The sequence below is a fragment of the Capra hircus genome, chromosome 2 (genome assembly GCF_001704415.2).
Source record: "Capra hircus breed San Clemente chromosome 2, ASM170441v1, whole genome shotgun sequence".
Lineage (NCBI taxonomy): Eukaryota > Metazoa > Chordata > Mammalia > Artiodactyla > Bovidae > Capra > Capra hircus.
In genome coordinates this window covers 111,547,170-111,677,148 of record NC_030809.1, presented here as the reverse complement: position 1 = coordinate 111,677,148, position 129,979 = coordinate 111,547,170, and the positions used below count along the sequence as shown (strand labels likewise).

At 38.9% G+C, this 129,979-nt stretch overlaps 1 protein-coding gene across 2 annotated transcripts; it reads left to right on the top strand.

Annotated features, from left to right (window-relative positions):
* On the top strand, window positions 23,369-120,710 carry SLC25A12 (solute carrier family 25 member 12). Of its 2 annotated transcripts, none has more exons than XM_018064608.1 (18): window positions 23,369-23,456; window positions 24,408-24,455; window positions 43,072-43,214; window positions 57,028-57,143; window positions 65,137-65,276; window positions 78,509-78,655; window positions 80,789-80,927; window positions 81,599-81,692; window positions 83,250-83,334; window positions 95,828-95,909; window positions 97,204-97,362; window positions 100,406-100,458; window positions 100,849-100,929; window positions 113,175-113,315; window positions 115,356-115,494; window positions 117,908-118,066; window positions 118,191-118,281; window positions 119,608-120,710. In XM_018064608.1, the coding sequence occupies exons 1-18, from the start codon at window positions 23,445-23,447 to the stop codon at window positions 119,804-119,806; spliced, it is 2,028 nt and encodes a 675-aa protein (XP_017920097.1). In that variant the 5' UTR covers window positions 23,369-23,444; the 3' UTR covers window positions 119,807-120,710. The 2 variants fall into 2 exon arrangements, with proteins under 2 accessions (XP_017920097.1, XP_017920095.1); XM_018064606.1 differs by lacking the exon at window positions 23,369-23,456 and adding an exon at window positions 24,005-24,085.

Genomic DNA, 129,979 nt, shown 5'->3' with positions numbered 1-129,979 from the left:
ACAGAGACATTACTTTGCCAACAAAGGTCCATCTAGTCAAGGCTATGATTTTTCCAGTGGTCATGTATGGATATGAGAGTTGGACTGTGAAGAAAGCTGAGTGCCGCAGAATTGATGCTTTTGAACTGTGGTATTGGAGAAGACTCTTGAGAGTCCCTTGGACTGCAAGGAGATCCAACCAGTCCAATCTGAAGGAGATCAGCCCTAGGATTTCTTTGGAGGGAATGATGCTGAAGCTGAAACTCCAGTACTTTGGCCACCTCATGCAAAGAGTTGACTCATTGGAAGAGACTCTGATGCTGGGAGGGATTGGGGGCAGGAGGAGAAGGGGACGACAGAGGATGAGATGGCTGGATGGCATCACGGACTCGATGGACGTGAGTCTGAGTGAACTCCAGGAGTTGGTGATGGACAGGGAGGCCTGGCATGCTGTGATTCATGGGTTTGCAAAAAGTCAGACACGACTGAGCGACTGAACTGAACTGAACTGAACTGATGCGTGGTATCAATATGCCACAGGAAATTCTTACCCTGCCCCAGTGTCCTAAAATATTCCAATGTGGGAGAAAGACTTCATATATTAGAGTACATGTATAAATATACCAATAATGCCATAGAAATTGGAATGGAAGATAGAATAAGTTATGGTAGATGATTTCACATCAGGTGGGTCTAAAGGAATCTTCACTAGAGGGCTCAAAGACATGTTTTGTGCAATATCTGCACAATATTAACAATTATATGTATGGACTCCCTGCAAACCGAATGATTGCAGATAATGGAAAAAGTCAAGCATAATACTCAATTTTTAATGGAAAAGGGAGGAACTGGAAGATCACACTCTGTTTAGTCTTCTTTGAAATGCCATGGTGTTAATCTTTGAAAAACAAAACCAAAAGCAAAAAAAAAAACCAAACGAAAACCCCTTAATTTTAAGTCCACAGAGGGTGGCCAAGTGTCCATTGTCTAATATGAGTTTGTGAAAAGCAATCTTACTAAATAAACTTATTTTACTTCTTAAATAAATGCCAAAAAGAAGTGTGCCTGATAGTATGGCACAGTGGTAAAGAATCCGCCTACAATGCAGGAGACCCGGGTTTGATCCCTGGGTCGGGAAGATCCCTTGGAGTAGGAAAGAGCAACCCACTCCACTATTCTTGTCTGGGAAATCCCATGGACAGAGGAGCCTGGTGAGCTACAGCCCATGGGATTGCAAAGAGTTGGACATGACTGAGAGACTGAACATACGTGCATGCATGTTCAATTAGATATATGATCACTGCTGATCCTATGAAAAATTGTGATTTAGAGAAAATTCAGTTATCTGCTCCTGGCCTTGTTTAATATATTCAGATTACTCATACAATTGTACATGCTATATATGCACAGTTTCAAGTTCTGATTAATTCATTTAACATTATATCGTAAACTGCATTCTACTCTTATGTGACCAGTTAGTAAGAAATCTGATCTTGGTGGGAATATAAACATAAAATATTGTATTTTTCCTCTAGTCACTGCTCCCCTGTACTATGTTGAATAAACACCCTTTCTCCACAGTCAGATTCCATAGTTTTCTGCTCTCTTAAGTTACTCAAAGTCCAGCCTGGCCTAGTTTCTAAAATTTTGGTGTCCTAAAACCCCCTCCAGACTTGTAGCCAAGAGGACGTGAAATGAGGAAGGGGAGTATAACCAATGTTTCACTCCTTCTCCCTCATCGGGCCCCTGAAGACCAGGCTGGGTGTCTGGTTCTAGGATTTGTTTCCTCTTTCTTTTGCAAGGCTAATTCCTCTGGTATTGAGGGCTAGAAGTAGGAATAGAGGAGAAGTGAATCTTGCTCTTTGTCTCGGTCATCTATCCTTCTCCAGCTGACACTGACTGCCCCCAGTGTTCCAAACTGCCTCTCCCATAGCACACATCAATTCCTTCAGTGAGCAGAAGGGACCTCAGTATTGTACCAACACCCTCACAGGAAACTCTGGCACCTTTCTGTGTTGTTTATTGGATTTATTTACTTGTGTTTTCCATGACATTTTATGGAAAAACCTGAATGAACTTTTTGGCCATGCCAACTCAATGCTTTGTTAAGGAGTCTTCCCTTTTGGTGGAACACTGCAAAAATAATTCCTAATATCTTCCTGGTGTCTCTTGACCTACAGGAAATCCACACATTATTTCTTGTATGCAATCAATGTCCCCAGTGCATTGGACACACACAGTCCTATCAGGTATCATATCATCACATAATTAAATTTAAAATGTTAGCCAATGCCAATGCTCTTCATATAAGGTGGGGGTAGGGTGGGGAGTGAGAATAATGTAACGTATAGCGGCTACTGAATCCTGCCTTCTGTAGGTGGCCATGAGGCCTAAGTTGATACTCATAACTTCATTTTTCAACCCTTCATTTCACATCCCTTTCTCCCTCTAAGCATCTTGACCTTCCATTCTTTATCTAGTTCAGTGCCTAAATCTTAATTCCCAAATGATTTTGGTCCACTATGGAGTTATTTTTGGACTTACATTGGCTATCTTCACTGAGTTGCCTCAGTTGGATTTCAAACATCATCTATGTCTCATGTATAGCAGCAACTGAATTTCCCTTTGATGACTGGGATTAATCACCACATGGCTATGGTGACCCTTTTCTGCCTTTAATTCTATAGCTCCAGAAGCCAAAGATAGCCAGGGGAACTTTCAGCTTCCAACTCATCTGAATCCTGATGGAAGCATTCCTCCCTTAGATATAAGATCTCAAAAAGCATGAGCCCAACATTGTTGGGAAGAAAAGCAAAAATTTCTTCAGTGGATTATTTGTTGTGATAGTGAGAGGTCCATTTTTACTTCCTCTTTTATTTTATTTTTTTTTATTAATTTTTTTTATTTTTTAAATTTTAAAATCTTTAATTCTTACATGCATTCCCAAACATGAACCCCCCTCCCACCTCCCTCCCACAGCATCTCTCTGGGTCATCCCCATGCACCAGCCCCACGCATGCTGCACCCTGCGTCAGACATAGACTGGCGATTCAATTCTTACATGATAGTATACATGTTAGAATGCCATTCTCCCAAATCATCCCACCCTCTTCCTCTCCCTCTGAGTCCAAAAGTCCGTTATACACATCTGTGTCCTTTTTCCTGTCTTGCATACAGGGTCGTCATTGCCATCTTCCTAAATTCCATATATATGTGTTAGTATACTGTATTGGTGTTTTTCTTTCTGGCTTACTTCACTCTGTATAATTGGCTCCAGTTTCGTCCATCTCATCAGAACTGATTCAAATGAATTCTTTTTAACGGCTGAGTAATACTCCATTGTGTATATGTACCGCAGCTTTCTTATCCATTCATCTGCTGATGGACATCTAGGTTGTTTCCATGTCCTGGCTATTTTACTTCCTCTTTTATTTAGTACGTGGGTTAGTACTACAGGAGATCCTTTTTTAATCTCCAGTGTTCTGGTATTTTCTAATCTGCCTTGGTATTGAACCTTTTTCTTTCATTGTTCTGGGTACACAGAGGACACTTTGAAACTCAAAACTCATCTTTTGAATTTGGGAAGTTCTCATTTTTTTTCTTTGCTAACTTCTTCCCCATAATTTAAAATCTTTGTTTTCTGTGGATATCCTAGTAGCCAATAATTAGTTCCCCTGATCTACCTCTCTGTATTTAAATTTTTTTTTCCTTTGATTCTTTGGGTATTGTCCTACTTTCTGAGGTTTTTACAACAATTTAATTACAATGCTTTGACTAACCTTTTTACCACTCAGTAGCTGTATAACATTGGGAAAGCTGTTTAATATCTGTCTGCTCCCTCATCTTTGAAATGGAGATATTAGCAGGAGATAACCACATTTCACAGTGTTTTTTTGAGGATAGCGTCATAAAAAGTGCTTAGAATATTTTGACACACACTAAGTACTCAATAATAAATATTAGTTAATATTAGCTATTCATCAGTATCTTGTGAACTTGGTTAGTGTAAGTGATTTTGGGCCATTTAGAAGATAATTTCTAACCAGATCCTGGCCTCTTTTGAGAAGACCAAACAGTTGGCCTTTGGCAGTCATGCCTCTCTGTCTCATTATGTTTTTCACGTGCAGCAATTTTCAAAGTCCTTCTCCAGTTTTGCCTAAATCTGTACCTGTGGTTTTAAGTTATGTCCAACTCTTTTTCGGCCTCATGGACTGTAACCTCCCACACTCCTCTGTCCATGGGGTTTCCCAGGAGTGGGTCGCCATTTTTCCTTTAGGGGATCTTCCCAACCCAGGGACTGAACCCAGGTCTCCTGCATTGCAGGTGGATTCTTTACTGCTGAGCCACCAGGGAAGCCCTGTGTCTGTGCTTACATGCGTATATTTTGTATGTAAAATTACATGTGTTGTAGCAAACTCTTATTCTTAAAAAGGGAAATGATGGAGGGAAAATGATGATTCATGAGAATGGTCTGCTCCAGGAGAGTGCATTTATCCTTTTATCAAGCATCTTTATTTAACACTGCTATGTGTTTAACCTCTGCTAATTGCTGAAGTGAAGTGAAGTCGCTCAGTCATGTCTGACTTTTTGCGACCCCATGGACTCCAGGCTCCTCCGTCCATGGGATTTTCCAGGCAAGAGTACTGGAGTGGGTTGCCATTTCCTTCTCCAGGGGATCTTCCCGACCCAGGGATCGAACCCGGGTCTCCTGCATTGTAGGCAGACTCTTTACTGTCTGAGCCACCAGGGAAGCCCTCTGCTAATTGCTAAGGACAGAAATTTTTTTTATATCATCTTCTTAATTACTTTAAGCATCTACTATGCTTGAGAATCTATGTAAGTTCACAATCTATGACAGTATTTTTAAAGTATGGGTCATGAAATCAATTCAGTATGTTGAAACTTGAGTTAAAAAAAAGAAATAGAATAGTATAAAATAGTAAATACCAGAGTACATTGCATGTAATAAGGTTCAATATTGCTTCATGGAATTTTTATTTCAGTGTGTCCTGGGGTTGTGATTTAAAAAACATATTTTTTACTACTTAAGTCTGGATCAATAGAGTTGGAAAGCCACCAATGGAAAAGCCAATGAACAAAGAGGTATTTGCAACACAATGTGATAATATTATGGTGAAAAGGGGAGTTAAGGATTGTATTCTGGAGGAGGGATTCTTGATCTGTATTTTAAAGGCTAGACAAATTATAATAAATGTGGAATAATATATTTCCAGTAAATAAAATAGCATAAAAGCTCAAAAATCCTTGTAACTAAAGGAACAAGTGTAACAGTAACATATAAGTAAGAGGAGGGGGCCAGATCAGGGAGCTTCTACTCTTCATCATCTGAGGAGCTTGGATTTTATATTGACATCTCTAGAGAGCTATTAGAGGATGGGGAAATGACAAAATTTAGTATCTGTTTTGTATTGAACATTTGCTAGCACTGTGAAGAATGGATTTGAGGATAGTGACAGGAGGCAGAAAGTGGAGAACTGGAGGCATGGAGAGCAATTAGGAGGCACAATAAAGGCCATTTTAATCAAGAGAAGAGATCTTAAAAAGACTGAAGGAGATGGAAAACACAGGACTGGGCAGCTATTTGGATGTGTGGTGTAAGGAAGAGTCTGATACCCAGCTTTCTGGCTTGAGCCATTAAGGCAATGGTAATGGTCTTTTTCTGGAAGATTGCCTATCTCCACTTAATTTCATTGTGTTTCTGGGGTTTTATCTTGTCCCTTCCTCTGGGACATAACCTTCTGCTTTTTCATCCTGATTAACTTTCTGTAATATGGCTTTTGTTTTGGCTGCTGTGGGACTGTGGTTCTTCTTGCTTCTGTGTGCCCTCTGTTGGAGGAGGTTAAGAGGCTTGTGTAAGCTTCCTGATGGGAGGGACTGGCAATGGGAAAAACTGAGTGTTGCTCTGGTGGGCAGGGCCTTGTTCAGTAAAGCTTTAATCCAATTATCTGCTGATATTATGGTGTTTTAGTCACCAAGTTGTGTCTGACTCTTGCGACCCCATGGACTGTAGCCTGCCAGGCTTCTCTGTCCATAGGATTTTCCAGGCAAGAATACTGGAGTGGGTTGACATTTCCTTTTCCAGGGGATCTTCCCAACCCAGAGATCTAACACAGGTCTCCTGCATTGCAGGCAGATTCTTTACCAACTGAGCTACAAGGGAATCTGCTGATGGGTGGGGTTATACTCCCTTCCTGATAGTTGTTTGGCCTGAGGCCACCTAGGGTGTGCAGGCCCTATGGTGGTGTTAATGAAGACCTCTAAGAGGGTGGCCATTAACACCACCATAGGGCCTGCACCTCTAAGAGGATTGTCATTAACACCACCATAGGGCCACCCTCTTAGAGGTCTTCATTAACACCCCCATAGGGCCTGCACTCCAGTACTCTTGCCTGGAAAATCCCATGGACAAGCAGCCTGGTAGGCTGCAGTCCGTGGGGTCTCAAAGAGTCGGACACGACTGAGCGACTTCCCTTTCACTTTTCACTTTCATGCATTGGAGAAGGAAATGGCAACCCACTCCAGTGTTCTCGCCTGGAGAATCCTAGGGATGGCGGAGCCTGGTGGGCCGCCGTCTATGGGGTCACACAGAGTCGGACACGACTGAAGCGACTTAGCAGCAGCAGCAGCAGCAGCAGCAAGAGGGTTGCCACCAAGAGGGACCTTTCCAGACTGCTGCTGCCAGTGCCCCGTCCCTGTGGTGAGCCCGTGTCGATCCACCACCCCCCACCTCCCACAGAAGACCCTCCAACACAAGCAGGTAGTTTGGGTTCAGTCTCCTGAGGGGTCGCTGCACCTCTCCTCTGGGTCTTGGTGTGTGCAAACTTTTGTTGTGCCCTCCAAGACTGGAGTCTCTGTTTCCCCCAGTCCTATGGAAGTCCTATAATCATATCCCACTGGCCTTCAAGATCAGATTCCCTGGGGATTCCCAGTCCCTTTGTCAGATGGCCAAACTGGGAAGCCCGACATGGGGTTCAGAATCTTCCTAACAGCAGGAGAACTTCTTTGGTATTATTGTTCTCAGGTTTTTGGGTCACCCGCACAGCGGGTATGGGGTTTATTTTATTGTGATTGTGCCCCTCCTACTGTCTTGCTGTGGCTTCTTCTTTGTCTTTGAATGTGAGGGTTTTTTTTTTTTGGTGGGTTCCAGTGTTCTCCTCTCAAGGAGCCTGGTAGGCTGCAGTCTGTGGGGTCTCGAAGAGTCGGACAATGGTTGTTCAACCGCTAGTTGCAATTTTGGTGCTCTCGAAGGAGGAGATGAGCACACATCCTTCTACTCTGCCATCTTGAACCAGAAGCAGTGGTAATGGTCTTTACTTAGGAAATATTGATAACAGGACTAGTAGCTTCTGGTCTTGACCAGGTAAGAATAATCAATAAACACTTAAGTGGTACCTATGTATTTAATGTCAAGTATTGAGATAAGTGTTAGGGCCAAGAAGGAAGGATAGGATAATAAGATACGTCCTTGAAGAAACAGGAATCATGAATTCAAAAAGTGGCAAATCATGGTTTCCGTGAAACCTTCTAAATATCACTCAGCTTGAACTGATTTTTTCTTTTTCTGAAATATATTGCATATTTACCACAGTTAGGTATATGCATTATTTTTTAATACCTATTATATTATTTGGCTGCACATCTTCTCTGGTGGCTCAGTAAAGAGTCTGCCTACAATGCGGGAGACCTGGGTTCAACCTCTGGGTTGGGAAGATCCCTTGGAGAAGGAAATGGCAACCCATTCCAGTATTCTTGCATGGAGAATTCTATGGACAGAGGAGCCTGGTGGGCTACAGTCCACGGGGTCACAGAGAGTTGGACACGACTGAGTGACTAACACTTTCACACTCTGGCTGTACCAGGTCTTGGTTGTGGCATGTGGAATCTTTAGTTGCAACATTCAAACTCTTAGTTGCAGCATGTTCCCTAACCAGGGGTTGAACCCAGGCCCGCTACACTGGGAGCACAGAGTCTTTGCCACTGGACCACCAGGGGAGTCCCCTGCATTGTTGGGTATTACCTGGGTTTTTTCTTCTTAATACATTATGAGATCTTATCAGTTCAGTTCAGTCGCTCAATCGTGTCCAACTCTTTGCGACCCCATGGTCTGCAGCACGCTGGGCCTCCCTGTCCATCACCAACTCCCGGAGTTCACTCAGACTCATGTCCACTGAGTCGGTGATGCCATCCAACTGTCTCATCCTCTGTCGTCCCCTTCTCTTCCCGCCTCCAATCCCTCCCAGCATGAAGGTCTTTTCAAATGAGTTAGCTCTTTGCATCAGGTTGGCCAAAGTATTGGAGTTTCAGCTTCAACATCAGTCCTTCCAATGAATATTCAGGACTGATTTCCTTTAGGATGGACTGGTTGGATCTCCTTGCAGTCCAAGGGACTCTCAAGAGTCTTCTCCAACACCACAGTTCAAAAGCATCAATTCTTCGGCACTCAGCTTTCTTTGTAGTCCAACTGTCACATCTATACATGACTACTGGAAAAACCATAGCCTTGACTTTGTACCTTTGTTGGCAAAGTAACGTCTCTGCTTTTTAATATGCTGTCTAGGTTGGTCATAACTTTTCTCTCAAGGAGTACACGTGTTTTAATTTCATGGCTGCAGTCACCATCTGCAGTGATTTTGAAGCCCCCCAAAATAAAGTCAGCCACTGTTTCCACTGTTTCTCCATCTATTTGCCTTGAAGTAATGGGACCAGATGCCATGATCTTTGTTTTCTGAATGTTGAGCTTTAAGCCAACTTTTTTCACTCTCCTCTTTCACTTTCATCAAGAGGCTCTTTAGTTCTTCACTTTCTGCCATAAGGGTGAGATCTTTATAGAGAGGAATAATTATATTCCCTTTATATTTCCTGACTTATTATGGATACTGTGTCTAAGAGATGGAGTAGAACTTCATGGCCATTTAGAATTCCATATGATGAAATGCTCTATCATCTTTCTATGGTTCTCTAGTATGTTTCAACAAAGTGGGGTTTGTCTCAGCTACTACTGAGCAGTTTCTTCTCTGTGATCCATGTCCCCTCTTTACCATGCCTTGGGTTTCACTCACTTGGCTGCTCTTCCCTACCTAGACCTCTGAACCTACTGTCTTTGATGAAATGATATTGCTGCTGCCACATGGATCTCAGTGAAGGAGTGATATGAGGAAGGCTACATTTAGCGTTACTGAACCTTAATTTTTCTTCCATACCATCAATGCAAAACTAGTTCACATAAAATGCTTCACTGAAAGTTTGGGGATGATTAAGGGACGTATAACTGCTGACTGTCTTATTCCCCATCCTCATCCTGTACTGTCCAGGTAAGCCCATCCCATTCATCCCTCCAGGCTGAGGAAAGAGCAGGATGAGCAAACAATGACTATTTTCTGGGGCTTCTTACCAAGCTGTAAAAATAAGAGATAATACAGGCAAGACCATGTAGATCTGTAACTCTGATTTTTTCCCATGCTGACCAGCGTCAATGAAGAAGCTGTAGGTTAGAGTTACCCAGAAGCTTCCTCAAAACTGCAGAATATAGTTAACTCTCTCTCTCTCTTTTTTTTTTTTTTTTTTTTTGGTATTTTTGCTGCATCACAAAACCTGCAGGATGATTCCTTGACCAGGGATCAAACCCTGCCCTCCGCAAAGTGCCGAATCCTAACCACTAGGCCATCAGGGAATTCCCTAGTTAACCCTTTTTATGCATAAATTTATTCTTATCCATTGTGACATCTTTTGAAGTACAGAGACCTTACACCACAGTGAAGGCTTCCTATAACTATTTCAATGACACTTTTTTATTATATTATCATTACTTTGAAGTAAACTGAAATGTTAGTCACTCAGTCGTGTCCGACTCTTTGAGACCCCATGGACTGTAGCCCGTCAGGCTCCTCTGTCCATGGAATTCTCCAGGCAAGAATATTGGAGTGGGTTGCCATTCCCTTATTCAGGGGATCTTCCCAATCCAGGGATTGGACATGGGCCTGTTTGCCTTGCAGAAAGATTATTTACCACCTGAGCCACCAGGGAAGTCACTATCTTGAGGTGGTATATATTCTGTTGTCAGGGCGATGGGAATGGAAAATGCAGAATACTGCTTTGAGACTTTTTAACAGTTCTTAGTCAAGTTCCTTGTGTGTTCTCAGCTTCTGACCTCTTCCAATTAGAAGAAAGCCCGTCATTCCACAATTCTGCCCACTTTTCCTCCTTGATTTGTGTCTTTCCACAGATCTAACTCTCCTCTAGGTCTACCTCATTCATGACGTTTCTCCCTAACTTTCTATCTTGAACTTTCAGCTTATGTTTATGGTCACTACAGTTTTATGCTGATCAATATTACATTATTCCTTTATAGTGATTCTTCAGAAGGAGTTTCTTCCCGGGCATACCCGGGTTCCTAGCTTCGTTCTCTTGAGATTTGTGGCCCTCTATTCCTTTAATGAGTCCTTTCTTTAGGTCTCTCACTACAAAGCTGCCCTTGGCTTTTTTGGAAAGTCTCTACTCTCTGGTGTTGGTTTCAAACTAGGATGAGTTCTCCTTTCCCCACACAGCAATCCAAGGACACAATGACCCATTGCAGGATATTTCCCATCAAAGTCTTGAGTTTCTTAGCCTAGATTTACACTCTAGGGGCCTTTCAGCAAGGGAGTCCCAGGGCAGACTTCAGTTTCCAAGTCTGGTACTTTCCAACATTTCTGTCAATATGGTATGCAAATATACCTCGACATTCTTCCTCTAGCTTTCCTGTGGGTAACTATTAGACCAAACAGACACATGGACACAAGCACACAACTCCCAAGGACATATGATTACTGTCTAAATCCATGATAAGGAAAATATCTTTTTCTCAGTGCAATATATCTTTCACAGATTTTGCTGCCCATACTAGAGACATACTATTTGTCAGTCAGTTTCAGTTCCTTTTCCCTACTCTCCAACGATGCACAGAGGCATGTCAGTGTTTAAGTGACAAGTTCCATTACAATTTCCAGCCAAATAACAGAATTACATAACTGGGTAACATTTTCAGCTTCAAAAGACCCAGCACAATTTCCCCCAGCATTTGATTATGAAAAATTTCAAAAGTATACAAAAGTTGAGAGAAATTTTGCAGTGAATTCCCAAATACCACCCCCACCCCAGTGTGCCTCAGTTTCCTCAGTAACAACTGAATTTTTATAGTATCTGAAAACTGAGGTGGGGTGGTGGGGTTACCCACTCCACTACTCTTGCCTGAAGAATTCCATGGACAGGGACTTCCCTGGTGGTCCAGTAGCTAAGACTCTGAGCTCCCAGCGCAGGGGGCCCAGGTTTGATCCCTGGTCAGGGAGCTAGATCCCACATGCTACAACTAAGACCCAGAGCAGCCAAATAAATAAACAAAAATTTAAAAAAAAAAAAAAAAAAAAAGAATTCCATGGACAGAGGAGGCTGGTGGGCTCCATACAGTCCATGGAGTTTCAAACAGACTACACTAACACATGCCCCAGTTGGGTATCACATTATCTATGTATCTACCCATTCATTCTCTTATTTCTTTTATGGATTTCAAAGTAAACTTAATATATACGTACTCTTCTCCTTAAATACTTCATGTCATCACTTAAGAGTTCAATATTTATTTACAGGTTTTTTGTTTTGTTTTGTTTTTTTGACCTGGACTGCCAGGGAAGTCCCAGGTTTTTTTTTTTTTTTTTTCTTTTGAGGAAAAATTTACACACAATGAAATTTATAAACTTCATGAGTATATTCCTTCAATTTTGGAAAATACATACATGTGTGACCTAAACACCTAGCAAGACATAGACTATTACTATCGCTCCAGATTCCCTCATACCTCTTTCCAGTCAATTCCTCTCCCTAAACAGCCATGGTTCTCATTTTTTCTACCATAGGTTCATTTTCTTTGTTCTAGAACATTACATAAATGTAATCATATAGTATATGCTCTTTTCTACTATGGAGAGCTTCTTTCATTTAGCATGATATTTTTTTTAAGTTGTAAGATAATTGCTTTGCAATGTTGTGTTGGTTTCTGCTGTACAACAATGTGAATCAGTCATAAGTATACATATATCCCCTCCCTCATGAGCCTCCCACCCACTCCATACCCCATCCCACTCCTTTAGGTTGTCACAGAGTCCCAGGCTGAGCTCCTTGTGTTATACAGCCACTTCCCACCAGCTCTCTACTTTATGCATAGTATGATACTTTTAAGACTCATCCATGTTGTTGTGTTTCTCAGTAGTTTGCTCTCTTTTCTTAATGGATAGTATTCCATTCTGTGAATATCAGTTCAGTTCAGTTCAGTTCAGTCGCTCAGTCGTGTCCGACTCATTGCGATCCCATGAACGAGGGGGCACACCAGGGGGCACACCAGGCCTCCCTGTCCATCACCAATTCCCCGAGTCCACCCAAACCCATGTCCATGAGTCAGTGATGCCATCCAACCATCTTATCTTCTGTCATCCCCTTCTTCTGCCCTCAATCTTTCCCAGCATCAGGGTCTTTTCAAATGAGTCAGCTCTTTGTATCAGGTGGCCAAGGTATTGGACTTTTAGCTTCAACATCAGTCCTTCCAATGAACACCCAGGACTGACTTCCTTTAGGATGGACTGGTTGGATCTCCTTGCAGTACAAGGGAATCTCAAGAGTCTTCATCAACACCACAGTTCGAAAGCATCAATTCTTTAGCATTCAGCTTTCTTTATAGTCCAACTCTTCCATCCATACATGACCACTGGAAAAACATTAGCCTTAACTAGATGGACCTTTGGAGATGGCAATGGTAACCCACTCCAGTACTCTTGCCTGGAAAATCCCATGGACAGAGGAGCATGGTAGGCTGCAGTCCATGGGGTGGCTAAGAGTCGGACACGACTGAGCGACTTCACTTTCACTTTTCACTTTCACGCATTGGAGAAGGAAATGGCAACCCACTCCAGTGTACTTGGCTGGAGAATCCCAGGGACGGGGGAGCCTGGTGGGCTGCAGTCTATGGGGTCGCACAGAGTTGGACACGACTGAAGTGACTTAGCAGCAGCAGCAGCAGATGGACATTTGTTGACAAAATAATGTCTCTGCTTTTTAATATGCTGTCTAGGTCAGAAACAACAGTTAGAACTGGACATGGAACAAGAGACTGGTTCCAAATAGGAAAAGGAGTATGTCAAGGCTGTATACTGTCACCCTGCTTATTTAACTTATATGCAGAGTACATCATGAGAAACGCTGGGCTGGAAGAAGCACAAGCTGTAATCAAGATTGCCAGGAGAAATATCAATGACCTCAGATATGCAGATGACACCACCCTTATGGCAGAAAGTAAAGAGGAACTAAAAAGCCTCTTGATGAAAGTGAAAGTGGAGAGCGAAAAGTTGGCTTAAAGTTCAACATTCAGAAAACGAAGATCATGGCATCTGAACCCATCACTTCATGGGAAATAGATGGGGAAACAGTGGAAACAGTGTCAGACTTTATTTTTGGGGCTCCAAAATCACTGCAGATGGTGACTGCAGCCATGAAATTAAAAGACGCTTACTCCTTGGAAGAAAAGTTATGACCAACCTAGATAGCATATTGAAAAGCACAGACATTACTTTGGAAACAAAGGTCCATCTAGTCAAGGCTATGGTTTTTCCAGTGGTCATGTATGGATGTGAGAGTTGGACTGTGAAGAAAGCTGAGTGCCGAAGAATTGATGCTTTTGAACTGTGGTGTTGGAGAAGACTCTTGAGAGACCCGTGGAGTGCAAGGAGATCCAACCTGTCCATTCTGAAGGAGATCAGTCCTGGGATTTCTTTGGAGGGAATGATGCTAAAGCTGAAACTCCAGTACTTTGGCCACCTCATGCGAAGAGCTGACTCATTGGAAAAGACTCTGATGCTGGGAGGGACTGGGGGCAGGAGGAGAAGGGGATGACAGGATGAGATGGCTGGATGGCATCACTGACTCGATGGATGTGAGTCTGGGTGAACTCCGGGAGTTGGTGATGGACAGGGAGGCCTGGCGTGCTGTAATTCATGGGGTCACAAAGAGTCGGATATGATTGAGTGACTGAACTGAACTGAACTAGGTTGGTCATAACTTTCCTTCCAAGGAGTAACTGTCTTTTAATTTCATGGCTGCAATCACCATCTGCAGCGATTTTGGAGCCCAGAAAAATAAAGTCTGACACTGTTTCCGCTGTTTCCCCATCTATTTGCCATGAAGTGATGGGACCAGATGCCACGATCTTAGTTTTCTGAATGTTGAGCTTTAAGCCAACTTTTTCACTCTCTTTCACTTTCATCAAGAGACCCTTTAGTTCTTCACTTTCTGCCGTAAGGGTGTTGTCATCTGCATATCTGAGGTTATGGATATTTCTCCTGGCAATCTTTATTTCAGCTTGTGCTTCATCGAGTCCAGCATTTTCATGATGTACTCTGCATATAGTTAAATAAGCAGGGTGACAATATACAGCCTTGATGTACACCTTTTTCTATTTGGAACCAGTCTCTTGTTCCATGTCCAGTTCTAACTGTTGCTCCTGACCTGCATACAGGTTTCTGAAGAGTCAGGTCAGATGGTCTGGTAGGCCCATCTCTCTCAGAATTTTCCACAGTTTATTGTGATCCACACAGTCAAAGGCTTTGGCATAGTCAGTAAAGCAGAAACAGATGTTTTTCTGGAACTCTCTTGCTTTTTCCATGATCCAGCGGATGTTGGGGATTTGATCTCTGGTTCCTCTGCCTTTTCTAAAACCAGGTGCCCAATATGCTACTGGAGATCAGTGGAGAAATAACTCCAGAAAGAATGAAGGGATGGAGCCAAAGCAAAAACAACACCTAGTTGTGGATGGGACTGCTGATAGAAGCAAGGTCCAATACTATAAAGAGCAATATTTCATAGGAACCTGGTTAGGTCCATGAATCAAGGTATATTGGAAGTGTCAAATAGGAGATGGCGAGAGTGAACATCAACATTCTAGGAATCAGTGAACTAAGATGGACTAGAACGGGTGAATTTAACTCAGATAACCATTATATTTACTACTATGGGCAGGAATCTCTTAGAAGAAATGGAGTAGCCATCGCAGTCAACAAAAGAGTCCGAAATGCAGTACTTGGATGCAATCTTAAAAACAACAGAATGATCTCTGTTCGTTTCCAAGGCAAACCATTCAATACCACAGTAATACAAGTCTATGCCCCGACCAGTAACACTGAAGAAGCTGAAGTTGAATGGTTCTATGAAGACCTACAAGACTTTCTAGAACTAACACCTCAAAATGATGTTTTTCATTATAGGGGATTGGAATGCAAAAGTAGAAACTCAAGAAACATCTGGAGTAACAGGCAAATTTGGCCTTGGAATACGGAATGAAGCAGCACAAAGGCTAATAGTGCTAATAGTGCTAATAGTGCTAATAGTGCCAAGAGGATGCACTGGTCACAGCAAACACCCTCTTCCAACAACACAAGAGAAGACTCTACACATGGACATGACCAGATGGTCAACACCGAAATCAGACTGATTATATTCTTTGCAGCCAAAGATGGAGAAGCTCTATACAGTCAGCAAAAACAAGACCGGGAGCTGACTGTGGCTCAGATCATGACCTCCTTATTGCCAAATTCAGACTTAAATTGAAGAAAGTAGGGAAACCCACTAGACCATTCAGGTATGGCCTAAATGAAATCCCTTATGACTATACAGTGGAAGTGAGAAATAGATTTAAGGGACTAGATCTGATAGACAAAATGCCTGATTAACTATGGACAGAGGTCATGACACTGTCTAGGAGGCAATGATCAAGACCATCCCCAAGAAAAAGAAATGTAAAAAAGCAAAATGGCTGTCTGAAGAGGCCTTACAAATAGCTGTGAAAAGAAGAGAAGTGAAAAGCAAAGGAGAAAAGGAAAGATATACCCATTTGAATGCAGAGTTCCAAAGAATAGCAAGGAGAGAAAGAAAGCCTTCCTCAGAGATCAATGCAAAGAAATAGAGGAAAACAATGAATTTGAAAGTCTAGAGATCTCTTCAAGAAAATTAGAGATACCAAGGGGGAACATTTCATTTAAAGATGGGCACAATAAAGGACAGAAATGGTAGGGACCTAACAGAAGCAGAAGATATTAAGAAGAAGTGGCAAGGACACACAGAAGAACTGTACTAAAAAGATCTTCATGACCCAGATAATCTTGATGGTGTTATCACTCACCTAGAGCCAGACATCCTGGAATGTGAAGTCGAGTGGGGCTTAGGAAGCATCACTACAAACAAAGCTAGTGGAGGTGATGGAATTCCAGTTGAGCTATTTCAACTCCTAAAAGATGATGCTGTGAAAATGCTGCACTCAATATGCCAGCAAATTTGGAAAACTGAGCAGTGGCCACAGGACTGGAAAAGGTCAGTTTTCATTCCAATCCCAAAGAAAGGCAATGCCAAAGAATGCTCAAACTACCACACAACTGTACTCATCTCACTGAGCGACTTCACTTTCACTTTTCACTTTCGTGCATTGGAGAAGGAAATGGCAACCCACTCCAGTGTTCTTGCCTGGAGAATCCCAGGGATGGGGGAGCCTGGTGGGCTGCCGTCTATGGGGTCGCACAGAGTCGGACACAACTGAAGCGACTTAGCAGCAGCAGCACACGCTAGTAAAGTAATGCTCAAAATTCTCCAAGCCAGGCTTCAGCAATACGTGAACTGTGAACTTCCCGATGTTCTGTGAATATAGCATAGTTTGTTTATCCATTCTCCTATTGATGAATCACTGGGCTGTTTCCAGTTTTGCCTTTTATAAATAAAGTAGTTGTGAACACTCTTGACCAAGTCTTCTTAAGACTTGGTCAAGAATGTTGACCATATTTTCATTCCTCTTGGTTAAATCCTGATAAGTAGAATTGCTGAGTCATCGTGTACTGTCTGTTTAGTTTTATAAGAACCTGCTTGATCTTTTCCCAAAGTAATTACACCATTTACACTTCCACTACAGTGCATGAGAGCTCTGGTTGCTCCACATCCTTGCCAGAATCTGGTGTGTTCAGTCTGTTTAATTTAAGCCATCCTAGTGGGTGTGTAGTGCTTTTTACTGTGACTTAATTTGCATTCCCTGATGACTAATGATGTACAGTTTTTCATATGCATATTGGCCACTAGTATATCATCTTTTGTGAAATGGTCACCTCTTTTGTCCATTTTCAAACTAGGCTGTTTATTTATCACTGAGTTCTAGAAGTTCTTTATATCCTGGCTATCAGTCCTTCGCTGTATATATATTTGCTAATTTTTCTCCCAGATATGACTTGCCTATTTCTTTCCATTTTTGGTTTATTTTTTCCTATTAATTTCCTTCCCCCCCGCCCACCTTTGTTTTATTTAGAAAAAAATTTTTTGACATGTATACACAGCTATGTGTATTTATTTGTTTTTGGCTGCGCTGGGTCTTCGTTGCTGCACTTGGACTTTCTCCACTTGTGGAAAATGGGGGCTACTGTCTGGTTGTGATGCACAGGCTTCTCATTATGGTGGCTTCTCCTGTTGCAGAGTATAGGCCCTAGGCTTCAGTAGCTGCAGCTTGCTGGCTCTTGGGTGAGTGGACTTCAGTAGTTGCAGCATAGGGGCTCATTAGTTGTGGCTCATGGGCTCTAGAGCTCAGACTCAAAAGTTGTAGAACATGGTCTTAGTTGCTTCAAGACATGTGGAAACTTCCCGGACCAGGGATTGAACCCATGTCCCTGCACTGACAGGCACATTCTTATCCACTGTGCCACGAGAGAAGTAATCCTATTAATTATTTTAATGCTATCTTTTGACAAGTAGACATTTTTGAGTTCAGTGACATCTGATTTAGCAGTTTATTAATTTATGGTTATTGATTTTTCTGTTCTGACTAAAAAACTTTACCTACCTCTGAGTCATGAAGATATTCCTTAATGTTTTCTACTAAAAGCTTTATGGTTTTAGCTTTTGCATTTAGCTCTATGATTTATCTCAAATTTATTTTAGTATATGTTTAAAGGTAGAGGTTGAAGTTTCTCTATATTCCCACATAGATATGTATCTAGTCAAGTGTCATTTGTTGAAAAGTTTCCTTGCCCCCACTGGATTGCATTAGTATAATACTTTTGTTAGAAATCAAATGACTTTATAATTTTGTAACTATATCTGGGCTCTCTATTCAGTTCCATTGATCTATTTATCAATCCTTTTGCCAGCCAGTACCATACTGAATTGATTTCTTTAGCTTTGTACTAGATACTGAAGCCAGGAAGTGTAAGTCCTTTAACTTTGTTCTTTTTCAAGTTTGCTTTGGATATTCTGAGGCCTTTGCTTTTCTCTCAGCAGTTTTTTTTTTTAATTTTTACTTTATTTTGCTTTACAATACTGTATTGGTTTTGCCATACATTGACGTGAATCAGCCATGGGTGTACATGAGTTCCCAATCCTGAACCCCCCTCCCAACTCCCACCCCCCACCCCATATCATCTCTCTCTCAGCAGTTTTTAAAGTGCATTTTTTTTCTTTACTTTGGATCAGATCCAAAGCTTGCTTCCTTACTGACCTCTAAGTAGGAGGGAGGCAAAAACCAGATCCAAGTAAATCTCCGGGGGTGGGGTTAGGGGTGGGTGGTTGAGGGACCAGGCAGGATGTTTGTTCGCCCAGTTATACACTTTTGATTGGAATGGGAATATGTGACAAAGCACAGAGTTTTTACCACATTATTACCTAAAGCTGCCTTGACCTTTGGCATATGCAAAAGTTTTGGTTTCATTCTTTCAGCTATATTCATTGAAAAAATTAATGATAGTAGTTGCTGCAGTAAAACATTCTCCACACTTTCAGAATCATGCTATCTATTCTTTTCATATTTCCTGTAGCTGCAAGAGCTAGTTTAGTACCAACACAAGGCACTTAATAAATTTTGTTAACTAAAATTTGTGTTATTACAAGTCATAATATCAGAGTGTTAAAAGAAGCATTAAAGCTCACCTAGTTCAATCCTCCATCTGATCATAAGGTTTCCCACTAAATACCAGCGTGTACTGACTTATATAGTAACAGGGTACTCACAGCCTTAAGCATCTACAACAGTTCATTCCATGAATTCCTTTCAAAATCCATTGGGAAAAACAAAACAAAGCGAAAACCTGACTGTTACTGCTTCCATAAGGGAATAAAGAAGACTGTGGTCCCAAACTAAGATCACTGTTATTCCCACTGCATAATTTATAGAACTTGGAGTCAGACTGTGAGGAAGAGCAGCTTAGGCATATGCAATTGTAAGAGTACAGCTATTTCATCTGATTCTGATATGCCACTCTTCCCTCTCCACCAAAATGAGAATTTATTTCAATTAGAGCAAATGTTTCTACAGGGGATATAATACTTGTATAGTATAGAGAAGTCCTAAAATGTGTCATTTATCTAGTATCTAACTATGAGTGGCATATAGACTCTTAGCAAGAGTCTAGTTGCTGTGAGTGGGGGATACTCTGTTGCGATGCATGGGGTTCTCATTGCGGTGGGCTTCTCCCTTGTGGAGCACAAGCTACAGGTGAACGGGCTTCAGCAGCTGAAGCTCATGGGCTCAGTAGTTGTGGTTCACGGGCTCTAGAGCATGTGCTCAGCAGTTGTGACATGCATGCTCAGTTGCTTTGCAGCGTGTGGGAATGTCTCAGACCAGGGATCCAACTATGTCCTTTGTGGGATTCTTAATCACTGGACCACCAGGAAAGCCCCTATTCTAAATATTCTAAGTGAGCATCTTGATGTGGGGGAGGGATATAATCCAGCTTCTTCCTCATCATAGTGTCATAGTGATGACATAAGTACCTTTAGTCTAGGAGGAGCCCCACTCCTGTTTAATTAGTCACTGACATCCTAATGCTCTACTAGTGTTTGTAGATTTAGTTCTTGAAAGATGACATCCATCATACCTGTGTGGGATATGGAAACAGGAGCAGAATGTATTCCGGCCAGTAGGGCCTCCCAGGTGGCGCTGGTGGTAGAGAATCTGCCTGCTGGTGCAGGAAACGCGGGCTGGATCCGTGGATCTGGAAGATGCCCTGAAGTAGGAAGCGGCAGCCCACTCCAGTCTTCTTGCCTGAAGAATCCTATGGACAGAAGAGCCTGGCCGGCTACAGTCCATGGGGTCACAAAGAGTCAGACACAGCTGAGCACATACACACTGACGGCCTACGCAGGCTCTCTCACCTCTCAAAATAATGAGGGGAAGCTAGAAGATAAACCGAAAGAATATGTTATTGAAGATAAAAGGAGGGCCAAGAGTTGTGGCAGAACAGGCTCATTGGAAATTGCCTCTTGTTTTAATAATTACATTCTGGTTTATTAAAGCACTAGGTATTAGCATAATTCTAACTTTCACCTACAAAGTTAATACAGTGTAAGCTGCCTGGGAGTTGGAGACATATTTCTGTGGGTTGGTCTAGTAAGCTCATACTTTGCTTTTGCATCTAGGGGTAATATTTTTTGGGCAAGGACTTTACAGGCAGATTTAAATTCCCAGCTAAGTCAAGCTACATATTAAATATTATGACTAAAAAGTGACTATGATGAGAATACTTTTGCAGCTAGTCTCTTAGCCTGTAACTTCCAATTTTGCTTTCTGCAATGTTATTCTTTTCGACTCAATCTTCAAGTTTTCAACTTATAGTTGTTGTGCCACAGTTTTAAAATTACTTATTGTTTATAAATATCACTTTGCAATCTAAAGAAAGAGTTATAAATTACTAATCAGGATTTTTATTTTTAAAAATTGTAAAAAGTTTTGAATTATTTCTACCTCCTTTTCCCAAATATACTGTGAATCTTATTTGACAGGTTTGTCTTTTGCTATCCCATTAACTCATAAGTCTACCCTTAACCCTGATCATCTACAATTGAGAAAAAATAAGTTTTAATATCTAATAATACTGTTAGCCAATCATCATAATAGAATGACAGATTGCAAAATTTTTGAGGGCAGAAGCTCCAATTCACTTGCTTTTGTATTCCTTTTAATACTTAGTTCATCTCATGGTACCTACTTTTAATACCTTTATTCACTTTATTGTTATATTTGGATAGATGAAAAATCCAGCAAAATTCACCTTTATTTAGGGTAGCTGAGTTTTTCTAACTTCGCATTATTTAGGGTAGCTGGCAGCCTTAGTTTTAAGTTGTTAATATTATCTCCATTGTGACTAGATTGGCACCAGTGAAACTCTTAAACTTGCTTAAAAATCATCTATTTTTTATCCAGGAAAATTGTTACTACGGCCCAGTGTTTATTCCTATGAATTATTGTGGTGAGTTCTGTCTAAATATAGTGTTGTCTTCTCTCCAAGTGGCCAGTCTGACCCTAAATTTCGCTCCAACAGTATGGATTTGGCAAACAACAATATGTTCCATTAGCAAATAATCCCTTCATTTAAATAAATGCCTTCCTTTCCCTTAAAAGTACTTTTATTTGAACTGAGGGACTTCGGGCTACAAACAGACATCCTTCCTTTGAAAAGTAACATACAATAAACATCTTGAGATTCCTACTTAGAGAAACTTCATAAAATAAGAGAGCAGAGTGTCAGGGACATAAGGTGTTAGTAAAACAAGTTATAAATTTGTAAATCGTGGTCCATAGGGTCACAAACAGTAGGACATGACTAAAGTGACTTAGTACGTATATCCAATTACATTGTTAAAAGAGGTTTGAACAGACTGAAGAAAGAGATGTGATGGTGGCAGACAGTTAAATCTACTGCAGAAGGAAAGCTCACTTTAGGAGTACCTGTCATATATTGTTCCTTATCTGCAATTTCCATCTGCCGCTGCACTTTCCTCATTTCTCTGGATTTGTGTTCGGGGTGCTCAGTCATATCTGACTCTTTGCAGCCTGATGGACTGTACCCTTCCAGGCTTCTCTGTCTATGGAAATTTCCAGGCAACGAAACTTTCCTGGAGTGGGTTGCCATTTCCTCCTTCAGAGGGATCTTCCTGACCCAACCTACTGTGTCTCCAGCTTTGGCAGGCAGATTCTTCACCACTAGTGCCCCCTGGAAAGCCCATTAACTTGGATACTTAACAGAAATAAAACCATTAATGAGACTTTAGAAAAGGGAAACCTCTTGTGAGATTCAACACTGGAAACATGAAAGAGGGTGGAGGAGGGATTATTGCACTAAATGAGATAAGATAAAGCTTGGAGTGTTAGACTTTTTTTTTTTTTTTTAATAGGGAGTATGCTTTCTTTAGACTTCTCTGGTGGCTCAGATGGTAAAGAATCTGACTGCAGTGCAGTAGACCTGGGTTCCATCCCTGGGTTGGAAGATTCCCTAACAAACCGGAATGACTACCTACTCCCATATTCTTGTCTGGAGAACTCTATGAATAGAAGAGCCTGGTGGGCCACAGTCCATGATGTTGCAAAGAGGTGGACAAGACTGAGCGACTAACATTTCACTTTCATGCTTCCTGTAAAGATACAAACAAAATACACAGAGCTGGGATTGCAGGATGCACTGGCCACCTGTAAACTAGAAGTAGGGACTGTATGTTATTAATCTTTGTATTCTTTATAAGCAGGACTGTATCTGGCATATAACAGATGCCCCGCAAACAATTGTTGAGTGACTCAATATTCAGCTCAATATAGTGGTAATGGCAAGACTCAGTTTGAGACATTATTTTGGTTCAAAGTAGAGCTACTTATTTTTGGATGGGGCTGGAAATGTTTTTGTAGAGGGAAGTTGGGCCAGGATTCAGTGCCAGCCCTGGCAGATGGATTTTTTCCCCCTAAACATTTGTGTCCCACCTCAACCAGAAAGGGATCTGGGTGATTAGGAAGGTGGAGTCTACTAATAAAGCTTTGTAACAGTTCAGGAGGCACTCTATTAAGTGTATTCATCCCATGCCAATTTAAGGGCATATTTCTCAAGTTACGTTTACCTAGGTTTGCCCCAGAATGAATGAGTCCTAGTCTGTTTTATTGTCAGTATTTCCCTCTCGTCAACAATTCAATTATTGTTGTTATTACTGAGACATGTTCTTTGATCCTTCGAAATCCTGCTCAATCTAGGCCTCAAGTGTTCCTGTAAGTCTCAAGGGAAAACGACTTTGGCTGAAGTCGGCGCCCAAAGCCACACCCTCCAAGAGGCCTTAAGAGACCTGGGGCTTTCCTGGCGGCTACTCAGCTGCTGGCAACCACGCGGCGCGTCGGAATCCCATGGCTTGGCACCGAGGTCGTCCCCGTGGGAGGCCGGTCCCCTTCCTCCGCGCCGCGGACCGGCCGCTTCTGGCCCAGACGCGGCCCTTCAAACCGCCCCGCCCGCCCCGGGCTCATTTGCATAGGGACGCGCGCGGCGCCGGCGAGCGGGAGGGCGGGCGCGGCCGGGGAGGCGGCGCGCGCGCGCGCCCTGACAGCTCGGCCCTGCTCGCTCACTCGCTCGTCCCCGGCTTCCGAGCACAGCATGGCGGTCAAGGTGACTCTAACTCTCTGCTGCTGCCTTTATTTCATAAGAGACATTCCAGGGACCCTGCCTGCAGCCCCTCACCTCTTCCCATTGACTCTTTGGCCTGATTGTTAGATGGCGTGTCCTGGGGCTCCAGGGAGAACTGTGCGGGGCTTGGACCGGAGGGAGAGGATGCCCGGCGGGGGGAGGGGAAGGAGGAGGGATTGTGAGTTGGAGGGGCTTGTAAGGACCACTGGTCGGTGAAGGAGGAGGAGTATCCTGCCCTAGGTACATGGGATTGTGAGCCAGCAGTTGGAGGGCATCAGAAAGGGAGTGGGAGGAAGTGGCATGGAAAGCCGGGGATACCCAAGGCATCCGTGTATTGTGGTGGGGGAGGGGATGAGTAATTGAGTATTTGGGGGCCTCTGGAGCCAGGGGCAGCGGTTGGCATTTGAGCTGCAGGTGACAGGATGTCTAAAGTATTTAGAAACGTTGTAGCTGCTTTCACTATTTTAGGTTGGGTGGAGAAGGAAAGAGGCGTGGAGATAATTATTTTCTGCATTGCTTTCCACGGGAAGAAAGGCCAGTAGGCCATGCGATTAATTTGGGTGTTCCAACTTTGCTGTTGTTTCTACTCTTGCTGGACTCTTGGTTTGAAGGTGGGTGGATGCTCACTGTGTCGCGAGTGGATGTGGAGTAAAGTAAGGGCTTGATCCTCATGGCCTTTCCTTTCCAGCCCAGGGGAAATCTATCTGATAGATTTGCTGTTTCTTAGGTTCTTCACACCTGTCTTTCCACCGTGTGATCGCACAACTCCAATTTGACAGTTGTTATCAGTATTAGTGCTTTTAATTTGTTTTCAACTAAATGCACTTGTAAAAGATAAGAGCATTGATTGTTAGCATCTGTGAACTCTAATCTGCAGAGATTATGTGATCTCTAGTGAAGCATTAACTGGCTTTTTTTTTTTTTTCCTTACAGACAACCAAGCGAGGTGATCCTCAGGAGTTAAGAAACATATTCCTACAGGTAATGGCTTCTGTGCTGTGCTTCTTCTTGGTAGAGCTGGGGTGGGGGGAAGGTGTAAGTCTAGTACTTTTTAGGCCTTAGCCTTCAGGAATGTTTTATCAGTATTTTCATGTTTCCTTCAGAACATGAGAATAAATAATATAGATTATAAGTCTTATTTTATTAAGATTTGATAAAAAGATTTCCCTCAAATTATTGCTTTTTTTTAAATGACTTAAGACATTAAAAAAAAAATCACTAAGGAGAAAAATTGCACCTTCCCTTAAGCATTGTGACCAAAATAAAATTTCAAAACATACTGACACACTTGTGCAATTGATAGGTATGGTTAAAATTCTTTGTTCTTTGAAAATTATGTTTATAAAGTTTTCCTGCTTCTAAGCTACTCTCTTTGCAATTTGTTACAGAGATAAGAATAATATAGTTATTCTTAATTTGTGTGTGTCTTTTCTGCCTCCATTTATTTTTATTATATCCATGGGCTTTGGGGGTTGTGTTACAAAATGTTACTATCTGTGATTCTTGCAAGAATCCACCTTCAGTTCTGCTAAATTTTTATGATCAGTGACTTGGCTGTAGACTTTTAAAAAATTGGCTTAGTTTTTTGTTTTGCTTTATTTCTTAATTTCAGAAGTTCTGCATGCAGGAAATTGTGTTTAAGTATATATAAAGGGAGACAAGCTTAGGTGACCTACCAAATACTGTATTTTTCTGAATTCTTTTGAGAATTTTTGAGAACGGGTCTATTCTGGACCCGTTCTTGTATAGAAACTTTGACCTTGGGCAGGTCCCTGCTGGGTGTTGTAAAATGAGAGGTGATCTTCCAAGGCTCCTTCCAACTCCAAAAGTCTTTGATTCTATATTAGGAACAGATTCTAACATGCGCATCAGCCTGGTGCAGATGACATTTTTATCTGAGAAATGTAGATTGCTTAAGCTATTGTTGGGGAGGAGGCTGCATAGATGACCAATTAGTGAAAATGAGAATCTTAAATTTTATAAACTCTGGTAAAGGGAAGCATCATTTCCAGAACAAAAGTAATTGTAATAGAAATGTTCTGTTTGTGGTTTGAAACCTTGATTTCTCACAAGTGTTCTTGAAAATAACCAAAAATATGTCAGTGTTAATCACACCATGTGCTCAATTGTTTCATGAGGAATTCATGTGATACAGTTAATTTTGTTTTCTAAATGAAGTAGGCATAGGAAAAATGAGTGGAAATGCTTCATGAACTAATGATCAGAGTACTGACCAGGTTTTGGCAACACTGGGTTCAATTGCCAGTCCTGCCCCTATCCTGTGGTTTTACCTGTGAGCTAATTATCTGGCTTTCCTCTTCTCATGTAGTTCTCAATGGGCTATAAGGAAATGGAATTGAAGTCCTTTCAGCTTTAAAAATCTTGTGGAAAAAAAAATCTGTGATTCTGTATGGATTTGATTTTGGAGAGGAGAGGGCTGGGACGATGCCTAGCTTTTTGAAAACTTTCAAATTTTATCTTTTTACACGTTATTTTGATGATACCCTTACTTTTTATACTGAAAATTTGTGGAATTCATTAACTACATGTTTAGCAGTAATGGTAAAGCATTGACCCAAGAGTTATTGATAAGGGTCAGAACATAGATACTACCTTCTGGTAACTGAAACAGCTTGATATAGAATATAGTTAGTTGAATCAGTTTGAGGGCTATTAGCAAGTAACATAGATTTCAAATTTATATCTTAAATACTTCAAACTATAGTTACTTGAAGCTATAGGGCATTATTTAGAAACAGTTTTGTTTTAGATGCATATGGTTTTTTAATATTTTAGAAACAATAGCAGGCAAAAATATATACTAACTATGCATTTCTTTAGCAACTTAACATTTATCGAAATAGTCACTGGCAATTATTTACTGTGTCATGTATGTACTTGTATTTAGTTTAGTAGACAGTAACATGTTGAATAATTAAAGGGGAGAATTGAGCCAAGACTTGAATGGACAGGTAAACATGACTAGTCCCTCTTTGAGACCTGTCCCATATACCACAACTTGTGGTTGAGGGAGTCAAGAACAATGAAGGGAAATATGTAACCTCTGGTATGATAGTCAAATTGATTTGTCTAGATTCTTGTGGTCATGTAATAATAATGACAATGGCTATTATTTACTGATCATTCTGAAGTATGCTGAACATTGGCCTAGTCTTTTGGGGTATTATATTAATTTTTTTTCTTTTTAAACTGACGTATAGTTAATTTACAATATTTCAGGTAAGGATATCTTATTAATTTTCATAACAACTTTTCTGCATGCTTAGTCACTCAGTCATGTCTGACTCTTTGTGACCCCATGGACTGTAGCCCACCAGGCTGCTTTGTCCATTGGATTCTCCAGGCAAGAATACTGCAGTGGGTTGCCATTTCCTTCTCCAAGGGATTTTCCTAATCCAGGGGTTGAACCTGGGTCTCCAGCATTGCAGGCGGATTCTTTAACAACCTTGGGAGATAGCATTATTGTCCCTGTTAAATCATGCTCAGTCGCTAAGTTGTGTCTGACTCTATGACCCCATTGACTGTAGCCCACCAAGCTCCTCTGTCCATGAGATTTTTCTAGGCAGGAATACTGCAGTGGGTTGCCATCATACCTGTAACTCTTGATTCTCCTGCATTGCCAGACAGATTCTTTACCACTGAGCCACCTGGGAAACCCCTCCTGTTAAATAGATGAAGTTGAATGAGTTGGTTAATGTCACTTAGCTCATAAATGGTGGACGCTGGATTCTAATCAAACTCTAGAATCCATATTCTTAACCCTTACATGATACCACTTGTGGGTTCTTGAACTGGAATGAGTTTTGAAAGCTGCTGCTGCTGCTAAAAGCTAGAGGCATGTAAAAGTCTAACCACAATTGTGTTTGTTAAGAAATTAAAGCAAAAAAAAACTGGTTTGTTAGGTGATGAAATATAATACCTTTCCACTGTGACTATCTAGAACATTTGGCCAAGGCCTTTGGATTTGAAACAGTAGGAAGGCACTCTGGGTTTCTCAGTGGGCAAATTGAAGTGGGTAAATTCTGGCAGCTCTTTGTGTATGTTGGATAAAGTGTGGAGAGGTTGAAAGTAGGTAGAGAGATCTGTTAAGAGGCCATTGAAATAATTCATGTGGGAGATAATGACCTGCAGTGGCTGATGGCTGGGGAAATGGAATGAAAGGACGATGCCAGGGACTTTGGAAGGGATGAAATCAATTGAATGTGGTATTAAATATGAAAGGAAAGGAAAGAGTAGTGAATCTAGCATTTTTATGATAGATGTTAATTCATAAGGCATCTATTTTAGGAGTTGGGTGAGGGCATTGTTAAAGTTTTGTTGCTAAATAAATGTGTCCCAATAAGTTGAAGTCAGATACAAGTTTTGTATAGGTGGTAGATGAAACCTTGGATTAGGAGGATTAATTATAAAATAAACAAGACAGGGAATAAAGGACTGATTTATAAGTGATATTATCAATTGAAATGGAAGGAGGAGGAGTGGAAGTGAAGGAGAATGGCCTCATGGGAGTTTAGAGTGTCACAGAAAAGGGTCTAGTCAGAGAGTGAAATCTAGGTTTTTCTGTTATTAATATAATTTTGTTTTGGTAGGATTTGAGGGGTCTTGAATTCAGGGTCGTTTGAGCTAATTAAAGACTACAGAGAAGATATACTTTTGAATTTTAGAATGCAATTGAAAAATTCTGGAAAATTTAGATCTGTGGCATTGACTGTCTAAATTCACAGCTAGCTGATGTGGCTCACAGTCATTTGTAAACAGCAAAATACTCCTGTTTGAAAGTGATATTAAACCTGTTTAATGACACTCCATTTTATGTGCAAGTCTATTTAGATGCAAGCTGATGAGTAAGTAAGCGTTTTGATTCTGAGTATAGAGAAATAGGTTTTTTTATGTTCATTTCTCAAATTTTGATAAGCCGTGTTTTCTATTAATTAAAAGAAGAGAACAATAGTATTCACTAGGATTCTTTTTCCTGCCCCCTCCTCCAAGTACATAAAATTGGAGCACAGCAAATGAATTCTTATGTATTAGACTGCTGTAATTTTACAACCAGCTGTCAAGCTAATATTTTACTGTTAGTACCCTTGAAATTGTCAATTCTGGATTTATGCCTTCTTTTACCTCTCTCAGCCATACACTATCATTGACCCAAATCTGCTCCATCAGAGGTATAGAGTAGCAAAAGGAGACACTGGAGGCAGTGAAGAGGAAGGTGAGGTAAGGACAACAGGGATGTCATAGGCTGTTTGTTATACACCTGGCAAATTTAAAAATGAAGGGTTAATCTGGTTTGGTCTGTGTTTTGTGGCAAAGTAGGTTGATCAAAAAGCAGTTTTAAGGGACTTCCCTGGTGTTATTAGGACTTGGCTCTTTCACTGCTGTGGCCCTGTGTTCATTCCCTGGTTGGGGGAGTTAAGATCCTACAGGCCGTACAGTGCTGCCTAAAACCAAAAAAACTGTTTTAAGATTTTTGAAGATCTCTTTTTTTTCTTTTTAAATTGGTAGATTTTTCTGTTGCTCATTTACCAATGTGTTCTATGATAAAGGCAATACTTGTTGAGACTGTAGCATAATATATGCTAGACCCAAAATGTGTGGCAATGTAGAAATCAAATACTATTTTTATCCTTTTTTCTTATCACCAGTGTAACTAGAAGATTGTATCCCATATCAAATTATGAAAATCCATTTTTTTGTGTTTATTTTACATTAGAAAATAAGTAGAAGATGCTGCTGCTAATGTAAAGAAAACAGTGGTTCTTCTTTAGGGTTTTTATGATAACATAAATTTTTAATTGAAAGAAATGTCCTTTATTCAATAAATATTTTTTTTTACATATTATGTACTTATTTACTTTTGGCAATAACCTGCAGCTGAAAAGGGAGTTAGCTTTTAGCAGGAGACTCTTCTATTTTGTTGAAATATGAGTTAGGGCTATGTTTTCCAAAGTGTAGGAAGTGTATCACAATATTATAATAAGAGAATCAGGTATTGAAAGATGATAACATCTACTGAGGCCAAATGTGGAGAAAAATGGTGCTCTCATAGTACATTTGTGGAAACAAAGACTCTTTGCAAAGCAATTGGCAATGGTTTAAAATAAAAAGATAACCATTTAAAGAAACAATCCTATTTTGGGGATGTTTATCCCAGAGAAATAAAAATACTTATAAGAATATATATGTATAAGATGGTTAGTGGCAGCACTCAGTTCCTCAAAAAAAAAAAAAAAAAAAAGTTGGGGGCACAAAATAAATGCTATCAAAGGGCAGTGGTAGAAAAATTATGAAACAACAACCATGGAAAATTAAGCAGATACTAAAAAGAATGAGTTAGACTTACTCCAGCTGATTTAGAGGGATTTCAAATGTACTATAAATGAGTCTGCCTGCAGTGTGGGAGACACAGGTTTGACCCCTGGATCAGGAAGATCTCCTGGAGAAGGGAATGGCTACCCACTCCAGTATTCTTGGGACTTTCCTGGTGGCTCAGATGGTAAAGAATCTGCCTGCAGTCAGAAGACCCAGGTTCAATCAGGATGATCCCCTGGAGAAGAGAATGGTTACCCACTTCAGTATTCTTGCCTAGAGAATTCCAAGGACAGAGGAACCTGTCATGCTGTACTTCATGGGGTCACAAAGGGTGGGACACAACTGAGCGACTAACACTTTTTTTTTTCTTTATAAATAAGGAAAGACACGTGTATATATGGAAGGATAGATAATGTTAACTTGGTTGAGGTAAGAATTCAGGGAAAATAAAAACAAAATCTCAATGTATATGTGTTAAATTTTGAGTAAGTGCATAATTTAAAAGTAAGAACTTAGTAATTCAGCTGCTGCTGCCAAGTCGCTTCAGTTGTGTCCGACTCTGTGTGACCTCATAGATGGCAGCCCACCAGGCTTCCCCATCTCTGGGATTCTCCAGGCAAAAACTCTGGAGTGGGTTGCCATTTCCTTCTCCAGTGCATGAAAGTGAAAAGTGAAAGTGAAGTCGCTCAGTCGTGTCCGACTCTTAGCGACCCCATGGACTGCAGCCTACCAGGCTCCTCCACCCATGGGCTTTTCCAGGCAAAAATACTGGAGTGGGTTGCCATTGCCTTCTCCGTAGTAATTCAGAAGTGAAGTTGCTCAGTCGTGTCCAACTCTTTGCGACCCCGTGGACTGTAGCCTACCAGGCTTCTCTGTCCATGGGATTTTCCAGGCAAGAATACTGGAGTGGGTTGCCATTTCCTTCTCCAGGAGATCTTCCCAACCCAGGGATTGAATCCAGGTCTCCCGCATTGTATGCAGACACTTTATCGTCTGAGCCATCAGAACATGAAGTTAAAAGAGACTTCCCAGCATGAATTGAGTTGAAGAAACCAGTAAGAGACACACAGAAAGTGATCTATAATTTTCTTAGCCATCCTGATTAAAGGTTTTCACCAGTTTTTCAGGCTATAGGAATTGCAGATAATAGCCTTTATCTTTGGTTTATAAAGTATTTGCCATAAACTATATAGAGTTCTTATTTTTAAAAAAGTATTAGGCATTAAGGGCATGCTAGCAACATAGTGGCCTGGCGTGCTGCGATTCATGGGGTCGCAAAGAGTCGGACATGACTGAGCGACTGAACTGAACTGAGCAATATAGTGAAGACTATCCTTGAATCAACTAGACAGATGAAAGAATAATTAAGATTAAAACACTAGAGTTACTAAATGCTATCTATGTCCTACTACCTGGAGAAGGAAATGGCAACCCACTCCAGTATTGTCCTACTACCAGTCAATACATTTTTAATTGCCTAATAGGCTAGGCACTGTGCGAGGTTTGTAGGCACGACAGAGCTGTTTAATGAAGGTATGGGTATGACCTCACATTCTAGGTAGGGGTGAGACAGACAATAACAAAGACCACACGTTAAAAAACAAATATTAACCACAGGATTGTGACAATTCAAGTAAGTAGAATGATGGAAAAGGTGATCGTTTTTCAAGATGGTGGCCAGGCCCCTAAGGAAGTGATATCAGGGCTGAGAACTGAAAGGTAAGTAGAGAGAATTCCACATGTGCAAAGGCCTGGATGTGGATAGGATTTGGTATGTTCAACAAACAAAAATGAGGCCAGTGCTCCTGAAGCCTCAGTGAGTGAGGGGGTGAATGGCCAGTAAGAGATGAGGCTGAAGGAACCACACCAAGCAGGACCTTGTTTATAGGCCATGACGAAGAGTTTGGATTCTTTTCTAAAAAATATTGTGGAACCTGTCGGAGGTCTTTCACCTTGAAAGTTGAATGATTCAGTTTATATGTTAAATCGATTGTACTTAAAGATAGATCATATTGAAATGTAAGCTTTCGCATATATTTCTGTGCTTTCTCATGGATTTTCTACTCTACCTTGAGTAGACTGTGATTGTTCCGATTTAATTTCCTCCTGTCCATAGCATTCTTAGGATATCTTGATCTGGGCCTTGGTTGACTCCTTTTCATCCAGGAGGCAACAGAATGTAGCCAGAACCTTACATGGGCTTTGTAATCTAACCAGAATCTGAATCCCCTTTGATCCCTTTTGCTGAGTGACCTTAGGTGTTTACATTTCTGTGGGAGTCTGTCTTCTCATCTGTCTAAGAAAGGATAACTGCATCTAGTGTGTAGGAATATTACAAAGATAAGATAATGTGTAAGTAGTGCCTGGCACTCAGAGAACCTGGTAAAACTTAGTTCTTTGTCCCTTTCCTAGTCTTCTGAGCTGAGGACTTTTCTTTCCTGAAAAGGATCTCAGTCTCTTGTGTTCCCCAGGTCACTATGCTGGACCTAGAAAGTGACTAAGGAGGCTAATACGTATTTATGATTATGTACATGTAATCAGTTAGTTATTAATTACATTCTTGAGATATACATCTGAAGATCTTCACAAATCCCCATATTCAGAAATATCTCCACAAAAGATAATTTCTCTCTCAAGCATATAGATCCCGAGAAGGGGTAGAGCCATGATTAAAAACTGGGAGACTGCGGAAGTATGTGCAGAGTTTTCATTTAAACCTTCTGTTGCTCTGTCTTAACCAGAGAAGGAATAGTAGTCCAACCAAGGAACACCAAGACGCAGACCTGAAAGAGAGATTATAATTCATTCTTTGTTTGTAGTTTGTGAAAACTCATCTCCCTGTTCTGTTCAGCTCTCTCTCTCTTAGCACTGCTGAAATTTCTGAAACATGGCTCACTGAAACCAGAGCCATGGCTTCTAGAACTGTACTATTGTTTGTTAACTGTTACGTTATAGGGACTATTTTAAGCTTTTTATACAAATCACTGTATGTAATCCTCAGGACAGCTCTATAAGGTAGGTGCCATTAATATTCCCATTTTATAGATGAGAAAACTGAGCCCCAGAACTGTTAAGCAACCTGCTCAAGGTAATATAGTAAATGGAGGAGACTTGCTTTATGTGTGTTAATACAACTTGCCTTATTTACTTAACATTGTATGGCAATGCAGGTATGGTAGTACATATAGAATCATCTCATTTTTGGGGTAGCCTTTTTTATTATGAAAAATTTCAAACATATGAATTTAAAGAAAATAGCATAATGAATTGCCATCTACCATCACTAATCTTCGACTATCATGGTTAATTTTGCTTCATTTATATTGCAGCTGCAGGGGATTGTTTTGAAGCAATTCTCAGACATCTTATCACTGCATCCATAAATACTTCAGTGTCTATCTCTAAAAGATGATGACTCTGAAAAACAAACCAAACCAACCACAATACTTTCTTGTACCTAAAATTTTTCCTTAACAAATGAATTTCAATTCAGAGTTGCCGTTTCCATGCTTTTTTTTTTTTTTCTTTAAGCTATTTTATTACAATCAGGATCCAAGCCAGGTTCCTACATTGCTGATCTGTCGTCACTGCTCCCTGCCAGGATAAAAGGCCTTTTTTCCTTATGGCAAAAATCTTGCTATGTAATCAAGGCTTACCGACAGTAAAGCATTTGATACACCTAGGAGCTACACCTTGATTATCAAACACATGATTTGTCCAGGCTTGTAAATATATATGCCCCTTGAATGTTCCCATGGTTACTTAGACCAAGAAATTGAAGTGTTTTTAAGAACAATGCAAATGATTCAACTTAATCTGCTATGAAACATTCTAGTTCCAGTTACTGAATTCTCTGGGGTCGTTATTTCCAAGGTTTTTGGCCATTTTTAGGGGTTGAATTGTTTTAAAAGACTTAGCTTATTATGGTAACTTCTGTTAATTTCAGTGATTAACTGGAGTCTTGCACCTCCTCACTGTGTTAGACATTGCATGGTAGCTGACAGTAGGCCTTGATGTAAAAATACACATATTAACACAAAAAGAAGATAGTATTTCATGAAACAATCTGAGGAAGGCAGGTTTCTGGAGAATTCTTTTTGGAATATTAAATAGATTTTGTTTCCAGTGTAAGTGAAATATGCAACTGAAAATGCTAATTAGATGTATAAAACTGCCTTTTCCTAAAAAATGCATGTGGGCTGCTGCTGCTGCTGCTAAGTCGCATCAGTCGTATCCGACTCTGTGCGACCCCATAGACGGCAGCCCACCAGGCTCCACCGTCCCTGGGATTCTCCAGGCAAGAATGCTGGAGTGGGTTGCCATTTCCTTCTCCAATGCATGAAAGTGAAAAGTGAAAGTGAAGTCGCTCAGTCGTGTCCGACTTTTTGTGACCCCATGGACTGTAGCCCACCAGGCTCCTCAAATGCATCTGTAGATTATAGTAAATACCAGAAAAATTTTGTGTCACTCATTAAAATCTGTTTTAAAAAATTAATGTGGCTTCATAGAGTTGCTAAAATCAATGAGGCTATATGTATTAATCACTTTTTCTCATTAAAATATTATTTCTGCTATTGAATTCCGCATTGCACTATTGTAACCGAATTTGTGTTGTTGGATCTGTTGTGGTCTTTGCTTGTTACATAGAGTGCTTGAGTAGTGAAAGGGCATGCATTCCGGACTAAATTTGGCTTGCATTAGGAGTAAGAGCAGTAATAGTGAAGGACAACAAGATTAGCTTCGTGCGCTCAGCTCTTGCCATGGTAGAAGTCTTTCTCTTCCTTTGCTCATGTAATTTCTTTTTTTCTGTGTAGGAAATGCTCTGTGTGATATTTGTAGTTACCAAATTTTGTGACATTGTCCTTTGAGAGTTAGAAATCGCAAGGATGTTGCAATCTGAAAATGTCAGTTTATCTCAATTGGAACAAAGTCAGGGAGGAACAGTTTGTTTTGACTCATGTTACAGCCACATGTTGGATAAGCAGAGATGAAGCTGCCTAGACCAGTCAGGACTGATTTTCTGATAAACCCAAGAATAGTAGGAGCCAACCCCAAGGAAACCTTGGTTAGAATAAGGGTGAAGAGTTAGTAACTCATTCATGTTTAAGCAGAAGCAGAAAAATTCAGTATGCAAGGAGGAAACTGGGATCTGCTGCTTTTTTGTGTTTCTAAGCATTTTAGAATAACTATGTCAATCTGCATTAGCTTTACAATTTTCAAGTACTTTGATGTTCAAGATCTCACTTATTCCCTTAAAAAAGATCTACCTTTCTGTAATTTCTCATTAAAGAGACTCTGAGAAGTGTGTGTTTGCTCCAGAAATCTCTACTATTTAACAACGCAGGAGATTAGAACCTCTTTTCTGACCTTAGTTTCAGTGTCCATCATGGCATGGTCTCTGAGTGACTTGAGGGCAGGAACTATGTTTTCTTGATTCTGCATCCCTAGTGCTAGGCCTAGTGCCCAGCACAGAGTTGGACTTGGTAAATGTTTTAAAATGAATGCAAAATAACCTTAAAGATTTAAGCAGATTTTTGGCTTAATAAGAAGTCCTTCTAGATATATTGCCTTGGTTTTGGTGGGCGTACTGAAAAAGAAAATCCTTGATCTTGACACAGTGTATAATTTTTAAAAAGTAACCAACTTTCTAGTCACAGCCTATCAGAACTTTCCTTCATAATTTCTAGAAAATCTTTTAGAAATATAAAAATCAAAAACGTCTGTTTTTAAACTTACACCATTTAAACAGCTAATTTATATCATTAGAACTATTTGGGCCTATTTACTCATTCATGTTCTTGAATTTTAAGTTAACCTTTTTTTTTCTTCCCTTATTCAGTGGAAATGTAGTGTGTAAACTCTTTGTAAAGTCTGCTTTATAATTAACCTGTGATGTTGGTTGCATACATTCTAAAGGTTACTTAAGGTTTTATTTGGTAAAATTGCAAAGGAGTTATTAGTATCCAGTTAACTACAGTCACGTGCAGTCTTGATGTGTTGATCTGTTGGCTTGATAGAACATTTCTGGGTAATACGATTGTCTCTTTTGAAGCTCGAGGTAGTTCAGTGAAAGTATAACATAAATCTGTATACGAAACCATACTGTCTTTTATCAGCAATGATTTTGATTAAATATATAAAGATTCTAATCTTTGATTAACATCCATTATCTTTCTCATGCTTCAGAATGTCAAGGCTTTTTCAAACACATGAACTATACTCAAAGTATTTCTGGAAATGCCAAAACTATGGGCACTTTTACATTAAAACACTTCAGTTAGGTTTTAAAAAGTTTAATTGAGAAAATAGACCACCTATTTTTTTCCTGATACTGTCAGCTACTTCTTGTCTATGTCTTTTATGAGTCCTTGACTTCTTGCCCAAGAAGGATTTATGACTGCTTAAGAAACATCTTTGAAATGGCAAATGATTAACTCTAAAGTTATTTGGAATATGGGTATAATATTCGGCTAATTTCATTTCAAGTCATTTTAGTTCAGTCTTTGAAATGATAGGAACAAAATAGAAACAATATTGTGCAACTAAATTAATATATTAATTTTTTAGCATAAGTATAAGCCTAGGAGATCCAAAAGTTTGTCTTAAATTGCTTTTTTTCATTTTTTGTGTAAACATGCAAGTCATTTTGGTTAGCAGAAAAAGTCTTAGTAAGCCCACTTAACCTTTTCTTGTTTCTAGCTGTGTTACTTTAGGCCATGTTTCCTTTTTTTGTTTGTTTAAGCTTTGGACATGACTGAAGCGACTTAGCAGCAGCAGCAGCAGCAGCAGCAGTAAGCGTTATTATTATCCAGTCAGTTAAAATCAGCATTAAAAGTAATGAAGTTATTTAAAATAAATAGGTCATTCTTATTTTAAAAAATATTTTTAGTTTAAATGTATCACCCATTTTTGAGGTACCTGCTTTTCTTTGTTAAGGAAATGTTCTAGCCTTTTGGCTGACTGTGGGTAGATTCTAGTTTCAGATCTAAATTCCCTCTTCTGTTTTGTCTGTTCAGGCAGCAGGCTCAGTGACATTGCCAAGTAATTGTCTCTAATTTAATGAGTTAATTAGTTAACTGTCTCCTGCAGAAGTCAAGTACTGACTCCTTGTTGCTGAGAAGACTTGTGTTTTTTTCCTCTGAGCTATGCACTTTATCTTTCAGTTAAAATAGACTAGGAGAGTTGGGAAAAACTCTAGCAAAATACCTCAGGGTAAGTGATTCTCTGGCATCATTTATAACCCCAGTTATTGGCAAAGCCTGTTCCAAGTACATGTCAACAAAAGCAATTGATTTCCTTGCTGGCTACTGTGTCCTTGGTGGTTTGTGCTAAGGCTGCTCCATTTCCTGGTAGTTTTAAAGTTAAGAATGTTGGTATTTCTGTGTGTATGTAATCTGTGTATATAGTGGTGATAGTTGGGAATAAGATTCAGGTATTAGATATCAGACAACTTTGTGACAAAAAGAAATGGACACTTCAGTCAGTTCAGTTCAGTCACTCAGTTGTATCTGACTCTTTGTGACCCCATGGACTGCAGCATGCTAAGCCTCCCTGTCTATCACCATCTCCTGGAGTTTACTCAAACTCATGTCCATTGAGTCAATGATGCCATCCAACCATCTCATCCTCTGTCATCCCCTTTTCCTCCTGCCTCCAATCTTTCCCAGCTTCAGGGTCTTTTCAAATGAGTCAGCTCTTCACATCAGGTGGCCAAAGTATTGGAGTTTCAGCTTCAGCATCAGTCCTTCCAATGAACACCCAGGATTGATTTCCTTGAGGATGGACTGGTTGGATCTCCTTGCAGTCCAAGGGACTGTCAAGAGTCTTTTCCAACACCATAGTTCAAAAATATCAAATGGACACTTACTTGCTTTATTTTGTCAATACTAACTGAAATGTTTTCATATTGTTCCTTTTGAAAATTAATATCTGCTAATTAAAGAAAGCAACTCAATTGGGAAGTGAGAGAACAAAGATCACCATAACCCATCTCTTATATTTACTTGATTTAGTTCTTAATTATTTTAAATTTCTCATAGAAATTGGCCCAGGAGTCTTTGTTAATGAATATGAGCATTTTTATGGTTCTTTATGGGCTTCCCTTGTGGCTCAGATGGTAAAGAATCTGCCTGCAATGCAGGTGACCTGGGTTCAGTCCCTGGGTTGGGAAGATCCCCTGGAGAAGGGAAAGGCTACCCACTCCAGTATTCTGGCCTGGAGAATTCCATAGAGTGTATAATCCATGGGGTCGCAAATTTATGCTTTTGAACTGTGTTGATGGAGAAGACTCTTGAGAGTCCCTTGGACTACAAGGAGATCCAACCAGTAAATCCTAAAGGAAATCAGTCCTGAATGTTCATTGGAAGGACTGATGCTGAAGCTGAAACTCTCAATGCTTTGGCCACCTGATGAGAAGAACTGACTCATTGGAAAAGACCCTGATCCTGGGAAAGATTGAAGGCAGGAGGAGAAGGGAATGACAGAGGATGAGATGGTTGGATGGGATCACCAATTTGATGGACATGAGTTTGAGTAAGCTCCTGGAGTTGGTGATGGACAGGGAATCCTGGCGTGCTACAGTCCATGGGGTTGCAGAGTCAGACACGACTGAGCGACTGAACTGACTGATAGTTTTATATATATATATATATATGTATGTATATTTATATATTGCTAAACTACTTTTTAAACTTTTTTAATTGGAGGATAATTACTTTACAGTATTGTGTTGGTATTTGCTGTATAGCTGAATCACCTTTTTAAAGGACTGAATGTGAAAAAGCAAGATGGATAGAACCGTGTGAATAGTATGTTATCACTTGTGTTAAAAAGACAAGGATAAGAATAATCATACATATTTGTATGTATATATTGGCATATATAGGGCTTCTCAGGTGGTGCTGGTGGAGATATAAGAGACATAAAAAATGTGGGTTCATTCTGTGGTTTGGGAAGATCTCCTAGAGAAGGGCATGACAACCCACTCCAGTATTCTTGCCTGGAGAATCTCCATGGGCAGAGAAGCCTGATGGTGTACAGTCCATAGGGTTGCGAAGAGTTGGACCAACTGAAGCAACTTAGCGTGCATGCATGCATATTGGTGTCTATGTATATATCTCCTATATATAAAATTGACTTATGCACAAAAAAATCTCTGGAAGCATGTGTGAGAAATTGATTGCCTCTGGAGTGAGGAATTGAGTGAATGGGAAGAGGTGAGAGGAAGACTTTTTTCATTGTATATTCTTATTTTGAATGCTGTGAATTGACAGTATTAAAACCACAAATAAAACAAAAAGCCTCCAGCAATGGGTGAGAATCCCCACTGCTTTTTCATTTTCACTCCCACTTGGGCGCAGGCCTCAGTCTCTCTCCCCTGGATCTTTGCAGTGGCCACTGCTTGGTCTCCCTGCCCCCAGTCAGCTTGTCTTTTCTCCTGCCCATCTTTCACATTGCTGCTGGGGAAAGCACATGTCAGATCATGTCTCTCACTTCCCAGAATTTCCAATGGCATCCCATGGCCCATAGGATAAAGTTCCAACTCTTTGTTTTAGCATTCCAAGTCTTCCACTATCTGCTCTCAAATTGCCTTTTCAGTATCACTTCTACAGATCTTTATATACCCTCTCTTTGTTATCTTTCTCCAGACAACACCCCCCTCCCCCCAAAAAGAAAGAAATTCATTTTTTAAATTTCTGTTTTTTTTTTTTTTAAAGCCTGAAATACCCTTTCTCTCGATTTGCAGTTAAAACTGAATTTTGCTTTCAAGGCCTGTTCTGAACATTATTTTCTTTTTCCTCTCTCCAACTCCCTGCCATCTATCCTCAAAATGAATCATTTATTTTTGGTTTCCATCGTATGTGTCTCATACCTTTGGCACTCATTCTACTTAACTGCTCACTTATCAGTTGCTTACATTCTATTTTTAGACTTCCTTGTATTGATCCCTCTTTCCAGCCCCAATAGTCTTGCCAACATGGTGCCTTTCTCCACTCCTGCCTGTCTTTTACCCTGGTGGTTTTCATATCTTGGTAAATGTGTCAGATTATGTTATACATTGAAGAATTTTGAGGAGAAGCAGCAATTGATTAGAATTAGTAGAATCCACTCAACATCATACAGTTTAATTTTTCTTTATCCTGTTTGCATGCCTATTTTGAAATGTCAAAGATTATTTAGTTTTCATTTTATAGATATGTGATATAAATCTAGAGGCCTGGGAGGAGAATGGCATTGTTGAAGGACTCACAGTGAATAAGTTTAGAGCCAGGGTGTAAACACAGGAACCTTTCAGGTATGACTTTTATAGCACGTAGAGAGAACATGACTTTATTTTGGGGTTATACTAGTTAGGTGCTTTTGGTAGTACCATCTAGTAAGAATGTGTCCACCTTTGGACATTCTTATGTTGGCTGATAGAGCATTTGCTGTGATAACCTCAATGATATTTTTCAGAATACCACAAAGGAAACAATTTAAAATTTAATTTTATCCTTATTGAAGGAGCTAATGGCTTGGTTTAGTCAGATTCCCAAATGAGGACATTTGAAATGCTTAACCAAAAGCAAACCAACAGTCCTTTGATCTTTTGATCCTTGTCTTTCCTAGAAGCAACCTCTTGTAACTTTTCTAGCTATTCATTTTTCATGAATAGAAGTATTTCTATACTTTACTTTTCATAAAGTATAGAAATACTTCATATCTTTGTACTGCTGTTTCTAGACCCTACTGACTTTCTCTTATAGCAGCTGAAGTATTTTACTTCCTCTCCCATTCTTCTCCCTCCATGCTTATCAGTATATTTATAATAGTCATTAAATTAATATTTGGTATCTACATTATTATAACTCTAAATTGTTTATTTTCTGCCAGATCGTGTAATGTTTTCTATTTTTATATGACAAAAATACTTGTTCATAATTTACTTTTTTATAGAGTTAAAAATTGCTTAACTTTTTGTTTATTTAGTGATCTGTGTACCTGTTACTGATCCCTTAACAAATATTTACTGAGTGCCTGCCGTGTATCAGCTATTATTCTTGGTGCTTGGGATACATCAGTGAACATACTAGGCAAAAATTCCTTCTTTTGTGATATTTACATGCCACTTGCAAGATAGATAACAAACGTAATAAGTAAAATACATAGTGTGGTAGGTGCCAAGGGGGAAAGCACAACACCAGAGGGGAATCGGGAATATAAATACAAGTCTGGGCGGCAATGCTAAATAGGGTGATAAAGGGTAAGTCTCATTGAGAAGATGACATTTGTGTAAAGATTTAGGCTTCTCCCAGGGTTATTTTCCACAAAGCCAAATGCCTCGAATAATCTGACATTGCAGTTTCCCTAGCGGCTTGCTGTCTTGGAGCCCTCTCTCTGCCAGCCAGGACCGGCCGTCCAGAGACATGCAGCACAAATGTTGTCCCGGGGTTTCCCTTGGCCACTTCACTGGGTTGGATCATCCGGTTTCCTGGATCCTCCATCTTTCTATTACTTGGTTCATGCTGTCTTTTTGATGGGGCAAATTATCCCATATCCTGAGAAAGGGTACATAGAAGGGAGGAAAAACATATTGAGAATACGGATATTCCAAAGTACTTTTAACCCACCCTTACGGTTGATTGAAAGTTTGGCTCAGTTTAGAACTCTTGGTTAGAAATCATTTCTCCTTGAATTTTCAGTGCCTTACTGCATTGTCTTCAAGCTTTCAAAGTTTCTGTTGGAAAACATTGAGGCCCATGATTCATAATTGTTTATACATGACCTATTTTTTCCCTCTGAAAACAATTAAGATTTTCTCTTTATTCTGATGTTCTATAATTTTATGATGATGAGTCAAGCCCTGGTGTGGGTTTTTGTTTTGTTTTAATTGACTGTGCTTGGCACTTAGTGGCCCCTTGTATTTCTCAATTCTGGGAAATGTTCTGATGTTACTACTTTGGTAGTTGACTGAAGTAGCTAAGTTAATCAACTGCAACCCATAGAGGAAGGCTTTGGTTGTTCATGTTTGGTCATCAGTTCAGTCAGTTCAGTTCCGTCATGTCTGACTCTTGGCGACCCCATGGACTGCAGCATGCCAGACTTCCCTATCCATCGCCACCTCCTGGAGCTTACTCAAACTCACGTCTGTCAAGTCGGTGATGCCATCCAACCACCTCATCCTCTGTCGTCCCCTTCTCCTGCCTTCAGTCTTTCCCAGCATCAGGGTCTTTTCCAGTGAGTCAGCTCTTCGCATCAGGTGGCCAAAGTATTGGAGTTTCAGCTTTAACATCAGTCCTTGAAATGAACACTCAGGACTGATCTCCTTTAGGATGGACTGGTTGGATCTCCTTACAGTCCGAGGGACTCTCAGGAGTCTTCTCCAACACCACAGTTCAAAAGCGTCAATTCTTTGGTGCTGAGCTTTCTTTACCACAGTACATAAAACCCTTACTATATATTGAGGTGTTTATTTAATAAGCAGGTATTATTATTATTTTATTCTCTAAAATTATTGCCATAAAAGGCAGAATTTTTTTGTTTCCTTTTTCCAGCTCCTGATACTTAGAAGGAATACCTGTGTTGGAAGGGCTTGTTTGTTATGCTGCTGTTGTTCATTTCCCTTTTACGGTTTGGCAGGTGTGTCTCCACCCTCATCTCTTGCCATCAGGAAGCCTCCAGAGGCTTTGAGGCTTTTTACCTTGGTTGCCCTTTCACCTTTCTTTATCTTTCTCATATTTCTTCATGTATATATATACGTATATACACACACATATACGCCATAAAATTCACGATTTTAAAGTGTCCAAGTCGGTGTTTTGTGTTTTTTTTGGTTTATTTACAGTGTTGTGTGACTATCACCACTGTCTAATTCCGGAGCATTTTTATCACCCCCAAAGAAACTCCCCCTGCGTAAAATGGTTAACTCCATTCCCCCCTCCTTCCGGTTCCTGGCAGCTACTCCTGTACTTTTCTGATGCTATGAATTTGCCTGTTATGGACAGTTCATATAAATGAGGTCATGTGGTATGTGGTCTTTTGTGTGGTTTCTTTAAGTTAAAGTGTTTTCAAGGTTCATCCATATTGTAGCGTGTATCAATACTTTGCTAATGTTCTGAACTCAGGCTCTGGGTGTCTGTTTTTGGACTATCCAGAGAAAACATCTGCATTTATTGTTACCTTGATTATGATACTGGCGTTTAATTTACTTTTTCAGGAAACTTTTGTTGGGTACAAAAAGATACTGAACAATTTTAATATTAAGTATACATTATTTACTTTTTAGTATGCCAGTACTGAGGTTGATGGAGAACATTACATGACCCCGGAAGACTTTGTCCAGCGCTATCTTGGACTGTATAATGATCCAAATAGCAATCCGAAGATTGTGCAGCTCTTGGCAGGAGTAGCCGATCAAACCAAGGATGGGTAAGAACTTGTATGCTGTTCTTAAAAGCTAATGTTTTTCAATATCATACTAAAAAATGGGAAAACCATAAACTTACCCATGACCATTTAGAATTTTAATATTAATAAACTGTATCTTTTCTTAGAAGTTTAAAAAAATTGTTATTTACTGCCATTATCAAAGATACCTGCATTTCTTTCTTTTTTTTGAAAAAAAAAAATACATGCAAAGCTGTATTTTATGTTGAATAATCTGAGCAGAATGGTTTTCAGATAGCTAAGTTATCTTTTATTCACTCATTCAGTAAATATTGAGTACTTACTATGTTTTAGGCACGTTCTGTGTACTAGAATTCCATCAGTGAATAAACCACAGAAAAACAATAAACAAAATTTAAAAATAAACTGTAGTGTTAGGTGGTTATAACTGCTATAAGGAATAATAGGGAAGCATTTAGAGTGATACTTATTCATTTATCTGTCAGGTATTTATGAGACAGCCATCATTTGCCAGGCACTGTTGAACATTAGAAGTATAAACAAAATGAGGTTCATGACCTTAAGAAGAAACTCATGGCTTAGTGAGAAAGGATGAGTAAACAAAAAGTAATACTTTGGGAATAAGGTGCTATGATAGAACCATATGAAATATACAAAGGACACCTACGACAGCATAATTAACTCTGTTTTGGGTGTTCAGGGGAGCATCCTAGAAGAAGTGATACCTGAGTGAATCTGGCAAGACAAAAAGAGTTTTCTGGACAAAGAGGGAGCATTCCAGGAAAGAGAACAACTGGCAGGAAACATCAAGGGGCAGGGACATGCAGTTTTGAGGGCATTAGCCTGCTTTGTCCCCTGTGCCTACCAAAGCAATAAAGCTATTCTTTTCTACTTCACCTCCCCCCACAAAACCCATCAAGGGGCACCTGCATGTCTGTGTTGCCTCCACAGTGGGCAGGTTGTCGGAGTAATGGTCGGGGCACAGCTGGGGACCTTGTATGCTCAGCTCTGACTGTATCCTATAGGCCTGTGACTCTCAGACGTGGAGGTATTTTTAGCCTGGCATTGTAGGCATGTGTGCAGTCACAGTAATTACAAAGTGCATCTTACTTGAGTGTCAGTTTACTCAAATCAAGGGGGAGGGGCATTTTTCTATTAAAATCTAGCAGGACTGTATTATGGAGGGAGTGGAATATTTGTATTCTTTGCTTTGTGAGTTCCAAGCTAGAGCCCCAGGACTCCAAGGGCCTGGTTTCTTCTTCTTGCCTATAGAGGGGCGTGTGAAAAACTAGGCAAAATTAGTTTTAACTGTTTAAAATGTTTAGAAGGCTGTCATAATACAGTGGAAGTGTTGGTTTCTAAGTTTTTTGAATCCAGGGTTATTGTATTCATTTGTATTTTCTCACAGAGTTTAGCACAGTGCATGAAATTTACTATGAGTATTTTATATGTTGGAAAGATTTTATATGATTCATCACTTACAGATATTGAGGAGCTTGTATACATTTTGTGCCCAGTCTCTAGAAAAAGTCAAATTGGCTGCTAGGTTACTGTGGACAATTCAGTCATTAGGTCTCACAATAGCGATTAGACAGTGAGGCATATAAAAATTAATTGTATTTAATCAGAATTCCTTCTTCAAATCTAGAAATTTTAACTGTTGTCATTAACTTGGTCTGAGACTTGCCAGACATATCTTTTCAGATGCTTCCTCCGTATCTTTCCAGGTGCTTCCTCCGTATCTTTTCAGGCACTTCCTCTGTATCTTTCCAGGCGCTTCCTCCGCATCTTTCCAGGCGCTTCCTCCGTATCCTTTCAGGCGCTTCCTCCGTATCTTTCTGGGCGCTTCCTCCGTATCCTTTCAGGCGCTTCCTCCGTATCTTTCTGGGCGCTTCCTCCGTATCCCTTCAGGCGCTTCCTCCGTATCCTTTCAGGTGCTTCCTCCGTATCCTTTCAGGCGCTTCCTCCTTATCCTTTCAGGCGCTTCCTCTGAATCTTTCCAGGCGCTTCCTCCGTATCCTTTCAGGCGCTTCCTCCGTATCTTTCCGGGCGCTTCCTCCGTATCCTTTCAGGCGCTTCCTCTGTATCTTTCCGGGCGCTTCCTCCGTATCTTTTCAGATGCTTCCTCCGTATCTTTTCAGGTGCTTCCTTTTGTGACCATACGTTCTGATCCATTCCACGGGTGTATCTTATTTGAAGCTTCATGTTGTTCTGTCAGAAGCAGTTGTGTTGTTAAAGTGTGGTCAAGTGGAATTGAGTGTTTAAGTGGCCAGAGTAGAATCTATTAAAAATGGGTTTTGGCTAGTGAAGAGTCTAATAATGTTGACTACTGTTTACTTGAAAAAGCAAGCTATTTCTCTTTTGAAAAGGTATATCTGTTCTATTTAAAATTTTAAAAACTGCTTAAACTTCCTTTTTCCCCCTCCCTCCTTAGAATAAGTCAGATTGAGATTGGGTAGGAAACTTGATTCATAGAGTTAGGTCATAAAAATTATAAACGTATAGATTATTTCTAAAAGCAGAGAAAGGTGGAATTTTCTAGAAACCTCTCATTCATGGATGGTTGTCATAATTTCGTGAACTTACTGAAATGTAATGCAAAAATGAATGATTTTGTATATTCATTTTTCTGGGGAGAAATTACAGGTTTTTCAAAGGGTCTATGATTTCAGAAGGGTTAAATATCATTGTTAAAGTTTTTTAAAAAATACTTTTAATTTAAGAAAATCAAAGGGGAAAAAAAAAAGAAAATCAAAGGAATTGATGATGTTTAAATTTATTCCAAGTAGCCAGCCCTTCCTCATTTCACATTTAAGGAAAATGAACTCCAGAGAGATTGACTGACTTGTCCAATAACACATGATTAATTCTCTTATTTAATTTTTAGCTCAGCTTTTTGTAATCATTTTAAAAAGCTCTCTTTTCTCTATTGTTCCATTTCCTACTCCTTTAAGCAGGGCAGTGATGAAAGTTAGGATAGTTTAGTTGGTTTATCTTTTTTTCCAACTCCAAGAGGTATTCCTTGATTCTGTCATAGTTTTTTGAGGACAAGTCCTGTAGGTATATGGGCTACCTAGGCAGCGCAGTGGTAAAGACTCTGACTGCCAATGCAGGAGACGCAAGAGACATGGATTAGATCCCTGGGTTAGAAAGATCCCCTGGAGCAGGAAATGGCAACCCACTCCAGAATTCCTGCCTGGAAAATTATGTGGACAGTGGACTACAGTCCATGGTGTTATAAAGAGTTGGACATGAACGAGCACAGCATGGCCTATAGGTATGTAACTTGACAAGAATCACATAATACTGTTTATAATTACTCCAGACCAAATCTGAATTAATAGAACTAGTATAAACAAGTTTGAGTGACTTAGTTAAGTGTATGAGAAAAGCAGCATTCAGTTCTGTCGCTCAGTTTTGTCCGACTCTTTGTGACCCCATGAATTTCAGCACGCCAGGCCTCCCTGTCCATCAACAACTCCCGGAGTTCACTCAAACTTATGTCCATTGAGTTGGTGATGCCATCCAGCCATCTCATCCTCTGTCATCACCTTCTCCTCCTGCCCCCAATCCCTCCCAGCATCAGGGTCTTTTCCAATGAGTCAACTCTTTGCATGAGGTGGCCAAAGTATTGGAGTTTCAGCTTTATCATCAGTCCTTCCAAAGAACACCCAGGACTGATCTCCTTCAGAATGGACTGGTTGGATTTCCTTGCAGTCCAGGGGACTCTCAAGAGTCTTTTCCAACACCACAGTTCAAAAGCATCAAAGCAGGTTTAGGGGTGGTTAATACTGTGTCCTTTTGGTGTTCTATCCTTACCTGCCCTCCCTCATTTTCTTAGCATGTTAACTGCTCCCTTTCTCTTCTCCTGGCTCCCTTTTCTCTAATAGTAAAGTAAGCAAGAGTGTTTTGATACAGGTGCTTGCTATGGACAGCCATGTATTTTTTTTTAATTGTTTTTTGTTTTCTAAATATTTTGTTTGGCTGTGCCACATGGCATATGAGATCTTAGTTCTCTGAACAGGGATCAAACCCAGGCCCCTCGCATTGGAAGCTTGGAGTCTTAACCACTGAACTGCCAGGGAAGTCCCTGGAGAGCCATGGAGAAACAACATTGTATAAATAGCATGATAGTTTGTCTAAAAGTAAAAGCCATTCAGTTCAGTTCAGTTGCTCAGTCGTGTCTGACGCTTCCTGACCCCATGGACCACAGCATGCCAGGTCTCTCTGTCCATCACCAGTCCCAGAGTTTACTCAAACTCATCTCCGCTGAGTCAGTGATGCCATCCAACCATCTCATCCTCTGTCGTCCCCTATCTTCATGCCCTCAATCTTTCCCAGCATCAGGGTCTTTTCAAATGAATCAGCTCTTCGCATGAGGTGGCTAAAGAATTGGAGTTTCAGCTTCAACATCAGTCCTTGCAATGAACACCCAGGGCTGATCTCCTTCAGAATGGACTGGTTGGATCTCCTTGCAGTCCAAAGGACTCTCAAGAGTCTTCTCCAACACCATAGTTCAAAAGCATCAATTCTTCTGCACTCAGCTTTCTTTGTAGTCCAACTCTTACATCCATACATGACTACTGGAAAAACCATAGCCTTGACTAGATGGACCTTTGTTGACAAAGTAATGTCTTTGCTTTTGAATATGCTATCTAGGTTGGTTATAACTTTCCTTCCGAGGAGTAAGCATCTTTTAATTTCATGGCTGCAGTCACCATTTGCAGTGATTTTGGAGCCCAAAAAAATAAAGTCTGTCACTGTTTCCACTGTTTCCCCATCTATTTGCCTTGAAGTGATGGGACCAGATGCCATGATCTTAGTTTTCTGAATGTTGAGATTTAAGCCAACTTTTTCACTTTCCTCTTTCACTTTCACCAAGAGGTTCTTTAGTTTTTCTTCACTTTCTGCCATAAGGGTGGTATTATCTTCATATCTGATGTTATTGATATTTCTCCTGGCAATCTTGATTCCAGCTTGTGCTTCATCCAGCCCAACATTTCACATGATGTACTCTGCTTAGAAGTTAAATAAGCAGGGTGACAATATACAGCCTTGACGTACTCCTTTTCCTATTTGGAACCAATCTGTTGTTCCATGTCCAGTTCTAATTGTTGCTTCCTGACCTGCATACAGATTTGTGAAGAGGCAAGTCAGGTGGTCTGGTATTCCCATCTCTTTCAGAATTTTCCACAGTTTATTGTGATCCACACAGTCAAAGACTTTGGCATAGTCAATCAAGCAGAAATAGATGTTTTTCTGGAATTCTCTTGCTTTTCGATGATCCAGCAGATATTGGCAATTTGATCTCTGGTTCCTCTGCCTTTTTTAAAACTAGCTTGAAGATCAGGGATTTCACGGTTCACGTATTGCTGAAGCCTGGCTTGGAGAGTTTTGAGCATTACTTTACTAGCGTGTAAGATGAGTGCAATTGTGCAGTAGTTTGAGCATTCTTTGGCATTGCCTTTCTTTGGGATTGGAATGAAAACCGACCTTTTCCAGTCCTGTGGCCACTGCTGAGTTTTCCAAAATGTCCATCAACAGAGGAATGGATAAAGAAAATGTACATTAATGCAGTAGAATATTACTCAGCCATTAAAGAGAATGAATGCTATTGCAGCACCATGGCTGAACCTAGAGATTGTCATGCTGAGTCAAGTAAGTCAGACAGAGGAGGAGAAATATTGTATGACATCAGTTATATGTGGAATCTAAAAAGAAATGAACTTACAAAACAGAAAGAATGGATACATGTATATGCATTTGAAGTGTGCAGCCTGTGAGAACTCCAAAATTAAAACTTGCTGCTGAACAACTGTCGACAGGAGAATGTGGGATCCCACCAAAAAAATGTACCCCACATCCAAGGGCAAAGGAGAAGCCCCAGCAAGTCAGTAGGACGGGCGAAATCATGTTTAGAATCAAACCCCATACCTGCCAGAAATGCTCAGAGGGCTCAAACAAAACCTGTGCATACCAGGAGACTCCACAGAGAGTGAGCCAGACCTGCCTTTGAGTGTTTGAGTGTCTCCTGTGGAGGGACAGGTCAGCAGTGGCCTGCTGCAGGGGCTCTGTGCAGCAGACCTGGGTATTGCATAAGCCCTCTTGGAGGAGGTCACCATTAACTCCACCACAGAGCTGCCAGAACTTACACAGGACTGGGGAAATAAACTCTTGGAGGGCACAAACAGAAGCTTGTGTGCACCAGGACCCAGAAGAAAGGAGCAGTGACCCCACAAGAGACTGAACCAGACTTGCCATGAGTGTCCAGGAGTCTCCGTGGGTTGACAGTGGCCTGGTGCAGGGTCGGGGCCACTGAGTGCAGCCGTGCGTGCATGGGCCCTTTTGAAGGAGATTGCCATTATCTTCATTACAGATTCAGTTACAGTTCAGTTGCTCAGTCGGGTCTGACTTTGCGACCCCATGGAGTGCAGCATACCAGGCCTCCCTGTCCATCACCAACTCCCGGAGCTTACTCAAACTCATGTCCATCGAGTTGGTGATGGATTATCTCATCCACTGTTGTCTCCTTCTCCTCCCGCCTACAATCTTTCCCAGAATCAGGGTCTTTTCCAATGAGTCAGTTCTTTGCATCAGGTGGCCAAAGTATTGGAGCTTCAGTATCAGTCTTTCCAATGAATATTCAGGACTGATTTCCTTTAGGATTGACTGGTTGGATCTCCTTGCTGTCCAAGGGACTCTCAAGAGTCTTCTCCAACACCACAGTTCAGAAGCATCAGTTCTTCAATGCTCAGCTTTCTCTATAGTCCCAACTCTCACATCCATACATGACTACTGGAAAAATCATAGCTTTGACTAGACAGACCTTTGTTGGCAAAGTAATGTCTCTGCTTTTGAATATGCTATCTAGGTTGATCACATGGACTAGAGCCTTGTCTAATTCAATGGAACCATGAACCATGTAGTGTAGGGCCCCCCAAGGTCATGGTGGAGAGTTCTGACAAAACATGGTCCATTGGAGAAGGGAATGGCAAACCACTTCAGTATTTTTGCCTTGAGAACCCCATGAACAGTATGAAAAGGCAAAAAGATAGGACACTGAAAGATGAACTCCCCAGGTCAGTAGGTGCCCAATATGCTACTGGAGATCAGTGGAGAAATAACTCCAAAAAAAATGAAGAGATGGAGTCAAAGCAAAAACAACACACCGTTGTGGAAGTGACTGGTGATGGAAGTAAAGTCCGATGCTGTAAAGAGCAGTATTGCATGGGAACCTGGAATGTTAAGTCCATGAATCAAGGTAAATTGGAAGTGGTCAAACAGGAGATGGCAAGAGTGAACATCGACATTCTAGGAATCAGTGAACTAAAATGGAGTGGAACGGGTGAATTTAACTCAGATGACCATTATATCTACTATTGCGGGCAACAATCCCTTAGAAGAAATGGAGTAGCCCTCATAGTCAACAAGAGTCCGAAATGCAGTACTTAGATGCAGATCAAAAACGATAGAATAATCTCTGTTCATTTCCAAGGCAAACCATTCAATGTCATAGTAATCCAAGTCTATGCCCCAACCAGTAGTGCTGGTGAAGCTGAAGTTGAACGGTTCTATGAAGACCTACAAGACCTTCTAGAACTAACACCCAAAAAAGATGTCCTTTTCATTATAGGGGACTGGAATGCAAAAATAGGAAGTCGAGAGATACCTGGAGTAACAGGCAGATTTGGCCTTAGAGTACAGAATGAAGCAGGGCAAAGGCTAATAGAGTTCTGCGAAGAGAACGCAGTGGTCATAGCAAACACAAGAGAAGACTCTCTACACATGGACATCACCAGATGGTTAATACTGAAATCAGATTGATTATCTTCTTTGCAGCCAAAGATGGAGAAGCTCTATACAGTTAGCAAAAACAAGACTGGGAGCTGACTGTGACTCAGATCATGAACTCCTTATTGCCAAATTCAGACTTAAACTGAAGAAAGTAGGGAAAACCACTAGACTATTCAGGTATGACCTTTATTAAATCCCTTACAATTATACAGTGGAAGTGAGAAATAGTTTCAAGGGATTAGATCTGATAGAGTGCCTGAAGAACTACAGATAGAGGTTCATGACATTGTACAGGAGACAGGGATCAAGACCATGCCCAAGAAAAAGAAATGCAAAAAGGCAAAATGGTTGTCTGAGGAGCCCTTAGAAATAGCTGAAAAAAGAGAAAATGCAAAAGGCAAAGGAGAAAAGGAAAGATACACCCATTTGAATGTAGTTCCAAAGAATAGCAAGGAGAGATAAGAAAGCCTTCCTCAGCCATCAGTGGAAAGAAATAGAGGAAAACAGTAGAGTGGGAAAATTCTAGAGATCTCTTTAAGAAAATTAGAGATACCAAGGGAACATTTCATGCAAAGATGGGCACAATAAAGGACATAGATGGTATGGACCTAACAGAAGCAGAAGATATTAAGAGGTGGCAAGAATACACAGAAGAACTGTACAAAATAGATCTTCATGACCCAGATAATCACGATGGTGTCATCGCTCATCTAGAGCCAGACATCCTGGAATGTGAAGTCAAGTGGGCATTAGGAAGCATCACTACACACAAAGCTAGTGGAGGTGATGGAATTCCAGTTGAGCTATTTCAACTCCTAAAAGATGATGCTGTGAAAGTGTTGCACTCAATATTGCCAGCAAATTTGGAAAACTGAGCAGTGGCCACAGGACTGGAAAAGGTCAGTTTTTCACTCCAGTCCCAAAGAGAGGCGATGCCAAAGAATGTTCAAACTATTGCACAGTTGCACTTATCTCACACGCTAGTAAAGTAATGCTCAAAATTTTCCAAGCCAGGCTTCAGCAGTACGTGGACCATGAACTTCCAGATGTACAAGCTGGGTTTACAAAAGGCAGAGGAACCAGAGATCAAATTGCAAACATCCTTTGGATCCAGTGCCCTGAATACTACCACCACAAAGCCATTCTTTTCCCTCAATAAAGGGCAAAGGCATAGAGTATATTGGGCTTCCCAGGTGGTTCAGTGATAAATCTGCCTGTCAAGCAGGAGACTCAGATTCGACCCCTGCGTTGGGAAGTTCCCCTGGAGGAGGAAGTGGCAACCCACTCCTGTATTCTTGCCTAGAGTATCCCATGGTCAGGGGAGCCTGGCAGGCTACAGTCCACGTGGTCACAAAAGAGTTGGACATAACTTAGCAACTAAATAGCAGCAGCATTGCTTTTGGATATAATGTAATTTGTGTAATTTAAACATACTTTGAAATGTTTTAAGTAATAAAAATGCAACTTTGAATGTGTAACATGACTTAGGTGAGTGAGGGCATAAAATGAAATGTGAAATGTAGTCATTTTCTTAAAAATGTGTTGGAAAACATGTCTCTAAAAAGTCATATATCCTTAATTGAGTTTCTTCAAGAATATTTGAGTTCCTGCCCTGAATCAAGCCTGTGCTCTGACAAGCCTACTTTCTGACAGGGAATTAGATTTGAAATAATGAATTATGTAATTACTTTAACAGGAATTTTGTGAGGGGCACGCAACAAATGCTGTAAGGATGTGAAGTCATCTGGGGACTTTAAGATGGTTCTCTTGAGGAAATAATATTTGGAACGAGCTATGTAAAGATTGTGTGTGTGCTTAGCTGACTTTTTGCAATCCCAAGGACTGTAGCCCGCCAAGCTCCTCTGTCCATGGGATTTCCCAGGCAAAAATACTGCAGTGGGTTGCCGTTTCCTTCTTCAGGGGATCTTCCCGACCCAGGGATTGAACCTGCATTAGCAGGCAGATTTTTTTTTTTTTTTCACTAAGCCACAAGGGAAGCCCAAATGCTCCGTAAAATCATTGAAGACTATTTCCCACTTTTTAATTGGGTTGTTTTTCTGGCATTGAGTTGTATGAACTGCTTATATATTTTGGAAATTAATCCTTTGTCAGTTGTTTCATTGCTATTATTTTCTCCCATGCTGAGGGTTGTTTTTTCACCTTGCTTATAGTTTCCTTTGCTGTGCAAAAGCTTTTAAGTTTAATCAGGTCCCACTTATTTACTTTTGTTTTTATTTCCATTACTATAGGAGGTGGGTCATAGAGGATCTTGCTTAGATTTATGTCGAGTGTTCTGCCTATATTTTCCTCTAAGAATTTTATAGTTTCTGGTCTTACATTTAGGTCTTTAATCCATTTTGAGTTTATCTTTGTGTATGGTGTTAGGAAGTGTTCTAATTTCATTCTTTTACATGTAGCTGTCCAATTTTCCCAGCACCATTTATTAAAGAGGCTGTCTTTGCCCCATTGTATATTCTTGCCTCCTTTGTCAAAAATAAGGTACCCATAGGTGCATGGGTTTATTTCTGGGCTTTCTATCTTGTTCCATTGGTCTATATTTCTGTTTTTGTGCCAGTACCATACTGTCTTGATGACTGTAGCTTTGTAGTATAATCTGAAGTCAGGAATGTTGATTCCTCCAGCTCCATTCTTCTTTCTCAGGACTGCTGTGGCTATTCGAGGTCTTTTGTGTTTCCATATGAATTGTGAAATTTTTTGTTCTAGTTCTATGAAAAATGCCATTGGTAGTTTGATAGGGATTGAATTGAATCTGTAGATTGCATTTGGTAGTATAGTCATTTTCCCAGTCAAAAAGTGGGAAAAAGACTTAAACAGACATTTCTCCAAAGAAGACATACAGATGGGTAACAAACGCATGAAAAGATGTTCAAACATTGCTCATTATTAGAGAAATGCAAATCAAAACTACGATGAGATATCACATCACGCCAGTCATAACGGCCATCATCAAAAAGTCTACAAACAAGAAATGCTAGAGAGGGTGTGGAGAAAAGAATGCTCTTGCACTGTTGGTGGAAATATAAATTGAGACAGCCACTATGGAGACAGTATGGAGATTCCTTAAAAAAACTAGGAATAAAACCACCATATGACCCAGCAATTCCACTCCTAGGCATTATACCCTCAGGAAACCAAAACTGAAAAAGACACATGTTTCCCATTGTTTATTGCAGCACTATTTGCAAAGCTAGAACATGGAAGCAACCTAGATGTCCATTGACAGATGAATGGATAAAAAAATTGTGGTATATACACAATGGAATATTATTGAGCCATAAAAAGGAATGCATTTGAATCAGTTCTGATGAGGTGGATGAACCTAGAACCTATTATACAGAGTGAAGTGAGTCAGAAAGAGAAAGGTAAATATCATATTCTAACACATATATACACAATCTAGAAAAATGGTGCTGAAGAGTATATTTACAGGGCAGCAATGGAGAAACAGACATAGAGAATAGACTTATGGACACGGGGAGAGGGGAGGAGAGGGTGAGATGTATGGGAAGAGTAACCTGGAAACTTACACCACCATATGTAAAATAGATAGCCAACAGGAATTTGCTCAATGGCTCAGAAAACTCAAACAGGGGCTCTGTATCAACCTAGAGGAGTGGGATGGGGCGGGAGATAGGAGGGAGGTTCAACAGGGAGGAGATATATGTATACCTATGGCTGACTCATGTTGAGGTTTGAACGAAAACAGCAAAATTCTGTAAAGCAATTATCCTTCAATAAAAAAATAAATTAGAACAAAAATCATTGAAGGCTATTTCAGTGTAGTTTTGGCCACTGGCTAGTTTCACAGCCTTTAGTATTATAGGATGAATAAGCTTTGGTTTTCCTTTTTGTTTTGAATTTTCCTTTAAAGTTTTTATTAGTGACATTTCAAATATATAAAACAAAGAGTAGTGTAATGAATTCAATATACTCATCACCCACTATTTTTGGAGGTTAATTTGTGCTTTTATTTGCCAGTATAGTTTAACTACAGTGGACTACAAACTCTTTTGATCTAAAAAGTAGATTTTACATCACAGTGCACAAGCACACATCACATATAATATATATATGTAAAAGTGAAACAAAACTTTGTCAAAATTATCCCCCTTGAGTATTAATTCTTTTTTAAGACTTTTTTTTTAAACCAAGGATGAACTGCGCTGATGCATGTAATCACCCCAGTTCATGTTAGAGTTCACTTTAATAAAGTGTGACTACACCTTTTTTAATTTTTTATTTATTTTTTAATTTTTATTTTTACTTTATTTTACTTAATACTGTAGTGGTTTTGCCATACATTGACATGAATCTGCCATGGGTGTACATGAATTCCCAATCCTGAACCCCCCTCCCATCTCCCACCCCATATCATCTCTCTGGATCATCCCCGTGCACCAGCCCCAAGCATCCTGTATCCTGTATCGAACATAGACTGGCGATTCGTTTCTTACATGATAGTATACATGTTTCAGTGCCATTCTCCAAAATCATCCCACCCTCTCCCTCTCCCTCAGAGTCCAAAAGTCCGTTCTATACATCTGTGTCTCTTGCTGTCTCGTATACAGGGTTATCATTACCATCTTTCTAAATTCCATATATATGTGTTAGTATACTGTATTGGTGTTTTTCTTTCTGGCTTACTTCACTCTGTATAATCGGCTCCAGTTTCATCCATCTCATTAGAACTGATTCAAATGTATTCTTTTTAATGGCTGAGTAATACTCCATTGTGTATATGTACCACAGCTTTCTTATCCATTCATCTGCTGATGGACATCTAGGTTGTTTCCATGTCCTGGCTATTATAAACAGTGCTGCGATGAACATTGGGGTACATGTGTCTCTTACACCTTTTTTTTTTAAATACACCTACTTTTAATAATTGTGAAGATAGTTACTAAATTTGTTTCACTTATATCTCCACCCATTCCTCCATCCCCTGGATTATTTTGAAGCAAATTCCAGATGATGTATTTCATCTGTAAATATCTCAATGTATATTTCTAAAAGATAAGAAAAATTACCAAAACAAACCTCAAAGATGATGTCTCAGTATTATCAAGCATTTGTGTTATATCAGTATTTTCATTTCCTGATTTTCTTATAAACTAAAAAATATATTTTTTTACTTTGTTTAAATCAGAATCCAAATAAGATATGTATCTTTGTAATTAATTGCTGTATCTTTTAGGTCTTTAATTTGGTTCTCTTCCATATCTTCTTTAAAATTTTTTTTCCCAACTCCAGATTGTTTACTTCTAATTTCCCACAGTCTACATTTTTGCTGATTGTGTTTCTGTCATAATGTTTAATTTAACATGTTTCTTTGTCCTTTATATTTTTTCTGCAAATTGTTGATTACATCTAAAACATTGGTTCTCAATGTGCTGGGTGTTGTTGGCGTCTAGTGGGTAGAGGTCAGTGATGTTGCTCAACACGATACAATGCGTAGGAGGCCCCCACAGCAGAGTTATCCAGCTTCAAATGTCACTGTTGAGTGCAGAGGTTTAGAAACTCTGATCTAGTAGAGACTTGGTCAGATTCAGTTTCAATTATTTTTCATCCAGTCTCTTTCTTTCTGTGATATTTAGGGACTGTTGATTATTATTTAGATCCATTAATGTGTTAAGAGTTTATAAAAGGGTAATATTCTATCATGGGCTTCCCTGATGGTTCAGTGGTAAAGAATCCACCTGGCAGTGCAGGAGACGCAGATTCGGTCCCTGAGTCAACAAGATTCCCTGGAAAAGGAAATGGCAACCCACTCCAGTATGCTTACCTGAAAAATTCTATGGACAGAGGAGCCTGGTGGGCTGCAATCCATTGAGTCACAGGAGTTGGACACAGCTTAGCGATGACGCCACCACCAACCAATATTCTATCATTCTTTCTTTCTTTATTATCTGGAATATCACTATAGAGAAACTTCCCTTCATCAGTTGTCTGGTTACCCTGAGCAATAGTTCATACTGTAAAGGCAGGTTACCAGCTGATGACATTGTATATTTTATTCCAGGTTGATCTCCTATCAAGAGTTTTTGGCATTTGAATCTGTATTATGTGCTCCAGATTCCATGTTCATAGTGGCTTTCCAATTGTTTGACAAGAGTGGAAATGGAGAGGTGACATTTGGTAAGGAAAAAAAAAGATTATATAGTTAAGTGAAGTTAGTGAGGCTGGTTCCATCTTTAATTGCTAAATTTAGTAACTGCATATAGATTGCTGCTTATTTAAGAGCTAGTCAGAAAATGAAGTTTTAATTTCCTAAAAGAATTTATGTAGATAAAATTAAAATGGTTTTATTTTCTTTAAAGCATTAAACTATTGCAAGAAAAAATTAAGGAATGTAGGAATGTTGTTGCTTCAACTCATTGCCTCTCTGACACTTTCACATTCCTAAAGTTGGTGGTATAAAATTACCTTGTTCTGGGCCAGCCTGGGATAGATTTTTTATGAAACAGACTGAACAACATGGAGTAATCATCTCATTCTTTAAGGGGTTTCAGGGTAGAGAATTCAAAGGTTCTCTGGAGCCTCTTTGGAAAACTGCTACTGTGTCATTTTAACGCCCAAGAATGGAACTGAACGAAGGGGTTAAGGCAGGAAGAGTTAGCATTCTCTGAAGCCCCATTTAAAATTTTTGATTTTAGAAAAGAAGGCTAGAATATTAAAGTTGCCTTCTGAATTGGGTGTAGAAATCGATTTAAATTATTTGGTAGGCACATCATTGAGCACACTGTGGATGTCTCAAAAGTGTACAAACTAGGATTTCTATGTATAGCTATAAATTAGTTTTTTAAAAGAGGCTTACTTCCAGAAATTAGTATGTTTTAGTAAAAGTATCAGCTAATTTTTCCTGCAATAGGCTTTTCAATTAAAAAGTAGTGTTTTCAAGGACCTAGAGCACTCCTCCCTTTTTTTAATATTTGAATTTTTTTTCATTGTGGTAAACAGTACCTAACACTAACCTTAGCATCATAACCATTTGTAAGCGTACAGTTCAGTAGTGTTGAGTATATTCACATTGTCATGAAACACATCTCGATAACTTTTTCATCTTGTAAAACTGGAACTTGAGCCCTTTTAGCGGTGTGCACTGTGAATTAGCATCAGTTTGTGTTAGACTCCTGAAAATCCAGCTTCCCCTGAGCCGCGGTGCTAAATATTTATTCACTGTAGTGTTTGTTAGAAAACAAATATCCTCTTATTAAACCTAAAGGGAGAAATCACTGCTGTGGTGAGAATGGTGAGGAAGTGCAGGCATTGGAAAGGACTGGTGCAGCTTTGCTGTCATCTTCCTGGGCGTATGTTCTAGCACGGCATTAACTGATTTCTTCTGCCCACTGACCCAGTTGTCTTCTGCGTAAGAACATTTTCCCAAATAAATACCTACTCAGAGCTCTTTAGGTTTCTGCGTTTATCTTGGCATTCTCTCTTTGGAGCAAGCCCTGGCCTTTTCTGCCTCCTAAAGAATGTTGACTTTCCTCAGAAAAGCCTAGATTTTATAGTTTAAAACATAAAGGCTTTATCATCTCATCATTCAGCATTAACTTTGTACTTCTAAGAATGCTGAATTTTCTGTTTTCAATAGTTATCACATGTGTTCGTATGCCTTACTTCTAAATATGGTGCACAGATGCTTGGGAAATAACTTGATATAAATATCTGTATTAGTGACAGTATGCCCATACTTCTATCCTGTGTGCTTGCTTAAAAATTAGATTTCCCAAAGCCAAATTCTAACTTACTTTGTCCCTTTTACCTTGGTATTATGATTCTTTGATTACCTTTTCCAATTTCTATTTTAAAAAATAAGTCACTCAAGTCAGTTTATTCAACAGACTAACAATAGAGACTCATGCCATTGTTGATTAGTGGATTAAAATGTGTAGGAAGTAGCTAAATGGTTTATACACACCATATTATTTCATGCAAGTGAAAGCTTATAGTTATTAGCCTTCAGCTTTAGCATTTTACAGATCTTTTGTTTTTCCCCTCATACTGATTTATGAGTTAAGAAAATGCAAATAGAATTAAAAGCAAAACAAATCAGTTTTAGTGTTTATAGCACCTGGTGTAAACAGAACATGTAATTCCTCCAGAATCCTTCATTCTACTGCTCCATATTAGAGTTGGGAAAATTCTTACAGAGTAAGATGAATTTGAACTCCCTTTTGAAGTTTTTCTTGTGATCCCTGGCCAACTGGATGGTTCTCTTGATGGTGTTCACCTAAATCCTGGGGACCTGGACCATTCCCTTCCCTAATGTTGAGGATTCATTTTTAGACGAACCTTCTTAACTATAATGAAAAGAATCATAATGAAGGAGAGGAAAAAGCACTGAAACTGTTACAAATGCTATTTAACAAGATTTCTAAGGCCACTCATTTCAGGCTGTATTTGACTACAGAATTTTAGCATAAGGAAATAATTAACCTGGAGTTAATTTTAATAGAATTTTGGATCTGTGATAAAGGTCAGTTTTCATGTTTGTACTCACTCAATAAAAAGAATTATGCTTATATCTTTACAGATGTATGTTTAGGTAGAAAGAAATTTAGATCCATTCTAACTCAGTCCTTTTCACCTGATGGACTTATATTTTCTAGTTTGGAGCTTATTTAAAGTATAGTTTTTTCTTGTGCACATCAGGAGAGAAAGGCAGGAGAGAATATTGGATACAAAATGTAATGGATTAGGGAAAAACTATTATGCCATCAGTATTATCTCTCTCTCTTGGACTCTTACAATTTATGTGTATGTCTATATATATTGTTCTCATCTATGCTTTTGTTTTTTTAGATATGGCTTTTATACACATCAAATTGTGTACTTAAATTGTGTATATCTTTGCAAGTATTTATATATATAGCAGTATTGAATAACATTTAGTTGAATGCTGGACAAGTTTTTTTTTTCAAAGATGCCTTTGCTCTAGGGGAGAGGACTTAGATCAAAATGTTGATAATCCATTTCAGAATGTACGAGCTCAGGAGAGGGTTCTGAAGTTTTTAAAAGAATGAATAACATCGTTAGTTGTTTCTTCTTTGGTGTTCTTTTAGTGAAACTTCTAATGCATGCTGTGGATGATTTCTTAATGGCTTGTATATCTGTTTCTGCCTGGTGGCATGAGCCTTCTACGGGCCATTGCATGACTGGTGTGTGCTAGATCCAGTGTAACTTGCCTTGCTTTCACTATCATCCACTAGTGTACTGGGTGCTGAATAGAATTGGATTGAGGTAACCAAGATAACCAGCGCTTCTACACTGTATTGTCAGTAGTTGCCATACCTTTGTCCTAAGTTAAAAAAAAAAAAAAGAAACCTATTGCTTTAATAAGGATTCTAAAAAACCCAACAATACTCTTACCTATTAACTAATAAATGAATATAAAACATGTAATGTATTCTAAATTTCCTATTAAAAATCTCATCAATATTGTGTTCTGAAAGTGTTTGCATAGGAATGGGAACTGTTACAAGGAAACTTTTCCAGGGGCGTATCTTTATCCCTTGACTGTAGAACTCTCAAGAAGTAGGTTTTCCTTTTGATTTTATGCTGTTTGACCATCAGTATGACTGTATAACCCTCAAAAAGTAGAGATTCCTTTTAATTTTATGCTGTTTGACCACCAATGTGTATAGCAAATAAATACATGTTCCATTTGTGCCTTTAAAATACTCCTTTTCCATAAAGGGCATAATAATCAGATTGGAGTGTCTTAGGCATGACTGCTGCTATGGTTAAAAGGTTTAGGAGATGGAAATCTAGATATGGAAAATGTCATATCCTCTGTCAGTGGAAACAAAGATATAGACATAGTATAATATGAAATCCTGATGGTAATAAATACCTAGTTTAACTTGGTAAGAATGAGAGCTTCACTTGGGTGTTCGAATTAGAATTTTTGAGACTCAGATATTACAGAGAAGGTCACATTAATACTCAAGAATGCTTAGAGTTTGAGGTAAAAAAAGGACATGGTATCACTTGTTTTTATGCCATTTGGTGATAGATTGTTGAAGCATCTACCTTCTATAGTAGTAGATGCTCTTTAAATGTAAACTCATTTTTCCTGAGAAATGGACCTTTACGTATATTTGGCAGCAGGACTACTGTGGGGACTGATTGTACAGTAGTCCCTTTTGGAGGTAGGTAAAGAGGTTAATAGAAGTACTTTTCCCTCAGTAAAACAGAGAAGGTCACCCCAGAAATTAACAAGCCACCTGAAGTAGGACTTAGAAGTCTGGCTTGACATGCTGTGTTGGCTGGGACTTCCACAAGCTCCTGTTGTTGATCTTTTTTATTGTTCTTGTTTGTTTTCCTTTGTTTTCTTTTTCAGTCTCTTGGTTGTTCCTCTTCTTTCCCCTCAAGTTTTCTTTCTCTGAGAAACTCTTCCACAAGTCTTGCCATTGTTTTTGTTCAGTTATACACAAGGATATTCATTGTCCATGGTGGGAGTCCTTTTAAAAGCCTCTCTGACTTCACTTTAAGAACTGTGCAGGTGAAACAGCTGTTGAGGACTCTCTTTTTTTTCCCCTCTGACAATAAAAATGTTTGCTCTCAAGCCTATAAGCTGGAAGCAGTGGCTCCTGCTGGGCTGGAATCCTTGGAATCAGGATGTCGTTGGGCTGATGGTAGGTGGGCTGTGTCACAGGGCTGATGGCTTGTATACCTACAGGAGGAGTTCTCTGGCCACACCGTTGGTACAGCAGCTCCTTCCAGGCTCATTCATGGAACAGGCATGGTGGCAGTCTTGGAGAAGAGTGCCAGCCCCGGTCAGAGGTAATTTTGTACTGCAGAAAGGTGAACAAGACCAGTAGGAAGCTCCCATAAGGACCAGGGGAGGGATGAGGGTGGATAAGATGGGGAGACACAGTGTGGGCTGCTGGGGAAATTAAAACCTCTGTTAAGACATATTTACCTAATATATATGCTTCCGTGTATTTCATTTAGTCCAATCATCATAAGTGACTGATACAGCTAAATTGACTAATATTATAGGTCTGTGAACATTTTTACTTAATCACAGTTGTCACCATTTACCTGCCCTCCTGACAAATCATTGTGCTCCTCTCCTTCAAGCAAAGAGAACACGACAGGCTACTTTTGTATCTGACCCCGTTTCCCCTTTCAAAGGAATTATAAACCATCTCTTTTATAAGCCCATGCTTCGCAGGAAGTGAAAAAGTGGTCTTTTGTTTTCTGTATGTCAGAAAACAAATGGATTCCTATTTCCCTTAGCAATGCCAACCTGATATAAAACACTCGATCATGATCCTGTTGCCAATAAGCTGTGACTCTCCTATCACTTTCATCCAAGCCAGGACTGTGGCCACTGAAATAGCACTGCTTAGAGAGCTAAAGACCTTTGTTTGCCACTGGAAAGACGGGATTCTCTCTGGGGAGAAACTTACTATGTAGTTTCAGTTGGATACATTGGGTGTTTTTGAGATTATTGGTGCCCCCTTTCATGTCATACAGAGCCTGATAAAACTGGATAAGAGGAGATCATTAGTGCTTTGGGCTAATGCCTCAGTATTAAGCTCTCCAGTTCTGGAGCTTTTGTACAACTTTTTTTTTTTTTTTTTTTTGGATAAGCATATCCTGGTAAAAGTAAAGTGGTAATTATGAATTTGACTTTAAAACAGTAGTTGTACTAATTATTCCTCTAAGCTTCCTGATTTAGCCTTAGGGAGTTGGTAGTGGAAACAGTAACAGAAAGGAAGTGGGATATATCAAGAGATGCCAGAGTAGGTTTGAAAGTTTGCAACCTGTGACATGGCTAAAATAATTAAAAGTGTCTGGGGGTAGTTAATAAACCATAGCACATAATAATGGTCATAATAAAACCATGTACAAAACTGTCAGCTGACCACTTTGGGAGAAGTGGGAAATGTTTAAACAAATATTCATGGAAAATGACACTTCTATATTTGGAGAAATTAATATGAGTGATTTAAGCCATCAGTTTAATTGTTTCAAGGGTATTGTAAGATCTTATTTAAAGGTTGCTAAGAAGTTTACTAAGTAGAATTTTTGTTAAAAGTTTTTATTATAGTGCTATTTTTTTGAATGTAAATTACACATTGTAATTTTGGTTTATAAATGTCCTTTTTGTGATAGAAAAAGCAATTTTTATGGTTCATTAAATTTTCATAAGTTTGAAAGATTTTGAGTCTGGTTTTATTTGATATAGTTTCACATGAGATTCTGGTATTTTCCAGACATACAAAGGGAATTCAGTTTTATTCTGTTACTGCTACTAAGTAAGTTTTATACAATAACAGTATATTTCTTATCAAGCACTTGAGTTTTGAGAGTTTTAACCTTTAAATAAAGGTTATAAAATAACTTATTCCCTTTAATAATTTCTCTTAATGTAATTAAGTTATCCTAATATACTTTCCATCAATTTCTTCATATTCCCTTAGTTTAATACTGAAAATAAGAAACCAAATTAATTTGGAAAGAGAAGCAGGTAGGATCCTAAAAAAAAATCTTTGCTAAACTGCCATCGTATTTTTAGCTCAAAAGGGTTTTCTGCCATCCTTGTTGTTTTAATAATTTTGTAAACTTTAATATATTTTACAACTTGTTGAAATCTCACATAGAGTTGAGGGTAATCCTCTGTGTTGTTTAGAATCCCATAACTTGCTACTGCATTAATTCTTTGCTTTCAGAAACTAAAGCTCATATCTTTGATTTGTGTTATGGAAGATGAAAATAATTGACATGATTTGAAAACTCTGAAATACTGTTGCTATTTAGGCCAGAAATAGATGCTACATTCCATTTGAAAGAAAAGATGAGAATCCCATCTCCCCAGTGACATCCAATGCCGCCTTCCAACTGACCGATCGCTGTGACCTATTCAGAGCTGTCGTGTTGAGTCCAGACTGGTAGGATTTCCAGTTCAGGATTCTTACACTTCCCCTACATCCCCACCATAGCAATGCTTTTATCAAAAAAAAGAATATTAAAGCTAAAGGGAATCCATTAAACCATTTACAATGTGAGATTGATATCTGTTTAGAGAATTTTCAGAAATTAGATAAAATAGCATAGTTGGAGATTATAAAACATTAAGCTTATGTTTACTAATTCTTAATATAATTGATAGCTATAGATAATAAAACCCTTTCACTAATATAATTGGCTTAAATTTGAAAATAATTCTGGTCTTAAGACATCAGTAAAAGGCTTCCTGCTTTCTTAACTTTGTTAATGATTTTTTTTTTTTTTTTTGGCATGAGCTTCTAAATTAGTCTATCCAGTCTATGCTTGTTAAAGTACCAGTCATTTGTGAATTGACTTTCCTAGTAAGTGTAGAACTCTGTAAGCAAATGAATGCCATTGTCAGTGCACGAAGACAAGCTGTCAGAGGGTTTTGGTTGTATATTACATGGTGTGACTGGTTCCTATCTAAAAGTTAGTAGACTGTGTTTAGTCCTTCTTTATTTAAAAGTGAATCACTAATTTCACTTATCTTAAAATATTTTAATAGCTGAGACTAATAATCATGGTTTTTATGGGGATTTTGAAGCTTTGTGTCAAGACCATATTTTTGACAATATCAGAAGCTTTTAATAAGGTGCTTGCTGCTGAGCTAATGATATGCTTTGGGTAGTATTTCTTATACCTATCTTCAATAGATATATTCAGGCTAGTGTGAATGTAATAATCAAGCCTCAATCAAGCCATACTTAGTATGACAAATATTGCATTATACCGTAATTTAGGTATTCATGCTTCTGATAAAGGGCTTAATTCGACTCCTTGAGGAACCGGGAAAACACTATTGATTTTATACTGGAATGCAAAGTAGCAGCCATTTATAGTGCAAGATATAAATCACTAACTAATTAAAATTAAATCAAGAGAAATTAAGAATCTCATGGCCTTATATGTAATGGTACACAATCTTAACTGTAAAATTATATTTTGTATCAATTGTGTTCCTGTGCATGGGTTTCTGGGCACAAAAAATTTTGCAGCTAATCTTAATAGAAGCAGATAATATTGACTTTTAAAATTTCTCTTAATTTCTTTCTGTAGGAACATTGCAGTGGACTAAACTACTTATTGCAGATATAATTTATTTATTTTTATTTTCCTTTTCAAGAAAATGTCAAAGAAATTTTTGGACAGACTACTATTCATCATCATATCCCTTTTAATTGGGACTGTGAATTTATCCGGCTACATTTTGGGCATAATCGGAAGAAGCACCTTAACTACACAGAATTCACACAGTTTCTTCAGGTGAGCTTAGTTTTTCATAACCCGTGCAAATATATAACATTCTATCTCCTTCCCTTTTATTTTTATTAGGTTTATTACCAAAAAATGGCAATTCTCTGTGGAATTTTAACCTCATTTTTCATTTCCCACTCCCAGAGGCAACTTATTTAAATTCTTATAATTGTTTCTTTCCTTCAGTGTTTACTTTCATAGCTTTAAATAATAAACATTATTTAAATGTTTTGAACTGCTGATACTTCAATTTTTAATTTTTCCCTCTTAGATATTTTTTAAATTTAATTTGAACAACTGAAGATTGGCAACTAGCTCTTTCACCTTTTCCTGTCAGACATTTTCGGTCCCCACCCTCCGTAGAATTATGTCATGATTCTGCTTAGATTATCATATTTGAATCACCACAATTTTATAAACATCGTGCATGACTCAAATGATTACTTTTCTTAGAGACTCTAATTTTCATAGGTTCATTTTGTGGGTGTTAATGCTAACTCATTCTCAGACTCTGCCTCAGCTATTAAACTCTCATTTTTAATATATTTAAAACAGAGTAAGTGTCTGATCAGTTTTGTTCTTTTGGAGCAATCCAGGAGCTTTCTTTTTTAAAAAAAATTTGAGGTAAAATTCGCTTAACATTAAATTAGCCATGTGAAAGTGCACAATTCAGTGGCACTTAGTACATTCCCCAGCTCTAATTCCAAAACCTTCACGTTACCCCAAAAGAAAACCCTGTACCGAAGAAGCAGTCACACTCCATCCTTGCCTCTCCTCAGCTCGCGAAGCCGCCAGTTTGCTTTCTGTCTCAATGGAGTTACTTATTCTGGATATTTCATATAAGTGGAATTATACAATGCGAATTCTTGTGTCTGGCTTCATCTTAGCATAGTGTTTTCAAGGATTACCTATGTGTAGTGGATATTAGTAATTCGTTCTTTTTGTGGCTGAATAATATTCCATTGTATGGGTATATGGTGTCTTGTCTATCTGTTCATTAGTTCATGGGCGCTTACTTGGGTTCTCGCCTTTCGGCTGTTACGAATAGTGCTGCACGTTGGTGTGCGTGTATTTGTTTGAATACCTGTTTTCGAATCTTTTGAGTATATTTCTAAGATGTGGGCTTGTTGGATCATATGATAATTTTAACTTTCTGAGGAACTACCAGACAGTTTCCCACAGCCCCTGCACCGCTTTTCTGGAACTTTCTGATACCCAACTTTGTACTTATTACATAGCTATCAGCTTGTGATCTCCCTTCACCTTCATGCTGGGGAGTCCATTTGCCCTCCTGTTATGTTGAACCTTCTATTTGCTGGATTTCATCTCTTCATTTGCTATGATTTTTTCCCCCTCTTTTTGGTAGAATACTTACTGCAAGGGCTTCCTAAGGAAAGTAAGATAATTCTTTTGTGAGACTTTTTATATCTGAAAACCTCTGCTCTATCATTACATTTAGTTTGGCCAGGTATAGAATTTTAATAGGAATTTATTTTCCACCTAATTTGAAAATAAATCTCTTTTTTTTTTTCTTCTAACATCCAGTGTTGCCACTGAGCAGTTAATTACCATTCTCATTTTTGGTCTCTTTTGATAGTTTTTTCCCCCCATTCTAGAGGTTTTAAGATTTTTGTTTATTTTCAGTGTTTTGAAATTTCATGATGATGTACCTTGATGTGAGTTTATTTTTATTCATTGTGTTGGACATTCAGGGGCTCTTTTAATTTGAAAGCTGTGTACTTCAGTTCTTGAAAATATTCTTCTATTGTTTTTTCTTATCTTGAACTAGTAAATATAATAACTGTATGATCCTTTAGTTCTCTTTTCTCTCCTGAATCTTCTATTAAGTTGTTTTTATTATATTTCTAATTTTCAGGAGTTCTTTTTGGTTTCCTAATATTTTTTAAAAACTATACTGTTCTTCTTTCATGAATGTACTATTTTCTCTCACTTCTCCAAAAATATTATAGACAGGTGTTTTGTTTTTAAATTTTCTTCTTCTTGCAATCTGCCTTTTTCCTTCAAGTTACTTTATTTCTTTTTGTTCGGATCTCTGTTTTTCATGTTAGCAGCTCTTCTTCCAAGTCGTCTTCTGCTCATATTAAAATTAGGATTGAGGCTTATTGGGAGCTTTGGGTTCATGTACCTTACTGTAAAGTTCTCTGGGTGGGTGGTCTTACTGGGGACCCTCTAGTTCAGATCTTTTATTTTGGACAGGGGAATCAGAATAATCGTTTGGCTTCCCATCTGAAGTATTAGACCTGGCTTTTGATATTCTGGTTGCTGAGTAAGACAAGAGGGTTACAGGTCTCAGTATTCAGTGTGGAGTCATGTCCGACTTTTTGCAGCCTTATGGACTGTAGCCTGCCAAACTCCTCTGTTCATGAATTTTTCCAGATAAGAATACTGGAGTGGGTTGCCCTTTCCTCCTCCAGTGGAAGTGGGCTTTCGTTTATTTTCCTCCCTTCACCTGTGCCTTGTCTCTCTTAGTCCAGAGACCCTCTGTTAAAACTCACCTTGTTGTGTGCCAGGGTTGGAAGAGGGCCAGAGGCCTGTCTCTGGGGGAGTATGGCAGGCAACTAACTGCTCTATAAACGAACTTCCATCTAAGCTTCCTATTCTCAGTGCCACCTTCGCCATCACTCTAGGGGTACTGGTACAGCCAATGCATGAGTCTTTGGCAGATTCTGTTACGTACATTGGATTGCTTTTTTTTGCTTTTCTAGTTTTCTTGGGCCTTCTAAGCCAGTTATCGTTTGCCTATTTGCACTCTAAACTTAAAAATGTAGTTGCTATCTTCTTTTTTTGTTCTCTTTGTCTTAGAGCTTCTGTTTTATTTTTCATTCTTTACTGTGATTGTTGGTGAGGAATAGTTTTGAAAGACAGAGCTAAATGTATGAGTTCAGTCTCATTCAAAGCCACAGTATTTCTGAAGCTCTGCTATTTTTATCTCATAGTTAGATGAGATGCATTTCTAAGAACACAAGATCTTTAGCTTTAGTATAACTTCCTTTATTTACCCTTTCCCTCAGTTCCTTTTCCTGCCCTTTCAATCTAGAAGCAGATTTATTTTCTTTTATTTATTAGAATATTTTTATCTCTTTAGAATATATTTTATCTAAGTTTGGAGTATTGTTTTTTTTTCATTAGGGTGATCACGTTATCTATTCTACCCAGATGTTTCGATTATACTACATAAATGGAGAGCTTATGTGCAGAAGTATTTTCCTTTAGTTGCTTCTTTTTGAAGGCCTTAATTTTAATTTTTTAACTTTTTATTTTGAAAGATGTCTATATTAAAAAAAAAAAACCCATGTACCCATCAACCAGCTTCAGCAGTTATATATTGACCAGTTATTTATTTATTTTTTTACTTATACTTTCCACTCTGTTCCCTACTTGAGAATTTGGAAGCCAATTCCATTTAATCTATAGCTGCATATGTGATACTTCAAATATATATATCTTTAAAAGATACAAGAGTCCTTCAACTGTTGACCTGATAGAAAATAGGAAATCTATTCTTCTGACATTAGTCTTGCAATGAGGATTCTGCTTTGTCTTTAACATGAAGGTGCACATTTCCTTCAGTACTGTCATTAATAAGGCTTAATCATGCCCATGGTTGCCACTGGATATTTCTGAGAGGTTAAGATGCATGCATGGAGAAGACAAAGATGTAACAAAGGCATAAATCGGGAGGAAAATAAGCAGGAGTGAGGAAGAGAAAGCCTATATAAGATGGAGTAGATGTATGCTTGCTTCTGATGCAGCTCAGGAATATCCTCTCCTTGGGGAATGCTTTCAACCATATTTTAAGGCTGAAATAGAGATTTAAAGTGCCTGCTTCATTTGAAGGATGATGTGGTCGGAACTGAGGTGAGAAAAATATGAAGTGGGTTAGGGAGAAGGACTAAAGTAGGAGAGGAAAAATATTTATAAATTGGAGATTGAACAACATGCTCCTAAATAATGGTTCATAGACAGAATCAAAAGGAAAGTAAAAAAATATCTTGAGACAAATGAAAATGGAAACATAGCATACCAAAGCATTCATTCTTTGGTGTTTAGTAAAAGCAGTTCTAAGAGGGAAGGTTATAATGATAAACACCTACATTACGAAAAACAAAAACAAAAAAAAACCTCAGTCTACCTTTGTACTTCAAGGAACTAGAAAGAGAATAAGCTCAAAGTCAGAAGGAATTAACAAAGATCAAAGCAGAAATAAATGAAATAGAGACTAGAAAGACAATAGGAAAGATCAATGAAACCAAGAATGGGTTTTTTTAAAAAGTAAAATTGACAAACATTTAGCTACACTAAGGAAAAAAGAAGACTCAAATAAAATCAAAGAGGAGACTGATTACAACTGATAAAGATCATAAGAAACTACTATAAACAGCTATATACCAACAAATGAGATGACCTAGAAGAAATGGATAAATTCCTAGAAACATACAACCTACTTCTATTTAATGAAGAAATGGAAAATCTAAACAGACCAGTTACCAGCAAAGAGATTGAATTAGTAAATAAAAACCTCTCAATAGAGAGAAGTCCAGGACCAGACGGCTTCACTGTTGTTCAGTTGCTCAATTGTGTTCGACTCCTTGTGACCCCATGGACTGCAGCACACCAGGCTTCTCTGTCCTTCACCATCTCCCAGAGTTTGCTCAAATTCATGTCCATTGAGTTGATGATGCCATCCAACCATCTCATCCTCTGTTGCCACCTTCTCCTCCTGCCCTCAGTCTTTGCCAGAATCATGGTCTTTTCCAGTGAGTTGGCCCTTCACATCAGGTGGCCAAAATATCGGAGCTTCAGCTTTAGCATCAGTCCTTTCAGTGAATGTTCAGGGTTGATTTCCTTTAAGGTTGACTGGTTTGATCGCCTCGCTGTCCAAAGGACCGTCAAGAGTCTCCTCTAGTACCACTGGAGGAAATCATTCATTCTTTGGTGCTTAGCCTTCCTTATGGCCCAACTCTCATATTTGTACATGCCTACTGGAAAAACCATAGCTTTGACTATAGGGCCCTTTGTTGGCAAAGTATGGTCTCTGCTTTTTAATATACTGCCGTCTAGGTTTGTCATAGCTTTTCTTCCAAGGAGCAATCATCTTAATTCCATGGCTGCAGTCACAATCTGCAGTGATTTTGGCTTCACTGATGAATATTGCCAAGCATTTTAAGAAGAATTAATACCAACCCTTCTCAAACTCTTCTGAAAAACAGAGGAGAGTGCACTTCTTCCAAATTCATTGTACAAGATCAGTATTATCCTGATACCAAAGCCAGACAAGGGCACTATAAGAAAAGAAAAGAACAGGTCAGTATCCCTGATAAAGATAGATGGACATATTCTCAACAAAATATTAGCCAACTGAATTCAATAGTAGACTAAAAGGATCATAATGAAGTGGAACTTACTCCTGAGATGTACGGATGATTCAACATATGCTAATCATTAAATATGATAGACCGTATTAACAAAATGAAGGATTAAAAATCATGATCATTTCAATATGGATGCAGAAAAAGCATTTGACAAAATTCAAGATCCTTTCATGATAAAACCTCAAAGTAGATGTAGATGGAATATACTAATATAATAAAGGCTGTAGATGACAAGTCTACAGCTAACGTCACACTCAAAAGCTGAAAGCTTTTCCTCTAAGATCAGGAACAAGTCAAGGATGTCCACTGTTATCACTATTATTCAAAAGGTAATCAAAGGACTTTGCTGGTGATCCAGTGGTAAAGAATCTGCCTACCAATGCAGGGGACATGGTTTTGATTCTTGGTCCAGGAAGATTCCACATGCCACCAGGCAACTAAGCCCACAACTACTGAAACCGACATGCCCTAGAGCCATGCTCCATGACAAGAGAAGGCACCATAATGAGAAGCCCTGAGACACAACTAGAGGATTAACCCCCACGCCCTGCAACTAGAGAAAGCCCGTGCAAGGCAATGAAGACCCAGTGTAGCCAAAAATAAATTAAAAAAAATTTTAGATTAAAAACAAGGGAATGGAAGTCCTAACCAGAGCAATTGGAAAAGAAGTAAAAGGCATCCAAGTTGCAAAGGAAAAATTAAAGTTGTCCTTGCTTGCAGAGGACATGATATATGTAGACTACCCTAAAGATTTTATGCTTACACAAAATACTGTGCTGCGATTCATGGGGTCGCAAAGAGTTGGACACGACTGAGTAACTGAACTGAACTGAAAATACTGTTAGAACTAAAAATAATTTCAGGAAAATTGACAGGTATAAAATTAGTATACAACACTGAGTAGCATTTCTGTACACCAGCAACAAACTATTGGAAAGGTAAATTAAGAAGATTGTTTCATAATATGAAAAAGAAGGAAACCAGAGTAAATTTAAGTGAAAGATCTGGTAACTATAAGATGTTGATGAAAGAAACTGAAGACATAAATGAAAAGATTTTGTGTTCATGGACTGAGAAATTAATATTGTTAAAATATCCATAATACTCAAAACAATTTATGGATTCAGTGCAATCCCTGTCAAAATTCCAGCAGCGTTTTTCACAGAATTGGAAAAAAAACAATCCTCAAATTTGTATGGAACCACACACACACAAAAACAAAACCCAAATTGCCAAATCTATCTTGAGAAAGAACAAAGCTGCAGGGATGACACTTCCTGAATTCAAACTATGTTATGAAGGTATAGCATTCAAAACAGTATGATATTGTCATAAAACAGACCTATAGATCAATGGAGCAGAACAAAGAGCCCAGAAATAAAGCCATGTGTATATGGAGAAAGGGTTCAGTTCAGTTCAGTCACTCAGTCGTGTCTGACTCTTTGCAACCCCATGAACTGCAGCACGCCAGGCTTCCTTGTTCATCACCAACTCCCAGAATCCACCCAAACCCATGTCCATTGTGTTGGTGATGCCATCCAACCATCTCATCCTCTGTCGTCCTCTTCTCCTCCTGCCCTCAATCTTTCTTAGCATCAGGGTCTTTTCAAATGAGTCAGCTCTTCGCATCAGGTGGCCAAAGTATTGGAGTTTAAGCTTCAGCATCAGTCTCTTTAATAAATGGTGTTGGGGAAACGGGACTCCTATCTTAAACCGTACACAAAAGCCAGCTCAAAATGGATTGAAAACTTAAATGTAAGACTTGAAACTTTTAACCCCTGGAATAAAACATGGAGAGTAAGCTCCTTGACATCCATCTTGGCGATGATTTTTTTGAATTTGACACCACAAGCAAACGCACCAAAAAGAAAAAGAAACGTGTAGGACTACATCAAACTGAAAAGCCGCACAGCAAAGAAAACCAACAACAGAATGAAAAGCTATGGAATGGGAGAAAATGTTTTCAAACTCTATATCTGATAAAAGGATTCATATCCAAAAAATACAAGGAACTCATTCAGCTCAGTAGCAGAACAGAGCAAACACCCTCAAATGCAATTACAAAATGGACAAGGGACCAGAATAAACATTTTTCCAAAGAAGACATACAGATCGCCAACAAATAGATGGAAACTTGCTCAGCATTGCTAATCAGGAAAATGTGAATCATAACCACAATGAAGTATCACCTCACGCTTACTGCGTTGTCTGTTAGTGAAAAGACCAGACATGACAAATATCATTAAGGATGTGGAGGAAAGGGAACCTGTGTACACTCTTGATGGGAAAGTAAACTGGTACAGCCACCATGGAAAAAAATACGGGAATTTCTCAAGGAGTTAAAAGAGCCTCTGTAATCCATCAGTCCTACTTCTGAGTGTGTATCCAAAGGAAACAAAGTCATCATCTCAAAGAGACTATCTGTATTCTTGTTTATTGCAGCATTATCATAGTAGCCAAGGTACAGAAACAAGTGTCCATTGACAAAAGAATGGTTAAAGAAAATGTGTCATGTGTGTGTACACACACGCACACATCTCATTCCACATTTATGCAATGGAATACTATTCAACAACAACAGGAAAGGAAATCCTGTCATTTGCAACTACATGGCTGAACTTGGAGGGCATTCTACTAAGTGTCATAAGCCAGTCACAGAAAGACAAATGCTTCCTGGTATCACTTAAAAAATAAAACATTGTATACGTAGAAACAGGGTAGAATAATGACTATGATTGGAGGGGGTAGGAGAAATAGGAAGAGGCTGGAAAAGGGCATGAGTTTTACTATAAGATAAATAAAATCTGAAGATCTAATGTATAACATGGTGATGAAAATACTGTATTGTATAATTGAAATTTGCCAAGAGTGTTCTTGTCAAAAAAAAAAGTATGTGAAGTGATGGATGTGTTAGTTAACTCAATGGTGGGAGTCCTTGTGCAATGTATACATATGTCAAATCATAACTGTACACATTTTTAAATATGCTACAATTTTGTCACTTATACTTTCAGCTCAGTTCAGTCGCTCAGTCGTGTCCGACTCTTTGCGACCCCATGAATCGCAGCACGCCAGGCCTCCCTGTCCATCACCAACTCCCGGAGTTCACTCAGACTCACGTCCATCGAGTCCATGATGCCATCCAGCCATTTCATCCTTGGTCGTCCCCTTTTCCTCCTGCCCCCAATCCCTCCCAGCATCAGGGTCTTTTCCAATGAGTCAACTCTTCGCATGAGATGGCCAAAGTACTGGAGTTTCAGCTTCAACATCAGTCCTTCCAATGAACACCCAGGGCTGATCTCCTTTAGAATGGACTGGTTGGATCTCCTTGCAGTCCAAGGGACTGTCAAGAGTCTTCTCCAACACCACAGTTCAAAAGCATCAATTCTTCGGCGGTCAGCCTTCTTCACAGTCCAACTCTCACATCCATACATGACTACTGGAAAAACCATAGCCTTGACTAGACAGACCTTAGTCAGCAGAGTAATGTCTCTGCTTTTTAATATGCTATCCAGGTTGGTCATAACTTTTCTTCCAAGGAGTAAGCGTCTTTTAATTTCAGGGCTGCAGTCACCATCTGCAATGATTTTGGAGCCCCCCAAAATAAAGTCTGACACTGTTTCCACTGATTCCCCATCTATTTCCCATGAAGTGAAGGGACCAGATGCCATGATCTTCGTTTCTGAATATTGAGCTTTAAGCCAACTTTTCACTCTCCTCTTTCACTTTCATCAAGAGGATTTTTAGTTCCTCTTCACTTTCTGCCATAAGGGTGGTGTCATCTGCATATCTGAGGTTATTGATATTTCTCCCAGCAATCTTGATTCCAGCTTGTGCTTCTTCCAGCCCAGCGTTTCTCATGATGTACTCTGCATAGAAGTTAAATAAGCAGGGTGACAATATACAGCCTTGACGTACTCCTTTTCCTATTTGGAACCAGTCTGTTGTTCCATGTCCAGTTCTAATTGTTGCTTCCTGACCTGCATACAGGTTTCTCAAGAAGCAGGTTAGGTGGTCTGGTATGCCCATCTGTTGAAGAATTTTCCACAGTTTATTGTGATCCACACAGTCAAAGGCTTTGGCATAGTCAATAAAGCAGAAATAGATGTTTTTCTGGAACTCTCTTGCTTTTTCCATGATCCAGCAGATGTTGACAATTTGATCTCTGGTTCCTCTGCCTTTTCTAAAACCAGTTTGAACATCAGGAAGTTGACGGTTCACGTATTGTTGAAGCCTGGCTTGGAGAATTTTGAGCATTACTTTACTAGCGTGTGAGATGAATACAATTGTGCAGTAGTTTGAGCATTCTTTAGCATTGCCTTTCTTTGGGATTGGAATGAAAACTGACCTTTTCCAGTCCTGTGCCACTGCTCAGTTTTCCAAATTTGCTGGCATATTGAATGCAGCACTTTCACAGCATCATCTTTCAGGATTTGAAATAGCTCAACTGGAATTCCATCACCTCCACTAGCTTTGTTTGTAGTGATGCTTCCTAATGCCCACTTGGCTTCACATTCCAGGAGGTCTGGCTCTAGATTAGTGATCACACCATTGTGATTATCTGGGTCATGAAGATCTTTTTTGTATAGTTCTTCTGTGTATTCTTGCCACCTCTTCTTAATATCTTCTGCTTCTGTTAGGTCCATACCGTTTCTGTCCTTTATTGAGCCCATCTTTGCATGAAATGTTCCTTTGGTATCTCTAATTTTCTTGAAGAGATCTCTAGTCTTTCCCATTCTGTTGTTTTCCTCTATGTCTTTGCATTGGTCGCTTAAGAAGGCTTTCTTATCTCTCCCTGCTATTCTTTGGAACTCTGCATTCAGATGCTTATATACTTTAATAAGTTGGAATTTAAGAAGGGGTGGAAAAGAAAACTACTTTTTCAAATCGTGTGTGTGGTGCTTAGTTGCTCAGTTGTGCCCGACTGTCTGCGGCCCCATGGACTCTAACCTGCCAGGCTCCTCTGTCCATGGAATTTTCCAGGCAAGAACGCTGTAGAGGGTTGCCATTTCCTGCTTCAAGGGATCGTCCTGACCCAGGGGTCGAACCTGCATCTCTTGAGTCTTCAGGATTGGCTGGTGGATTTTTTTTACCACTAGTGCCACCTGGAAATCCTTGTTAAATCATGCTGGTTGTTTATTTTGTACTCTATCTTTCATATATTTTTACCAGTTGATTTTTAGTTTCTCTGCTTCTGTTGGTCTTTTCAAGAAAATCCAAATATGTGTGATGATATTATTAAATTTTTTAAAAGTTAAGATTATTGAAGATTTAGTAGATTGGATAAACTTGTCTCTAGCTTGTTAACCTGCTAAGAAAATACTTAAAAACTTGTTTTATTGTTAAATATCATAAAACTATGGACATATTTATATGTATATTTTATACACATTTAAAACAAATGTATAGTGTAATGAATCATGAGTAAAACCAGTTTTAATGTCTTTCAACCACTGTTGAGATACATAAAAATATAATTAGTAAAATGGCAAAACTTCTATCAAAAGCTATTTTAAATGTCAGAAAAGGGTAAATCAACATTGATTTGTAGGCTTTTATAAAAGAATGATAATGCTAATTGTAATGTTTAATATATCTTCTGTGAATAATATTTATATATTTAGATAGGAATATTGTTTCCAAGGGCTTCCCTGGTGGCTCAGACTGAAATCCATAGGGAAGATACCCTGGAAAAGGAACTGGCAACCCACTCTAGTATTCTTGCCTGGAGAATTCCATGGACAAAGGACTTGGAGCGCTACAGTCCATGGGGTCACAGAGTTGGACACAGCTGAACGACTCACTTTCATTATTTCCAGAATTGCAAATAGTGTGAAAATGGCATCTAATAGCACTATTATGATGTTGTGATAACAGATTTATTTGGATTATGTCATATGTCCTAGGAAAGAAATGCTCTAATTTTGACTTTTAAATAGTCCTTAGGAGATCGGAATACCAGACCACCTGACCTGCCTCTTGAGAAACCTGTATGCAGGTCAGGAAGCAACAGTTAGAACTGGACATGGAACAACAGACTGGTTCCAAATAGGAAAAGGAGTACGTCAAGGCTGTATATTGTCACCCTGCTTATTTAACTTCTATGCAGAGTACATCATGAGAAACGCTGGGCTGGAAGAAGCACAAGCTGGAATCAAGATTGCCGGGAAAAATATCAATAACCTCAGATAGGCAGATGACACCACCCTTATGGCAGAAAGTGAAGAGGAACTAAAAATCCTCTTGATGAAAGTGAAAGAGGAGAGTGAAAAAGTTGGCTTAAAGCTCAACATTCAGAAAACGAAGATCATGGCATCTGGTCCCATCACTTCATGGGAAATAGATGGGGAAACGGTGGAAACAGACTTTATTTTGGGGGGCTCCAAAATCACTGCAGATGGTGACTGCAGCCATGAAATTAAAAGACGCTTACTCCTTGGAAGAAAAGTTATGACCAACCTAGATAGCATATTAAAAAGCAGAGACATTACTTTGCCAACAAAGGTCCATCTAGTCAAGGCTATGGTTTTTCCAGTAGTCATGTCTGGATGTGAAAGTTGTACTGTGAAGAAAGCTGAGCACTGAAGAATTGATGCTTTTGAACTGTGGTGTTGGAGAGGACTCTTGAGCATCCCTTGGAGTGCAAGGAGATCCAACCGGTCCATTCTAAAGGAGATCAGCCCTGGGTGTTCTTTGGAGGGAATGATGTTAAAGCTGAAACTCCAGTACGTTGGCCATCTCATGCGAAGAGTTGACTCATTGGAAAAGACCTTGATGCTGGGAGGGATTTGGGGCAGGAGGAAAAGGTGACGACAGAGGATGAGATGGCTGGATGGCATCACCGACTCGATGGACGTGAGTTTGAGTGAACTCAGGGAGTTGGTGATGGACAGGGAGGCCTGGCATGCTGTGGTTCATGGGGTTGCAAAGAGTCAGACATGACTGAGTGACTGAACTGAACTAGGGTATTACTGCACTTTAAAAATTTAATTAGTTAATTAATTTTTGGCTGTGCAGGGACTTTCTCTAGTTGCAACGAGCAGGGGCTTCTCTTGTTGGAGAGCATGGTATCTAGGGCGCGTGGGGCTCAGTAGTTATGGCACTCGGGCTTAGTTCCCCCACAGCATGTGGGATCTTCCTGGATCAGGTATCAAACCTGCATACCCTGATTTGGCAGGTGGATTGGTAATCACTGGACCACCAGGGAAGCCCACTTTGTTTTTTTTTAAATTTTAATTGATATCACCTACTGCAAAGTTTGGCTGCCCAGTAGCTGAAAAGTTCTGTGATTTTCTGGATTGTTTTACAGTTTGTGGGTGTCACTCAAGGCCACATAGAGTGATAGATGAACAGTGTTTATGCAGTTTGTTATTCATAACTTTCATATTAGAATTTGAGCTGTGGTTGGTTGAATCTAAGGACATGAAAACCTCGGACAGGGAGAGCCACCTGTAATCTAAGAAGTGCTCTGGGATGACAAGAACTTCTTCAAGCAGGAGAGTTACTACATATTTTAAAATCAAAAACTTAAAGCACTGAAAAAATACTCTGTTTTCAGTAATGGAAACTTTTCAAGTAAACAAAGGTTTTTTTTTTTTTTCTCCCTCCCTTTTTATTGACATTCTGTGACTCACTTTTCTTTCTGAGAAATAACATATAGTAAATATATTTTCAGGCAAATGTGCTTTTTGAAAAGACATGAAGAGTTTTGCTGTACATTCAGAGATGTGTATCATTCATTTTTAAAGTAAATGTATGTAGAGGAAGGATGTCTCTGCTTTTCTAAAACACACATTTTGGGGTATGCTTCCGTCAGCCTGAGGCCCTGTTTCTGACTTCTTCCTCCAGGAACTACAATTGGAACATGCAAGGCAAGCCTTTGCTCTCAAAGACAAAAGCAAAAGTGGCCTGATTTCTGGTCTGGATTTCAGTGACATCATGGTTACCATCCGGTCTCACATGCTTACTCCCTTCGTGGAGGAGAACTTAGTCTCAGTAAGTAAAAAGCAGTGCCTTCAACTTTCTGTTCCCTCAGACCTTTGAAACCATTGTCCTGGATTGCATCCCTCTGCATGTCCGCCTCTCATGTGTTGTCACTTTACTCTTAGTTGTTAGGAGGTAATCAGATGTGTGTAAGGGAGGGGTGTGTGTGTGTTGGTGGGGGGCAGGGATAGTGAATAGCTTTCCCCCAGATCAGCACCACAATCTTGCTCTCATATATTTCCAAATTGTTTATTTCCATTTACAGAGTCCACCTAAAGAAAACAGGGGAGTGTGTAGACAAGGGTGTGCAGCTCCTTTTTCCCAAGGGCAGTACTTCTCCCAGACACTACTGCCTTCACCTTTGGCCTCTTTCCATCCCACCAGGCTCCCAAAGCCTTGCTATAAGGATGGCTCCTTCCTTTGTTGCCTGCAGGGTGCTGTTTGCTAGAGGGATCATCACTGGCCTCTACACTGTTTTAGTAGCCATGGCTGTGGCAGAAGGTATGGAGGAAGTATGTGGGCGTCAGCCCCCGTGGCTCACTCCGCTCTCTGCCCCTTCACCTGTGCATTCAGTGTGCATGGACCAGACAGTTTTTTGTTCTTGAAACTGCTAAACTCTGTAAAGTAAGCATCTGGGCCAACAGCAAACTGATGTCATCCACTTCCTCACAAAGAATGGTGAAACTGTCCTCGCTTACCGCTTTTCTTGTTCCTGTATTGTACTTATGTGTAAGTTTTTGATTGCTGCTTGTTTTAAATGGAGGGAAGCCAATGAGCGCTTGTGTTGTCTCAGCTGAAGATCATTATCCCTGATTTAGACCAGGGTAGAAAGATCAACTTCTGTTCTTTTTCTTCAGTGAATTTGAACATGGAGCATGTCACTTTCTCCTATACATTTCACCTCCTTGACACCCATCTCCCACTCCCCTACCCTCACCTCATACCCTAGCCAAAAAAATGAAAGAAGGAAGAAAAGAAAGTAAGGGAGAGAGGGAGGAGAGAAGGAAAGAAAATCCTAGAGAGAAGGACTCAGTACCTTGGGGTGAGGGAACCTGTTTAATCTTTTCCAGTTGGTTAGGTAGAGCTGTTATAGCCTCAGTTTACCAAATGCCAACTCAATTTCTGGAGGAATGTGTTAAATAATTTGGATCTGGCTTTTTGGATCACTGGTATCCGAATTTAGGCTAATACAAATATCACATATATTTGGGTTAAGGCTTGTGTGTGAGGGATGGGGGTGGGAACATATGCCCATCATTACCTATACTGTCCTTAATATAGATCTTTATGATTAAGGTTGTCACACTGTCATTTCCATAAGTATTTGAGTTTTTAATAGAGAATGTTTTTAATCATCTGGATTCCTCTGACTCTTGGCTTAGAAGTTAAATGTTTGCAAGCTACGAAAAGTATTCTCTTTTATGTCCAACTGTTGGGTAGAGGGAGAAGTTACCTCCTACCCTGCAGAGTAGGGTAGCCTATATTTTCCCCCTTCTTCCCCAGGCATGAGAGAGCCTCTTTAGCACTATTCCACTAAAGACATATTTATAGCAAGTTTAAATCCTCCCTAGATTTTCTCTACATCTTTTTGGAGTGTTTTTTGGTAGTTTTACATTTTGTCACAGAGATTCAGAGCTCAGCACAGACCATTCTATATGTTAATTATAACAAGGAGCTTAAAAAAGAAAAGATTAGTAAAGTTGATAAAGCGAAATTGTCTTAAAATTTAAAGTTACCACTGGTTCTTGTATATGGGTGTAGAAAAAAAAGCAAGTTTAAAAAATGTTTCTTATATTGTATGTTGAGGTTTGAATTATCCAGAAATAGCAGGAGTTTCATAGTTGAAGGTCTTGAAAATCCTGTTTAAATAATCATTGGTTTTGATCTGTGATAATTATATTTGTTGTTTTTGACCTTATAGGTAGATGAACCATGAAGTCCAACTTCCAGATGTTGCTTTCTTCCTTAACACCCAAATTACATAGATTTTCCTGAGGGCTTGAAATGCACGGACAGTGTTTCAGCATGATACCTTCCTTGTGTTTATGGACTCGTTGTTTATCATTTTAGTAATGAAGACTCCTTTGTGTCCCTAAATGTGCTTTTGTTTTTGTTTGTTTAACTTTCTGTGTTGTCATTTCCTAGGCAGCCGGAGGAAGTATCTCACACCAGGTTAGCTTCTCATACTTCAATGCATTTAACTCCTTACTGAATAACATGGAGCTTGTTCGTAAGATATATAGCACTCTAGCTGGCACAAGGAAAGATGTTGAAGTCACAAAGGGTAAGATTTTTAAAATACATATTGATTCGAAACTCAGCATTTTCACTTTTCTTTATCTAGGGTGAGAGGTTGATCTAGGTTTACTACTGTGAAGCCACATCTAGAAAGTATGTTACCATGTGTGTCTGTTTCACTTGGACCATCATGGTCTCCAGAAATCCAGTTGGATTTAATGGGATGCTGAGGTTAGGAGTGGAAAAGTGGCTTTGACAGTTTTAAAAAGAACCGTGGCCCAGTCTGTCAAACAGGTCAGTGGCAACGGCTTCTTTGTATGAGGAAGGAGTGGCCACAGAAAGATGGGCAGGGCTACTCCTTTTGCTGAATTGAGGTGGGATGTTTTAAGTGACTAGAGGAGAGCCAGTTCTTTCATCTTTTAGCTCTGGAGACCAAAGCAAATAAACAAGATGAGGTTAGAGGAACCTAAAGAGATTGTTTTACCTCTGAAATTACTTTACCTGCTTCTACTGTTTCATCATCTTAACATTTTATCTTTTGCCAGTTTTCATATTTTTGTAGTTATTTCTATGTAGCTGAACTTAAATATTGAAATTCAGTTTTAAATTTTTAAAATAATACTAAAATGCTTTTAGCTTTCAGATAATAGTTAAGGTAGAAACTTGTTACATGTTAAGAGTCTTTGAAGATTTTTAAGTATTTTCTTTTTCTTCCAGAGGAATTTGCCCAGAGTGCCATACGCTATGGACAAGTCACCCCACTAGAAATTGACATCCTGTACCAGCTTTCAGACTTATATAATGCTACCGGGTAACTATTCCAGTAATTCCTCATGATACTTACTTTAATGTGAAGCAGTGGTGTTCTTTCAGTTCATTTATACAATAATTTGCTCAGTCTATAAATTTCAAGAAAAAGACACAAGCAGATACGAGAAACAGGGGAGGAGGATGAGACAGGTGAAGTAGGGCGAAATGGAGGAAGGGAAGGGAAAGCAAGAAGGGGAGGGGAAGAGAAAGGAAGGGAAGAAATGGAGAGAGAGAGGCGAAGAAGGGAGGAAGGGTCATTGAAGAGTGTGAGAGAGGGAAATGGGGGAGGAAGAATGGTAGAGGAGGGAAGAGGGAAATGAGAAGGAAGTGAGGGACAGAAAAATCGATTTAATCTGGACTCTGTAGACGTGGTTAGAAAGTTTTAGACATTTGTGGATATTTGCCTAAATTTATAAAATAAATTGAAGTACATGTTCAGGAATCGTATAACCTTTTTTTGATTCATTGTGAGTGGGCATTTTCCTAAACAGTATATACCATTTTGTATATGGAGGGTATCATTTTCTTGAAATTTGCCTGTGACATTATTATCATGCTTATTATCATAATTAAGCTTAGATGTTTTATGTCTCTTTTATAGATTGAAAAAACCCAGAGCACATAGAGAGTATTTAATTTGTGAAGTCTTACACAAATCCAGATGAAAAAGCTTTGTCTGTGGGCATCCAGTAGGACGTTGGGATAGGGGACTCATGATCTACTAAGTGATCAGATTTTAACAGTTATGTAAGTGTAGGCATATCTGAAAAATAGGTTTTAACCCTAGAACTGAAGACTAGTAGAAGTTGAGTGTACATAGATAATTTATTGCCGTCATGTTACATAATAAATTGTCAAGCTGGAGTTGATACTGGATAAACCAGCCAGTCTTTGATGATTGACATGAACTATCAGGCCATACCTCATCCATCTAGAATTTACATTTGTAGTAAAGGTATTGAACATCCTTCATGATAATAAAAGCTTGCAAAAAGTGCTTCTCAAAACTGGATCTGAAGTGACCTACTACCTGGATCATGGAATACACTTATTTTAAAACAGTAGTTCATTCACTCGGTTCAAAACTCAGAGTTTTAAAGAGCCCGCTGTAAAAACATCTCCCATCCACCCCTTCTCCCTTCTACCCTTAAAGGCAACCAGTATCTATCACTTTTGTGTTTATCCTTCTCAAGATACTTTGCACTTAAGCATTAAAGATGTATACTAAAGAAATATATTCAATGTGTATGAACTGAACAGTCAGTGTTTATACTTTGCTTCTGAGAAGAATTATTTCTTTAGTTTTTGTAATCGATCTTTAAAGTCATTAAATTTATATACTGTCTATTATTTCTTTAGAGTCTTTTGCTTTTTGTGTGGCAAGCAAGGTCTGAAGTTTTTTTTTCCCTCTTACTAAAATTATCTGTGTGAATAGGGAAATACTACTTTTAAACCATAGTTCTTTTTTACCCTTTTCTTTCTGAAGAAAGGTGATCTTAGTATGAGGTGTCTGTCGATGTCTAACAGTTTTCTTTCTTTCCCATATTTTTGCCTGAAGGCGCTTGACTTTGGCAGATATTGAGAGAATAGCCCCACTGGCTGAAGGAGCCTTACCTTACAACCTGGCAGAACTTCAGAGACAGGTAGGAGGCATATCATAAACAGAATCATCTTCAAAAATGCTCAAGTAGTATGGAAATGACAGCCTGAACCTTCTGAATCTATGGCGATGAAAACATGATTTACAGAAAGACTTTCCTTAGCACAAAGATTACCTTTATAAAACTGTTAGCCCCAACCCTTATAGAGTATTCTTATGGGGCAGCTGGATTTATGTTTGTTTGTTTTTCTTTTCTTTTAGCTTTTATAAGATAAGGAAAATAAGAGTATAGACATATATGGGCTTGGCCTCCCTCACTCAGAGTAGCAGTCTTTTCCTTTCATTTGTCTAGTGACATTTAAAGATTAGTGTGAAGTTCACTTTGTATTATCAAACTGGTATTTACAGGGTTTTTAAAATACAAGACATTCCTCTACTGAAACGAATCTTTGACTGAGAATCTTTCACTATAGTGTCTTATAGATTATAACAGTAACATAGGAAAGCTATGTAAATAATGAACCAGAAAGAAAACCTTGATGATTATTACATTTTTTATAATATTTGTTTTTTATATTAAGAATGGTAAAAACAGTAACTTCTGAGTCCTATAAAGTTAATGCAGCCTTGTTTCTGGTTTCAAAAATACTCTCTTGGTAGGAAAATAAACTCCATGATATTACTTTGAAGAGTGGAATTGAGCAGAGTTTTAAAAAATCTTGTTTTAAACTGAAACCCTATTTCTGAGGTATCTGGAAGAAGCCTCCGTTGCAGTGGTGGTCACATGGTTTTGGGGGTGGGAATGAAGGTTATAGGAGGGCTAGTCCTTGTCTAACAGACATGAGACCTGTGTCCCTCACGATTCTTTAGAAGACTGTGATACACTATGAGGCTAGGAGACGTGGGGAAGGTGAGGGGAGACGGGGGCAGGTGAGGGGGAAGAAGACAGGAGACGAGAGAGGTGGGGGGAGAGAGAGGGAGAGAGGGAGAGAGAGAGCGAGCTACACTGGCATGCCATGGAAAGGCCCCTGTCTGTTTTGCTGCCACCACATTGATGAGTAGCCAGATGTGCTATCTGAGTGTGGTGCGCTGTGGGAAGTTTCAGTAGCAAAACTTTCTTCTGTTTGAGCTCCATGGAATGATGATTCTGCCTCTGAAACAAATTAGAATTTTCAGTTTTACTCTGTGTAATAATCAAGAACTTCATAGGTATTATAAGATCTTATTTAAAGGTTGCTAAGAAATTTACAAAATAGGATTTCAGTTAAACGTTTTTATAATAGTGCTATAGTCAGGTAAGTAAATTGAAAATGGAAACTAATTGCTTTTATATCTACATTTTATGTTAATACTTTGTTTGCTTGGGGTGTAGTAAAGCTTCCTGTAAATTAAAATATATCAGTAACCCACTGAGATTTAGCCTCTTTAGTAGTAAAAAGCTCTTATTTGCTGCCTTCAAAGTTTATTTTTGTTATAAGTTCTCAGATCCTTAAAAAAAAATAGGTGGATTTATTCCAATTCATTGATTTATAGTAAAATTTAATAAAATTATTTAACATTTGGAGATGTGTTAAAATATTTAAAGAGCTCTTACTGAGTATAATTTTATATTTTATAGTACACATTTTATAAACAAGCATTTTCTTCTTGAAGTTTGAAAAATTTCATTGCAAAAGGAAGTTTTTCTTTTTTAGTGTTACATGTCTGTGAGTAAAGCTTTCCTTGTGGGTGTCCTTAATAATTGTTAACTGGGGAATATCTCATTTAGCTTATTAAAAACAATGTAATGAATTAAAAAACCCAACTCATTTCCTCCTTTTTCAACCTTTCTGGCGCTCTTCTTATTTTACTGGCCTTTCTCACCCCTAGCTATTTTGCTGGAGGCCATCAATGAAGGTTGGCTTTTGTAATCTTTGGCGCCCTAAGTCTGCATCGCTCATAGTTCTGATTCCTTACGAAGGTGTTGTAATTCTGCCACTGTTGGAAATTTTCTTGAAGACAGATTCGAAGATTTGCCTGCCTTCAGTGGCAGCACTGATGCTCAAAGCTCTTGTCAGTTACTTAGAAAATGGGCAGTGATAGAAACCACCATTATCTCTTGCTCTCTTCCTTTTCCCTAACTGGTAGAATGGCATGGGGACCTGCAGTCTCCAGAGAACAGGTAGACATCCTGGGTGTACGTATATTGGTCCCAAAGGAGGAAGCTCAGACAGAGCCCGTATTGTTTATTTTTCCTTTCACATATCACTTAGATAGGGTAGTCTTATTGCTGAGGAGTTGGGCTTCCTAGGTGGCACAGGTGAGGAATCCACTTGCCAATGCAGGAGACATTAAGAGATGCGAGTTTGGTCCTTGGGTCGGAAAGATCCCCTGGAGGAAGAAATGGTACCCCACTCCAGTGTTCTCGCCTGGGAAAGTCCATGGACAAAGGAGCTAGAAGGCTACAGTCCGTGGGCTTGCACAGAGCTGGACATGACTGAACGACTGAACACAAACACACATTGCTGAGAGTTTGGAATAAAGAAATAAAAATGAAGATTTAAACTGTTTTTTTTTCCTGTAAATCATTATAAAAACAACACATGGAAAAAATAAAACTCAAGTCATAAATAATTTTTAGAATTTCATGGAAACAGATACATGAATATTATTTTAAGAGGGATTTACAGCCATTGTAAAATCTGACCTTTACTGTCTTTGGGATCTGGTATAAGTTTCTATGGACCTCGGTTTCTCCTTTAGTAAAATGAGTACCTGCAGATCTTTCTAAGAATCCTTCAAGTTCCTGCATCCTGTAAAAATTATGTGAAGCAATGGATTTTTTTCTTTTTCAAAAAATTTAATATATCTCCATTTTCCTTGTAACATTAAAAGCTTTATAAGGAATCTAGGCTAAGACCTAAGTAGAATAATATAAAAATATGCCTGAGTTCTTACAGAAAACAAAGTAGTAAACTTTCTGCAGTTTTCAGTCTAGAAAGAGCTTTTCTTAGTTAAATTATTTTAAACTTATTAATATGAGGCATTCTAAGGTAGCCACATAGACTGTAATTTTAGTGACTTGTTTTTAAAACTTCTCTAGACCACAGAATCACGGTAGTGCTGACTATAACTATGTCCATGTTACTTCCAGAAGACACTTTTGATTCTCTTGTAATTTTTCCTATGTTATCAAACTAGGAGTACATAATTATTTACATTTTGTATGTAGAGTATTCCCCTATAGGAATTTTCTTGAAACCTAGACCAAAAATAGGAAGAATGGCATGTTGTGTTATCACAACCTGTGAAAGTTATGAAAACACATGCGCGTGATGGAGGATCTCCGAGCTCAGAAATAAAAGTTATGAGAGAGGCAGAGTTTAAGAACTTGGGCGCTGATTAGGTAACATCTTTCCTGTCTCAGTTTCATCATTTATTAAGTAGAGAGCGTAGTATCCATCTCACAGGATTGTGAGAATTACATGAGATCATGCACTTACACCTACTAAGTGTGCAATACATGTTAACTGTTATTATCATTGTGGTGGTAGTTGTTAAATATGAGAAGGCTACCTGAGCAAACTCCAAGTTGAACTTAAATATAGGTATGACATAACTCCTTCATTCACCTTCGTCTACTTTCCTTAGAAGAATGGCAAGTGAGGAAGAATTATATCTTGTGTCTTCTCCTTTATTGCCTGAAATGTTTCACTTTTTAAATTTTTGTGCTGGCTGATATTCTATATTGTATTTTTTTAAAAATTGTGATTGATGGATATCATACATGAAAAAGATTTACACCCCCCACCATACCCCAAAATCTATTCCACCTGGGGTGTTCCAAACTTTAGAGGATAACATAGGAGATTATATTCATAATCAAAAGATAGAGATTTTTACAACCAGGGCATAAAATACTTGTCATAAAAAAAAAAAGTTGAACTTCATTAAATTTAAGAACCTTTGTTCATTAAAACATATCACCGAAAGGGTGAGAAGACAGGCTGCATAGAAGAGAAAGAAGATATCGAAATGAGGGAAGGAAGGAGGGAGGGAAGAAAGAAAGCAGGAAAGAAAATTCCGTATCATTAGTAAACAAAAAAAATACATATTAAAACTACAATTAGATGCCATTTTATACTATCCAGATTGGCCAGAATTACATCTGACAATGGCAAGTGTTGTTTAGGAGGTGGAGGAATAGAGATAACCAATGAGAAAAATGGAAATGTTCATTTGATTAAAATGAGTTAAAGAAGGTGGGTTGCAGAGTGAAAAGAATGTGACATTTTTGGACCATGAAGTGCTTTGGAGATTAAAGACTAATTCTAGTCCACTATGAGAATAGGTAGACAATTTCTTTATTTTTTCTTTACTATATATCACATAATTACTTTTTCAACTATATGGGGGGGTAAATTTTATCTATGATGGACCTGCTTGGGAATATACATACTTTTTAAAAGTTTTGTTTCTATGGGAAATTATATTTAAGCTGCAGCCCACTCGCACAAGAAACTTTTGAAATATAAGATGGCTTAGGTTCTGTCAGAACATTAGAATGATTTTTCCCTCTGTTTCATGGATAGCATTTCTTAGACATAGGAATTTGCCTGTGTATTTTTCATTCTAATAGACCTTTAAAACTTTGGATAGCTGCTGAGTAAAGTAGATAGAAGCATTATAATCCAGTTACTGATTCCTCTTTTTTGTTGTTTTTGAATTTTTTTTTTTCTGATTTATTTTTATTTATTTATTTTTTTTTAATTTTTTTTTTTTAAATTTTAAAATCTTTAATTCTTACATGCGTTCCCAAACATGAACCCCCCTCCCACCTCCCTCCCCATAACATCTCTCTGGGTCATCCCCATGCACCAGCTCCAAGCATGCTGTATCCTGCATCAGACATAGACTGGCGATTCAATTCTTACATGATAGTATACATGTTAGAATGTCATTCTCCCAAATCATCCCACCCTCTCCCTCTCCTCTGAGTCCAAAAGTCCATTATACACATCTGTGTCTCTTCCCCTGTCTTGCATACAGGGTCGTCATTGCCATCTTCCTAAATTCCATATATATGTGTTAGTATACTGTATTGGTGTTTTTCTTTCTGGCTTACTTCACTCTGTATAATCGGCTCCAGTTTCATCCGTTTTTGAATTTTTAACACCTGTCATCTGTGATAATTTTACCATAAATTGAAGTCTGTTCTCAGAAAAGAAGAGATTGACTTTCTATACTAGATTTGTCTATTTATTAACCATTTACCTCATTTAAAATGTTAGAATTAAAGACTTATTTACAGTTTTTAACACAACTTAACCTCACTTCTTAGTCAGAAAGAAATATATATTGTTTAGCATTTGGGAGAAATATATATGCAAATATGGGCTTCCCTGCTGGCTCAGTGGTGAAAAATCTGCCTACAATGCAAGAGACGTGGGTTGGAGACAGTGGTTCGATCCCTGAGTGGGAAAGATCCCTGAGAGAAGGAAATGGCAACCCATTCTAGTATTCTTGCCTGGGAAATCCCATGGACAGAGGAGTCTGGCAGGTTACAGTCCATGCGATTGCAAGAGTCAGACATGACTTAGTGATTATACCACCACATGTATATATGTGTGTGTGCATATGTATATGTATATATAATTTTTTTTTCTTCCATCTCATAGAGTGTCACAGCTTTGGATTATAATCTTGTTTTTGAGCTCAAATTCAGGTGTGTTAAATTTGTAGATGTGATTTGCAGACAAAAGAATTTTGTTCAATTTTCCCTAACCTTTTAGAGGGCTTCCCAGGTTGCCCTAGTGGTAAAGAACCCTCCTGCCAGTGCAAGAGATAAGAAATGTGGGTATGGCAACCCATGCCAGTATCCTTGCCTGGAGAATCCCACGGACAGAGGAGCCTGGCGGGCATAATATAGTCCATGGGATCGCAAAGAGAAAGGACTGAAGTGATTTAGCACAGCACATTTTGCCGTTACAGTCATGCATTTTAGTTGGTATAAAGCCTAGTCTTCCCCTCCCGCCCCAACCCATGCTCAGTATAAAAAACCTCAGCCTTTCCTTCTTTTCTTTTTTCTGTTCATCAACAGTGGAAGAGGCACTTCTTTTTACTGGGTTGGCATACTACATGAAGTAGCTTGGTTTGGGCAGGGTGCTTGACTTGTTAACTGACATGATCTTGCCTTATCTAATTCTCATTTATAGGATGAGTTATGGTTAACAACAAAGTAAAAGAACTTTCTCTTCTGCAAATGAGATCTTGAACCATTTCCTCATTTCCTTTCATCCACATAGCTTAGAGAGCGGGTTAAAAATCGTTTAAGGTTCTCAGCTCTTATTGTGCTTTGAAAAACACTTAATTAATCTTGTTAAATATCACCTTCATGATCATAATCATAACCTTAAGGAAAAGAGTGCCTCTTTCCTTTGGCCCATTTGTTCACGGTGGGTGATCTTCTTAGTGCTGAGATTTTCTTTCAGCCTAAATGCTAAAAAATTCAGTATACAGTCATTAATAGAGATGACAGCTACAGTAGCAGTGTACTTATGAATATTCATGAAGTGAAATCCATAGTATTAATTACATTAATTTACATACCTGAATATAAGTGAACCATAAGTGATAGCTAAGCCTAAAAAAAAGAAACAAAAAAACCCTTAGTAGCCATATATTGTATGCTTTTAAAAAATAAATGCTATTTAATAAGGGTGGAGATGACATTTCTTTCAAAAGGCATTTGGGTATTTAGAGTTAAAGATGTTTTTAGTTAAGGATTAAATCACAGTATAATCCTACAGTGTTCATAGGATTTTGTAGGGCTTAAAAATGTTCTTTAAAGGACGAGCATATAAAGAAAATATATGATTGAACACAGGAGAAACCTTTTATATGAATGAGGGAATTAGTGGTTACTTGATTCTTTCTTTAATTGAGGTATAGTTGACTTACAATATTACATTAATTTCAGGTATATAACAGTGGTTCAGTATTTTTATAGATTATACTCCATTTAAAGTTATTACAAAATAATGACTGTATTTCCCTGTATGATATATCCTTTTTTCTTCTTTATTTTATACATAGTAGTTTGTCTCTTAATCACATACTCCCCCTTTAGTTTTAGTTTTTAAAAAAATTTTATTGTATAGTTGATTTATAATGTTGGGTTTAATTTCTACTGTACAGCAAAGTGACTCAGTTATACACATATACATTCACTGTTTTTCATAGGGTTTTCTGTTATGCTTCAAGATACTGAATATAATTCCCTCTGCTATACTGTAAGACCTTCTTGTTTATCCATCCTATATGTAATGGTTTTCATCTGCTAATCCGAAACTCCCAATCCTTCCCTCCCCCGCCCACCTGGCAACCACAGTTCTGGTCTCTATATCTGTGTGTCTGTTTCATAGATAGTTCCTTTTTGTCATATTTTAGGTTCCGCTTATCGGGATACCATTTGGCCCACACCCCTATCTTGTCCCTCCCCAATACTTAATTCTTATTTGGGGTCATAGCTGTTTTAGTCAGTGAGTTTTAAATTCAACATAAATCACTGCAGATGGTGACTGCAGCCATGAAATTAAAAGACGCTTACTCCTTGGAAGAAAAGTTATGACCAACCTAGACAGCATATTCAAAAGCAGAGACATTACTTTGACAACAAAGGTCTGTCTAGTCAAGGCTGTGGTTTTTCCTGTGGTCATGTATGGATGTGAGAGTTGGACTGTGAAGAAGGCTGAGTGCCAAAGAAGTGATGCTTTTGAACTGTGGTGTTGGAGAAGACTCCTGAGAGTCTCTTGGACTGCAAGGAGATCCAACCAGTCCATTCTGAAGGAGATTAGCCCTGGGATTTCTTTGGAAGGAGTGATGCTAAAGCTGAAACTCCAGTACTTTGGCCACCTCATGCAAAGAGTTGACTCATTGGAAAAGACCCTGATGCTGGGAGGGATTGGGGGCAGGAGGAGAAGGGGACGACAGAGGATGAGATGGCTGGATGGCATTACTGACTCGATGGACGTGAGTCTGAGTGAACTCCGGGAGTTGGTGATGGACCGGGAGGCCTGGCGTGCTGCGATTCATGGGGTTGCAAAGAGTCGGACACAACTGAGCGACTGAACTGAACTAACTGATTCTTTTGAAAGGAGTCATGATTGGAAATAATTCATATTCTGAGAATGAGATTTATTTTCACCCAGTTTTGTGATTGAGAAACTCCAGTTTCAGAAAAGTCTCATGTGTGCATGATTAGAGATTAAAAGCATATGTGTTATAGAGGTAGTATAACAGCTATAGTGGTTATGAAAGATTTTAAAATCTAAGCCAAAATGCCATAACTTGAATTTCTTTAAAATATTTGATGTTGAAAATCACTTTTGCCTCAAAGTTACAGATTATGTTTGTTTTCGAATGAATTGTCCTTGAAACAGCATATCAGAATTAACTGGTTAGCCTCATTGTATTCAATCAATATTTGAAAAACTGACTGAAGCATTTTCAGTTAATATAATACTTTAAAGTGACACCAAGAGGGATTTTGCATTAATAAATGCAAAATAAAATTTAAATTATTTTGTTTCAGTTCAGTTGCTCAGTCATGTCTGACTCTTCGCGACCCCATGAACCACAGCACGCCAGCCTCCCTGTCCATCACCAACTCCTGGAGCCTACCCAAACCCATGTGCATTGAGTCGGTGATACCATCCAACCATCTCATCCTCTGTCGTCCTCTTCTCCTCCTGCCCTCAATCTTTCTTAGCATCAGGTCTTTTCAAATGAGTCAGCTCTTCACATCAGGTGGCCAAAGTATTGGAGTTTCAGCTTCAACATCAGTCCTTCCAATGAACACCCAGAAATGATTTCCCTTAGGATGAACTGGTTGGATCTCTTTGCAGTCCAAGGGACTCTCAAAGAGTCTTCTCCAATACCACAGTTCAAAAGCATCAATTCTTTGGTGCTCGACTTTCTTTATAGTCCAGCTCTCACATCCATACATGACTACTGGAAAAACCATAGCCTTGACTAGATGGACCTTTGTTGGCAAAGTAATGTCTCTGCTTTTGAATATGCTGTCTAGGTTGGTCATAACTTTCCTTCCAAGGAGTAAGTGTCTTTTAATTTCATGGCTGCAGTCACCATCTGCAGTGATTTTGGAGCCCCCCAAAATAAAGTCTGACACTGTTTCCAGTGTTTCCCCATCTATTTGCCATGAAGTGATGGGACCAGATGCCATGATCTTCGTTTTCTGAATGTTGAACTTTAAGCCAACATTTTCACTCTCATTCTTGTATAATTTCATCTCATTCTTGTATAATTTCTATTTTTGTATGTTTAGAATATATATTGTATGTAATTTAATAATGTATTGTTTAGATTTTTATGCATATAATCAATACAGTGAAATGTGCATATAACTTATTAATGAAATCATACAGTACCTGGCAGGAGTGTTCAGTCAGAAACAGCTGTTGAAGTCTGTTGACTTAAAGAATGATGGAGAAGACGGTGAGGTGACACAGGCCACCGCTCTGCTCGCTCCCCATTTCACAGTAAGACCTTTGGCAGGTCACCTGTCCTGTCCACAGTGTGGCCATCTGACCTGTGTGTGTACAGTGGACTGACTGACAAATTAGCACAGGGTGGTCTCAACTGTGGGTAGAAATTGCTGAGAGCGAGCACCCTTCTGATGGTCTCACCGGGGAATTTATTTCCAGAAGATTGAAAAACACTGGACCCCCCAGAAACTACCACAACATTGTAAAGCAATTTTATTCCCATAAAAAACAAGAAAGAAAGAAAAACATTGGACCCCTTGAGGGCTACATTTGGTCTCCAATCCTGAGTGCTTGGTAAAGTGCTTTCGTCTTTTGGAGGACAGCAAATCTCTAAATAAAATCAGTAGCATTATTATAGTAATAAATGGAACAAAAAGTAATTATGTTTTTGGATGGCATATATTTTTTTTACTGTTCTCTGAATGAATAAAAATTAGACTATACACAAGGTTTTGTTAAAATGTTCTCTTTCCCTTTTTAAATTTCTAATAAAATATCAGTATTAAATGATTAATTGCTCACTTTTATTGCAGCATATAAATCGAACATAATGGATGGCTATGTAGTTGCTTGGGCTAACTTACTAGGAAAAAATGTATCCCCTACAAAATTATAATTATGTCCTATGTGCAATTTTTCATCTTTTTATTCTATTTAAGATTCATTTATTGATTTATTTTTGGCTGTGCTGGGGCTTTCTCCAGTTGTAGAGAGCAGGGAGCTTTTGGTTGGGCTTTCTCTAGTTGCAGAGCACAGAATCTAGGCATATGTGTGGGCTCAGTAGTTGTGGCTCAAGAACTTAGCTGCCCTGTGGCATGTGGGATCCTCCCCATCAGGTATCGAACCATGTCCCCTGCATTAGCAGGCAGATTCTTAACCCCTAGAGCACCAGAAGAGCCCTCACCTTTTAAATAATGGTTTCTTCCATATATTAAATTCCGTTTTAGATGTAATGGATGTATGCTGCTGCTGCTGCTAAGTCGCTTCAGTCGTGTCCGACTCTGTGCGACCCCATAGATGGCAGCCTACCAGGCTCCACCCCTGGGATTCTCCAGGCGAGAACACTGGAGTGGGTAATGGATGTATACTTTCAGCTAATTGTATGGGTTTCCCTGGAGGCTCAGATGGTAAAGAATCGACTTGCAATGAGGGAGACCTGGGTTCAATTCCTGGATTGGGAAGAGCCTCTGGAGGAGGCCATGGCAACCCACTCCAGTATTCTTGTCTGGAGAATCCCCATGGACAGAGAAGCCTGGTGAGCTACACCCCATGGGGTCACAAAGAGTCAGACACGACTGAGCGACTAAGCACACAACTTTGGTATACTGGGACAGTTGACATTTATACAATAGTGATTTTATTTGAAGTAATGATATTTGACTAATTGCCAGATTTTCCAAGGGTTTCATATTGACTTTTCATCAAACATTACTGATTTTCCTTCTTACTATAGAATTTATTGAACCATAACACTGTGACAAGCATAATGAGGTTTTAAAGATCTCTGCCTACAGAGATCGCATTCAGGTAGTAAATATTAGTATTTAGATATCAGATGCTTTTGTTAAAAGAAATGTTTACTGTGGTGCACAATTTACAAAACAACACAAAACCTTTCTATAGGCTGCTTCTCAAATTGTTAATAAATATCTGGTGTTGTCATTTTTAGCTTGCTTCATTGAACTTTGAAGAGATTGTACAAATGAAAGCAAATCAAAGTAGATTAGCTTACTTTTTTCTTTCCTTTAGATTTTAGGAATGGAGTCCCTTTCCATTAAATTATTCTAGTGAGAGTATCTAAACTTTTTATTATGCTAGTGTTTTAAAAGCTCGTTCAAGTTGATATTTTTCAAGTTTTCTTATGATAAAACAGTATTTCATTCAGACTGTTATCATTTGTAGCTGCTATTGTTCATAATCAAAATATTAAAGAAGACTGACAATTACTATAGACAAATTATTTCAGATTGTTAATGCTGTGAGATACCAATGAAATACCATTCTGAATCATAATAGAATTTTCCCATTTGCTTTTTTTTTCAAAACAGATTTTGTATTAGAACTACAAATATGGCTAGGACAGTGGCTCTCAACCTAACTATACAGCAGGATGATTTGAAGCCTTTTAAAAATTTACAAGCCCCAGGCCTCAGGATATCTTTAAGGGTATCTTTAAGTCTTTCAGGTGTTCTCTTTGCATAGGCAGAATTGAGGAATACATAGGTGTAGGAGAGCAGATGCTCAGTAGCATAGGTGAGAAGTACTATAATTATCTAGTGGTTAAGCTTCAGAGCCAGAAGTAAGGGGGCAAAGGCTCTGAACTCTTGAAATATAGCAGCTATTAAAGTTTTTCACGTTAGCCCAAAAAGACATCTTTGACCTTGCTTATGTCTCATCGTGATAGTTCTAGTTATGTGATTTCTCCAGCCTTGATAGATGGGAGGGAAGCATCAAAATCAAACTAGGAGGCTGTTGGTGAAAGAAGTTACAGCTGTCAAGCGTGGGAAGCTAGCACAAGCAGCTGCCTTGGATCCTGGTCGTATGAATGGTCGTATGATAGTCGTATGAATATGTTGACCTTCTGTCTAATGTTGACCTTCATCTAATCTACCAGAGATGGTAGATTGTGATCGGTATCATCTGATTGAGGAAACAAGATAGTTTTTATACATTTTGTAAAGATTTTTCAATTTTAAGTTGATTAAAGCAAAGAAGGCCTAAAGATTTTATACCTAAAATATTTATTTACCTGAAAGATTCCCTTCTGTAGAATGATAGTATGTTCCCCAATAGTAGCGGATAAATGAGGCATTAACAGGCTTGTGAAAACGAGGGGGGAAAGCTACTGTATCTATTTGGCCAGATACGGTTTTTAAATGTCGATAGTAGAAGTATCTATTTCAGAATCTTAAAGTAACATAGCCAAATTATAGCTTACATTTGCTGTATGCTTTTCCATTTTTTAAAAAAGTATTTTCTCCTCCCCCACAGCAATCTCATGGTTTAGGCAGGCCTATCTGGCTCCAGATTGCCGAGTCTGCTTACAGATTCACTCTGGGCTCAGTTGCTGGAGGTGAGTGACATGTCTGTGTGCTGTTTCAAGCTTGTGTTCATGTAATATTATCTCACTAGACTGGGACAGATCAGCAAAGGTGCAGTTCATTGTTCGCAAGGGTCACGAGTTCAGGGCTTTCTGAAGTGTTCTTTATTTTTACCTATGATCAGAGGACTTGTCATAGCACAGCCATGGCCCCTCTGGCTCCAGTCTGTCTTCAGGACAAAAACCTCTGGAATCACGTGAACGTCTTGGATGCGTGCTGCATTCCGCTAGTGATTATGGTTAAAGCCAGTATGAAGAAATGGAGACTCAGACTGTTTTTTGGTGTTAGGAGTGAGGGAAGGTGGGAAATCAAGATTTGGGGTACAAATCCCAGATGCTTACGAAATAAAAGAACCTCTTAAAGTGATTCACATTTGCTCTTCTGCTTGTGTTTGGTGTCTTGCCTTTTTTCCCCCTTTCATCTTTTGTTGGTTGAAGAATATCTAGACTTGTTAGTGATTTGCTAAAATGAACCTCCCTTCTCTGCTCTTGGGCAAAATTTAAGAGGCTTTTTTTTCTGGCTTACATCTCTCCATAGAATATGTGTAAAACCTGAAGTTGCTTTGTTGAGAAGATGTGATTAAAATACTTAACGCTTTTTCAAAACAAGCCTGAACTGATGAAACTATTATTTTTTCTTTTCAGTCTCAGTTTTAGAAGTTGCAAAGCGTGTTTTGGTTTTCAACAGTTGAAAATTTTAATACTCTAATTCATGTTATAAATTTTTTAGTGCCTGAGATTTTTCTGAAGCCTGGCCTTTTTTTAAAAAACAAAACAAAACTGGGTTCTGTAAGTAGCAGGAGGGTCATGTTGAGATTTGGTTCCAATATTATAGCTATAACTAAGGTCAATTTACCAAAGTGCTATAGTTAACTACATTGTAAATTTATAGCCACTTCTGTATACATATATAGTTATGTTAAGGGGTAACTGGTATAATATATGGACACTTATTGGAACATATAAAGAAATATGTTATATATAAGTTTAACGTTAAGGAAAATTGTGTGTTGACTATCTAATGTTGGTGACAACTTGAAAATTCGCTAGAGTTGTTCTCTGTAGCAGCTGTATTTATGGGTCCCAGTGGTTGCCAGCCTCTGATCCTTCAGCTGTGTATGAAAGAAAGAAAAACTACAGAAAGTCTCTTTTGTGAGAATAGATACTGTGTTCTATTTCCTAGTCCTCTGAGATGAGATTTGTTGTCCTTATTCTCTGTTTAATTGTGCTCTCTTTTAAGCCTAAAAATTGTTTGTTTTGTTTGTAGCTGTGGGAGCCACCGCAGTATATCCTATAGACCTGGTGAAGACTCGCATGCAAAACCAGCGTGGCACCGGCTCTGTTGTGGGAGAGCTGATGTACAAAAACAGCTTTGACTGTTTTAAGAAAGTCTTGCGTTATGAGGGCTTCTTTGGACTCTACCGGGGTGAGTAAGGGAATCTCAGCTGCTGAAGTGAGTGAGTTTGTCTCACCACAGCAGACTTGGCCTCACTCATTATGAAAAGCAGTGCAAAAAAAAAGAAAATCAGTGCGTAGCCTGTTCAGTCAGACCAGGGCTGTTGTTCTTTTTATTGTCTCCTTGTTCGTTTCCCCTTTTTACATTCTTGCTGGTAACTAGCTGTATTAGTCTGCAAACAAGGTCTTTATTTCTTATTTCTGTCATCCAAAGCCTGCATTTGTCCCAACAAATGCAGGGTTTGTAGTCACTGTGCTCTTACCAAGTGAAGCACAGGTCTGCAGGTGGAATACAAGGATGACAGGTAAGAAATAGAGAGCTGCTTTTCTCAGTGAATTATAAAGGAGAAATAACACCTCTTCTCTGTGAAAGAGAAGCCAAGCTGCCCCTTGGAGGTGAGTTTACTCTCTATTCACTTGTTTCAGCTGAAAGAAATAGCGAATTTTTTTGTCTCTTCCAAGGAGACCATTCATAAGTCTTTGCCAGTGAGTCATCTGAAGTTTAAAAAAAAACAGAAAAGGAAAGCTTTTTGCTCCACGTCTCATTCTTGCTCCATTCCTCCTCTTAGCTTAGAGGCGCTGAGTGGAAGCAGACTGTCTTTTGCAGGGAATGTGATCACCAGCTGTAAGCTGAGCACAGTGCTGTCGGCGTCAGAGGCAGCAGCCCATGCAGGATTCTCCCCACCACCGTCGGCTTTGTAGGAACTTGTTCTCTTGGGAGAGGGAGACTTTCATGTACGTGTTTTCACATTAGAATTTAGAGTTTCCTTTGGGAGGGAGATTAATTTTTTAATGCCTTTGGGCGCCACTTGGAATTCTTTGAAAAACTCTCTACATGCTCGGGTCCAGGGCATTTATGTAATTTACTGTGCTTGTTTGTTTGCACACAGTCTCATTAATCCTGAGCTAATTCTGAGCCTGAACAAAGACTGGGCCTGAACAAAGCTTTATGCTCGTGGACAGGAGGAGAAACACCTCTGATTGGTAATAGGTGCAGATACTCAAGTGAAAATGTAGCTCTGATATACTTGAAGGAGAGGGTCACAAGGATGTTCGTTTTTGGCATTTTATTTAGAACAAGAGAAGAGAGTGGTTCTGGAATCAAATTAGGCTCCAATACCCTGCCCTTGAGAAGGAATGTGATGAATTTTCTTAAGATATTCAGAACTCTAGCCTGTCTTAAATTCTAGCCGTACAACAAAATTCTAGCTGTATAACGTGTGCAGAGGTGTACATGATCTAGAATGCAGATCTGTGGATGTCAGTCTTGTTTGAGACTTTATTAATCACTGCATATCTGAATTCTGTTTATATGAAACCTGAGGGTTAAGTGGTGCTAAGTGGTTTTTTCCTTTGACATCTCCCATCTTTCTTTGTTGAATAAGACTCTTTCTCCCTGTTGGGTATACCTTAAAAGAGAAGGAATCTAGACGTACACACTGCGCAGTTTACCTTCTCAATAGATGGATGCTTACAGAAGATTTTATTTGAGAGAGGTGTCATATTATTTGGGTCCAGTATAGCAAGTTGGGGGTAGGGAGTGAAGAAATTATTCGCTTTATTTAAGATGTGAGCTGATAAAATCAGTCCTTTAAATGAGAAACTCTCATATTGGGGGGAAGATTGTAGGAGTCCTGTATATGAACCCTGTGTTGAGATTGTCATATATTGCTTAGAGCTGGTCCATTATTTTGTCAGATGATTGACAAAACTGTTGACAGATTAGCCTAAATTTCTTTATAGGAAGCAATGATAAAATGACATAAACTATCAGTACTATATTAAAATTCTATGAGCCTTACTAAGGCAAGTTGTAAAACAAATACTCATGCTGACATGGTTGTTTGGGGATCAGATTAAAAGTAATAAGGCCTGATAATCATGAGAGAAAGTTAAGACTGCCATCTGCTGATTTATTCTTTTAAATCAGCTGCTACCCATTAAAGGTGTGTGCAGATTTGTGTTTGTCATTGATAATTCAGTTTGACTGACAGTAGCCTGTATATACGATTACTTGCTGGCTCTCAACTCGTAGAAAATCACTCAGCAATATCCTCAAAGTAGGCTTAAGATCAACAGTGAGCATGCAAACACATACATAATTTCCCCTTGCCTGGATAATTTAAAGGCTATAATATGTTTATTGTTAGCATCTTTAAAAACTGCATGCAAAAATGTATTTTAATGATTTGGATAATCTATGTGCTTTAGAAAGTTGAGCCCTGTGAATAGCTACAGATGTTGAATTGTTTATATATATTTTTTCTTTTTCAGCCAGCCTGGAAATTTTAACTTTCTAAGAATAATGGTTTCCTTTATTTTAGGAGACTTCTTTTGAAATGACTTATGTTTGACATATATTAGTACATAGGCTAACAGTGGGCTGTGTTTTGCTTGTAGAGCATACCCATTAATTGATACTTTAAGCTGCATTTTTCTTTATAGTTTTGGCTTTCTTTTAAATGAGCACTAAGTTCTGCATTTCTCTAAAGAGAAAATTATGGGAGCTGATTTTCTGTAAGAGCCAAGCCATTGTGTGCTATTACACAGGTAGCATCATTTGTGGCAAAACCTGGGTCTGCTTAACAGGATGCTTTCCAGAGCTTTCCCAGGCATTCATCATTGGCTGCTCTAAAATGTCTGTGTACGTTAGTATGTTGTCGGTTGTAAAGAGAGGGAATGTGGTTCTGTTGTTATTGGTAGTGTTATGGAAGTAGAGAAGATCCACGGGCTCCATTTCTTCCTCGTACTTTTTGAGAGGTGTTAGATAACTAGGCTTTAAAGGAAGCATGCTTAAGAAAAGGATTTATAGCAACAGACAGTATAACATTGTATTTGACATAAATAATTATTATATACATATGCATAGTTTTCAGGATAATCCATTTTTTCCCATTTTTATGAAAATCCTAAGATGTTTGATGGGTAAATAATCTGGGGGAAAATGCCTTATTGGGCTTGTACGTTCGTGTCTAGTACATCTATGTTGCTAACAATTCTCTCTGTTTTCCTAGGTCTGATACCGCAACTTATAGGGGTTGCTCCAGAGAAGGCCATTAAACTGACTGTAAGTGGCTAACTCATTGAATTTATGTCATTTGTTTAGATTATCACTAAGCCAAAAATTAAAACTGCTGTTGGGACTTCCCTGGTTGTCCAGTGGCTAAGCCCCACACTTTCATTGCAGGGCCCATAGGTTCAGTCCCTGGTTAGGGAACTAAGATCCCTCATGCTGTGCGGCATGACAAAACAATTAAAAAAACCAAACAAACCCAAACTGATGCTGCTAAGACTAGCACACTGTCAAGGCATTTGTAAAATTTTGAATTTATATGTAGACATCTGCTAATTTTAAATTTTATATGAGACAGTGTTTTGCTGACTTGGAAAACTAATAATGTACCACTAAAGGCAATGATTGGGAGTTCTGGTTAATTAATGTTGTCTTTCTAATTAGGTTAATGATTTTGTCCGGGACAAATTTACCAGGAGAGATGGCTCCATTCCACTTTTAGCAGAAATCCTTGCTGGAGGTTGTGTAAGTATTAATACTAAGATTTCTCACGACAACTATGTTCCTTTAGCCTTTTTGCACACCAGATATAATAACTGAGTGACATCCCCTCGAGTTCAAGGAATTCTAAGCAGTTTTCTCAGATTCTTGACAGTCTGAGCCACCAGGGAAGCCTGATCATAAAAACCTTAGGATCCTGGGTATGGGCAGTGATAGGATGTGGAGTGCCCTATGGGTGTTTGGCTAAATGCTGTGAGTGCCACCAGGCAACGGGAGTGTGGTCACTCAGTTTTAAAGATGTACTTAATGTGTTAGCCTAACGCAAGTTAATTCAGAAGAAATAGTCAGTATTGACTTTATAGGTTTTTTTCTTAGCAGAAGGGGCAGCTAGGACCAGGGCCTCAGGTTCCCTACATGTGCAAGGGAAAGTTTGCTGCTCTGAAAATGACCGTGCTGTCCTTTAGGCAAACTGATGTACACTGACAAGATCATGCAGTAACCAAGAAATGAAACTATCTGGTCCTTAAGCATTATGTATTTTCTTGTTTTTTGTTTTGTGATCTATTTTTTAAAGTATATGATATTAGATACCTGCAAAAGAGAATGCATTATATAGATTAAAAGTTATAATAAAATGAGCATCCATAAACCTACCACTCCAACTAAATATTGCTATTATCATTGATGCTGGTTTTTGTTTTTACTCTAGTACTGATCTGCTAGAATGCTAATGAGCAGTAGGGACTTTTCTTATTGGGTTGAACATTTTATAGGCATGGTCTCACTATTCTTCTAATTGGAGTTGAAGAAAATAAACCCTGAGAGAAGATATAGTACTTAGTGAATGACAAAATTGTCAGTCAAACCACTTTTGTCTCCAAATCTCTGTTAGTACATATTTGGTATGTTTTCATTCTCTCTTTCTTTCTTTTATTCATTCTCATTCAACAACCTGTCAAGGCTGAGAAAGATTTAGAGTTTCCTCCTGTGCAAGGAACCAGACTTAAGATATGTTTATATCTCATAGAAAAAGGGTAGTTCTGACCATTCTCACCAGATAAACTTAATCTTAAGTCTAATCATATTCCACTTTGGTAATTTGAAAGTAGAATTTCTTATCATGATTTACTTCATTTCTACATGTCACCAAAAAAAATACATGCTTATGATTATAATTCATAATAGCTACCATTTCTTGAGCATCTTGTACTAGACTGAACACTTTATAGGCATTATCTCTTTGTTATTCCCAGCTATTAATACAGTTGAAGAAACTAAAAGCTCTGAAATCAAGCACTTAGTAAATGGAAAAATTGAGATTCAAACCACTTCTATCTCTAAATCTGTATTCTTTCATATCTGGTATATGTTTCTATGCATTCAGTCTTTCACTCATCCTCTAATTTGTTGAATGATTGCTATATTTAAGGAAAAGTTTTGAAATAATAGCTTTATTGAGATAGAATTTCTATATCATGTAATTCCCCACACATGAAGTAAACAGTTCAGTAGCTTTTAGTATAATCATAGAGCTGTGCAGTGATCACTATAGTTAATTTTAGAACATTCTTATCCCCCAAAGAAACCTACTACCCTGTCTCTAATGATTCACCATTTCTGGACATTTCTTTTACATGGAATCAAACAACATGTGGCCTTTTTTTCTGGCTCCTTTGACTCAGAGTAGTGTTTTCAGGGTTCATTCATGTTGTGGTATGTATCAGTACTTCAAGCCTTTTTATTGCTGGATAATATTTCAACATAATTGTATATAGGTAATACCTATATATAATATATATAAGTAATACCTATAAATAATATATAGGTAATACCATATTTTGTTTATTCATTCATCAGTTGTTAAACATTTGGGGTTTTTCCACCTTTTAGCTTTATGATTAAGTGCTGCTATGAACATTCATGTAAAGAGTTTTGTAGACATATATTTTCATTTCTCTTGTGTATATACTTAGAAGTAGAATTGGTAGGTCATATGGTAACTCTAATTAGTATTTTGAGGACCTGTGAGACCATTTTACAAAGTATCTGCACCATTTTGCAGTCCTCCCAGCAATGTATGAGGGTTCTTATTTTTCCACATTCTTGCCAATACTTACTATCTGTCCTTTATAGCCATCCTAGTGGGTATGTAGTAGTATGTTACTGTGACCTAATGACTGGCTTTGTTGAGCATTTTTTCATGAATGTACTGGCATTTACATATCTTTGGAAAGCAATCTATTCAGAATATTTGGCCATTTATAGTTGGGTTGTTTGTCTTATTATTGAATTATAGGAGTTCTTTATATATTTAGTGTACCTTAGCAGATACATGATTTCCAGATATTCTTCACCTTCTTGACTGTCCTTTTGCAGAATTGAACTTTGATTTTAATGAAGTCCAACTTACCTTTATTTTTTGTTGTTGTTTGTGCTTTTCATGTCATAGCTAAGAAGTCATTGCCTAATCCAAGATCATAAAGATTTATACCTCTATTTTCTCCTAGGGGTTTTATAGTTTTAGATCTTACATTTAGCTCTTTGATCTTTCACACAAATTTTTAACCTTATTTTGCAGTATTTTGCTTTGAGCAGAGATATTACCAAATGAAGGTTGTTTTTTTTATCTTGTTATATTTCGTCTTAATGTTTGTATATACGTGATCGTGTGCATGCACAATGTTTTTTAAACCAGATCCAAGTTTTGTTAACTCTGACTTCCAGATTGGAAATGCAAGCAGCTCTCGTTGCTTTTAAGGGCAGCAGAAAATCACAGTGGAGCTTCTTACTTTGGAAATAGATACGACCTTTGGGAAAAAAATTATAAACAGAGTGTGCATTTTCGTAATTTAAATCTTCATCATGAATGTTATCCAGACTTACTTTATATCTGTATTAAAGTCTGCTCAAGAAACACTTACTAGTTCAGAATTTATGATTTAGGTGGGATTGCTTGTTTTTGTTGTTGTTGTTTCTATAACTTGAATTTTAGATGTAATAATTTCTCCACCCTTTTTTAGGTGGAGATGGGGTAAGAGTATATACATGTGGGTACAGTTACTCAGTAAATGTCTGTTATGGGTGCATATGAGTAATGTATACAACAACAAGCTGCAAATAATTTTTCTCATTGTTCTCATCGGTAAGCCATCCTTATCAGGCTGTATGTTTTTATTTTTCTATAAGAAAGTCTCTCTTTATATATGTATAAGTATATACATATTTGTATATATACACATTACATGTCCATATCAGACATAAATAAATTGTTTAATTATGATATCCGTTTTGTGCAGAATAATACTATGTCAACTCATAATTTTTCAAAGTACTTTCACATACACTATTATCATCTCCTATAAAATGGGTAGATGAAGAACAGAAGCTCAGAAAGTCTACCTCTCACCTCAGATCACACAGCTAATATACGTTGCAGTTTTCATATATTCCCAAGTATTTTGATTTTAAGATCAACTCCTTTTGTTCTGTAATACTATCTTAGGAAATCAAATCAAGGCCTTGTCCATTTATCAAAATAAATCTAGATGGATCCATTCAACTTTGTAGTGGCTTTTCTTTTTTGGAAAATATTATATGGATGTATATTATAATAATTTAACATATATCTGAATATATATGTTATTTAGGTATAAAAAAAATCTTAGATGTTAGCTTAATGAGTTTTAACAATTGTATACACCCATGAAATCAGCACTCAAGAATGAGATGAAGAACATTTCACCCCAGGAAATTAATTCATGCCTCTTTCCAATCAGTCATGCTTCCCCTCGCCCAAGCAGCCACTGTTCTGATTTCTGTCAACAGATTTGTTTCTTCTTGGATTTCATATCACCAGACTCATACAAAATGCTTTCTTTTATGGTTGGCCTCTTTTGCTTAATAAAGTGTTTACAAGAGTCATCCTTGTGTGGGTATCAGTATTGGTTTTTTTGTTTGTTTTAATTTTACTGAGCATTATTCCATGGTATGAATTAACTACAATTTGCTTTCCATGCTTCTATTGAAGGACATTTTGGGTTGTTTTCAGTTTTTATCTATTATAAATAAGGTTGTTATAAACATTATTTAGTACCTAAGAGTAGACTAGGGTAGATGTATATTCAGTTTATTATAAAAGAAACTGCTAGTTGGTTCTTTGACGTGGATGTATCGTTTTACAGTCTCATCGGCAGTGTACAAATATTCCAGTTACTCCCTATCCTCAAAATGTTTGATATTTTTAGTCTGTTTCAGTTGTTCTGGTTGGTCTGAAATGATATCTAGTTGTGGTTATAATTTGCATTTCTCTGATGCCTAAAGATATTGAGCATCCTTTCATGTGTTTATTGGCTGTTTATCTTTTTAGGTGAATTATCTGTTCTAGTCTTCTGTTTTTATTAGGTTACTCATTGTTACTGTTAATTTGTAGGAGTTCTGTATACATCATGGATACAGTCTGTTGTCAGATATATGTGTTATGAATATTCTTTCCAGTCTGTGACTTACCTATTAATTATCTTAATGGTCTCTGTAGTGGTTTTATGAAAGAAAAGGATTATGTGAATTTCTTAGACATGTCCGTAAACCTAAGTGGGAAAAAATTTAGTGTCTCTTTGAGTCAACAGAGAAGTCCCTTGAAAAGTCTAAAGGGACTGACCTATATGTATTTTCTAATGATCTCTCTGGTTAAGTATCTGTTTTTATGTTGTTAAACTCTAGCCAGAGCACTTAGGAGCTTCCCTGGTAGCTCAGCTGATAAAGAATCTGCCTGCAATGCAGGAGACCCTGGATGGATTCATGGATCGGGAAGATCCCCTGGAGAAGGGGTAGGCTGCCCCCTCCAGTACTCTGGTTTCCCTGGTGGCTCAGACAGTAAAGAATCTGCCTGCAATGCGAGAGATCTGGGTTTGAACACTGGTTTGGGAAGATCTCCTGGAGGAGGGCATGGTAACCCACTTCAGTATTCTTGCCTGGAGAATCCCCATGGACAGAGGAGCCTGGCGGCCTACAGTCAGTGGAGTCGCAGAGAGTCAGACACGACTGAGCAACTAAGCACAGCACAGAGCACTTGCCTAACTGATCACATTTACCTACTTCTAAAAGGATAAAAGTCATAAGATTCAAAATGTATATATTGCTCAACAAAGGACTGATGGCCCTAATATGCTTCAGGCATTTTCATAGCCCTGTATGAACATACGTCTTGGAGAACGCATCCGTTCCCTTGTACCTTGCTTTCGGTCGGTGTGGTGCTCTCACCTTGGTTACTGCACAGGAGCTATGTGAGGTAGATAAGGTGGATGATGGAATCTCTATTGTCATATTAGGAAACCAAGGAATGAAAAGGTTGTGACCCATCTACGGTTACAAAGCTAACAACCATATAGGTCGACAGCTTTCCAAACCCGGATCTTTGTGTTCTTTTTTCTCCCTTTGGCCTCTGTGTACACATGGGCTCGCACACCACCGTATCCATGCCCATACAGGTGTAGCAAGAGTGTAGCATCCTCCCACTTGTTAGTTGGAGCATTTACTAATCCTGGGAGCCCGAAGTGGTAGCTCACTAGCTCCTTAAGCCATGTCTTTCTCAGCAAGCTGAGCTTGCAGATCACTATAAAGAGCTGTTTGGAAATGGTCTCTTCAGCTCCCATCCCCAGGAACCAGTGTGGTCTCAACTTTATCCTTGCATACTTACATGAACACACACACATATGCACGCATATTAAAAGTCCACATATATTATGTCAGTATGTGTAATTTAATCTATTCATATCTCTGAACACCCTGGCATTTATCATCACTCCCTTTAAACTATGACTGTCTTGGGCTCTTTTAGAGCGAACTATAGTGTTTCCCGTTGCTTTATAAAATAGTGCTTGGTGGATGGCATTGTGAGCCAGAGCCACTGTCTCTCTTCATCCTGCTTGAGTCAAAGTGACAACTAATTCTATGACTCTTATTTGTTTTTCTGGCTGTTTTAAATACATATATTTTGTACATCTGTTCAAGGAGCTGATATGGCCTTAAATTGAAGTTAGATTTTCACTTGTCTCTGTAAGGGAAGACTTTATAAAATGAATTGTTTAGATTGGACATTTGGCAGTTGGAGGGAAATAGTTTCAAACTATAAGAGACAACAGATCAAAGAGGGAAGTAAACAGGGGACTTGGTGCTCGGGGGTGGAGGGGTGGGGGTGGGGGCCACGCAGCCGGTGGCTGGATCCCCAGCATCTTTGTGGTCTTTGCCCCTGGGTAGGATTATGCGGGCAGGTCGAACAGGCCCAGTCCTGTGTGCAGCCCCTTGGTCTCAGGCACATCAAAGGTGAGTGGTGACATCTCAGTATTACCTCCTTTTCTCCTGACTTTTGCTGTCAGCTTTGTCTGTTATTCACTCAGTCGTGTCCAACTCTTTGCGACCCCGTGGACTGTAACCTGCCAGGCTCCTCTGTACATCGAATTCTCCAGGCCAGAATACTGAAGTGGCTTGCCATTCCTTTCTCCAGGGGATCTTCCTTACCCAGGGATCGGAGCTGGGTCTCCTGTGTTACAGGCAGATTCTTTACTGTCACCAGGGAAGTCACTAAAGCTTTAATAACTAAAGCTGTCAGCTTTAGTTTGTTTATTTTCCCATTAAAAAATTATGCAACACAAGATGATATGGAGGTTTTTGCATTCTCTATTTTCTGTTGGATGTGGGTAAGCCTCATTCAAAATGAGATTTGTTCTGTCTCGTGTCATTTGTAATTCAGTTCTGGAACAAAGAAATGACAATACTGAAAAATGGAAGCATCTAAGTCAGTTTTATTATTAATGCTTGCATCTCTTTAAAACAATAAACAATAAACAACAAGTTTGAGAGGAAAGTTTAGCAGTTAGAAATTAATTTTGGCGATTTGATGAGTGAAAAAATTCACCAAAGGTATTATTGTATAAAATGGTGTGCTAGTTAACACAAGTACAAGGTAGGAAGGTAGGAAGACATCAAATTACACAGTGTTCATTTAAGACTACATAGTTGTGTATCATCATGTTTTAACCTGAAGTTTTATTTATCTCCGTGTCTATTATTTCAGATCACTAGCTTTGGAGAAGGCAATGACAACCCACTCCAGTACTCTTGCCTGGAGCCTGGCAGGCTGCAGTCCATGGGGTCGCTAAGAGTCAGATGTGACTGAGCGACTTCACTTTGACTTTTCACTTTCATGCATTGGAGAAGGAAATGGCAGCCCACTCCAGTGTTCTTGCCTGGAGAATCCCAGGGACAGCGGAGCCTAGTGGGCTGCCGTCTGTGGGGTCGCACAGAGTCGGACACGACTGAAGTGACTAAGCAGTAGCAGCAGCTTTACTTAGTTTGATTTTTTTTGATGTCCATATATGCATAGGTAGATAAGCCTATTAAAAATTTTGGATCCACAGATAACTAGGGCTAACTAGTTTTTTCAAATGCATTTAAAGTATATGAATTCCCAAGTATACCGTGGGGAAGCATGTATGAGAGAGGACCTGGTCTGTAAAAAGAGCCATTGTTTCTAAGACCAGTTCTGTTTCTTATTTCTGGTGGCAGGGGTGGGGGTTGTTTTTTGTTTTTGAGTAGTTAGTACATTCATTTGATTCAGAATTTAAAAGATACAATGGCATATGCTTTGCAAATTCTTTCTCCTAACTATTTACTTCTCCTCCCAGGGGTGCAATCAATGTTTTCATCTCTAATCTGTTCTGCTTTTGATAAACTTAACTAAATTTTGACATATTTGTGATAAATGGGTGCCTAATGTTTTGTTCTGTTTATGTCACTTAGCATGATTTTATTACCTAATATAGACTGAATAAAAGCATAGAATTATTTGTGCTTAAATATTTACTTATTGGTCATTTTAATTTTTTTGTTTAATTTTGTTGCTTTTAAAACTAGCAAATGTCAGCCTACTTGTAAAAATACAGATACTTTTTTAATTGAAAAGTTACTATATTTTTATTTCATACTTTAACACATCTGAAATTCTGTATATTTAGTGATTATATTTTGGAGAAGGCCATGGCACCCCACTCCAGTACTCCTGCCTGGAAAATCCCATGGATGGAGAAGCATGGTGGGCTACAGTCCATGGGGTCGCTAAGAGTCGGAGACGACTGAGCGACTTCACTTTGACTTTTCACTTTCATGCATTGGAGAAGGAAATGGCAACCCACTCCAGTATTCTTGCCTGGAAAATCCCAGGGACGGCGGAGCCTGATGGGCTGCCATCTTTGGGGTCGCACAGAGTCGGACACGACTAAAGTGACTTAGTTGTAGGAGTGATTATATTTACTGTAAGTAGTATTTTCTTTTCCCTGTGAATATCTGTTATTAAATTCATGATATCAAAATCAGTAGAGTCTTAAAATAGAGGAGAAATGATATTTTCCTGATGTGTTTGTTTCTCAGAGGGCAACAGTTAAGGATGTGATAACATCATAATCTTGTTCTTTGTCACCAGATTTTCTTATCAGAGTAATTGAATTAGTTACAGATTTTATTCCCCCTTCTCCCTGTTCCCAGTTTAATATGTATGAGAGTGGTTAACCTCAGAGCTTAAAAAAGGACAGTGCATATTTGCCTTGTGTGTTTTCCTTTAAGTGTTATAACATACCCAAAGTTTTAGACAAATCAGATAGCAATCTTTATTATTCAGTGTTTCTGTGTTATTGAACTCAGGCTTGGCTGCTTGTATCTTGAAAGCCAGTACTTGAAAAGTAAGTGTTGGTTAGAAAAGGAAAGGTTGCTTAATTCAGGAGGCCAGCAATCTGGGCAGAAGGCAGACTCGTGTCCAAAAACCAACTTCAAAGATTCTGCTCAACCGTGAAAGTTTTTAAAGGGAGAATCATCTGGGGAGGGGGATCAGTCTTCATTATCTTCCACTGTGTACAGAGTCAGTGGTGAGAGAATAGGGCAGGGCTCCTGCAGTTTGTACTAAGCCTGAAGTCGCCATCCTCCCCCTGCATGGGGGGCCTTCGTTCCTATAGAAGTCAAAGGTAATTTGTTATGTCTATTTCTTGGGGAGGAACCAGAACCCTGCCTCCTGCTGCATTATTGTTATTTGACTGCTCCTGCTTTGTCTCTGGGTTTCTGCTCCCTCCCTTTCCTGAAAAGCAACTCTATGAATCTGTCCTTTGGAACTCAGGGAAGGTCAGGGAGGCTGAAGGAAGCCTATTTCCTACAAACTAGAAACAGGAGACAGAAAGGATCCCACAGGGTCTTGTTCCATTTCATCTGGGTATTGTCTATATATTCCTAGGTCTGTCATAAAGTTCTTAAAAACGATCATTTTTAAAGAATATATAGATCATGAAATTGGTAGAAATTTTCTCCTTCAGTCATAGTGGAGTACATACATAAGTGTGAAACAAACACATAGGTGTGTGCCTTGCTTATAGTGTCATTTCATTGTTTCCACATTCACTTGTTATATTTCATGTATTTTACATATATGAGAACATAAATATATATATGTTTAGTTTTGTGATTGTGTCCAGTGAGTTGATGAGACTTAGTATATGTTGTTATTGTTGTTCAGTTGCTCAGTCGTGTCTAACTTTGTGACGCCACAAAGTGCAGTATGCCAGGCTTCCCCATCCTTCACTATCTCCCTGAGTTTGTTCAAACTCATGTTCTTTGAGTCGGTGATGCCATCCGACCATCTCATCCTCTGTCACCCCCTTCTCCTCCTGCCTTCGGTCTTTTCCAGCATCAGGGTCTTTTCCAATGAGTCATGTCTTTGCATCAGGCGGCCAAAGTATTGGAGCTTCAGCTTCAGCATCAGTCCTTCCAATGAATATTCAGGGTTGGTTTCCTTTAGGATTGACTGGTTTGATCTCCTTGCTGTCCAAGGGACTCTCAAATCTTCCTCAGCACCACAGTTTGAAATTATCAATTCTTTCTAACTGATGAAAGCAAGCTGAAAGAAAAGCTTCTTTTATGGTCTGACTCTCACATCTGTACAAAACTACTGGAAAAACCATAGCTTTGACTATATAGCCCTTTTTGTATATGTAGTACAGGTGCTGGGTAACAGATCTTAAAGGCGAGTAATGGTTAATGTGTTTGTGTTTTCCTTCTTTTAGCTGTACTGTTTTAATTGAAAGCCTATTACATGTACATGTAGGAAGAAATTGGAGAGTTGTTAAATACAAACTTCACTAAACTGACAGTTATTTCAGAAGAGGAGGAGGGACCTGTGTCTGTGTGGTTGGGGGCACAGTGCTATTTGGAGTATTCCTACTCTGCAGGATTTTATAGTTTACTAATGATTAAAAACATGAAAGAACTTTGTATTTATTTAAACATAATGTCCATATTTAATGAGTAGAACCCAGGGGTTGACCTCATCTGGTGGTGGTGAATTTGGGGGATTATAATAAAAATTTATGCTTTTTTTTTTTAATCTGCTTTAGTTTAGAACATAAAGCGCATTTTCCCAGAGATAGTCTTTGCAACCATTATTTAAACAAGAGATTTCAAGGAAGTAGTAAACTTTTATAATTGGTTTGGTCCTTAATACTAGCTACAGGAGCAATTATGTGGATTATCATTTTAACATAATTTTTCACCCAGCAATCCTTTTCAAAGTATTGTCTCCTTGGATTGAAACATTGAAATACTTTCTCCTGCCTGCAGTGCAACAGATTAAGACGCAGAAGCAGGGGCAAATCAACATGTAAAATTGGATCAGTCGTCATTCAGGAACCTTTGTGCCAGTGGTCTGGGTTGTATAGATTTGGGAGTTGCAGGAAATCCAGAGAGAGACAGCAAATTGCTGCACCCCAGTACTCGGTGAACAAAAAGAGGATTAGGGCCCTGAGGAATCCAGGGCAATCAGCTTCCCACCAAGAGGAAAGGAATCTTGTGTCAGTGTTGGCAGTTGTGGATGTTGATAGGAATGAGGGATCAGGGTGAGAACAGGAGTGTTTTGTTGGCTTATAGCCCCTGGTCAGTTAAGACAATGGTCTGGGACTTTTTGCTGCCCCTTGGAAAGGGGGTGTGGAGGGCTGTGGGTTTTAGAAAAATGAACAGGAATATGAGTGAAGGTGAAGTATTGACGTGGCATTGAATGTGGCTTGTGGGTTTTATGGGTGTTTACAGTCCTTCTGTACCTGTGGAATTCCAGTGCCCAATGAGGCTCCTGTTTCACACGTGACATGCTATTACAGTGAAGTTATGATTATGTAATGTAATTATGATTATACGAGTGTGGTTCTGATTATATAGTGTAAACAGCTACACTTAAGATGACAATGTGCAAATGAGATTTTTTTCACTTCATGAACGGAAATGTATATATGTTTTAAAATTTTTATTTATTTTTATGTATCCCTATGTGTACACATACACATGTTTGTTTTTTTTTTTTTTTCCCTTAGGGAAACCAGAAAAGAAGTTGGTAGCAGTTTTGTTAAACATTCTCTCTCCTCCCCTCAACAGATTTCCAGTGCACATACACTTTCATTATCTAAATTTAAATATCTCTATGGTCGCTCACCATGGGTGAGTGTGGAGTGTGGCTTTGGTTTGCCCTCTCTTGTACTTGTGATAACTAGATGCTCCATTTCCCATCTCTGTCTTGAACAGTGTGTCTAGTTTGGTCTTGAAATGATACTGCAATTGTCCTTCCAAATTATCTTCTTTTGTGTGGATGTAGTTGCAGAGTTTTGTTCAGGATAATACATTTTAGAGTTTGAACCAGAGGAGACTTGCCACCTTTGACTAGTGTGGGGCAAAAACACCTCTGTGTTAATTGCTCTACAGTCCAAGAAAGTGGCAGCAAGTAGTTGAGCTAAGGAGACTGCTTGCTTTCAAGAAGAGGAAAGAAGCTGTGTAGATCCGAATTTTAGCTCCAGCTTGGTAGAATATACCAGTCAATCTCCTACCATCTCTTTCCCTTTCACTGGAGCACCAGCTGCCACATTTGGCTTCACTTTTGTTTTCCAAATGAGTTTATTAGTTTTGCCATTTTGGATATGGCTGGGTTGACCCAGGAAAGACTGGTCTGGGAAACACCCCTGACATTTCAAATAGAAGCAAAACTAGACATAAGTTGATTTGAGACAGAGTTTGGGGCCATCCCTGTGAGCCCTTCCAGCATCAGCCGAAGCATCGGACTCTCATTCCCCTCCCTGCCAAGGAGGAGGGGTAAAGAGGTGCAGTGTGGAGGTCCCCAGATTTCTTTTGGCTCTACTCCTGTCAGTCGGGCTCTGATATGGAAATCTGCTCTGTCTCTCCTTCCTTGACTGCAGGCTGGCGGCTCTCAGGTCATCTTCACTAACCCTCTGGAGATAGTAAAGATTCGCCTACAGGTAGCTGGAGAGATCACCACAGGACCCAGGGTCAGTGCCTTGAATGTGCTCCGGGACCTGGGACTCTTTGGTCTGTACAAGGTGGGTAGATTCCCTTGGGTTATCTCAATAGAGAGGGTGTAGTGTACTCCATAGAAATGTGAAAAAAATGTCAAAACCAGACTTCTTCCCCATAAATGGAAAAGCAATCTTGTCCAGCAGGGTAGTTCCTATAGTAGAAAATCAAAACAAAAAGAAAAAATCAGGACACTTCTATTAGAGGCAGTGGGATGCACAACCACGCCGTCCTGTTGGCATCTTCAGGCTTTTATGAAGCTGCCAGCAGGGAGGCCAGTACCACAGACCCGCTGGCTTCAGGCTCACAGCCTTTTATTTACTGGTGGATATGGGAAAAGTTTCTTTGGTGTTCTTTTGGGGCTGCTTTAGGACTGACTTCAAAATAGTCATATGTTTATTTTGAGTCTGATCTATCTCTATTGTTATCTTCACAGTAGGAGCTTGTCTTTGTCTTAATAATTTGACCACAGTGAAACAGTAGTGGAGTTTGGTAGGATTCAGGTCTTTAAGAAGTTAAGTGGTGGGATTTGTCAATAATGAATTGCATTTTAAAAAAGCAAAACAAAAGCAAACCAGAGTGTACTGTACTTTAGCAAAATGCCAGTCAACAGATTCCTTCCCTGCAGGTATGCTTACTCCCATCATTACAGATCAGATGTAATGGAGCAGAAGCTATTATTTTTCTTAAACAAGGAAGAGTATTTCTTTCTCTTCTTTCGCCTGGTGTAAGGGGAGGGATACGAAAATTTAGCTTTTATAGACAACTGTGTTTCCACAGCGTCTGATTTATTTATAGACCCATCACTGTAGAAATGTGTAAATTGGCTTCTGTAGCTGCAAATTGGAAATTAGAAATTCTCTCGATTAGAATCACACAGCTTCAAGCTACAAGCTGGTCTCTTGGGACCAATGATGCCTGTAAGCCGATGATGCCTGTCCTGAGAGTTTTGTACGTACTCTCCTTTCTACCCCCAACTGCCATCCTTCTTAGAATTCCCTTTGAAAACTGACTTTATTAAAATTATTTCTCTCTGTAGCATCTCTCAGAGAGTCCCAGGAAATTTTTTTTTTCTTCAATGTTTGAGTTTGCCTTTTAAAAACAGAGCCATCCGGAAAACAAGTACCAAAGGTGGAGTGTTTCCCTGGCCGGCTAAAGCCTGAGCAGTAGGCTAGTGTGGGCTGAGGAACGGGCAGTGTCAGTCACCAAGACAAGCTGTCTGACTGTTTCTATTCTCAAGGAAACTTCCTGTTAAAACATTCTGTCTGGGTTTCCCTGTCCTCTGCCATTTAGGACATAGGAAGTAAGGACGGAAGTTTGGTGGTTTCTTTTTCCCCTTCCCTAGAATGTACTAGTTGTTCACTTGTGTGTGACTCCTTGGGACCCCATGAACTGTAGCCCACCAGGCTCCTCTCTCCGTGGGATTCTTCAGGCAAGAATACTGGAGTGGGTAGCCATTCCCTTCTCCAGGGCATCTTCCCAGCCCAGGGATCAAACCCAAGTTTCCTGCATTGGGGGCAGATTCTTTACCACCTGAGCCACCGAGGAAGCTTCCCTTCCTTTTCTAAGGCTCCTACCCATAGCTTCTTACCTGGTACTTCAGGGGCTCTAAGCTGAGGTGGATTGAGTTGGTAATTTGCTAGTTTGAGGAGCTGCCTTTGTTGGTTGCTTTGAAATCAAGCTATCAATACTGGGTTTCTAAGTCTGTTCCCAGCCACACCCCATCCCCTGGCACTCACCAAGGCGAACCAGAACAAGCAGCCTAGAGGTATGAACATTGAGTTTTTATTAACCTTACAATCTGAATCCATACTGGAAATGCCAGGACATTGGTAGTTGTCAGAATACCACCGTTAACTAACTCTAGGACCCCCAGATCCACCAGACTTTCTCAAACTTGGAGCCGCATCTCGATTTCCCTGCGCCTGACTTGTTATCCTGTTTCTCTTCCACGTCAGTCCCAATGCTGTCTGAGGGACAGCTCAGGCTTGTCACCCTGGATCCCTCGTGGTCATTTACACCTTGTTTATACAACTGTTTTGCACTCTTTCCTCACTCTGTGACAGGGTGCCAAAGCGTGTTTCCTCCGAGACATTCCCTTCTCTGCAATTTATTTTCCTGTTTATGCTCACTGCAAACTACTTCTGGCTGATGAAAACGGACACGTGGGAGGTATAAATCTCCTTGCAGCTGGAGCCATGGCAGGTAACTATTTTTTTTTTTTTTAAGCCAAAAGAGTCCCTACCCACCCCACCCCCATTCTCTAAGTACAGAATCTCTGTGCTCCTCTTCTGTACTTCTGGAAAGGTTATTGTTTGTATCTGACTTAGTTTAAATACGATCGCTTTTTCTCCTTTGTGGGGTATGCTATAATTCTGATGAGCGTTAATTACATTTGCATAATGTGGGTAAACAGCTTAATGCAGCTTAGGAACTCGCAGCCAAATTAACTCTGCCCATCTCAATTGGGCTTTCGTCAGTACTGTGTTTCTTAGCCTCCTCTGCCCCTGAAACCTTGGGTGCAGTCAAGCTGAGCATTAACGTAGAAAAGTTTTTCACCACATCACTTGCTTTGTTGCACCTCACCCTGATGCACAGGTCTAGCATCCCCTCACTTTCTTATTCTGTATAGTGCAATCAACATGATTTGGCTCCAACCTGAGTTTGAAACTGTCCATTTTCCTTCTGCCATCATCCTCATCAGACCAAACAGAGCCATACTTCCTCAGCAGCACCACCCCGTGGGGGCGTCTCTTCTTGGCTCTTAACATGCTCTGTCTTTTATTAATGGTTGTTTGCATAAATTCTGCCCTCTCTCCTGTGCCCAGAGCCCCTTGAAGGCAGGGGTTTCAAATGTAGGAAGGTGCTGAGAAGCTTCCTCTCAGTCCCATGCTCCAGCCTTTGTCTTGTGTTGAGAGGGAGCTGATTCCAGATAGAAGGGCAGGACCAGGTTGTCCTTCCCTGCAGCAATCCTCAGACGTGGCAGAAGGAGGAAAGGGCATGTGTTTACTTGCCATCACCGCTGCTTAGGGAGAGAGACGCGCGAGGTGAATGAACGCAAGCCCAGCGCTGCTCAGGTGGCTCTGACCACCCAGGCTCCTGCACGGCATGCCTTCTCCTCTGGTCTGCAGGCTCAGCAAAGCAGGACAGTCTGGGCACCCCTGGGGGTGTGGTATGTAGCAGGAACCCTGGGTTCCAGGGGCGCTGGTTGGACATGTTATTCTCATCCATGATGACAGGGAATGACTCGTGATGAGTAAGAAACTCTCCGAGGGAGCCTTGAGCCCTTATTTGGGGCAGTCACTTGCAGTTATAATTGAAAAGCCAGTAAAGCTACCTGCTCAGTCTTGGCACTGAGTGTTCATCCAGCTCCTTTCAGGTATACACCAAAGCCTCCCTAGTTGAAGTGAGGGCCAGCACATCTTTCCTCATCTTTGCTCTCTGCTATCCAGACAGCAGCAAAGAACACTTTAATCATGGACAGGCATTTTGCCAGTGGCTGATGGAACCAAGTAAACATCTTCATGGAGCTGTCAGCACCAGCTTCTTGCTCACAGACATTTGATGTCAGTTTTCAGAATTAGAAATGAATTTTTCTAATTTTTATCTGTAAAGCTTTGCTGGCAGGCACTAAGAACATTCAGGATTCAGAACATTCCAAAGGCAGCAATTTACCTAGTTTCCTGTGAATAAGGTGTAGGGCTTGGCGGGAGGATATTTGCATCGTCTCTAACAGAGCACTCCCCGCCGCCCGCCCCAACTACCTACCCTGAGTGGCCAGCTCCATCTGCCTAGTGATGATTCAGTGAAATTCAGGCCAAATTGAATTTCTTCCCCCTGAGGAAGATCATCTTGCTCCTTTGTTCCCTGTTTTGTTTTATAAGTGAAAGGTGTGGTTGTGAAATCCTTCTTGAGTGTCCTGCCGCTGATGAGTCTCAGCATGGCCCCAGGGGGCTGGGGCACCGGGAATGGCTGACAAGGCCTTTTGATGATCAGTTCCCCTCCTGTTCCCTAACTGGTTGCCTGGCCTCCTCTGCTTCAGTTGTAACGACTTCTGTCATGTAAGCATGTCTGAAAAGAGTCAGAGTTAACTCTCAAGTTAGCCCCTCAAAGGGTGAGTGGATATGAGTATTGATAGTCACCTCATACAGTAAGGTGACAGGAATCAGAAAAAAAAAAAAAACAAAAAACCACACTACAGTTTGCTATCAGATATATTTAGCAGTTCATTAAATTGACATTATCCTCATTCTTTATTATACATGAAAATACTGTCTTATTTAAGAAAAGGAAAGAGGTAATAAAATAGTTGAAACCCAAAGGGGAACACTGGGAATTGTCCTAGTAATATTGCTCCATTTATTCCTCTCACTGTTCTTTGGGATCATGCAACATAGAGTGATTTTCCTAATTCAGAACGAATAAGAGAGTTTTGCCCTGACTCCACTGAAGCAGCTGGTGGGATTATATATCCTTTTTCCACTAGTGCCCAAGGTAGCTATGTAAGAAGCATTGAGTTAAAGCAGTTAAAGTTGCTAATTGTACTGTTGGTTGTTAGCGGTCTGTCTATCCTTTGTAAGGTATTCAGGATGAATTAAATGTGCCTTTCTCCTGGAAGGTGTGCCTGCTGCTTCTCTGGTGACCCCTGCTGATGTCATCAAGACAAGACTGCAGGTGGCTGCCCGCGCTGGCCAGACGACATACAGTGGTGTCATCGACTGTTTCAGGAAGATACTCCGGGAAGAAGGGCCCTCAGCATTTTGGAAAGGAACTGCAGGTAGGGGCTGGAGCCGTGCGGAAAGGCTGGTTGGCATTGGGGTCGGGCTCCCATTACTCACCTGTGGGCTTTGCTGTAGCCATCCTGCTGTTAACTGTCCCCCTCCCCCTTTCTCCCTCTTTAGCTCGAGTGTTTCGATCCTCTCCCCAGTTTGGTGTTACTCTGGTCACCTATGAACTTCTCCAGCGGTGGTTTTACATTGATTTTGGAGGCCTGTAAGTGCAACTTTTCAAACTCCCTTATAAAGAAAGCGCCAAAACCCCAGACAGGTGTTTGTTCAGCCTATAAAGGCATTTTTGGGATAGCAACCAACAGGACAGAGGACCCTGCAGGAGCAATACGTTTAAAACAAACCATGGGCCTAAGACTCTTCACTGTTAGAGGAGTAAGACTTGGACAGGGTGACCCCATACACGGCATTAAGCAACTGCTTGGGGAAAGTTTAGAGAGGAAGCCAATTAAAATGTAATATGAATAGTTGTCTTTTTAGTGTAAGCAGATACTGAGCTTCATGGATTTAGGTCCTTATTTGGCCTTTTTACCAGAAGTAATATAAATTTGTGTTAGTTACACTTTTGTAAACTTTTGAAAACTCAGTCAAGCCCTTTCACACCCTCATGATTTCATTATTCACCATGATTTATTATTAGAAAGGTTTAGAAGTTCTTAGAACTAATTCTCTGCAAAAAAAAAAAAAAAAGGTTCAAAGAAAGGTTATGCCCATGGACATAATCACTGGTGAGATTTAGGCCACAAATTGGGCCTTTTGACAGTTAGTACTTGAAGCTTTCACCGTGGACAAGAGGAATCACTTGAATTTGCTGGGAGGGGAAGGTTGTGCCCAAAGCAAGCAATTACCAGCTTTTCAGCAGATCAAATTCTGTATCTGAGTCTTTACTCCATAAACCTATGAATTCTTTTCCTGCTCAGAAGCCAGGTAGGGAGTTAGCTGTTGAACAAAGAAGTTGAGGGACTTATACAAAGAAAGAAAGGACAGTCTCCAAGTTTCAGGCTTTTCAATACTTTTGCATTCTGGAAAAAGTCAGAATTATATTTACTTCTCTTTAAATAATTTTAGTAATAACCTTCATGAGCTTATTACTTTAAAAGTTAGCTTTTAAAATTATGTCACAATGAAAGAAAATGTAAATTTTCTGCAGTTAATTTATGCTTAGTGTAAAAAATTGGGAAAATAGAAAAATCATTTGTAGTCCTACTGCCCAGAGTGGTAATATATGAGTGTTTTCCTCTGGTCTCTCTTTCTGTGGATCTATTTGTGTGTATGAAATGGAGGCCATTTCTCTTCTAAACCAGATACGTGAATCATTGCAGCTATGTCATGACTAGTGCAGCATAATTGACAGGGAAAACATTGGACACTCTTCTTGGTGACACATGGGTCAGACTGAAAGTGTTCAGTGGTGTGTCATCATCTTCATTTTTTTTTGTTTGTTTTTTTGGAGTATAGTTGCTCCATAGTGCCGTGTGTCTGCTGTTCATCAATGTTGAACACACTGACCATTGACTTTTCCTATCCACAGCAAACCCTCTGGCTCAGAACCCACACCTAAGTCACGCATCGCAGACCTCCCTCCTGCCAATCCTGATCACATCGGTGGATACAGACTCGCCACCGCCACTTTTGCTGGCATTGAGAACAAGTTTGGCCTTTATCTCCCCAAATTTAAACCTCCTAGTGTTGCTGTGGTTCAGCCAAAGGTGGCGGCGGCAGCTCAGTGATAAGACAACCATTCAGTGTGGCAAAATGCGCCCTAGAAAGAAGCCTAGGAGAGCAGCCTTGTAATGTATCCAGTCAGCTGCATGGTGCTGACTGAGCTGAAGAATCAAATTATTCTTTCTATATGACATATACATATATTTGTTTATAAACTAATCATTTGCCCAGGAAAAAAAAAATTACAATGCAGTTTGAAGCTTTAGTTTTATGTGTTGAAATGTTTTCTAAGCCTTGGCATGAATTAGTGTTTTAGACTGCTTTGCACAGCTTGCACTTACAGCGACTGTACATATTGTACATCTTTGTACAGAGACATCTTGGCACCTCATCCCAACAAATCTCATTTATAGAATGTAATGCAGTTCTGAGTGGCTTGAAATGTACAGAATGTTTTGAAAGTGTTTTATTAATAAGAATCACATGAAAATAAATGTGTTAAAATTAAATTCATTCTTTTATTGGTGACTTACGGAAATAATGCATCAATATTGGATGTAATTAATTCAGCGCTTGTTTTCCATTCTGGAGTAGAAAGGTATTTGCTGATGAGAGGCGTAACGAGACCAAGTGCTGACACCACTGAGTAAGAGGCCCTTTGGAACAGATGCATGCCAGCGGATGCCGGAGGACCAGGCCAACGAATTGCGCGTGCTGATGTGTTTCCATGTGTATTTCATGTCTGTATAGATTCTCCTCTGTTCATCAGCCAGAAGGCATTTCCTAGGCAGCGCCTCTCCTGTCAGTGAGCATATAGCAGGGACGTCTCCAGCATGACTGGCTTAGTTTTTGCCTTCCTCTGACACAGCAAGGCAAGGGCCTAGCTTTCAAAAGAGTAAAGAATACTTCGGCAGCTTTCATTCGTATGGATATGATTCCAATCAGAAATAAAATGCACACCAAAATGTATGCATGGAGTTGGATTTTCCTTCATGAATGTACTGATAGTGCTTTTGATTTTGATTCACTACCAGTTGCCAGTGACTAGTGATCAGGCTTCCCTCTTTTCCACTTTTATAGGAAATCATTTGACTTGGAGAGAGCTATGGTGGAGTAAGTGGAGAAGAAGATTTAGTGCACTCTAGCTTCTTCCTTATGAATCTAAATACAAACTGCTTATTCCAAAAGTCACTCACCAAGGGTGTGATTGCTAATTTAGATCTAAACATACATCTTGACAGCCACATCTACACTTTGCTCTTTGTGATTTGATGTGTAGCATCAGAATTTATTTACTTTAGCAAAGTGCTTTGGGAAAACATTATTATTGTTGCCAATGAGCTGGGATAGGAGAATGTATGCAAATATTTTCAAAGGGTGAGCCTGGAGATGAACCAAGTCACTTAGTATCCTACACATGGTTCATCAGTTGATGGCTGACAGCCCTGTTACACACGATAGGCTCTCTTGAGGCCTTCCAAGAACAAAAGAATTAGCTTTGAAAGCAAGTTATTTCCAAATGTATTCAGTTGTTCTCATTGGAATGGAATAAATAGCAACACAGTTGTTTTGCTATTACCACCTGTTAAAAATGAACAAGTAGTCTGTGGATGTGTTCTTAAACAAAAATTCAGAAATATAGCGTAAAATGTAAAAGGACCCTCTTTACCCTACTTCTCCCTTCCCCTCCCTGCCCCAAAGGTAATCACTGCTCACAACTTAGAGTATAAAATTTTAGTCTGTTTTCATACATATATATATATATATATATATAAATTCATATACATTTTTATATTTTTAAAATATAATTATGCTGTGTATATGTTCTGTGACTTGCTTTTGTTCACTTGTTCACTTTTGAGATCTTTGCCTGTCAGTTCATAAAGATTTATCTTAATTTTTAATAGCTGCATAGTAGTCCAGTATATGGGTTATGATACTTTTCATAAATATTCCCTTATTGACACTTACTCATTTTTTTAACTATTGCAAGCAAAGCTGTAGTGAACAGTAAAACACCATTCTATACATGTTTTGTACATGTGCTAGTATTTCCTTAGGATGGATATTTAAAATTGAAACTGGTACTTTGTGAGATGTATAGATTTTACATTTTTATATATATTGTCACATTGCTTCAAAAAGGCTTTACGAATTCACTTTCCTTCTGACAGCATAAAGAGAACTCATTTCTTTGCAGCTTCAGCAGAAATGGATATTGTCAATCTTACATTTTAGGCAAATCGTGATAGGTAATGCTGTTTTAGTTTTCATTTTACTAATTACTAGTGAGGTCAGATGTCTTTTTGCATTTACTGACCATTTGTGTATCTTCTTGTTATTGTAGCGTATGCAGAAAGTCTATGAAAACATCTTTATGTGTATGCATACACAGATATATACACATAGGTATTTTTTTAAGGAGATGGTCATAAGCACCTATGTAACTACCCAGGTCAAGAAAGAATATTTCTGGCGCCTCAGAAGTTCCCTCAGAGGATCCTTCCATCACAGCTCCTGCTGTCCTCTTTAGCACCATCCTGGCTCTTCACTTCTTCGCATTTCTTTATAGTCTTACCACCCACATATACATTCTTAAACACACTTGTTAGTTCCTATTTTTGAAATTTTTGTGAATCAAATTATACTATATGCTTTCAAGACTTGTTCCCTTTTTTAAACATTATAAGATTCACCCCTGTAATTTGCTATATAAGCTGTAGTTTGCTTATTCCATTGTTTGAATATAATAATTTATTTTGCTGTTTTATTCTGAACATCTGCATCTGGGTTGTTTATAATTTGGGGATATTACAAATGGTGGTGCTCTGGATATTTTGTATGTGTGTTTTGAAGTTTTTATTTTTTTTCAGATTTGGAGTATGCATTTTGAAAGGTTTCCCAGCTGGCTCAGTGGTAAAGAATCAGCCTGCCAGGCAGGAGACCTGGGTTGGATCTCTGGGTCGGGAAGATCCCGTGGAGAAGGAAATGGCAACCCACTACAGTATTCTTGCCTGGGAAATCCCATGGACAGAGGAGCTTGGTGGGATATAGTCCATGGGGTTGCACAAAGTCAGATATGACTTAATGACTAAAAAGCAACTTCTGCATGTGTTTTTAAAAGGAAATATACCTAAGAGCAGAGCCCCAGGGATACAGGGTTTATTACAGTCAACTTAGCTAGATCATGCCCAACTATTTCCCAGATATGTTCGTACTGATTTTCATTTCATCAAGAATATAGCAACACTTTAATTTTTACTAATCTCTTGAGTGTATAATGTTATCTTGTGGTTTTAATTAGCATTTTCCTTACATCAGATGAGGCTGAACACCTTTCATCTGTTCATATATATTACCACATTGTTCTTCAGAAAAGACTTTACTAATTTACTTTCTGAATGATAGCATGGGAAAATGCCTCTAAGTTTATTGACTATTTGGATTTCATCTTTGGTGAGTGAAATATGTGTTCAAGTTTTTTGTCCGTTTTTCTTAAGCGTTTACAGGGGGTTCTTTATATATTCTCGATACTACTCCTTTATGAGTGGTATTGCAGAATCTTTTCTCAAATTGTAGCTTGTCTTTTTATACTATTTTGATTAACATTTTCATATGTTCATATATATTAATTTTTGCTTACGGGTAGCATGTTTTATGTTTCACTTAAAACCTTTTTCTCTCTCCAGGTTATGAATATGCCTGATACTTACTTAAATGGTTAATAGTTTTGCCTCTCTCATTGAGGTTTCATCCTCCTTGGAACTGTCTTTGACATGTGGTAATTTTTTTTTTTTTTTTTTGTATCTTTATGTGGCTGATCTGTTGTCCTAGTACCATTTGTTGAAAAAATTTTCCTTTTTCCTACTGCTTTAAAGTGCCTTTTCAGTTATATATTAAGGGTTGATATATGCAAAGATTTATGTCTGGACTTTTAATTTTGTTTTATTGATTTCTCCTGTGTTGTATACACTCTCTTCAATACTCTATCTTTTGAAAAAAGTTTTAATATATGGTATAGCAAGTCCTTTCACCTTGCTGCTGTTCTTCAAGAGCTTGTGGCTCTTCTTGGTTTGTTGTTCTTCCATGTCCATTTTAGAAACAGCTTGTCAATTTCCTCTGAAAAAAAAAACTGAAAAATGAAAACCAGGGTGGGCCTGGTTTGATCATGATTCTGTGGGCCATTTGGAGAGAATTCGTGTCATTATATTGAGCCTTCTAATCCATGAACATGTTATATGTCTCATTCTAAGTCCTCTAAATGTCTTAATAAAATTTTATAATCACCAAAGAGATCTTGAACATTGTATGTATAAATATATATATTAATTCCTATGTAAGTCATATATTTAGATGCTATATATATATACACGTGTATACAGGCATATACACACATATATATATTTCTTGATGTCATTCCAAGTATGCTTGAATGAGGTTTCCCCACTTTTTATTTAAAAAAAATTTTAAACCTACAGAAAAGTTTGAAGAGGTAAAATGAATTTTTTTAATGCCTTTCAACCAGGTTCACTTCCCTATTTGCTTTATCTTTACAAATACACATTTATTTTTGCTGAACCATTTTAAAGTATGTTGCAGACATGGTACTTCATCCCTAAATATCATCCCTAAATAGTTCAGCATCTGTATACTATGAAAGAAGACATACTGCCACTGAACAATACCATTATCATGCATGAAAATTGACCAATAATTTCATAATATCATCTAATATTCAGTCAAAATTCAGACTTCCCCAACAACTCCAAAAATGTCTTTTGTTCTTCCAGTGCAGAATCTGATCAAGATTTATGCATTATTCTAGGTTGCTGTGTACCTTTAGTCTTTAATTCTGCAATAATCCCCTGCTTGTTTGTCCTTAACATTGTAAATTGTTTCTTATAGAATGTCCCACATTTTATTCCTGATTCTTTCCTCACGGTGTTGTCTAACTTGTTCCAGTGTGTAAACAGGAAGTTAGTTTAGTGGTGAAATTTTCTTTTAATAGCTCTACTAAGGTATTCTTTACAGAGCTGTGTAACCATCACCACAATCCAATTTTAATGTGTTTCCATCACCTTCCCCAGGGAAAATAACATATCTACTTTACACATTCTCAGCAACATTCTCTATCTTATACTTATTCTTTGGGTGTGAAGTGATACTACATTTTGATTTTCATTTGCATTTCCCCAAGGACTGAAGATGTTGGGCATCTTTTCACGTGCTTGTAGATATTTGTGTTTAAGTCTTTAATCTATTTTTAAGATGGGATTTGCCCTTCTATTACTGACTTGTAATAGTTCTTTATACGTATTCATAGGATATGAGTCTTACATAAGATTTGCAATTATTTTCTCCCAGTCTGTTTTCTTAATGGTCTTTTGAAACACACAAGTTTTACATTTTAGGTCCAATTTATTAATTTTAAAATTTTATGGATCATGTTTTTGGTATCATCTAAAAACTGCCTAAATCAAGATCAAGATTTTCTCTTGGTGTTTTTGACTTTATCTTTTGTTGTTGTTCAGTTGCCAAGGCATGTCCAACTCTGCAACCCCACGGACTGCAGCATTCCAGGCCTCTCTGTCTTTCCCTATCTCCTGGAGTTTGTCCACGTTCATGTCCACTGAATCACTGATGCCATCCAACCATCTCATCCTCTTGTTGCCGCCGCCTTCTTATGCCTTCAGTCTTCCCAGCATCAGGGTCTTTACCAGCGAGTTGGCTGTTTGCATCAGGTGGCCAAAGTATTGGAGCTTCAGCTTCAGCATCAGTCCTTCCAATGAGTATTTAGTTCTTACATTTAGACCTGTGATATCTTTTGAGCTAATTTTTATGTATGGTGTGAAGGGTCTAAATTTATCTTTTTGCATTTGGCTATCTAATTTTCTCAGCATCATTTGCTGGAGAGACTGTCCTTTCCCCAATGAATTGCTTTGGGTGCTTTTGTCAAAAATAAATTGACTGCATATAAGGGTTCATTTCTAGATTCTCTGGTATCTTTTTGCCTTCTTCCACCTAGTGGAAAGCTGTTCCTCTTCCATCTTAATGAGGAAGCTTCATGTTTCTCACCATTTAGTGTGATGTTAGTGTACGTTTTTTTGTAGATTTTTTTTCCTATCATGGTGAGGAAATCCCCCTCTCTTCCTAGTTTCCAAGAGTTTTTATCATGAATGATTTTTTTTAATGCTTTGTCTTTATCAATGTGATCATGTGATTTTTCTTTTTTAGCTTATGGATGTGGATTAAATTGATTTTCAAATGTAATGTTGAACCAGTATTGCCTTGGATAAATCCCAGTCTGTTGTGTTATATCATTCTTTTTATACATCGTTAAATTTGATTTCCTAACATTTTATTGAGGATTTTTGCATCTGTACTTAAGAGAGATACTGGTCTATAATTTTCTTATAGTGCTTTGTCTGGCCTAGTAGTAGGTTATGCTGTCCTCATAGAATGAGTTAGGAAATATTCCTTCTTCTTGTATCCTCTGAAAGAGATTGTAGAGAATTAGTAAAATTTCTTCCTTAAATGTTTGTTGGAATTTGCCAGTGAACCCTTCTGGGTGTGCTACTTTCTTTTTTTGAGGGTTAATTATTGATTCAATTTCTTTTATATAATCCTATTCAGATGATCTGTTTCTTCTTTTGTGAGTTTTGGCAAATTGTGTCTTTTGGAAATTAATCTGTTTCATCTAGGTGTTACCATTAAGGATATGGGCAGAATTTTTCACAGTTTTGCTTATTGTCCTTTTAATGTCCTTGAAATCTGTACTGATATTCCTTCTTTCTTCTGTGTTATTACTAATTAATAATTAGTCTCTTTCTTTCATAGCCTGGCTAGAAACTTGTCAATTCTATTGACATTTTTAAAGAAACAGTTAAGGTTCTTTTTAAATTTTTTCTATTAATGTCCCACTTTTAATTTAATTAATTCTGCTCTAGCTTTTATAATTTCTTTTCTGATGCTTCAGTTCAGTTCAGTCACTCAGTTGTGTCTGACTCTTTGCAACCCCATGAACTGCAGCACACCAGGCCTCCCTGTCCCTCACCAACTCCCGGGTTCACTCAGATTCACGTCCATCAAGTCAGTGATGCCATCCAGCCATCTCATCCTCTGTCGTCCCCTTCTCCTCTTGCCCCCAACCTTTCCCAGCATCAGGGTCTTTTCAAATGAGTCATCTCTTCACATCAGGTGGCAAAAGTATTGGAGTTTCACCTTCAGTATCAGTCCTTCCAAAGAACACCCAGGACTGATCTCCTTTAGGATGGACTGGTTGGACCTCCTTGCAGTCCAAGGGACTCTCAAGAGTCAGTTCAAAAGCGTCAATTGTTTGGTGTTCAGCTTTCTTTATAGTCCAACTCTCACATCCATACATGACCACTGGAAAAAACAGCCTTGACTAGACGAACCTTTGTTGGCAAAGTAATGTGTCTGCTTTTCAATATGCTGTCTAGGTTGGTCATAACTTTCCTTCCAAGGAGTAAGCGTCTTTTAATTTCATGGCTGCAATCACCATCCGTAGTTACTCTGGAGCCCAGAAATATGAAGTCAGCCACTGTTTCCACTGTTTCCCCATCTATTTCCCATGAAGTGATGGGACCGGATGCCATGATCTTAGTTTTCTGAATGTTGAACTTGTAAGCCAACTTTTTCACTCTCCTCTTTGACTTTCAAGAGGCTCTTTAGTTCCTCTTCACTTTCTGCCTTAAGGGTGGTGTCATCTGCATATCTGAGGTGATGGATATTTCTCTCGGCAATCTTGATTCCAGCTTGTGCTTCCTCCAACCCAGCGTTTCTCATGATGTACTCTGCATATAAGTTAAATAAGCAGGGTGACAATATACAGCCTTGACGTACTCTTTTTCCTGTTTGGAACCAGTCTGTTGTTCTATGTCCAGTTCTAACTGTTGCTTCCTGACCTGCATACAGGTTTCTCAAGAGGCAGGTCAGGTGGTCTGGTATTCCCATCTCTTTCAGAATTTTCCACAGCTTATTGTGATCCATGCAGTCAAAGGCTGATGCTTGCTTCAGATTTAATTTGCTCTTTTTCTAGTTTTCTAAGATAGAAACGTAAATGATTATGTTTAGATCTTTTTCCTTTCTAATATGTTCACTCAGTGCTATAAATTGCCCTCTAACACTGCTTTGTTGCATCCCACAAATTTTGATAAGTTAATTCAAAATATTTTAAAAATTCCTCTTGATACTTCCTCTTTGGCCTTTATGTTACTTCAACTATGTTAATTTCCACATATGGGTTTTTCCAGTTGCCTTTCTGTTACTTATTTCTAGTTTAATTACATCATGGTCTTAGAGGAGGCGTTGTTCAGTCGCCCAGTCGTGGTCCCACTCTTTGCAACCCTATGGTTGCAGCACACCTGGCTCCTCTGCCCTCCAATGTCTCCTGGAGTTTGCTCAAATTCATGTCTGTTGAGTCAGTGTTGCTATCTAACCATCTGCCGCCTCCTTCTCTTTTTGCCTTCAGTCTTTCCCAGCATCAGGGTCTTTTCCAGTGAGTCGGCTTTCATATCAGGTGGCCAGAGTATTGGAGCTTTAGCTTTAGTCCTTCCAATGAATATTCAGGGTTTATTTCCTTTAGGATTGACTGGTTTGATCTCCTTGCTGTCCAAGGGACTCTCAAGAGTCTTCTCTAGCACCACTACATGATTTCTGTTGGTTAAAATTTATTTATACATCATAGCCCAAAATGTGGTCTATCTTAGTGAATGCTCAGTGTGAGCTTGAGACGAATGTGTATTCTGTTGCCTTTGGATGAAGGAGTCTATGGGCTTCCCTGCTGACGCAGTGGTAAAGAATTTGCCTGCTAATGCAGGAGACACAGGAGACATGGATGGGTTTGATCCCTGGATCGGGAAGATCTCCTGGACTGGGAAATGGCAACCTGCTCCAGTATTCTTGCTTGGAAAATTCCAGGGACAGATGAACCTGGTGCACTACCATCCATGGGGTCACAAAGTGTCGGACACAACTGAGTGATCACGCATGTTGAATTTTGTCAAAAGCTTTTTATATACATCTGTTGAGATGATCATATCTACTTATGCATCTGTTGAGATGATTGTTCTTGTGATGTATCATATTGATTGATCTGCAGATTCTGAACTGTCCCTGCATCTCTGGGATAAATCTCCCTTGATCATGGGGTCAGATCCTTTTAAAGTATTATTTGATTCAGTTTGCTATTTTTTTGCAGATTTTTGCATCTATGTACATAAGTGATATTGGCCTATAATTTTCCTTTTTGTGTATGTGTGTGGTATTTTTGTCTGGCTTTGGTATTAGAGGGATGCTGGACTCAGAATGAGTTCATAAGTGTTCTTCCTCAGCAGTTTTTTGAGCATAGTTTGAGAAGGATAGGTGTTAACTCCTCTAAATGTTGGGTATTATTCACCTGTGGATATTTGGTATTATTTACCTGTGAAGCAAATCTGGTCCTTGACTTTTTAAAAATATTAGTTATTTGGCTGCACCAAGTCTTAGTTGTGACACGAGGGATCTTGAGTTGTGGCATGTGGAATATAGTTCCCTGACCAGAAATCAAACCAGGGTCCCCCGCACTGTGAGCGCAGTCTGAGCCGCTAGACCACCAGGGAAGCCCCTGGTCCTCAACTTCTATTTGTTGGGGTTTTTTGTTGTTGTTTAATTACTGATTCAAATTCATTACTAGTAATTGGTCTCTTCATATTTTCTTCTTGCTTCAGTCTTGGGAAATAGTACATTTCTAGGTTGTCCATTTTATTGGCTTTTAATTGTTCATAGTAATTTCTTATCTTTTGTATTATATGGTGTTGGTTGTAACATCTCCTTTTTTATATCTTATTTTTTTGGTTTTGCCCCTGTTTCTTTTTTTTCTTGAGGGGTCCGGCTAAAGATTTATCAGTTTTATCTTTGCAAAGAAACCAGCTCTACTTTCATTAATCTTTATTTTAAAAATCTCATTTCTTTAATATCTGCCCTGACCTTTATGATTTCCTCCCATTAATTTTGGGTCTTGTTCTTCTTTTTTTAGTTCCTGTAAGTGTAAGGTTAGGTTTTTTATTTAAGATGAGCTTATATTGCTATAAACTTTCCTCCTAGAACTGTATTTGTTGTGTCCCTTAAGTTTTGGATCATTGTGTTTCTTTTTCATTTGTCTTCAAGTATTTTTTTTTAATTTTTTGTTTGATTTCCTTAGTGATCCATTGGTTGGTTAGTTACATATTGTTTAGCTT

Bases quoted from the DNA above. Each gene is read 5' to 3' on its own strand.
- SLC25A12 (XM_018064606.1), top strand. From the start codon at position 24,020: ATGCGATTAATTTGGGTGTTCCAACTTTGCTGTTGTTTCTACTCTTGC. The intron at 24,456-43,071 runs GTAATGGCTTCT...TTTACTTTTTAG, and splicing joins TAAGAAACATATTCCTACAG to TATGCCAGTACTGAGGTTGA. The intron at 113,316-115,355 runs GTGGGTAGATTC...ACTCTGTGACAG, and splicing joins GACTCTTTGGTCTGTACAAG to GGTGCCAAAGCGTGTTTCCT.